At 41.8% G+C, this 144,179-nt stretch overlaps 1 protein-coding gene across 3 annotated transcripts; it reads right to left on the reverse strand.

The window, feature by feature from the left end:
* Positions 1–12,219: 12,219 nt before the first annotated feature.
* ptch1 (patched 1) lies at positions 12,220–111,344 on the reverse strand. Of its 3 annotated transcripts, none has more exons than XM_060838441.1 (24): positions 111,168–111,344; positions 103,600–103,792; positions 69,038–69,227; positions 68,693–68,762; positions 68,445–68,536; positions 63,132–63,330; positions 62,789–62,910; positions 61,208–61,355; positions 59,698–59,829; positions 59,263–59,418; positions 55,117–55,215; positions 53,728–53,853; positions 50,454–50,572; positions 49,035–49,440; positions 46,924–47,236; positions 41,990–42,132; positions 40,345–40,528; positions 31,403–31,683; positions 24,921–25,058; positions 23,667–23,809; positions 16,864–16,963; positions 14,275–14,529; positions 12,972–13,499; positions 12,220–12,623 (listed from the first exon to the last, which is right to left on the reverse strand). In XM_060838441.1, exons 1-23 carry the CDS (start codon positions 111,168–111,170, stop codon positions 12,972–12,974), a joined length of 4,140 nt encoding a protein of 1,379 aa, XP_060694424.1. In that variant the 5' UTR covers positions 111,171–111,344; the 3' UTR covers positions 12,220–12,623. The 3 variants fall into 3 exon arrangements, with proteins under 3 accessions (XP_060694424.1, XP_060694417.1, XP_060694432.1); XM_060838434.1 differs by lacking the exon at positions 111,168–111,344 and adding an exon at positions 104,937–105,446; XM_060838449.1 differs by lacking the exons at positions 12,220–12,623; positions 12,972–13,499; positions 14,275–14,529; ... (9 more) ...; positions 53,728–53,853; positions 111,168–111,344 and adding exons at positions 55,840–55,919; positions 104,937–105,455 and having other exon boundaries at positions 55,139–55,215.
* Positions 111,345–144,179: the final 32,835 nt, after the last annotated feature.

The following is a 144,179-nucleotide window of genomic DNA, read 5'->3' on the forward strand; positions in this document are numbered from 1 at the left end:
GGCTGGCTGGTCGAAAAAACAAAAGCCCATGAAATACAACATAATGTGTCAAATTGAATCCAAGGTTGACTTAGTAACAGAAAACAAAGGGTAATGGTCAATAGTTGCCACTTCAAATGGAAAGCTGTTTCAAGTGATGTTCCACAGGGTTCTGTGTTGGAACCCTGCTGTTTGTTTTCTACATTAATGATTTGGACTTGAATATGTGGGATGCAATTGGGAAATGTGCAGATAACAAAAATTGGCTGTATAGAGGACAGTGTAGAGAATGGCTGAGAACTCCAAAATGATGTAGATTGGTGCATTTGACAGATAAGTGGCAGATGGAGTCAACGCTGGAAGTATGGGATAATGCATTTAGGGAGGTCAAACAGGAAACGGAATACACAATAAATGGCAATAAACTGAGAGGGATAAATGAAGTGAGAGATTTTGGCATGCAAGTGCCAAAGGTACTTAAAAACATCCTACAGCTAGATTATTTTGTAAAGAAGGCATATGGGATGCTCTCCTTCATTGGCAGAGGTATAGAATACAAAGTAGGGATACAATGATGAAACTGTATTACGTACTGGTGAAGCTGAAAATGTGTTGCTGGAAAAGTGCAGCAGGTCAGGGAGCATCCAAGGAACAGGAGAATCGACGTTTCGGGCATAAGCCCTTCTTCAGGAATGAGGAAAGTGTGTCCAGCAGGCTAAGATAAAAGGTAGGGAGGAGGGACTTGGGGGAGGGGCGTTGGAGATGCGATAGGTGGAAGGAAGTCAAGGTGAGGGTGATAGGCCGGAGTGGGGTGGGGGCAGAGAGGTCACTGAGACAAGGTGGGGGGAGGGGAAATGAGGAAACTGGAGAAATCTGAGTTCATCCCTTGTGGTTGGAGGGTTCCTAGGCGGAAGATGAAGCGCTCTTCCTCTAACCGTCGTGTTGCTATGGTCTGGCGATGGAGGAGTCCAAGGACCTGCATGTCCTTGGTGGAGTGGGAGGAGGAGTTGAAGTGTTGAGCTACGGGGTGGTTGGGTTGGTTGGTCCGGGTGTCCCAGAGGTGTTCTCTGAAATGTTCCACAAGTAGACGGTCTGTCTCCCCAATATAGAGGAGGCACATCCGGTCCTCTATGTACTGGTGAAGCCATAACTGGAATATTATGTGCAATTCTGGTCATCACATTACAGGAAGGACAGATTTGCTCTGGAGAGAGTGCAGAGGAAATTTATTACAATGCCAGGGCTGGAGAATTGTAGCTACAAGGAGAGATTGGAGTGATTGGGGTTGTTTTCCTTGGAATAGAGTAGGCTGAGAGGGTGACTTGATTAAGGCTTACGGAATTGTGAGGAGTACAGATAGCGCAGTCAGGAGGACACTGTTTCCCATGGAAAAGAGTTCAAAATCCAGGGGTTATAGATTCAAGCTAAGTGGCAAAACGATGGGGCATGAGGTTGATAAGTCTCCGGGGCCTGATGGTCTACATCCCAGGGTACTGAAGGAGGTGGCTCAGGAAATCGTGGATGCGTTGGTGATTATTTTCCAGAGTTCGATAGATTCGGGGTCGGTTCCTGAGGATTGGAGGGTGGCTAATGTTATACAACATTTTAAGAAAGGTGGGAGAGAGAAAGCAGGAAATTATAGACCAGTTAGTCTGACCTCAGTGGTGGGAAAGATGCTGGAGTCTGTTATAAAGGATGAGATTACGGCACATCTGGATAGTAGTAACAGGATAGGACAGAGTCAGCATGGATTTATGAAGGGGGAATCATGCTTGACTAATCTTCTTGAATTTTTTGAGGATGTAACTCTGAAGATGGATGAGGGAAATCCAGTAGATGTAGTGTACCTGGACTTTCAGAAAGCTTTTGATAAAGTTCCACACAGGAGGTTAGTGAGTAGAATTAGGGCGCATGGTATTGGGGCAAAGTACTAGATTGGATTGAAAATTGGTTGGCTGATAGGAAACAAGGGGTAGTGATAAACGGCTCCATTTCGGAATGGCAGGCAGGGACCAGTGGGGTACCGCAGGGATCCATGCTGGGACAGCAGCTTTTTACAATATATGTTAATGATATAGAAGATGGTATCAGCAATAACATTAACAAATTTGCTGATGATACAAAGCTGGGTGGCAGGGTGAAATGTGATAAGGATGTTAGGAGATTACAGGGTGACGTGGACAAGTTAGGTGAGTGGGCAGATGCATAGCAGATGCAGTTTAATGTGGATAAATGTATGGTTATCCACTTTGGTGGCAAGAACAGGAAGGCAGATTACTACCTCAATGGAATCAATTTAGTTAAAGGGGCAGTACAAAGAGATCTGGATGTTCTTGTACACCAGTCAATGAAGGCAAGCATGCAGGTACAGCAGGTAGTGAAGAAGCTAATAGCATGCTGGCCTTCATAACAAGAGGAATTGAATATAGAAGCAAAGAGGTGCTTCTGCAGCTGTACAGGGCCCTGGTGAGACCACACTTGGAGTACTGTTTGCAGTTCTGGTCTCCAAATTTGAGGAAAGACATTGTGGCTATTGAGGGAGTGCAACGTAGGTTCACGAGGTCAATTCCTGGAATGGTGGGATTACCTTACACTGAAAGACTGAAGTGACTGGTCTTGTATACCCTTGAGTTTAGAAGACTGAGAGGGGATCTGATTGAGACATATAAGATTATGAAAGGATTGGACACTCTGGCATCAGGAAACTTGTTTCCGCTGATGGGTGAGTGCCGAACCAGAGGTCACAGCTTAAAATACAGGGTAGACCATTTAGGGCAGAGATGAGGAGAAACTTCTTCACCCAGAGAGTGGTGGCTGTGTGGAATGCTCTGCCCCAGGGGGCAGTGGAGGCCCAGTCTCTGGATTCATTTAAGAAAGAGTTGGATAGAGCTCTCAAAGATAGTGGAATCAAGGGTTATGGAGATAAGGCAGGAAGAGGATACTAATTAGGAATGATCAGCCATGATCATATTGAATGGCGGTGCGGGCTCGAAGAGCTGAATGGCTTACTCCAGCACCTATTGTCTATTGTCTATTGAAAATCTATTTATGCAGAGGGTGATGGGTATCTGGAATTCGCTGCCTTGCTGCATGAGTTTATGGATTTTAGTCAGGCATTTAACAAGGTCCAACATTGCAGACTGGTCAAAACAGTAAAAGCCCATGGAATACAGGGTAATGTGTCGAATTGGATCCAAAGTTGGCTTAGTAACAGACACTCAAAACTGTTTATAAAAGTGCACCTTAAGTGCTGTAAGCTGCAGGGATGTGGGTTTTGAGCAGGAAATTGGGATTGGGAAGAGTGTCTGGATATCTTTGGGTAGACATGGACAGGATGGGCCAAACAGTCCGCTTCTGTCCTGCATCATTTCCATGCTTCTGTGGTTTTAATATATCACATTATGTCTAAAGTGAAACTTCTGAAGTGCCTGAAAGTAACTGACCCCATCAGATTTCTTGAGGTTAAGGAAGTTGCATTCATTCATTCATTGCTGGTCCCTCACAGTTGAGGATGACTCTCTTCCACTCCCAGGGTGAGTCCATAGGTGACTGTACAGACTGATGCAGCTACTGCTGGCTCTGTTACACTTGGGGCAGGTGGTGATCGTGGGAAGGCCTGGGTGTGGCATTGATGCAACTGCGTGCTCCGATCACTGTTTTTGCCTGACTTCCACTTTTTCCTGATGGCAAATTTTAATGTGCTCAATATCTTCCCAATGCCCCTTCTCTACTTTGGACAGTCTTGGGCCAGTGAGTCCCAGGTGTCCATGGGAATGCAGCACTTTGCAAATGAGATCTTGAGGGTATCACTGAAGCATTTCCTCGGTCTACCTGGGGCTCACCTGCAGTTTGGAAGCTAGAAGTAGAGCACCTGCTTAGGGAGTCTCGTATTAGTCATGTGGAAGATATGTCTAGCCCATCGTGGCCAATGAAGAGTAGACAGTGCCTTGACACTGGGGATGGTGGCCTGGTCGAGGACACTGGTGTGAGTGCATCTTTCATCCCAGCGGATTTGCAGGGTCTTGCACAGGTAACGTTGTGGCTGCTCCAGTGCCTTAAGGTATCTGCTGTCTACACCTCAAAGCCAAATAGGAGTGTGGGAATCACCACAGCTTATGATCTTGGTTTTGGATCTGATATTGTTGTTCTTGAATACCCTTTTCCTCAGGCAACCAAAGGTTGCATTGGCGCAGTGGTGGCAGTGTTGGATCTCTTCATTAATAGCTGCTTTGGCTGACAGGACACTTTTGGAGCTTGATGGTTGGGGGTTTCTCTACAATGCCAGGTCAAGTTGGTGGAGCACCTTCATCTTGCAAGGTGAGACCCATGCTGTAATATGCCTCGGTAAGCAAGCTGTCGATGGCCTGGAGCCTGGGGATTTATCCACCTTTATGCATTTCAAGACATCCAACACTTCCTCCTCTGTAATATGGACATTTTTCAAGATGTCACCATCTATTTCCCTACAGTCTATATCTTCCATGTCCTTCTCCACAGTGAACACTGATGCAAAATACTCATATACTATCTCCCCTATCTCCTGCGGCTCCACACAAGGCTGTCATGTTGATTTTTGAGGGGCCCTATTCTCTCCCTAGTTACCCATTCTTAATTAATGTATTTGTAAAAACCCTTTGGATTCTTCTTAACCCTATTTGCCAAAGCTATCTCATGTCCCATTTTTGCCCTCCTGATTTCCCTCTTAAGTATGCTCCTATTGCCTTTATCCTTTTCTACGGATTCACTTGATCTCTCCTGTCTATACCTGAGATATGTTTCCTTCTTTTTCTTAACCAAACCCTCAATTTTTCTAGTCATCCAGCATTCCCTACACCTACCAGCCTTTCCTTTCATCTTAACAGGAATATACTGTCCCTGGACTTACATGATCTCATTTCGGAAGGCTTCCCATTTTCCAACCAACCTTTTACCTCTGAACATCTGCCCCCAATGAGCTTTTGAAAGTTTTTGCCTAATACCATCACAATTAGCCTTTCTCCAATTAAGAACTTCAACTTTTAGATCTGGTCTATCCTTTTCCATCACTATTTTAAAACTAATAGAATTACGGTCGCTGGCCCCAAAGTGTTCCCCCACTGATACCTCAGTCACCTGCCCTGCCTTATTTCCCAAGAGTAGGTCAGGTTTTGCACCTTCCCTAGTAGGTATACCCCAATCCCCAGGATCTGATCTGGTGTACACTAGAAGTCTGTGGGAAGCTAGGGAAGTGATTGCTGGGCACCTTGCTGAGATATTTATATCATCGATAGTCACAGGTGAGGTGCTAGAAGACTGGAGGTTGGCTAACGTGGGACTATTTATGAAAGGTGTTAAGGAAAAGTCAGGGAACTATAGAGTGGTGAGCCTGACATCAGCGGTGGGCAAGTTGTTGGAGGGAATTCGGAGGGACAGGGTTTACATGGATTTGGAAAGGCAAGGACTGATTAGCGATAATCAACATAACTTTGTGTTTGGGAAATCATGTCTCACAAACTTGATTGAGTTTTTGAAGAAGTAACAAAGAGGATTGATGATTGCAGAGCAATGGACATTATCTACATGGACTTCAGTAAGGTGTTTGACAAGGTTCCCTATGGGAGACTGGTTAGCTAGGTGAGATCGCATGGAATACAGGGAGAACTAGCCATTTGGATACAGAACTGGCTTGAAGATAAAAGACAGAGGGTGGTGGTAGAGGGTTTTTCAGACTGGAGGCCTGTGACTGGTGGAGTGCCACAAGGATCAGTGCTAGGTCCACTACATTTTGTCGTTTATATAAATGATTTGGATGTGGACATAAGATATGCAGATGACACCAAAATTGGAGGTGTAGTGGACAGTGAAGAAGGTTACCTCAGATTACAATGGGATCTTGATCAGATGGGCCAATTGGCTGAGGAGTGGCAGATGGAGTTTAATTTAGATAAATACGAGTTGTTACATTTTGGGAAAGCAAATCTTAGCAGGACTTATACACGTAATGGTAAAGTCCTTTGTTGCTGAACAAAGAGACCTTGGAGTGCAGGTTCATAGCTCCTTGAAAGTGGAGTCGCAGGTAGATTGGATAGTGAAGAATATCTTTGGTGTGCTTTCCTTTATTGGTCAGAGTATTGAGTACAGGAGTTGGGAGATCATGTTGCGGCTGTACAGGACATTGGTTAGGCCACTTTTGGAATATTGCGTGCATTTGTGGACTCCTTCCTATCGGATGGATATTGTGAAACTAGAAAGGATTCAGAAAGGATTTACGAGGATGTTGCCAGGGTTGAAGGATTTGAGCTATAGGGAGAGGCTGAATAGGTTGATGTTGTTTTCCCTGGAGCGTCGGTGGCTGACGGGTGACAGTATAGAGGTTTATAAAATCATAAGGGGCACGGATTGGATAAATAGACAAAGTCTTTTCCCTGGGATGGGGAATCCAGAACTAGAGGGCATAGGTTTTGGGTGAGAGTCCAAAGATATAAAAGAGACCTACGGGGCAAGATTTTCATGCAGAGGGTGGTACGTATGTGGATCGAGCTGCCAGAGGAAGTGGTGGAGGCTGGTACAATTGTAACATTTAAATGGCATCTGGATGTGTATATGAAGAATTTGGAGGGATATGGGCTGTGTGTTGGCAAGTGGGACGAGGTTAAGTTGGCATATTTTGTTGGCATGGATGAGTTAGATCAAAGGGTCTGTTTCTGTACTGTACATCTCTATGACTCTGAGTGTCATTTGCTTACTGTAACTCAATGACACTGCTTGGGGCCATTGATTTTGGCTTGATGTTGGTAGATGTTGAATAATTTCCTGCAGGTTTTGTAAGTTAGCTGCACTGTAGCAGGGAGCTTGCTGACTGTGAGGTGAAGCATTGCAGCAAGATAGATCGAGAACAGAGTTGGGTCGATGACTGCTTCATACCGGTCCAAATGGGGAATGGGTCAGTGGTGGAGCCATTTGTCATTACCATGACTTCCATGTCGTCATGGAGCAAGGTGAAGGATGGTGACAAGCTTTATGGTGTGACCAAAAGGAAAAGGCCACTCCATAATGCTTCCCAGTTGATGGTGTCAAGGGTCTTTGTAAGATCGAAGAAGGCCATGTTATGCAGATAGGTTCTTTGCATTTCTTCTGCAGCTGTGGCATAGTGAAAATCATGTCCGTTGTGCATCTCAGAGGTCCACATTGCAATTCTGGGAGGGGTTCCTCAGTAACAGGGAGCAGATGGTTGAGGAGGACTTTCACGATGAGTTTTCCAACCATCGACAGCAGGGAGATTCCCTTGTAGTTACCACAGTCGGACTTGTTCCCTTTATTTGGAAATGCTCACGACAGTAGCATCTTGGAGCTCTCCTGGGACACTGTCCTACTTCCTGACAAGACAGACAAGAGCTGCCGCAGGAGGTCTTTGCCTCTGCACTTCAGGGCCTCAGCGGGGATACCCTCTGCTCCAGCAGCTTTGCTGTTCTTAAGCTGGCAGACGACCTTCTCTACTTTATGCAGGGCTGAGGTGTTGCTGAGCTTATGGTGTGTAGCATGCCATAGGATGCAGTCAAGGACACTTGGATCGATGACAAAGGCCTAGTTGAGGTCTCCGAAGTTTCGCCCCAGCATTGTTCGATGGCTTCTTTCTCTGTGATAAGAGTCACTCCATCCTTGGCCAGCAGTGGGTGTTTGGTCTGTAAGTGGCTTAGACAGCATAGAAGAAATTCTGCATATCATGGTTGTTGGCCATTCGTTGGGCCTCCAATGCTTTTAGATTGCCTACAGTGTGGAAACAGCCCTTTGGCCCAAGTCCACACTGAACCTCTAAAGAGTAACCCACCCAGACCCATTTCCCTCTGACTAATGCACATAACACTACGGGCAATTTAGCATGGCCAATTCACCTAACCTGCACATTTTTGGACTGTGGGAGGAAACCAGAGCACCCGGTGGAAACCCTCGCAGACACGGGAAGAATGTGCAAACTCCGCAAAAACAGTTGCCAAGACTGGAATCGAACCTGGGTCCCTGGTCCTGTGAGGCTACAGTGCTAACTACTGAGCCACTGTGCCGCCCGTTGTCACCCACTCTGTTGTTTATGTTGTGGGTTTGTTGTTGGACCTCGGCCTTCTGTTGCCTGTTGGAATACCTTTTCTCTTCTGTGCTTTTGTTGTTATACACAGAAATGCCACGTACTTTTAACTTAACAATTCCCAATCAGGTCTCATGAAACCAGTCTTGGTGTTTCCTGGCTGATTGAGTTTGTGCTTGCATTTATGATAGCAATCTTAAGGATGTACCAGACGATGTTGGGTTCCTACAGCTTGGTGTCAAGAAGGCTTGCTAGGTTTGTGGTCAGGGGTTGTTTGTATGAGACTATTTTTTCTGGGTCTTCAAGTGTCTCAATGTTGAACTGTTTGTGGCACTGCTTCTGTTGTCTCCACTGTGGTGAGGCTAGATTTATGTTGATTCTGGCTTGGATCAGGTGATGGTCTGTCCAGCAGTTGTCGGCTTCTGACATGGCGCAGGTGATTTTAACATCTTTCCGATCCCTCAACTCTGATGATAACGTAGTCAAGGAGATGCCAGTGTTCTGAGTGCGGGTGCTGCCATATTGTCTTGTATTTATCCTTTGGCAGAATAGTATGTTGGTGATGAGGAAGTTGTGTTTGCAGCATTTGGTCAGGAGAAAGGTATCATTGGAGCTTTGCTTCCTGACTCCCACTTTCCTGATTACATTGTCCCAAAGGTCTGCACTTTTGCCGACTGTGGTGTTGAAGTTGCATGTTGTGAGTGGGCACCAAGGATAGCATCAGTGCAGATATAGCGTTTGCTAAATGGGGCAAAGCTAAGACAAATGTGGAAGTGGCTAAATGTTTGCATTCAGAGCCAGCTGTTTTGGCTGTAGGTAGCACCAAGCACTGGAAGAGAATCCTTTCCAAGAAGGGTGATTCCTAGTGCTAGACTTCTTTTTTCACTCTGTGTTTCAGAGAATAAAACCAATCTTTTTTCAAATTCACGAAGGGATATGAATGACACTAGCTGGAGCACATCTTGTAAGTGTTACACTCTGCTGCCACCAAGTATTGATGGTGGAGGACACTGATTCATGAGCTGGTGGGGAGGAGTGCTACTTGGTAATCAGCAGATGGTATTCTTGCCCATGTTTGGACTAGATGATATGAGACATCATGGGGTTTGGAGTCATTGTTGAGGACTCCTCGGGCAACTCCCTCCCTCCTATCTGTATATCACTGTGCCACCACCACTACTTGTATGCCCTGCTGTTGGGCAACGCATTCCCAGAAATGGTGATGATCTTGTCTGGGATGCTATATGGTGCCATGAATAGAGTATTGCTTGACTGGTCTGTGAGCTGTTCCAAGTTTGTAACAGTTAGGCCAGACCACGAGAGGACAGCAGTTTCCTTCCTGAAAGGACATTAGACTGGAACATCCTTTTGGTCTCACATAACCAAGGAGGTCTTGGAGATCTGGGACGATGACAGGTGAGACTAGCAGGAATTCTGCCGGTTGCCATTTTGTAGTCTCACCTCTATTTATGTTGTCCATTTGCAAGGCAACATTGCAGCAATTTGTCTGTCTCCAACTCTATAGAAACTCCACAGAAAGGTTCACTGGTGTAACTAGTTTCTGATTTTGATTCATTCTTCTAGACACAAATATACCAGATAGTTTGGGATTTTTGTGAACATAATTTCAAAACAATTTTGTAAAATAATCAGGAAACCATATCACAGTTAAGTTATATTATTTTTATTTGTTAGATTTCTATCAGTGTTTGAACATTAATATTTAGACAGCTTGCCACAATTTCCATGTCCCATGATGCAAATGGTAAAACACAAAAGGCACGTATTCCATGGAAATTGGAAACAAATTTTGTAACATTTAGAATAGTTGCTTTCATTTTAACACTAAAACATCTTCTCCAAGTGTACATTACAATGGAAGTGTGCATTGTAACTGTCTCAGTTATGATCCAACATAATGGTATCATTACATATAAACTCTTTAAAAATATACTTCTGTCAAAAGACTTGATGACTACTATATACACTACAAAAATAAATTTTCATATAAATAAATTATATGGCATACATTTATCTTTGTAACTGAAATGACACAAACCCATCTCTACCAAAATAGGTAGGTGATGAGACCCAGTTTGAATATTTTTACTTTTGCATCCTCATACTAAACTCTACGAATTCTTAATGAAACTGTTATATATCTTTCCTATTTAGTTATTAACATTAGTAAGCACTTTATACAGATTAAAATCCATTACAAAATAAACATAGCTGTAATAGAAGAAAAAAAATCCCTGCATTTTGTTATAAACTGGCATTCAAATACTGTAAGAAAACATTCTTATGATACAAAAATATAAATATCACAAAAAATACATTTTTCCTTAAAAACATAGTTGCCAGCCACTGAGAGGTTCTCCCTTTGCCAATGTGACTACAGGAGAAAATGTCTACATTGTGCAGAAGCAGCAGACAGTCGGGGAGGGGAGAAGGTACACATACCTATATATGCATTTGATAGAATCTGTGCTGGTAAACGAGGGAGAAAATACTAGTGAGAAATGACAGATGCTAAGGCAGTAGCAGTGGGAAGCCACTCTGAACTGTTAACACAATCTAATACACACCAGGGTGGCTGAAGTTAGTTCCAATTAACACCATATAGTTTTTGTTGTGGATCCTGGATGATCTTGGGTCAATCCACCACAAGTGCCACACTGAACTCTTGGTGAATGTCACACACATTTCTATAACAGTAAGTCGACTTTTTTTATGTAAAAGAAAGCTCACAATTAGGGTTAACCCTTAGTGTGCTAACGGCAGTAGCTTATTTTAAAGATTAAAGTAGAAAACACAATTAAATCCACTTGCTACATGACACAGTTTGGCATCATCTGTAACTAAAATAGCAAAACAAATTGACAAAATAACAAAATTATTCACAAGATTCATTTTGGCAATAGTGTGAAATAGATGATCTCAGACCTATCACTTATTGGACTCCTCTCCTGACTTTCTTTTCTAGGAATGGTGCGAACTGGGCAGCAGATCAGATATCACCCTTTTGACATAATTGGTCAAAAGTGAAAAATCTGATCATAATGCTTCAATAGTGAACATGCAAAGAAACATTTAAAAATTACACAAATATCCACAATTTATTGTATTTGCATGGAAATCCTGTGTGTGATCTTAATGCAATTGATAACGCATTTATTTTGGATGAGTTAACAAATTCATTATAATGCACAGATGAATTTCATGTGAATACTGGTTTGTTACAAGTATTACCAATAACAACTTCAGTCCATTAATATTGAACCCATTCACTGTCAATGTAAAAGCAAAAGCTAGCTAAGGCCCCTGAAGAGTCATTAACAGAATAATGTGGTTCAATTACAATTTGGGTTTTTGAACACTGAATGGAAAGTAAGAACTTATGTGTACCTTTCATTTTCTCAGGATGCCCTGAACTGCCTTATAGCTAATGGCGTACTTTAGAAATATAATCTTTCTACATCACATCAGTAACTATACTTTTTTTAAAAATACGTCTTATGTATGTAAAAACCGCACACTTAAGATTCCTCTTGAAGATTCATAACTTGCACGTCCACCTGATTTGATTTCAGTGATGCCAAACATGTGTAGTAGCAGTAGTAGAAGGTGAGTTTAACATTAACATAAAATCAGAGTTAAGGAGACATTTTCTCCCCTAAATATTTACACATAAGGTTGAAATGAATTTATGCCTCCCCATCACAAGCTTTCAATGCTGAATGCATATCTTTACAAATATTAAAAACTATACTAAAGAGAACAGTGTCCAGGCTTAATGGTGGGTCATTTTCAAAAATGAATTCTATTTAAAACTGAAAATAAATAAAGAAAAATATAAAAAAAAAACTGTCTCTGTGTTAGTCTGACAGTTAGAAATTCTGATACAGTTTATCATTCAAAGAATCTGGAGGGGATCAATAAATATACACACACTAAGGGTTAAATTAAAACAATACAGACCTGTAAAATACACTGAGAGTCAACTAAAGCTAACAAGGCCATAAAGATTAACGTGCTTTTCTTCATATCTGATCATTTTAAGAATCACGCATAGCGTGCTTGAAAGTTAACAGTAACATTTTATACTACCACAGGGTTGTGATATGCAAAATTAAAATATTTTAACAAGATGTGTATCTTTACAAAAAAAACTATCACATGAGCAATATTTGCATAGAATAATTATACAAGTAAATTATACATATCTTAAGCAGCAGCAACAAATGCTGACATTTATGACTAGATTAAGCGTAAATGTGGCACAGATACACAGATCAATGTACATAACATATAGATCATACAACATTGTTCCCAATCCATTCACAGGAGTTTTTCAGCTCCCAAAATTATACTACTTTACATTGTACATTTGTATAATACATATGTGTACATCCTTTAAATATTTTAGAGAAGAAATATTTAACAAATATTATAATTGATTAACAGTTGCTGTAAACTGTTTTCCTAGTTCAGTATTGTGTTTATAGCCTTGGAGCTTCAAGGATCAGACAATGCAAATGAAGAGTTTCCAATCTTTGGCCATCTGTGCATCATAAATTCCATACTAGAAAAGGGTCAAATACATACCATTAGAAATGGATATTGAGAAAGATTTAAATAACTCTCTTCATGTTTTAAAAACAGCATTTGTATAAGGATAGGGAGGTTATTTCCATATTACAAAAACACATTAATTATAATTTCCATACTTGTCATCTTTATAAATCCATCTATAATGAATTAAAACAAACGTAACAGAGTTATATCAGGAAGTAATTTTCTGCCATTTAAAATAAACATTGTTAAGTTTTTTTCTCTTCTGCTTAATTGAAGGAATTTGACATGGGTGTGTATGATTCATTGTATTTTATACAGAAAGACATCTCTCACTGAATTTCCTTAGGAAACATACCTAATGTGTTTTGTTCCCATTTCTCTGTGTTTCACATTCAACGTCCTGCAACTCTAAAACTTCCAGCTTTGAGTTCCTTCTTTCATAACGTGCATTAAAAGGCACATGAGGATCAACAAATGCTCCTTCATCAGTTCCACTGTACCCTTCACAATGTGGGTGCCCTCCAAATACATTTTGGTTGGGTATGGGAGGATGCACAGCAACAGTAACTGAGGCTGTGGCGGTTACAGTAGTGATAGGCTGGCAGTATGTAGGTGCCGCAGCACCAGTGGCAGTAAACGTTGGGTTCCTAGTCTTATGAGAACGGGATCTATGAGTTGGATGATCCCGATTACCAAGTCTGGAATGCCCTTCATGAGCAGTTTCAAAAGCATCCGTGCGTGGTTTGTAAGGAGGCGGTCGAAACCCTTCTCTAGCCTCCAAACTGTGGCCCCTACAATTCCTCCAGGATTGTTGATGTTTAACATCTTGATGAGAAGATGGCGGTGATCTTGGTTGATGTAATCTGCAATCTGGCTGAATAACCTGTAAACAAAATTAACTATTAGTACTTGTCATATCAATTTATTCATTATTACACTGTAGTGATAATTTACAACTTAATTAAAAATACTTTAATTGGTAACTGACTCAGGACGGGCAAAAGTCCTGCAGAAAGTGTTCACCCTGAAAAGTACTTATTGGAATAAGTGATCTGGGAAAACCATTAACACAGCTGAAAGTTTAGAGTGAGAAAGCTTGGTTGTGAATAGCAAAAAAGGAAAAGGCCCTTTAATGTTCCCAAAGATTCACTATTGTTATGTTAAAAATTTCTATCATCATGGAAGTTGTCCTTGGCCACTATGGAATTTGATTTCTGGAATCATGCAATTGCCTCAAGCAAAACATATGTCCAGCACCCACATCAATCAGTGGACAGACATCAATTTTAAATGTACTTGCTACATCTTGTCCAACTTCTTTTAGGAGGAGGAGTTTGAAGGGAATGTATGCAATAGTTGATCAATAGAAAGCATTATTAACGTGCAATTATTGCTTAAAATGTTGGAAATTATATATGCTTTGGAATTATTACAATTTTTCCCTGTAATATATCCACATAAATTAACAATACAAGTGTCAAATAAAGGTCATATGTCAAACATTACAAGCATTGCCTTTAAAGAAATAAAAGATATTTTGTTGTTGGTGTGTCATTTTGAATTAAATTAAAGCATCGATAGCTAAACAAAAAGTGTTGAAGCTTTAAATGTTGGAAAGGAGCTTTGCTTTTGAAAAAAAAAGAACTGGCTTCACTTACTGTAGATCTGGGGAAGACAGGATTCTCAGTTGCTTCCACCATGATCTGATGGGCTGGTGCAGTTGAGCTGGGATTGGATTCATAATGATGAAGTTCTTCACTGATTCCAGAAACTGTAGTCTGTGAGCTGTATTCAGAATCTGAGGTGTCAGAGCCATTATTTCCTTGCTCAGGGTGGACAGCAAACCTCACAACTCGAACTGGTGGCTCTAGTGGTGGAGTAGGTAACCGGGTTCTTCCATCTAGAGGTGAAACCTATGAATGTGTAAAGAGTAATTAGTCTCACTTTTGTAGTCAGATCCAGTCATTTGAAACATCTGAGTGGCATAATTCTTTTTCACAGAGTGCAGAGGGAGTCTGATGAGAGCTCATTCATTAGCATAGCTTTCTGTAGCACAACAACTCTGACCAGACATAAAACTAGACACGAATAGCATATGTGCCATGTTCATAGAACTATGGAATATCTTTTAAAGCTATGGGGTGATTGAAATCTGGGCAGGAGGGAGTCATAAAGGGAGTTATATAAGAGATGAGAAACAAAATGAAGTAAAAACCTGCTCAAGCACTTTCACAGACAGGAAATGCAGCTTAGAGATGTAGCAAAAGTTAGGTGAAACAAGGGTGGGAGTGATGACAGCAGATTTAATAGTGAGAGGGATGCCTTTAGAGAAAGGGGAGAAGTCAACGTTGTTGAATGATAATGGTAGGTGATTAAGCAGGAAAACAGCAGGGATGGATCATGGAATCCTTGAGTGAGTGTCGCAGAAGAAATTATTATGGAGAGGGAAAAGTTGGACTCTTGTGGCAGAGTGGTAGTGTCTCTATCTCTACCTCTGAGACAGGAGGAATAGGCTCAATGCCTCCTTATTTCAGAGTATATCATAACATGCCTAACTAAGTTGATTAAAAGTTTTGGCTGCAGTCCACATAACAATGTGGAAGACTCTTAAATGGCCTTCAGGCAACAAATGCTGGCCTTGCCAGTGATGCCCACAGCTTGTGAAAGATAAAACACTCTGGGGAGGGATGGAAGAACATACAAAGTAATGAGGAATCAGAGCGAGCAGCTTGGGGATGGTTAAGACAAAAAAGGGAGAGGGATTAGCAGACCAGCTGCAGTGATGGCTAAACCGTAGAGACAAATAAATCTATAAGCTCTTCTTCCTTAGAATTAAAAGTATGCAGTCACAAGGGGAATGTGAAAGAGATTTCAGGTCTTGCCCTGGTCCCTCGGTCCACCCTGGGTGACCCTGGGAATGATATCAATGAGAGAAACAAACCGCAAGGAATTTTGATATGATGAAACCAATTGTAGTAACTAATCCAAGATGAAATATGCATGTGCTTGCATCCCTCTGAAGTCTTTTACACTAAGAATAGCTAACCTCAAGTGTTCTTGTTAGGTTTTTATTTTCTTACTTCCTCAATAGTCTGAGCTACTGCTGACCCCTGATTACTTTGGGTTCACCTGGTTGTGGACTTGCGCAAGCACCTGTCACACCAAGGTCCATTCTTCAACAACACAGTCACCTGTAATCTTCCCTGTTCCTTTGTACCTTAAATAATACAGTGAGGGATACAGACATTCCAATCTGTCCAGCATTAGCCATATCAATAATGCTGACTTTCTGTTGGCTGTGCAAAGCTATGGGATCAAGAAGGAACTCTGTAATTTATCAATCTGAAGTTCTTACTTTTTTCATGAAAAATATGGCTTGGATTTTAAGGGAAATCTTTTCTGTGATTTTTCAAATCCATCATATATTCATTGACTACACCTATTTTGTTTTCTTGTAATGTGTTTATACTATGAAGTCACCAATCGTGTGCTTCCAGTGTTATGCACTAAAGGTGTGTAGATCAGAGAAAGGACAACACTAGGAATACACCGGTGAATAATTCCCAAAAGCCAGTCCATCATCTATAAAGGCATAAGTTAGGAGTGTAACGGAAAACTGCCCACTTGTCTGGTTGGGTGCAGCTCCAATAACACTTAAGAATCTGGATACCATCCAGGATAAAACAGCCCATTTAATAGTACCATATCCATAGCATCCACTCCCTCCACCACCAACACTCAATACACACTACTGCTACTATCTACAAGACACACTGCAGAAATTTACCATAGATCCTGAGACAACAACTTCCAAACCCACAATCACTTCAATCTAGGAGGACAGGACAGCAGATACTTGGGAACACCACCTACAATTCTCCTCCAAGCCACTCATTATCCTGACTTGGAAATATACTTCACCGTTGCTCAGTCAGAATCCTGAAATTCCCTCCCAAAGGGCATTATGGGTCAACCTATAGCAAGTGGAATGTCAAGATTCAAGAAAGCAGTTCACCAGCACTTTGTCAAGGGCAACTAAAAAAATGGATAATAAATATTGACCAGTCAACAATGCCCACATTCCACGAGTGAATAAAAAAAATATCATGTGCATTCTCAGATTCTGCTCATTTTAAAGCTTGGCTCTGTTAAGAATACAGAATTATTGAACTAACGCTTATTTTCCGGTTAGGACATCTCAAAGTCCAAATATAGTAGAAACATCATGAAAATAAAGAAATAAATACCTCAGGATATGGTCCAAAGCAAGAAAGAAGGACCGGAAGTAGCACCAATCCATTGAGAACACCCAGAACAGTTAAAATAGCCAGGACTGCAAAAAAGTACCTGTAATAGTTGCAAAGAATATTGCAATTAATTTAAAGGAGCTCCAAGCTAATTGCATTTTAAAAGTCAATTACAACTCAAACCTTAGTGTAAATACATAGTCAAAGAGAATCCCTCAGCAATTTTTTGCCTTTTACATCAGTGAGGCTACATCACACAATAGTTGATTAAATAAAGAACAGTATGTTAGTTTGTTAATTTTATTGAAGAACAAATGTTTATGTGGACAGTTATTCACGAATAGTTTGTTGTGCATACAGAAAAATATGGAACGTGATCTGAATGACTGAACAAGCCCATAGAACATGCACAATGAATGGGGCCCCATTACCTTAACCCTAGCAGAAGCAAACAAATGAAGTAAAGGGTGCAGAATTTAAACAATTTAGTCTAGGGGCAGGAGAAGCAACGTCTCAGGCAGTTAATCCACTGTGAAATGCTGCTGCATCTCACAACAGAATCACTAATTAAATCTCAAGTGTATCAAGTAGGCTTTCTCTCTCAACATGAATCAAAACTTTCTGCCTACAGTCTTCAGAGATTTACTTTTACTAAATAGCTCAAACTGCAATCCTTTATAAAACATGAACCAACATTCTGCTGTAAAATGCTGTCAGTTCTATAGCAGATTCTAGCATTGTGTTTGATAAGAGCCCTTCACACAATAGTATCACTGCTCTGCAAACTAAATCTTTTGTGGTACAATTTAGCATTATGAATACTCTTATTTTGCATCAACCATTTCAAACATAAAAGCCAGAATTTGTGAAAAAGTAAAAGCATCCAAGTGGTTGTCCATTCCCACCATTCAAGGCCATGACCGGGTGTTTGCATGAATCCCAAGGTAAGCTTTAAACTGTTTAAAAGAAGGTCTGACTCGTCAGTACACAACACAGCTGGGCCTCAGACTAAACTTATGGACACATTTTTGAGTAATGACTTCAAAGGCCACAACCTTGAGCAAGCTTTTAATTAACTTGCACAAATAAAGGATTATTCTATTATCTCATTGTACAATGGTGTAACACACAGTTACCTTCACTATGCTCAAAAGTACAATGATGCTTTTTTATATATACATTAATTTGAGCAGCAAGCATCATCTTATTTTCATATTCAAAAATACAGACAATGCACTACTATCCAATATGAACTAGCAATATTTATATATTATTTATATCTATATTAAATATTATTTCATATATAAGCACATGTTAAAGAGTCGTTTGTATTCAGTATAAATGTAAAGGTATTTTAACTAGGATTTCATTCTCAAGTCTGATAGCAGGAGTTGGGAAATTGCCAATATGATCTGCTTGCCTCAGGAGAAAGTGAGCGCAAGGATGACATTTCCATTGTGTGGTGTGCTGGCTGCTGTAAGGCCAGCTGACTTGCAAATATGTATGGAGGCAGAAACAAGGCTGCCAAGTAGAAAGGTGAACTATTGAAAAAGTCCAACTTGGTGATGTGTGGCTTTATTCCTCGTTACAGTAAAGCAGAAGTCTTTCAGCCCTCAACACAGCTCAATGTGCTCTCCATTCATGCCACACACCTGACCCCTATAGCCCCACATTGCCCCCATGACAGGCCACGGCAGGTGCATGTTCATTTACCCACTATACATGAGATGAATTATATAAGGAATGGACACGATAGTGACAGTAGGCTACATAAAACAAAACTTAAAAACACGTCCTTCATTGATAACGTCCCGCTATGTTAAATAAGCATTTTTTCACTGTAATGCAACAAAGGTGTCAATTATTCAGGTCCCTGAAATATCAATACCTGAAACTGTAAGCACTTAAAATCTTTTAACCTGATGTAATACATATTGTGAAACTGACAGCAGAGATCAAGACAGTTAGTGTTGTCAATCAATCAGAACCTCAGAAATTCAACAGAGTAATGGACAATTGGGCTTTCAGCCAAGAATACATAATGCGGTTTGGCTTTGCTTCCTTTAACAGTAAAACAAGATAGATTCAGTGTTAATTCAAATTAGGTGACGTATAAATGAGTTTGTACTTACAAATAGAAATGTACTGCATATTACAGTGGCTCACGAACTCCCAGCCCAACTGTTTATTTTGCAGCTCTGTGGTTTCATGGACCATGTACATATCGGTTGTGGACATTTGCACACCCTTTTTAGTTATTGGAACAATCTTTTGTTGCGATTTTGGTTGAACTTCACCCTGTGCTCCTGACCTTTGGGGACCAATGCATGGGGGGAGGGGGTAGTGGTGGGCAGATCAGAGGACTTCCTTTCGGGTCTGTTCCCGGGCCTGGCCAGGCTGGCAATGAAGGGGTCCAGGAGAAAGTGAGGACTACAGATGCTGGAGATCAGAGTCGAAGAATATGGCACTGGAAAAGCACAGTTGGTCAGGCAGCATCTGAGAAGGAGAATTGATGTTTCAGACATAAGCCCTTCATCAGGAATGACTCCGTCTTTTCCAGCGCCAAACTCTTCAACTATGAAGAGATCCAGCCTGTCTGTCCCTTATCTGCATTTATGTTCATGCTTGGATGTCCTTGGAGAGGGAGCTTGCGGTGTCCATCAATGCTCTTGATGCCTTTAGAGAAAGGTGGGCACTGTCAGGGATACAGTGCTTTATTTCTCCATCCAACTCCTTTTTGATTTAGTTCCTTCCCGCTCTCCCTATCTCTCCCTCACTTTGGTGGCTTTCAATGCCTGTAATAGACTACAATGCTTGTAAATTTCTAATTGGCTGCACAGGTGATTACTGGTGATGGTTAATGTTTAAATAAATAACAAATAAAATAGCAAACGTAGGTCTCTTATGGTGCCAGGGTAATGTCCAACCTCCAAGTCAGGAGAGTATAATGTGAGTCAGGAGTTCTGGTTCAAGTCCCACCTGCTCCAGAGGTGTGTAATAACATCTTTCAATAGATTGATTGAAAAATATATCTTTAAATACAGCAAATTTGATATTTGGATAAAATATAACTGATTAATATGTTAAAACATCTTTTTAGTTCATCATTCAGGTGGATTCTCAGTCATCACTTAAAAGGCTGGTTCTTTCAGAAGTTTGATTAAAACAAAATTCACTAGTAAAATGGGGAGTTGCAGACTTCCAGAAACTATCAAAATACTTGATTGTGAATGATAATTTATTCACACATTATCCTCATATAGTACTAACCATTTAATAACATCCCATCAATGTTCATGGTTTTTCCCTAGTCTGCGTAGCTCTGTTCTGCAACTGAGCCAATTGGACCTTCTGGATAGGAAGATGATTCAGAAGGGAAGTGGAGAAACAGGTACTTGCATTGAATTATATTTTAACCATAAAACATTTGAAATTCGTGGACAGTGCTGGGTTTATAAAATGAATCAGTGGCATCACAAACATTTATTGCATATCAAATTAACTGACCCAGGTCAGATAGCAGTTTGTATATTACAACGTCTACAACTTATACGAGTTATAAAATGGAAAAAGCAATTCATTCCTGATCACTGATCAGTGACCTTTGAGAAAAATTTGCATGTGGAGTTCTCAGGTACAGGGCAGGATGAGTAGAGTACATCGCATCAGTTGTATGACACTTTGATCTTTTACTATTAATTCTGTGTCCTATGATCCTGCCCCACTAGCTACCTGACAAAGGAGCAACGCTCCAAAAGCTTGTACTTCCAAATAAACCTGCTTTCGTGTGACTTTTAACTTTATCTATCCCAGTCCAACACCAACACCTCCACATTATACCATGCTCCTGACAGGATTTTGGAAACCAGCAACTAAATTACTGACCACAGAATTCTTTATCTCTGACCTGTTCTTGAAGTCACAATATATAGAACAAGAATGAAGAACAAAGAACAATACAGCACAGGAACAGGTGATTTGATGCTCCAAGCCCTTCCATACTAAAACGGTCTTCACTTACAGGATCCATACGCCTCTATTCCCTTCCTATTTATGTATTCATCCAGGTGTTTCCTGAATGCTGCTATTGTGTCTGCTTGTGGATGCACTGGTTACAAAAGCCCAATGTCTCTTCTTCCTCAGACAGCTGAGGAAATTTGGCATGACGGCAAATACCCTTGCCAACTTTTATAGGTGTGCCACTGAAAGCATTCTGTCTGGATGTATCACTACCTGGATCACAATCCTCCATTCCAAAAAGCATCCTTCCAAAACTACCTTCTGTCTCCTGTGACCAAACCAATCCAACTTGCCAGCTCACCTTCTGATACCATGTGACTTCAACTTTTGTGACAGTCTGCCATGAGGGACCTTGTCAAAGGTTTATTGAAGTCCATGTAAAGAACATCACTTGCTTTTCCATCATGAATCATCTTCATTATTATCATTATCTCAAAAAACTCGATCAAGTTAGTGAAACGTGACCTCCCCTGCACAAAAACATGCTGACTATGTTAATAAGCCATTTGCTTCTAAATGCATATAGATCTTGTCATATATATGCATATATGGCCAGTCCAAGTCCAGTTTAGTTTTTGCCCAATAGTGATCCTCAGGACGCTGATAGTGGGAGGTTCAGCCATGGTAATGCACTTTGAAGATGGTTGGATTCTCTCTTGTTGGAGATGATCATTGCCTGGCTGATGTGTGGTGCAAATGTTACTTCTAAAACATATTAGGTGGTAGATGTAGTCATAGTGTTTCATGGCAGATGGTGAAACTCTGTACAGGTAGTTCTTCTATAATGTGATGGTTGCATTCTTGTGCAACCCTGCATTATAGAAAAACCATGCCTTAGAAATGGTGCTTACAGTGTTAGCATTACAATTGCATTACAGCCAAAGCACATTCTAAAAGTTCGCGCTTTAGAAAAGCTTTCCCCAATTTGTCAATCGTGTTATAGTGAATTTGCATTCACAAAACATGGATTATAGCAGAATAACTTGCAATTACAATGAAGTGTGTGTGGTTACCACAATGGTCAATGCAGCTTAGCTGGCCCTGGCAAACTGTGTCACAAGTTAAAGATCTGTCAAGGATGCTCATTACAGAGCCCATACAGGTTCAGGACTTCTCTCGGAAAGGCTGACAGACTGATTAGTATCTTGAACAGATGCTCCTAACCAATCTTCCAAAGTTTGCTGTTGTAGATGAGTAGAACTGTTGTAGGTCAGTTGCAGGAATAGGACATCCATATTGGGAGATGTTACAATGTTAGAAATCTGAATACTGATCTGAACCTGCATCCAAAATGACTGTTTCTAGTTTTAATGGACACAGGACAGGGAATTAGTAATTAGCTTGCTACAAAGAGCCATATTTGCAATTTAAATATTGAGTACCTTATATTAACATTTACTTTAAAAGTTACCCTAACCAGCTGAGGTTTCACTCTTTGAGAATGTGTCAGCAAAGGAAAGTGAGGACTGCTGGATCAAGGAGGTAAGTGCTTTATCCAGTGTACTTGCTACGCTAGTCTAATTTCCTGCTCCAGAATTTAAGATACTCCTGGGCTCTGGACTCTAAATTTCTTTATCCTAGAACATGATATCCCCAAATGTTCCAATTCCAGTGTCTGATCTTTCTCAACCCCTAACCTAATCTTCTGTGGTTCTGGACTCCAATTTTTCTTGTCCTCATACCATCCTCCTCAAAATTATCTAGCTTTCAAATCTGAACTTCATCTAACTTCTAGCTCAAGATTCTGACTTCGTACCCATGAACCTGCCCAGCTTCCCTCCATTTCCTGGCTGCAGCCCAGCCAAGAGCCAGCCAAAATGTTAATTTTGACTGAAACTGCAGAAACCTGTTTCCCTACAAGTAACCACCTGCCCAGCCTCTTTGTCAGTGTCCCGTTCTTCCATGTGTTTGTGATCACCACTCCCTGCTAATTAATACCTGCCCAACAATAATGCTATTGAAGTTCCATACCCAAATCAGAGACAGACCTCACAGTCCACCAATAAGACCACAAACCACTGGAAAGATGTAGCATTGGTGTGGCTATATTACACGGGCCAATTTAACTTCCTAAGCAAGAAGGGTTAAAATTGTCCATATAGTCTTGTGTGTACAGAGTATCAAATTTACAAGTGGAAAGAGCATCTCAGTTTTTGAAAACAGAAAGTACAATAAACAGAACAATTTTCTGTTTTATTTTAATGGCTCAGTATTAAAAAAATGTAATTTCATAGAAAGAATTAGTGGCAAATTTAGTTTAAAGCTTTAGTTTAAAGTAAGCACAACAGCCAAGTTCAGTAAAATTAATGGTTTGACACTGAAAGAACATAACAATCTAGTTCCTCTACTTCTCTATTCCCCCACCCCTCCCCCACCTAACTCCTTTCAGACGTGAGCTTCAATTTTTATTTTACACCCAGAATATCTGCACCATTCTCTTTTACAATTGAGGATACTTTGAGATAATGATTTTGTAATAATTTATAATAAATCATTCTATTCCCTTTAATAAAATAATAAAGCACATTTGTCTGAATGCAGACTGCAGTTAACAGCAAGTGATGTAAAATGGTCTCAATCAGTAATCATTATGCATACAGTGTGTCAGAAGTGTTTTAGCCAATTAACTACTAGCATTAAAACTTTACCTCAAAAGTAATTTACGACAAAATTCCACTGACAGACAATACAGGATTTAAAAAGGTCGTGCAGCTCAAAATGAAGACAGATAGGACAATGAAGAAAAGAACTTCTGGTAATAGCCAAAAAAGAGAAAGCTTTACCTGACAATGAAGTCAAATTCAGACCCAGCAAGCATGAGAACTCCAAGAAGAGTTGATACAGCTCCATCTACTACAGGTGCAAACATGTGCTCCAAAGCAAGAACTGCCCGTCGATTCTTATCTCCAATTGCTGTTAAAAATGCCTGTGGCCAATATGATTAATTCAATCAGACCCTGTGTACTGAAACCTATAAAGCACTTCAGCAGCTGTTCTGATTATGCGTGACAGACTAAATACTTAAATTTAATTTTAACCAAGTTCAAAAATGCTTACTGTTTGTTTAACAATTTTTAATGCAAACAAAGTGGATATCCAAGGATTTAGAGATAAAGGGGTTGAATTTATACCAAGTTTCTGAGATATCTGCACCTGTTCCATTATAGGTACATTGGATGATGACAATGAGATCACTGTGTAAATTCAAGCACAGTCTATATATATTTGAAAAATCAACCATTTATGCAAAATGTACTTCATATGAAAAAAAGTGTGTTTTATATTACTTATTTATTACATATTCTATATTTATGATTACCTGCATTTTGCTTTTCCAATCCTTTGCTTTATTTTTTTCTTCAATATACAAAGCATTAATTAAAATTGATCATTATTTGTAATTTCACAATAATAATTTCTTTTTAATACTTGTCATAGATGTATTTTACTTTAGAGTTTATTTCAAAATATTGCCACATACTTAACTGGTCAGAATCAAGTACTGAGAACAGCATACTTCAAAAGATCAGATGCCTTTTTCTCATCCTAATATGTTCTGATATAACTGTAGTCTGTGCAGACCAAAAAGATGCCAACAGCCTTATGGATTAGAATTTGATGTTCTCCCCTGTGATAGGTTTGGGTACATTTAATTGAATGGGAGAGTGGTGGATGGGGACTGTCAATTTCTTGCATCTACCTTGATAAAGTCAGTGATGACCTATGGACAGCCTTTCTAACCTGTTGTCAATTGAAGTCTTTAGGCAGGCAATTAATGCCACTTAAGGCCATCATCTGCCATTGTATTTTAACCCAGAGATGGAGATATGAAGCTATGAAGTTTATATGAAGCTTTCATAATGATTCACCTCAGTTATATTCACATTAAAATATCAATCAATTATTTGCACATAAATCGGTGTACTCAAATCTTGAAAATATAGCTTTTTTTCTCAGAGAATTTAGGAAAGTTGTGTGCATTTCTTGCATTCTGTTTTGACAAATGGAAAAGTGAAAGGAAGTTATTGTTTACGTACCAGAGCAACGTGAACAGTGAATTCCACCCCGATTCCAACGGAGGCAATGAGGATCACTACAGGAACTGCACTCAGTTTTATCCCAATGAGGCCCAACATTCCAAAAAGTTCCACAGTCATCAGTGCTAGGACTAATACCTAAATGGGGTAAAAACAACCAGTCTCTGATTATGGCAAAATAAGACTTTCTTTTCCTCCAGAAATTCAACTCATTCATACAATGAAAACAAACATTTATTTCTAGGTTTTTCAAAAAGTGAAATTGAAAGAAGAAATTTTAAACTGTTCCAGGAGGAGGCATTCAGAAGTTATAGTTCTGTTTTGATACTGGTTAAAAGCTATCATTCTGTATTGGACAGTTGCTGCAGGAACTCTCTGCTTAGATTAGCTGGGTACTGTCACACTGTAATATTAATTACAATGTTACACAATAGGTCATAGAGCTGGAGAGCATGGAGACCCTTTGGTCCAATCTGTCTATGCTAACCTGATATCCTAAATTAATCTAGTTCCATTTGCCAGCGCATCCCTCTAAACCCTTCCTATTCATATACGCATCCAGGTGCCTTTTAAAAGTTGTAATTGTACCAGCCTCCACCAGTTCCTCTGGCAGTTCATTCCATAAATGCACAACTTCTGCATGAGTAAGTTCCCCCTGGATCTCTTTTAAATCTTTCCCCTCTCCCTCTAGTTTTGGACTTCCCTATCCTGGGAGAAAGATCTTAGTTATTCACCCTATCCCTGCCCCTGTATGATTTTATAAACTTCTATAACATCACCCCTCAGCCTCTGAAACTCCAGGGAAAATAGTCCCAGTCTATTCAGCCTCTCCCTGTAGCTCAAATCCTCCAATCCTGGCAACATCCTTGTAAATCTTTTCTGAACTCTTTCAAATTTCACAACATCCTTCCTATAGCTGGGAGATCAGAATTGAATGCAGTATTTCAAAAGTGGCCTAACCAACGTCCTGTACAGCCACAACATGACCATCCAACTCCTATACTCAACAAATCGACCAATAAAGAAAAGCATACCAAATGCCTTCTTCACTATCCTATCTACCTGCTACTCCACTTTCAAGGAACTATGAACCTGCATTCCAAGGTCTCTGTTCAGCAACACTCCCCAGGACATTACCATTAAGTGTATAAGTTCTGCCCTGATGGTAAATGCAACTTATCTAAATTAAAGGGTGAACAGTGCCTCAGTGGTTAGTATTGCTGCCTCACAGTGCCAGGAACCCAGGCTCAATTCCAGCCTCGAGCAACTGTCTGTGTGGAGTTTGCACATTCTCCCCATGTCTGCTTAGGCTTCTTCTGGGTGCTCCGGTTTCTTCCCACAATCCAAATGCTGTGCAGGTTAGGTGAATTGGCCATGCTAAATTGCCCATAATGTTCAGGGATGTACAGGTTAGGTGCATTAGTCAAGGTAAGTGTAGAGTAATAGGGTAGGGGAATGGGTCTAGGTGGGTTACTCTTTGGAGGGTCGGCATGGACCTGTTGGGCCAAATGGCCTGTTTTCATACTGTAGGGATTTTATGATAAACTCCAATTGCCACTCCTTGGCCCATCTGATTAAGGCCCTGTCGTAACATAGAACATAGAACATAGAAGGATACAGCGCAGTACAGGCCCTTCGGCCCTCGATGTTGCGCCGACCGAATCCTACCTAACCTATACTAGCCCAATAACTTCCAAATGCCTATCCAATGCCCGCTTAAATGACCATAAAGAAGGAGAGTTCACCACTGATACGGGCAGGGCATTCCATGAACTCACAACCCGCTGTGTGAAGAATCTACCCCTAACATCTGTCCTATACCTACCACCCCTTAATTTAAAGCTATGTCCCCTAGTAACACCTGACTCCATTAGCGGTAAAAGGTTCTTAGTATCTACCCTATCTAAACCCCTAATCATCTTATACACTTCTATCAGATCTCCCCTAAACCTTCTCTTCTCCAATGAGAACAGCCCCAAGTGCCTCAGCCTTTCCTCATAAGATTTTCCTACCATTCCAGGCAACATCCTGGTAAACCTCCTCTGCACTCGTTCTAAAGCTTCCACATCCTTCCTATAGTATGGCGACCAAAACTGCACACAATACTCCAGATGAGGCCTCACCAGAGTCTTATACAACTGCAACATGACCTCAGGACTCCGGAACTCAATTCCTCTGCCAATAAAGCCCAGTACACCATATGCCTTCCTCACAGCACTATTTACCTGGGTGGCAACTTTCAGAGATCTGTGTACATAGACACCAAGATCCCTCTGCTCATCCACACTACCAAGTAGCCTACCATTAGCCCAGTAATCCATCATCTTGTTATTCCTACCAAAGTGAACGACTTCACACTTAGCTACATTGAATTCCATTTGCCACATTTCCGCCCAGCTCTGCAACTTATCTATATCCCGCTGTAACCTACCACTTCCTTCCTCACTATCCACAACTCCACCGACTTTTGTGTCATCCGCAAACTTGCTTACCCAGCTTTCAAGTCCTTCCTCTAGATCATTTATAAAGATAACAAAAAGCAATGGTCCCAAAACAGATCCTTGTGGTACACCGCTAGTAACTGCGCTCCAAGATGAACATAATCCATCAACTACTACCCTCTGTCTCCTTCCAGCCAGCCAATTCCTAATCCAAACCTCTAATGTATCCTCAATGCCATACCTCCGTAGTTTTAGCATTAGCCTACCATGGGGAACCTTATCGAACGCCTTACTAAAATCCATATACACAACATCTACTGCTTTACCCTCGTCCACTTCCTTAGTCACCTTCTCAAAGAACTCAATAAGGTTTGTGAGGCACGACCTGCCCTTCACAAAACCATGCTGGCTATCCCTGATCACGTTATTCCTACCCAGATGTTCATAAATCTTATCCCTTACCATTCTCTCTAAGACTTTGCCCACCACTGAAGTCAGACTCACTGGCCTATAGTTACTAGGGCTATCCCTACTCCCTTTCTTGAACAATGGGACCACATTCGCTATCCTCCAGTCCTCTGGTACTATTCCCGTTGACAATGACGACATAAAAATCCAGGCCAATGGCTCTGCTATCTCCTCCCTAGCTTCCCATAGGATCCTGGGGTAAATGCCATCAGGCCCAGGAGACTTATCTATATTCATCCTTTCCAATATTCCCAAAACCTCTTCCCTGCATATTTCCAGGGCATCCATTCTAATTATTTGTGATTCCATATTCACATCAGCAACAGTGTCCTGTTCCTGAGTGAATACTGATGAAAAGTACTGATTTAATGTCTCTCCAATCTCCTCCGCCTCCACACACAACTTCCCACTACTATCCTTGACTGGACCGATACCTACCCTAGTCATCCTTTTATTCTTGACATACCTATAGAAAGCCTTTGGGTTTTCCCTAATCCTACCAGCTAAAGACTTTTCATGTCCCCTTCTCGCTTCTCTTAGCTCCCTCTTTAGCTCCTTCCTGGCTACCTTATAACTCTCAATCGCCCCTACTGAACCTTCACGCCTCATCTTTACATATGCCGCCTTCTTCCCTTTCACAAGGGACTCCAATTCCTTACTAAACCACGGCTGCCTCACAAGGCCCTTTACACCATGCCTGACTGGTACATACCTATCGAGGACACGCAGTAGCTGCTCCTTGAACAATCCCCACATCTCATTAGTGTTCTTCTCTTGAAGCCTGTTTTTCCAATCCACACATCCTAAGTCATGCCTCACTGCATCATAATTTCCCTGCCCCCAGCTATAACTCTTGCCCTGCGGCGCACGATTATCCCTCTCCATTACTAAAGTAAAAGTCACCGAGTTGTGGTCACTGTCCCCGAAGTGCTCACCTACCTCCAAGTCTAACACCTGGCCTGGTTCATTACCTAGAACCAAATCCAATATAGCCTCCCCTCTTGTTGGCCTGTCGACATATTGTGTCAGGAAACCCTCCTGCACACATTGTACAAACACCGACCCATCTAATGAACTCGAGCTATAGCTCTCCCAGTCAATATCTGGGAAGTTAAAGTCCCCCATAACAACCACCCTGCTACCTTCACTCTTTTCCTGAATCATCCTCGCAATATTATCCTCTACTTCTCTAGGACTATTAGGAGGCCTGTAGAAAACACCTAACAGAGTGACCTCACCTTTCCTATTTCTAACCTCAGCCCAAACTACCTCAGATGGCAAGTCCTCTTCCATCGTCCATTCCACTGCTGTGATACTATCTTTGACAAGTAATGCCACGCCTCCCCCTTTTTTACCCCCATGTCTGATCCTACTAAAACATTTGAACCCTGGAACGTGCAACAGCCATTCTTGTCCCTGTTCTACCCACGTCTCTGTAATGGCCACAACATCGAAGTCCCAGGTACCAACCCACGCTGCAAGTTCACCTACCTTATTCCTTATACTTCTGGCATTGAAGTATACACACTTCAATCCACCCTTCTGGTTACAGGCACCCTCCTTAGAGATCACTGCATTATTCCTAACCTCCCTACACTAACCTGAGGTAACCTTCTTCGCTGTCTACTACACCACCAATTTTGGTGTCATCTGCGAACTTACTAACCATATCTCCTAAGTTCACATCCAAATCATTTATATATATATGAAAAAAAGCAGTGGACACCTGCTTGATAGTAAATATTTCAAAATTAAATTTCACTCCTAGTTAACAACAATAACCTGCATTTGTATAACAAAGTTAACTTATTGTACTTTGTGGAATAGTTACCTAATAAAAACTGACATTTGGGCAAGGATGAGTCGAATCAAAGAGTAAAAAGAGACAGGGTTGCTGAGAGGTTTAGGGAGTGCTTGGTGTCTAGACAACTGAAACCACAGATGATGAAGGTGAAGTAAAGGGAATGAGGTACCAGTAAGGAGGTGGATGCCTTGGAAACAAGGTTCCTGGAAAGCTGGGGCATGAAGGCAACTGTACATCAGAATGATAATTTTAAATATCAGACATTTGTGGACCAGGAGCCATTGTTGATCAATGAGCAATAGCGTTGTGGGTGAATGAAATGATATGGGTTAGGTAACAGGTAGTAGAGTTTTTGATTAGCTATTAATTATAGAGAATAGAAGGCCAGCCAAGCGCAGACATTGTTCATTCTGGATTTGATTAAAGTATGAATGAGGGTCAGCATCATATGGGCTGAGGCAGGAACAGAAATGAAATACCAAAGAAGTGGAAGTTAATTCTCTTCATGATGGAGGTGTTATGGAGTCATGGGTTTAGCTCAGAGTTAACTAGGAAATGAAGACTGTGAGCTTGGTGTCATCAGGGAATATGCAGAAGCTGATGTTGTCAACAAATAATGTCAAAGTTGAGGAACAGGACTGAACTAATGATGAATTCTTGGAGGACTTCAGAAGTAACATTGTGAGGTCTGCAAGAAAATGGTGAAGACATTCCTTAGCTTAAAGTTAGGTAATGAGGTAAGAGACCAAGGGAGAGCAGTTCCATTCATCTGCAGAGGGGAGAAGGGGGTTTGGAAGAGGATATTGCAACCAACCACATCAAATTTGCACAGAGGCTGAGAAGAGTGCACTGTGGTCATGTTCACGCAGGATATTATTTCTGACTTTGCTTAGAGTCATTTCAATACTGTGGCATTGTTTGAAAAGGTTGAGGAAGAGAGCTGAATTATTCTGCACAGTTCTGCAGAAATCCTAAATAAATGACAATGAGTCTGAGGCAGGCCAAAACCATACAAGGCTATTACCATCTGATGAGTGTCAGACTGCAGGGTCTCTCTTTTGCTTCAAAGTGTCTGAACTGAAAAAGTCTTGACCCGCTTATAACTAAACAATTAAATCAGATGCAAAGTCACGATTAATGTTTCATCTAGCTAGAAAAGTTAAAGGGGAGAGGAAACATATAGTAGCACTAACCGATAAGCTTTACAAAGTAACCTAAAACCAACACTCTTTTTTTTCAGGTTCTGACCAAGTAACCTTTATGAAAGTAATCTCTGTCTGGTGTGAAATGAAATTTGAAGTAATATCCTAATTCATTTGAACAATCCATCCAACAAAACATGTTGCAGACTAAACATTTTGCTTCATAAAACATGTTTACTTACACAACGTTTGCAATTCTGTCTGATTTTGATTGGTTCACATCTGGTATTATTTTGAACAACTTTGAATGTTTTCTGCAATTTTACTCCTCCTCCGAAATTAGTCAAAGCAAGAGCAATGTACCTTGCATAGATTTTGTAACAAACATTTCAGCAAGTTATCCAAAGCAATAAAGACTTTCTTTTCATTCAAGTTCTAACTTACTTATAAGATTTTTTCCACTGTTTAAATTTTCACTGTTGTCATCTTTCCATGCCGAATAAACATTTCATGAATGATGTCACAGGCATACCCCACCAGAGGCCCAGACATAAACAAAACATTCCGACTAAAGAAAGAGCTATACCAAAAGGAATTCAGCAGCAACAAAGCTTCTTGTAAACTTACAATGATCCCAGCCGTCCATGGGTTCAGGAGAAAAAGAGCACACACCAGAAAAGTGCAAGCCAAGACCACACTGATGGCCAGCAGCAGCCAATGTCGGAGCCCAACATATTGTTCCCAAAACAGAAATGGGTATCCGTTTGGATAACTGGCAAGTCCTTGATTAGTAAAGTTACTGCAGATATTTCTGACTTTTTCAATAGCTTCCACAAAGTCTGAAGTCTCACGCAGTCCATTGAGGTAGAAAGGAAATTGGGCGTATTCAATGGGTTCAGCTGCTGGAACTAAGCATAAAGTAAACCAATTTAATAACTTCTAGCTTCATTATATACCCAGATTGTGTGATAGGCAATTGATAATGAATAGATTCAAACTTATTATATACCAGAATTAATTAATCAATACATTTTTTCAAACGATGCAACTATTCTCATGATTCTGATAGAAAGATCCAGATTCAGTGACTGGCCTATGCTGAGCTTGCTGCAATCAACAGCAATGCTCCTGGGCCAATCTTAAAAATGAAATATCCAACACAGGCAGAACTCAGCATAACAGTGATCTTTAATACATTAGATCTTTAACGTATATAAATAATGATCACTTTGAAGGAGTCAACAATTCCAAGAGGAAAGGAGAGAAAAAAATACTTATATTGGGGATGAAATCAGGGGATGTTCAAAATAAGTGGTAGTTTATTAAGAAGGGGAAACTTGGTCCCTCAAAGCATGGAATTGAATGTCACAGGGGGTACCTTACCCACCGGCTAGAAAACTAGTTGAAATTACTCCGAGGCTGTTTTCAGGAGGCCCAGTGGAAGTAAGTCACAAATTGTGTACATACCTTCCTGTTGTTGGGCTTCTTGGCTTTCCATCAAGAAATTCTAGCACACGACAGATACTTCACTCAAGAAATGATAGCCAATCAGAACCATGCAGGATCTGCCAAAGGAGTCCCAGGAATGAGGTGACTGGGACAAATTTGCTGGGCCAGCAAGGGAGTTGTAGAGTATTTGGGGGAGTGGGAGTGTCGAGAGAGAGGAAGAAGGATCACTCTGGTTCCCTTTGTTTCTGCTGGGGGATGCCATGGGCAAGAACATCCTGGTTATTTGTGGTTTTAGGAGCATGTATAATCCCTTCAGTGTAAATATCAGTGATTGCAGGATCACGCCCTTAAATGTCCACTTCAGGGTTTCAATTAATATCAGGGCATCCATCTTTCTGCCTGACCACATGCCCATCCCATTCCCCTTCAAACGCACTTTGGAGGTGTTAAAATTCATCCATTTTTTAAGTTAATAGGACTGTGCTAAGCAAATTGCTTTTATAAAGGAAAAACAATTTTATGACTGATTTGTAAAATAGTAAAGTTATAGAGATAAGTTTTTTCATGCAACAAGATATATGTAGTTTCATCACCTGAAACTTGATAAAAGAAGCATTATGCGACAGCACTTTTCACTAAGTGCTACAAAAAACGATCAATTAGTTAAACATACTGTAGGGAAACCAGTTTATTGTTAATAAAATCATTCATTTCATCTGTTCCCAAATTAATTTTGCACACAATTATTTGCACATAATAGCTTAAATTAGGCAGAGGGCAATTCAAAACAATATGAATGTAACAAGCATAATATTCCGTAACTTATCTATAAAAATGTGATTTGAATTGATATTAAAAATTTACATCTGGATGACCTTGGTGGCATAAAATATAAAGAATATTCAGATCCAATTAATTGGTGAAAATAAGTGCGATTATGCATTGTGACCTCAAAGCCTGTGTTTAAAATCAAAGTCTAAAATCACAATATATGTAGATTCAAAAGTATTTCTGAGTAAGTGACTTTCTTTTTAAGCAAGACTTCACCAAAAAAAAAACTTAACAAAACCAGCATTTAGCTCTTGCTGCTGTGTGTTCCAGACCCCGCAGGGTCATTCGACTGACTTGCTAAACATGATTTGCCCTATTATAATCTCAACTATAAATTTTCATTAAGACAAGACTTGGCTGGCTGCCACCAGGCTCCAGGGTTTGGAATACAGTGCAGTTTCATTATCCAATCACATTTTCAGGAGCCCATTCCACAGACCAATAACAGCAACTAGCAGGCAGTCACATAACTGAATCCGGAATGGAAATTAAATCAATCCAAGTTCCCTCCTTGAGACATAAAGGACCCCCTCCTGGTCAATACTCTCCAGAATTATTGTGATGAAGTACAGGTGTGCAGCAACCCTCATAATGGTATCATATCATTGACTAATGGGTATGCAAAATCCATGCAGTTTCTGAAGCAAGTGAATAATTCATTTCACTTATTCTACGGGAAAATCAAGTGAATTCTATAAAAAATTACTCATGCAGTATTTTCTCTCACTTAACCTTTAGCTTTCTTTTTTGTTCTGGGAAGAGAGAATAGATAGAATTTCATTTGACAAAATGCTTAGGTTATAGCATCAGGATTATTCCTGTAATACTTTAACTGTACAGTTTAAATACTCTAAGTATAAGACATTATACTGCATTTAGCAAACAATTGGCCAGAGTATAATGTATGCTTTTAAAAATATTCTGTTTTTGATAAAAGGTTGAAATTTTATGTTGTTTCCGATATCTAATTGCTGAGTTTTAGCAAGGCTTACAAATTATTCTGACTAAATGTATTATTTAAAAAGAAGTAATGGATATGATTGAAGCAATTCTAGAAACCCATTAATAATTCTGTAACATAATGTAAGTCAGTGCAAATGACTTTCTCTTTACTAATTTCCACTGATAAAATCCTACTCCAGGCCGAAAGATCTTTTATAAAAAGTTTTGGTCCATTGCCTACCATTAATACAAGAATTCTCCTTAGCTTCAACGGTTCTTCATTGACCATCACAGCTCTTACACCACAGATTGAATTTTCCCAGCCCGGAACAAATGTGGCAAGATCAGAAAAATGGGATTCTTGACATTGAAAAGTAAGTCTGATGTGCAACAAAGCTTCCTGGATTTTTGTACTGCACGCGCTACATCATTGTCACATGTAGCAGGTGCTAACAGCTTACATAGAAAACACACCACACGTGCTTCAGCCAAATGTCCATGTGTCCCAGTTTAAGGGGTGGGGGTGGGGAGAGTCTTTGGACAAATAAAGCTGTCAATTAGGAGATTCCACAGCAATCCATTTAGAACAGCATCCAATCTTAGTCCTGGGTTTGAACATGGTCAGTCAGTCAGTTAAAGTAGAGTCAAAAAATGTACCACTAGAAAAACACAGCAGATACATTTTCCAGCGCCACACTTTTCGACTGATCTCCACCTGTAGTTCTCACTTTCTCTTAGCCAGTTGGAGCAGTCAGGGTTAGGGGTATCTTAATAGGGCAGCCTGGAAATTGGGCTGTGGTCAGTCCTGGGGACCAGTTCCACGAAAAGTCAGGGCTGTTATCAGGAGCTACAGTTATCATAAGGAAGTTGGGGAGCTTGACTGTGAGGACTGGAGGAAACATTCTGGGATGCAGAAGGGATAATAATTCTGAGGCAAGGGATGAAACTCAACATACAAGGGGGGAAGATGATAACGCATGGAGGACATCAGTTACCAAGGGTGTGGGATGGGTGGTCATTAAGTTAGCATGACTAAGCTATAGAGCCAGGGCTCAGGGAGTAATGTTGGAAGGAGAAGATGTAATAGAAAAATTTGGATGGGGATATCTGGAAGCATTGTATTGACAGGGTTGACAAAGAGTGCTAGGAAGAAAGAGGGCCCCTTCATGGTAAGCTGAAAATGTGTTGCCGGTTAAAGCACAGCAGGCCATGCAGCATCCTAGGAACAGGGAATTCGATGTTTCGGGCCAGAGCCCTTCATCAGATGAAGGGCTCTGGCCCGAAACGTCGAATTCCCTGTTCCTAGGATGCTGCCTGGCCTGCTGTACTTTAACCGGCAACACATTTTCAGCTCTGATCTCCAGCATCTGCAGACCTCACTTTTTACCCTTCATGGTAAGGCTGTGTCTGTGACTCACTCGGCCAAATGTAACCGGTGTTGCCATTTATCTTCACTGAATCATAAATACACAATGAAAATGCGAAATGGAAATGGTCTCTGGCCACATATGGGGTGAGCGAGTAAGCGTTGTTTTTCAGTCTGCACACGTGGACTTTAGCTGTGAGTAATGTAAAGTCCTTTAAGGGGCAACTGCAATTATTAGACACTTACACCATACAGGTCAAGGTTATCAGTAATCGTAATACCCTGCATATGAAATGCATAAAGTGCCCAACTGTGTGGAATACAAATCCTGGTCACAAACAAGCTTGACCACGACATTAGTCTTTACAGACTGATCATAGTCATCTCTGTTAATCAGATAATCTCAAAAGTGTCACAGCAGATCACAATTTACAAAGACAATCTAAGCTCTCAAAGACCATACTAAAACAAGGAGCTGATTTCCTCTCATCTTGAACTATAGGAATTCATCAACATGTTCTTATATGTAATTTATATGCTGCCTGGTCTTGGGAGATACAGGGTACAACTCATTAATTCTACCACATTACACAATCCCCTTTTATATGTGCACAGCATGATTGGTGTCGCATATATATGAGTAAGGTCCCCTACGGTAAATGCCCAGAGAGGTAATCCATGGCCCTCCTTGTTGGAGTCCTCCATGTCCCACGGTGTGGAAGACCATGGTAATCTGTCCTTTGGGTGTGATATGAATGCTGACATTACATTCCCAGGCAGGAGCATTGGAAACGTGACTAAAGGATCCAGCAAGAGCAGGTGTCAATGTCACTGCGGCTGCAAGGCGCAAAGATGCAGAGAAGTTTTAGAGGAATAAATGTGTCAGTAAACCCAGATCACTGGCAACCTTCAGTGCTGAACAAACAGCCTCCACATGAAGAAATCAGAGCTGAAGATGCCCTCAAGGTGTGGAGGAAGGACAGGAGGCCCTGTGATTTATTGTCCACATTTGTATTTTCTCCAAATGAGCAAGGATCATTGTCACTAGAGACAGAGGATGTCCTGGGACAACATCACAGAACTGCATCAACTGCTGGAGTTGCAACCTGAAGGTGGATGGCCATTTTGTCCCACTGGCTATCATAATGACAGCTGTGCTTAGCTTTTATCCAACTTGCTCCTTCTGAGGAAATACTTTGTGGAATCTCTCAATCCTCAATCCAAAAAAAAAATCAAGGCTCTTACTGACATAATTTGTGCCAAATCATACACTTGATCTTGTTTCCCCACACAGCAACCTTTGCCAACACAGCTGCTTCCCTCAACTGTAAAGTGCTATAAACGGTAAGCATATGTGTTCTGGACACTATTTCACAATGTGGCTCACTTCATTGACTGAACATGATTCTACTCCATCAAAATACAAGTCATATATGATCAGCAGTATTACATCTTAGATGTCTGTTCCATGTACTCTGGGAGTGCACACGATGTCTGTATCCTTCAGAGCTCTCATGTTTCTGCTACATTTTAAGGATTACTACTGCGACACCTGAGGTACTTTCTGGACCTTGGTTGTTAACTCTGCTAAACAATCCCTTGACTGAGGCCAAGCATAGATAAAATGCAGCCTTTTCATCCACCAGAGACATGGCTTTCTGAAGATGAGGTCCCAATATTTAGATCAGTCTAAGAGGATCTTGCAGTGCAGTCCTAACAGTGTGCTGCATACTCCTAGCTGCTACATTCTGCACAAGTGGAGTAGGCCACAAGGGAATGTGATGGACACAGAAGACTGGGACAGTTCTCCCAGCTCTTCAGAAGTGGAAGATGAAGACATTGAGCAGAAGTAATGTCATCACGATATAGCATTGCAGCATCAAACGTAGACAGGATTTAACTGACATCCGACCTTGGAGGATTTGAGCTTTAGGGAGAGTTTGAATAGGCTAGGGCTGTTTTCCCTGGAGCATCGGAGGCTGAGGGGTGACTTTATAGAAGTTTATAAAATCATGAGGGGCATGAATAGGATAAATAGACAAAGTCTTTTCCCTCGGGTGGGGGAGTCCAGAACTAGAGGGCATAGGTTTAGGGTGAGAGGGGAAAGATATATAAGAGACCTAAGAGGCAACTTTTTCACTCAGAGGGTGGTACGTGTGTGGAATGAGTTGCCAGAGGAAGTGGTGGAGGCTGGTACAATTGCAACATTTAAAAGGCATCTGAATGGGTATATGAATAGGAAGGGTTTGGAGAGATACGGGCCGGGTGCTGGCAAGTGGGACTAGATTGGGTTGGGATATCTGGTCAGCATGGACGAGTTGGACCGAAGGGTCTGTTTTTGTGCTATACATCTCTATGACTCTCAGTGGGCTGGGTGAAGTGATCATTCATTGACTGTAAATCTGTTTTTGCTGGAAAGTAAACTGCTTGTTCCCAGCAGCAAATACAGCATTTTTGTTTACTTGTTTTCACTTCTGTTCAATAAAAGTTTAACATTTTCCCTCAACATGTGATGCTCCCACATTGGGCAATGAGGAAATGTTGTGCTGCACTGAGTAAAGAGCAGCATTTCTTCAGACAAGCTCGTAACATGGTATGGCACTAAGAATGGATAACCTTTCTAACTCAATTCTTGTAGTTTCAGTTACAAAGGCAGTCAAATCAGACAGATGATTGTTATGGATGTAGTTGGGTGTGTGCTGCCCCTTTAAACGACTGAATCAGGTGACTCAGAGGTGGGAGCTAGGGGAGGCAGTCTAGACCTAACTGTGGAGCTGAGAGGACGCATATTTAAAAGTATTTCCTGTTCGAGTTTACCCTCTGTCTACCTCATAGTATCTTAGTTTACAACAACATAATAGTGATGATGTAAAATACCAAAACGTGTATGAATGTGAGCTTCTGTTTCCAAAGAAGTGAAACCTGTGCCACCTGTGTGCCCAAAGAAGCTTTTCTTTCTTGCCCCTCTCCCCCTAAGTTCACTTTGAAGATCAGCTTCTGGCTATCAGCATATGGCCTGATACACAGCTGGGCTTCAAAAATGTCACTGGCAGGAAAAATCTCAGGCGATCTTAGCATTGGCAAGTAGTTCCACTATCAGCAAAAGCTTGATATCACAAGCTAGGCATCATAGAGGTGAAGTGCATAAATAATAAGGTGAGAAGCAGAGAATTATGTGAAATAACCTGCTAGACATAATCAAGAGAAACCCTCCTTGAAATCCTTCTCAAAACACACCTCCTTGAAACTCCCCAAACATGATAATTAGCTGATTTTTGGTAAAATTTAGACCCACGTATTCTACGCATGTGCATTGAGTTAAATGTGGAATGACACTGACAGCACAATATCATGACTAAAATCCAATGAAATAGACTGTTCATCTTGTCCTGTTAGTTACCCTACCTGGTGATTTAGGTTACAATTCACTCTGTCATCATCAAGAATACTGGAAACGTAGGGTATGTCAAAAATTTACAATTAGGTAATTCAAGGAATTTGTTATCTTGCTGTCAACTGTTGATCCATGGAATTGAGACTGTTTCAACTGCTATTAATTTGTTTTTTTATTACATATGGAATAAAATATTTCTATTGACAGGAACCTACAGTGAAGAATTGTAGGTGACCTGAAATACTGACATGATCAGAGCTACATATTTGCCTTCATGAAATCTCATTTTACATGTTTCAAAGCACAAAAATGTAATTGCTTCAGTTCAATCTTCATGAATAACATGACAAGTTAAGATTAATTAATATGACGAAGTACAACTGTGTGGAATGCAAGATAAGATAAATCTGTTTATCATATATAACAAGGCAAGACTATTGAATACAGTGTATAAGAAGGCACAATTGCATGTGGTAAATGATACAGTAGGCTTGTATAAAATACATCCAGGAGAAAGTGAGGTCTGCAGATGCTGGAGATCAGAGCTGAAAATGTGTTGCTGGAAAAGCGCAGCAGGTCAGGCAGCATCCAACGAGCAGGAGAATCGACGTTTCGGGCATGAGCCCTTCTTCAGGAATGAGGAGAGTGTGCCAAGCAGGCTTAGATAAAAGATAGGGAGGAAGGACTTGGAAATGCGATAGGTGGAAGGAGGTTAAGGTGAGGGTGATAGGCTGGAGTGGGGGGTGGGGGCGGAGAGGTCAGAAAGAAGATTGCAGATTAGGAAGGTGGTGCTGAGTTCGACGGTTAGGACAGACAAGGTGGGGGGGAGGGGAAATGAGGAAACTGAAGAAATCTGAGTTCATCCCTTGTGATTGGAGGGTTTCTAGGCGAAAGATGAAGTGCTCTTCCTCCAGCTGTCGTGTTGCTATGGTCTGGCGATGGAGGTGGGAGGGGGAGTTGAAGTATTGAGCCACGGGGTGGTTGGGTTGGTTGGTCCGGGTGTCCCAGAGGTGTTCTCTGAAACGTTCTGCAAGTAGGCGGCCTGTCTTCCCAAAAGAGAAGTCCACATCGGGTGCAGCGGATGCAGTAAATGATGTGTGTGGAGGTGCAGGTGAATTTGTGGCCCCATTGAGGTTGAGTAAGGGGAGAGAGGTGAGCGCAAGTTTTGCATTTCTTGCGGTTGCAGGGGAAGGTGCCGGGAGTGGAGGATGGGTTGGTGGGGGGTGTGGACCTGACAAGGGAGTCACGGAGGGAGAGGTCTTTTCGGAACGCTGATAGGGGAGGGGAGGGAAATATATCCCTGGTGGTGGGGTCCGTTTAGAGGTGGCGGAAATGACGACGGATGTTATTTGGTATTGATACTAGAAATAAGTATTCAAAACACATTTTTTTTTCTAAATTGTCAATGAAAATTGATTTTAAAAGACTTCTTCTAATCAATCTGGTCAGAGATGTTATTACACACTTTTGGAACAGGTAAGACTTGAACTCAGGCCTAAGGCTATTAACTACAAGCATGCCAGTGAAATTATTTGAAATTAAGAAATTTATTGAAATGGTTGAAGGAAGGGAAAATGGTAGACTTACTTATGAGTGCAGTTTCTGGGTTGTCATCCGTCTTGTCGTGCACCCATTCTGGAGGGTGTGGGCGAATGTTGGCTTGAGATGCAGCATAAGCCACAGGGTCATTACTGACCCAGGCAGTCAGGTAGATGTAAAAAGCATTTGGGTTGATGATTCCATCAGCACTCACTAGGCGTTGTTTAGTCAACTGTAACCAGATGAAAAATTATTTTGAACACATGAATCTTTTATGTTTCTCTTTCATCAACATGTCTCATCGCCACACAGCAAAACAGAAACAACTCAATTGAACATATTGCTTAAGCAACACAAGCTTGCCTTCACACTTCTCACAGGACTGAATCTCAACTATTTTTTACTTCAACATGAAGCTACAATAAACATTACAAATACTTCACTTTGCAGCAAATTCCCTTTAAGAATTTTAAGTATCTATAGAAACAATATAAAAGCTAGAATAACAAAAAAGGGAGAAAGAAAAAACTTGGCAAGAGTCCCTGTGCACAGTTAACCTCTGTTGTTAACACTGAAGGAAATGCCACCCAGCAAATGGAGGAGAGCTATAAAAATAAAACAACATCTGTACAAATTTTGCTAGCACTTGCTTCTCCTGACCTGTGTATATTCGGAAAATGCACCATGCCAAGAAACAGACAGAAGTGAGATCCTGCCTGGGTCACCAGGGGGGCAATCATCTTTTGAGTGTTCATCTTGGACAAGAAGCAGAATACACTATAGTGTCACAAAGAAGAGTCTACTATTGCCAACTTTTGCACTTTTTGGTGGATGTCTGAAAGGTTAAATGTTAAATTACATTCATGGAAAATATGTATTTCGTTGCTTTAAAGCACACTGACCATGCTTCCAATTTCAGGTCTTTTTGAATGAAATGAAACACAACTGTGACAGAAGTACAAAAAAAAATTGATTTTCAGGCTCTGGATTCAATTACTCCACAGGATATTCAGCAACTGTATGTCTTCAGCTGTATCTGGAATCAAACAGTGCAGCTAGCAACCCCTGTGGGCATGGCACACTTTTCTCCCTCCCAGGCACAGGAAATTACATCAGAAGTTACAGGCCAACACTTTGTCCCAAAAGCTACACCTAGTAAAGAATGAACTACTGTATTTACCAGGGTAAATACTCATTCAGAGTAACTCTACATTACACTTTTGTGACTTATTTCTTTCAGTGTTAACGGGTATGCTGTGGTCTGCAGTAAACCAACATGTTTTACACCACATAATAACTTTAAACAATGTACTCTGTAAAACTGTCATCTTGAATATGACGGGCAAGGTAGAGAATAAGCAGAACCACTCTCAGCACATTATTGATGGGATTCTGCCAAAAAAATAGGAAAAAAAGACAAATGGCTTGAACAAGAACCTAATTGCTTTTTCAGTGCTCGGTACCATTCCACAGAGATTTCACATTTGTAATGAAGGCAGACAATAAAAAATTGTAATTCTGTAACCTTATGTGCAGAAGCCATGTGGAGAAATAATGTATTACTACAAAAGGGGCCACTAAAATGTTTGAGGAATTTTGGGTTCACACTCAGCAACTCAGGAGACAAAAGAAATTTAGCGATTTTCTCACTCGTCGACAAAACAGGCGTTGATATCTTAAGAAATGCCCTTACCTGACTTAAGTCAGTTGGCCTATGTCTGTTGCCAGTCTGAATTAACAACTTGTATGCCAGAACACCACCATCAGAACCATTTTTATAACTGTTGCGAGTAATCTTCCCAGCTTGCCATTCCCTATCAAAAGTGTCTTGCAAACCTGACGAGACAAGAGGGTGAAATTTTTGTAAACAGCAAGTTAAACTCCAAAGCATTTTTTTAACTGTCACATACTCCAGTTAAACTCGAGATGTGCTTTTACTGAATAGTAGGCGTTTACAGTTATAGAAATCTACAGCACAGAAAAAGACCCTTTGGCCCACTGGATCTGTGCCAGTCGAAAACAACCAGCTAACCATTCTAATGCCTCCACTGTGAGCATACTAATGGAAAATGTATGAAAATGAGGATCAATTTTCTGTAACATTCTTCTTTTTGCCTTGGCAAATAGCTTAAGAATTTTTGTGAGTTGGAAAATTTATTGAATTTAAAAGATAAAACAAATATATCATTGAACTATATTGGTCACAAAGGTCAGAGATCCGATTCTTGTTGAAAATGCCTGTTTGTATGTGTAAACTTGTCCACACTAAATGTTTCCTTATTTACAAGTTCACCTAAAAAAGTGCACTAACATTTGTAACAAGAGAGGTCCGAGGTGGCATTCCCCACTGCTCCACCCCTGAATTGAATTGCTGGCTGCTTGTCTTTAGGCAACAAATTGACAGGTGGCAATTGAAAATTTCCCCACAGCTCCCAAGGCTGGGTAGGCTGATTAGGGTTCTTCTTCTCAACTGCTGTACTCCAAACAGCATTTATACTAATTCAAAATTTGAACAGCTTGGACTTGATTGTGATGCATCTTGTGAATGAATAATTTGTGAGGTATTTGTCAGGTACATGCATGAAAATTGACCAGGAACTGTAGTCACCACACATCACTTTCTTAAAGAGGTGGAAATGTTGATTACTTTAGCAGCATTACATTCGCACGTACATATCAGTTCCCCGATAAGAACAGTACATTTAGCTAAAGACAGTTGTAGATTTTGTAGGGATGAGGATCCTTAGAGAAGAAATTTCAGTAGAATAACAGAATAATTGGCAGAAAAAGTATGTTAAGAGACATTTGATATTAGATAAGGCAAATTGGTACCACAGCAAGTTAGTTTGGTAGCCTGCTGCACTCACAGCGGAGGGTCTCAAGTTTATGACTGGAGTTCTACATATAGTGAGCTTTGTGTCTCAGTTGGAATGTTTTGAAAAAGTGTAGAATAGCAGCAAGGCGTTCCCTCTTCCCAAAAGAGCACTGAGGAGGCAATGCATGGCACAGAGCATCTGGTGGAGGGGGAAGCCTGCCTCAGCCCAACCTTCAGTTAGGTGGTTGGCGGGGAGTAAAATCACTGCACATTTAAAGAAAAAAATGAGAGAAATAAAACAACATTAAGAAATAAAGATCTACTGAAACTTTTACAAAAGGCACTATACAAGAAACACCACAATTTGAATTTAAAAGTAGAAGGGTCCACAAACAGGAACAAACAAATTGGATGCTGAATAAAAAAAAACAGACTATGGAGAGTAACTAAAAGTTTGCTGAAGATGGATTTTGAAGGGATTTATAAAAAGGAAGAGAGAGAAAAATACATTTGCAGAATTGTGGAGAAATTTAGAAAGATGCCATTCATATTAACAATCTAGAGTCTGGGGTCTTAAATTTGCTTTGCAAATCATAACATACAAATGCTTTATATATTCTCATGAGACTCCTACACTGATATTATAATAGTGGTGTTATTTTGTTGTTTTACAGAACTTGATACCTTCCCTAAAATAGCAAGAACAGAATTACACACTAATAATATTAAAATTCACTCAGGTGCAATTTCAAAGCCATTGATACCAAAATATTCCTATGGCACCAAAAGTTTAAAAGCTGAAAATTTAGAAGCTAAAGTGCCAATTTTAACCCAATCAGGTTAGCAGAATTGCTGGTCAAAATATGTCCACCCCTACCACCGTGTCCTCTCCATCATTTTAATTTGGCTAAAGCAGATACGGGTATCTGCCCCAAAAGAACAAAGTCATTTTCAAACTGGCCTGTTTCATCACAGTTACATTACTGAGCACGCTTTCCAACATAGCTACACTTAAGGAGAAATACACATGGTGTGCCCAGTGAAACCAGCAGGAGATACCAATCTTGGAAAAGGTTCTTTTTAAGACAGTAGGAGCAGAGTTTCTTACCTTCAATTTGTGATTCACTGCCCAATCATCTTTTCCTATTCCCCATTCACATGTTGTCTCCAGGGATCACCTCAATGGGAGTAAGCTGACTGTCTGAACATCCACAGCCATGTGAAACATAACTGTTGCCCACTAACTTTGATGGTATTTCCCATTGCACTTGGACGAAGCCAGTGCCTGGATCACACACTCCACTGAAGTGGGTCATTCACTATTCGCTTTAGCTTCCTGCGCCAAGTAAAATTTATCCTTAAACATCTTTGAGCTCCCTCCTTATTTGCTTGTTTGAAGATGCCTAATACAAGAACTCCCTGATAATTAAGCTGGTAACTGTGTACAATATGAATATTATATTCATAGTAACCTTTTCTGATAGCAACATTATTACACAGCCAAATTCCATGGAATAGACTAAAGGAAAATATGTTCAGCACAGAGAGAAAACAGTTTGAACACACAAGTTAAAAAGTAAAATGAACTCAACCGTTCCTTGAGCACAGCATGAGTTAGCACTGTGTCCTCAATTCATTCCTCAATCTGTTTGACTTGGGCAGCACTTACAAGTTGTGATATCTGTTGCCAGCACGTGTAAAGATCACAGCCAACACCTATTCACTCTCAACTGTGATTTTCCTCTGCACCCTTTTAAAAAGCATGGAAGATCACTTGCTGTTCCAAGCAGGTAATTTGGATCAGATTTGGAACAGGAAGCCACAACCCTGTACAACGAGCCTCTGTGTGAGCAGATGACAAACCACATACCCGGACGTTTAGACCCACCTCACAGCTGCACTGAAGCTGTAATCAAAACCATCATTACAGATCTGATAGGTTAACTACAGCTGTAAGGAGATAAGGCTAAAGAAGCCAGGCACAAATGCCATTGCCTAAGGGCTGAACTTGCTCATTCCAGTTTGAAAAAAATTCCCACATCGGCTACAGACATCAACTTAAAACAAACTGGTTTGAAACAATGGCAGCAGCTTCAAAAACACACACTGCGCACCTGCCAAACTTGATGCACATTCCCTGGCCCAGCTTGGAATGAAGAGGAACCCATTTGTAAATACTACCTATGTGGTTTCAAAGCACTTTACTCAGTGTGGCCTTGGCTTGCACGCATGTTTTCAAAGCTTAGCTTCTCTAAACAATGAATATTCAACTGGATTATCTTCTAACTCATCAACACAAACACTCAATGCCACAACAGTAATGAACTTTATAACTACCTGATAACAAAATACACCAATTTACAGAATTTAAATACTGTGCACAGCTCTTAATTTTTTTATCTGTAGAATAAAGATCACAGGAAACAAAATGTTTCCAAATTTTTACAATAAGATATAGTATAAAACACTCAATGTTTTCTGTTATCCACCTCAATTCATAATTTCACCATGCTAATATCTCTTTGATCCCAATTGCTACTGGAGTCCCTACTACAAGTCATTCCTCACTGTGCTTCTGATATCAGCTCAATGCAACTGTTTTGCTGAGGGATCAGACTCTGCTATGCACTGCTAGTGGCATTTTCTGATGCAGTAAAACTACCATGATAGAGAATTCTTGCCAGCAATGACAGAAATAGTCCAAAGCTGGAGTGAAGCAGCCACAACAGAAGTGGTTGAAAGAGGTGAATCAGAGAATGGAATAGAATGATTCTGGAGAAACGAATGGGAACACAAGTATCATGGTGGTGAAGAAGGCAAGTTTTCCCAGACTTAACAACAAAAATAACACATCTGTAGCCTTTCAATAGTTTTCATCAGATCAGTTGAGCCTGAGCTGAACATCAGTTCGTGAATGAAAATATGCATGTACACTGACAGACAACCTCTGGCTGTTCTTCTTCTCCAGATTTCTCAGATTGGAGATGCTGAGGGTAACTGCAGCAACCCAGCACTGCAAATGATTTTGTGATCTCTGAAGACCTTTTATTACTAAAATTCGTAATTCAACATGCAGTTATCTACAATATGCTAAAACTAATCTCTAATTAATGGAGCAGGGATTTGATTTATTGTCTCTGGGAGAAATGCGGGCATGACACTCCTTGATTGAACTCCTTCTGATCGATCTTGCAGAATGTTTCTAACAGAGGCGCCCTAGACATGCCCTTGGGGCATGGCAAACTATTGCTACAGGGCAAATCAGGAAACCTATATCCACCCACAAACCTGGGCAAAGTAAACTCTGGAACTCTTTGGCGGCAGCATCTCAGCACTTGATCTGCAATGTGCCAATCCCTTGCAAATAGTCTGGCACCAATTACACTCCAAACAATTTCAATTAAAATTCTACATGACAGACCATTGCACACTTCTATTCCTAAAAAGGCTTTTGTGATAATTTTATCAAATATACATGTACATTGCTAAATTGTTATTCTTCTAGATGAACTTCAAAAAATCTATACTTTATTAATCTGCTGCAACTTGAATTGAAATAACTATTTTAACATAAGAAGACACATGAAGGTGTTTCACAACAACATAAATAGACCAAAAAATACAAGGTATGAGTACCGATTTGGTGTTCCTCTTCAGAACTGAAGAAAAGCTAATACATACTCGCTTGTTTGAGGCTGTGCAACTCTATTAGTTTTTTTTAACAAGACAATAAGTCGAATAAGTAAGTATAATATTTTAACTTATATATCTGAATCGAATGTTTTAAAAGAAGATAAGATTGTTATTGTTACCTTTTAGCCAGTTGTGAAAGTAGTGCAGCCACATGTTTGGAAGCTCTCCATTATCTTCCAATAAAATGAATTTCACATTTCTGAAGCTTTTGTGGAGATAGTACAGCAGGTGCTGAGCACTGGGATAGTCTGTTTCTTGTTTAGTTACGATGTACATATTATAGAAAGAGAAGTATTTAAACTGTGCTGCGATGAAGTCATATTCTCGTGTTTCACGAGGTACAATGTCAGTAAGATCCAGACCATCTCTGACTGTTGTGGTTCCATACAGACTGATCCCAAGTAAACCCAAGAAAAGCAATGTGACCACAATCTGCATCATAAAAGATAAGAAAGGAACAATCAGGTTGGGAACTGAACAGAATTCACAGGGCTTAAACATGAAAGGAACTGGACAGGATTAATTAAGTACAACACTTGACGGTAGCCCAAATAAACAATCTGATTATGAAGGATCATCAGTGGTAATTGTTAAGAAATCTCACAAGTGACTTTGGCAGATGGTGTTGAGCAGAGGTAATGTTGTCATGTTGCAGATGCACAAATGCCAGGACAATTACAGTACTCTAAGGGAACTTACAATTAACATTATCATAGGTAATATTATAGAGGCAAATCACAGCACAATCTAAAGGTGTAACTGCAACTGTACATAGACTTTACATTTTTTAAAAACCAAATCTTACTATCTAAATTGTCCAAAGTAGGAGTTTTCTATACATGTGGAAATAGAATGTTGTGATTCACTCTGCAATATATATTTTATATAACTATGTTCTATCTCGTGCAATAATGGGTAAAAAGTGAGGTCTGCGGATGCTGGAGATCAGAGCTGAAAATGTGTTGCTGATTAAAGCACAGCAGGTCAGGCAGCATCCAAGGAACAGGAAATTCGACGTTACGGGCCAGAGCCCTTCATCAGGAATGAAGGGCTCTGGCCCGAAACGTCGAATTTCCTGTTCCTTGGATGCTGCCTGACCTGCTGTGCTTTAACCAGCAACACATTTTCAGCTCGTGCAATAATGGTTTAATCTTAGTGGTCAACTCTGCATTGAAAATCGCCAGATATGGCTCTAGATTCTATTCTGGCATAATAGCCTCTGTCAAATTTGCTGCAAAGGAAGACAGTGGGATTAGAAGGTACACAACTTGCTGGCCTCTATGTAACTTGGAGCCTTCTTCTCGAGCAGTTGAGTTTTCTGTTTCTCCTCACCTCTTTTAATGCCCATATAGGTACCCAAGGAGGTCACTTGGTCTAGCACATCCCTTCGTACTGGTCCATTCCCTTCCCCTTTCTGCTACGCTTTTCCTTAATTTTACAAAGTATCTATCCATTCCCTCTTTATTGGCCATCAAGAATTCTAGTTCAACTGCTGTTTTTAGTAGAGCATTTTATGTCCCAACAATGTTGTGAAAAAGCTCCTAAACATCTCCTCTATTTATTGGTAATAATGTTAAATTTATATATAAAAACTAAAAGCAGATGCTGGAAATCAGAAATAAAAACAGAAATTGCTGGAAAAGCTCAGCAGGTCTGGCAGCATCTGTGCAGAGAAATGCACAGAGAAATCAGAGTAAATGTTTCTGGTCCAGTGACTGAATCATGTTTGTGATAAATTTATATAAATTTTATCAGTGAATCAAGAACCACATGCATGACAAACCTCCTCTTCCAATAAAGAGATGTGTTTCTGAATCTTTGCTTAACTCTTTAAAATGTTCCAATTTCATTCATATCTACTCCTCATTCCTCTTAAAATCTACACCTTACATTTCACTGCATTAAGTTCAATTTGACATCCATTAGTCCAAATTCTTGATTTGTCTATACCTTCCTGAAGCTGCTTACAGTTTTATTCACAGTTAACCTGGCCCTGTTTTTGTACTGCCTGCAAATTTTGTTACTATCCTACCTGCAGAGCCTGCCTAACTTGGATTAGAATGAGAGATTGGATGATTCCCTCTGCCATGTTGATGCCAGGTTGCAAAGTTCTGAAAGACCCCTCATATCTACTCAGAAGGTTGAATGCAAATACTTTTTCATGACACTAGATTAAATAGTATTTCAGCCAACAGAAAACAAAGGTAAGTGTTGCGGCTCTAATACTCACCTTTGTTGTTCGCTTTAGCAACAGTGGTGCATAATGCTTCTCAGCAAAAGAAGAGAGAGTCCATTTCGTGCAGGGTGGATCTACACAGTTACTATTGGGGTCTGTAAACTGGGAGAGAAGATCTCGTGTTGAGCTAGCAGTCTCTGGGCTTTGAGAGCTAAGTGAATCCTGTGTAGTTGTAGTGACTGGTTGAACAGATATTTCAGATCGAGGCTCAGCAGTTGTATAGTAAGCTTGGGTGTGAGGATTGTACTCCGTGCGTAACTGGACAGTAGACTGCATGGTAATTTGAGTCTCATGGGTAAAATTTTGATTGATGTACGGTGGTGGTGGTTGGCAAGGATGGTTGTCATTGGTATCTCTATAAGCTTGTGACTCAATTTGAATCACTCGGTTGGCACAAGGACTAAAAGAAAGAGAACAAACATTTATGTTATGGCAGTGCAAAGGTAGCAACACTTTAATCCTCCAAGCTATTCATTGTTACATCTAATCATTTACAACTATCATTCTGCATGGAATCCAAGAGATCAAATATGCAAATAAGCCAAGCCCAATACTACACCGCAACCTGGACTTTTCCATATGGATCTGTGTTTTATCCTAAACAGCCTGACAAGAAACTCACTGTAGTGGTTACTGTGGGCAGGAATGTGAATGGAAATAATGCAGCTGGAAAAAAGAATGTACAAACAAAGAAAAATTCTCCAAAATCTGGCCTCCTTTTCTGACCTACTGCAAATCTGTAACATTCCTGTTATTGCACATGATGTGAGAAACACGCAGTAACCTGCCATCCTATTGGCATTGTTGCAAAAGGAAGCCTTAGCAGTGCTTACGCTAAAAGAACAATTTTACTCACCAAAGCTAGACCCTAAGCTATTTGTAAACTAGTATCTGAAATTTACCACCAATTACTCTAACTGTCCTTTGTACACAGTGTGCACCATGTGTGCCCGTCCTTTGTCACAAAGACCAACTGCAGGCTAAATTCTTAGCTATTATTCTGAATTTCTGATAGCAATACTGATTTTTTTTCTTCGGTATCAACAAGAAATCCTATTAACTTTTCAAATCAGTATTATTAAATAAGTGTTTTGTTAAATGGGATGACAACTTGCTAGCATTTAAATATGAATGGAAGTAATCAGTTCTACTAAAATTCATGGGAAAATTTGTAATTCTCTCCTACAGACCACAACTTTTCAATTTATCTTTTACTTTTCCAGAGGCAAAGAGCATTTATTGCTCTTCAAACAATTCTGCTTCTAGTAAATTATCCAGTCAAAAAAAGTCATAAAACTCATTCTTGTCCTGCTTCTCAAGAAAAGCAGTGCTGCAAAGCTGTGGGGTCTTTTATTCACATACCACAAAACCTTTAGAAGATATACAAAAGTCAGCTTTTCAGTTGGCCCATACCTTGTAAAACAGCAGAGGATGTCAAGTCTCCTAACTTCCCTGCGGTAGAGATCCATGCTGAGAATAGCAGGGAAGATGAGCAGAACCATGGCAAAGTTAAATACCACAACAACAGCAGCCTGGAAATGAAAATTAAACACAATCCTTTAGAGAAAATAGCGAAACAAGTAAACTGAAAGTATCTGGACACTTATGTAACAAATATTAAGTAATCACAGCATCAAAATGTTTAACATTATAATATTTTATAGAGGAAGAAAGGTTCACATTACTCTTGGTGGGGAGGGGGAGTAAATGAACAAGTAATTAATGGCAAATCACAAGCCCTCTTCAAAAAGCTTTTAACTTTTCCAAAAAAATACTTAATGTAATTTTGTAAATAAGTAAAACATAATTACCAATTTTATTTTTAAAAGTTTGTTTTAAAAAGCCTCCATTCTTCTAACTTATTTTTCAGAAAGATGAAGTTTCAGTTTGTTGTTGCCATGCATTGCTCACACATTTACAGTATAGTGCTTCACCTAAATCAATGGACCTCTGTGTAAGTTTGTAACTTACACAGCATTTATCAAAAAGAACAAAGTCTGGGCTAATATTCCATGTAGTAATGTGCAGTGCACCACAACTAAACAATGAGGACAGCAGTGAAAGGCTCACATCGTTAACTGGAACAACAGTATCCCCAGAAATCTGAAATAGTTACTTATACTTTGCTCATACTTTGTACAAGTTGCAAAAACAAACCTCAGAATTGTATTACAATCCTGTGTCTCCATGGCTGAGGTAAGAATAAAATTATGTTTAAAAAGGCAGAGGTGCATGTTAAATGCTAATCATGGATTATCGGAAGTTATTTTCAGGAGTTTGAAACAATTATATTTTATAATCCTAATTCAATGTAAATTGAATAAATTCTTCAAAAAATGTTTCTGAATGAACATACTAACTCTGAAAGTGAGTATATCAAACTTAATTCCTGTAGGTAGATTGACTTATGCAATTTTTTAAAACTATAAATCAAATTGGTCAAACAATTCAATATGTATAATCAATAGTTCATAGTTAAGTTAGTTACTTCAAGCTAAGGTTAAAAAGAATGAAAGCGCCTCTGCATGAGGTACAGAATGAGAAGCCAGCTCAGTAGGGGCCCAGTTCAAGGTACATGCTGTATACACCATTCCAGACCACCCAGAGAGAATGGATGTAATGCATAGCCAGAGGTGATGAGCAGATGATGAGGCCTGTCATCCACAGTTCCTACCTTATTTGTGCCAGATTGCAACTCCGCTAGATTTTCCCTTTGTTATCCTTTTCAATACCTAGTTCTAAATTGCTGCAACAGCTTTTTTTTCAGAGTACAAGGCAGGGGTCTACAAAGGTTAAAGGATTGGGGAAAGAGAGAAGCTATATTGCCCATTTTCTGCACTTACTCAATCTGACTCAACTGTGCCAAGGAGTTTATTATTCTCCTTTTCCATACAGTGTAATGTTTTCCAACTAAACCTATTCATACTAGATAAATAAATATGCATCGATGTATTTAAAAGTTCTTCAGCAGGTTTCTGCAAGTTTCACAAATTTGCCAATTTAGATCTGATTACCTTAATATACTCTGTCAACTGTGACACCAAAGCTGATCAAATTTAGATTTGTTACTTGACCAACAATTCAGAAGAAGAAAACTATGCCAAACATTCCAGGAAAAATAACAGGGAAAAAAAAGGAAAGAAGAAACCATTGATATGTGAGACTGAAAGCAGACTGTATTTGCAAGAGCTAATCAGGAAACCATTTATTCTCCCTCAGCGGCTGGATTGATTTACAGATAGTGGGGCCTCAAAAGATGTGGATACTTTGATAATTATCTCACACTGTCTTAAGGAAAAGGTCAAAGTCAACTCCCTTTCTGAACACATAAATCAGTTGGAATTCTTTTTATATAAAAGTCAAACCAAGTTTACGAAAAGAGGAAAGCCTCACATTTTGTGTAAACTTGAATACTAAATGCTAATCTAGTGCTTTGCCAGCCAATCAAACTGATCTGAGCAGGTGATTAGGGAACTGAAACTTACACCATCAAGGAAATTTGCTTCTGTACTTTCTACATTGATATTCATTTTAAATAGGTATTTAGAAAACACAGTTTTGCAAATATTTTCTCAACTTCTGTAAGTACAACCTATTACTGTAACCAACTTGTCATTTTTAGCTTCAAAGTGCTGCCCTTATGGCAGTATCTAGCTGCTGAAATTATTATCTAAGGTATCAAGAAAAATTACAGCCCTTCACTTCCGCTGGGGAGGTTATAGGTCAAGCAGCATGAAAAATGAGTAGAGACACAGGTTACAAAAAGCAAAATTACTCTTTTGAAATAGTACAGTTTATCTGCACTGTTGAGGTTACCTGACCTCATAAATTGTCTCCATGTTAAGCTGAAGCAATTATGTCTCCAGTCAGCAATACTGAAAAAAAAGTCTTCATTTTCCTAATATCAGCTAGCCTGCAGTAGTTAATTTTTGATTTGGAAAACATTCTACTCAAAAATGAACTTATTATCATGAGTCAATTCATGCACACATTTACAATAGGATCTGTGTCAATTAATTGAGTTCCTTTACTGGATTTGATCCAGGATAAGTATTAAGCATTTAGATTACTCATTTGCAGATTTTTAAAGGATGAAGTTCACTTCAATGACTAGAAACATACTGCTACTTCATAATTGAAACTGCAGAACTCACTTTAACTTGCCTGTTTAGCAATAAAAGTGACTGCAACCTTATATACGGATAGCCTCAAAAGTACTAAATTATTTCACAAGGAATTTCACTTATAGTGTTTATAGTTCTGGCAAACAAGGCATCATTGTAAATGCCATTAAATACTGACCACCTTTAAATTGGAAAGGATTTACATGTTTCATGACAATTGTAGAAATTCACCAGAAATATTTTCTCCACAACAGGGTTATCACAATGAATTGCAGTGTAATGGCACCTCTAACATTGTCCCTAGTGACAACTTGTTGACAATGGTGTGCATTTCAGCCAGATTTCTTCAATCATCCCTTTGATGGTCTCTACCCTACTATAATAACAGTATTGCTGAAAAGTAAGACTCACACATGTCACCATTTCATTAAAACACAATTTAACTTGTATACATAACTTCTGAGATCACAATTTATTTTTAAAAAATGTAACATGTAGCTCACTCAGTAGCAATGGCATTGACTCTTTTTGAAAAAAGATCTGATTGGTATGGCTTCACGTACTTGTAAGGAGAATGCTCTTAAGGCAGGGATAGGTATTAAAGCAGCCATGAAAAAGGCAGTCACATTGCTGATGGAGGTAAGGGCCACACTTGCTCCAGTTCTCTTTAGACATTCTCCTGTTCGGTCCTGCAGAGGGGAAGAATAGGACAAAGAAAATCAAAACAAGTTTTTTGATGTCTATTTCCATAAGACATCAGGTGGTACAAAAAAATTAAACAAAAACAGTTCTTCTGAATACATGGATCAAGTTTATTAGTACTGTTCATAGAAAGTAACATTAGTGAAGGAGAGTAGTTTAGATTACCATCTTGGCTATAAACATTGCCAACAGTACACAAATACAACACCAATTACAATCAACTTTGCAACTTTGGAACTGCTAATCTTTCTTTTCCCCTGAGTTGAAATACTATTCAACTTAACCTTCTAAATGCTTCGCTGACATCGCTGTACCAAAAATATCTACTCTTTCTGGGAAGTAAAACCTGGCATTTGGACAATTGCTCAGAAAAATAACAACAAATTTCCGTTTTTGAAGGAACACAGTAAGTTCTACATTATGCTAGAAAGTCGAGACATACAGAACAGCAGCGCCCATCTCCTCCACAGTATAAAACAGTTAATTTCTTTAGTATGATCTAGTCATATGTTAAATCTTCTACTCACAAACTGCACCGCAACCCTATTGTGCTGGAGAAGAATAGTGGGCATTTTTTCATCAAAGCTGAATAATCCCTGTTTTTGATACAGCTATTCCTGCATTATCCTCATATTTTGGCTGATAGCATATCTGCAGGGCTACTAACACAGAGTGACACTCCTTTTTCTAAAAAAAAGGGTGCAGCAGTGAAATGCTGGACCACACATTGAGTTAGTTTGTCATTCAAAACCAGAGAGATAATGTTTTCCTACCAAAAGGAATTGTTTACCTTTTGATTTAAAACACATAAAAGGTTCAACAGAATGAGACAGTCAAAATGCTTTAAGCGTGCTAACAAAGACTTTAAAGTCAGTATATTGCATGTAGGGAGTTGTGGGTGGGCAGTTGCAGCTGTGTGAGGGTGAGGGTGAGGGTTTGTGGTTGGTGATGGGAAGAAAGTTAAGCAAATACAGGTTTCTGCCATATTATCAGTGAACGCCAAATTTCTATATCCAGGTTACAGACATACGCATGAGGTTTGTTAAAAGCTAACTGAAGTCCAGGCAAGTACTTTCCATTTGGATTACTCTCCCCCGTCAATCCTTGGTTGCAAATAAATCTAATTACAAAAAAAAGACACCTGCTTTGAAATGTTATTAAATGTATCACCAAAGAAATACCAATGGAAATAAAAAGGAATGCAAAAAGATTATTTGCCAGTTTTCCTGAAATTAATTTCTTACTCTTACCTCAAATGGAATCTTTTTATTATGTCCTGCTTCACTGAATGCATGTGCCAAAAGGAAGATATCATCCACTCCCACGCCAAGAGCAAGAAAAGGCAAAACCTGCAGATGAAGACAATCTGAATTTAACAAATAAGTATCTCAGATATGGAATTTAAAATACTCTTATTAAAGCAGTTGCTGATGAGGTAGCTAATATCATTAGTGCTGTATCCATGACTACATTAAACAACTGTCAAAAATATTTTTCATCTGCATTTAATTTTATGAAGTGCTTGTAATGCTTAATTTTGTGAAAAATCTAACAAAGTCTCAGAGAGCAAAGTTTTGACTGGTCTACTTCACTGGCAGAGATATAGCAGAGGAGGCTGTATTTTTTGCTGATACAAAGAGCCTTTAACCCCATCTCACAATGCAGAGAGATAGTCATCAGTATAGACTGGCAGGCCACTGTCAAATGGCACATTAGTAGAGTCCACCCTGATTTGGCAGCAGATGTTTAAGGATCACACAGGTGATAGAAATTAAAAAGAAACATTTAACACTTTTCACCTATAAGAGAACCTTTTAATTAAAATTAAGTACCTTTGGTTGGTACAGCTTTGGTAGATTTTAGACCTTCAAAAAGCTAACAGTTCTCAATTGTCTAGGAAATTCCTAGACATGACCTAATGAAATGGGGTAGGAGTGGACATGGATTGTAGATTTACCTACAGCCTCCCATACCTGAAATATGGGACGGAATCTCAGATGAACCATGTTCCACCCCATTTTCTGGCCTTCAGTCCGGAGATCCACTGGGGTTCCTTAATATTTAAGTATTAAGAATAAGTACTTAGAGACATTTCTCTATGCCATAGGTGCTTTATAATGAAAGTTGTTGCTGTTGTAAAAGTAGTGACATTAACCTTTATAATATGTATGAAAATTTAAGGCCATCTATTTCAATAGCACTTAGTCCATTTCATTTCTTAATGCAACATCCATACATTGTTAACTTACAAGTCAAGATGAAGAAATTAAATGTTTAGATTTGTAATTTGGAACAGATTACCATAGGGATTGGGTTTTAAGTCAGTGATTCTGGATTAGTGGTGCTGGAAGAGCACAGCAGTTCAGGCAGAATCCAAGGAGCAGTAAAATTGACATTTTGGGCAAAAGCCCTTCATCAGGAATAAGCACCACTAATCCAGAATCTGGTTTCCAGCATTTGCAGTCATTGTTTTTACCTAGTTTAAGTCAGTGGTTGTATTAGTAATGCTATATTGTTCAATGGACAGCACACAATGTCATTATAATGTCCAATGCAATTTGAGATTGTCATGTTTAATTTGCCAATGGAAAAAAGTATTTCCTGTGATAGTTGTAACTGAGGTTTACCAGTACCAGCAAACCTATAACAATGCACCTTGGTCTACTCCATAGGTAATTAAAGTACAGCTAAAGAGTCAATGAAGCTTCAATTCATGGATGATTCATTTAATGGTCTAATCTGCCTCCAGTTGATAATCAACCCCATACAATTTTAGTAGTTAGACTGCTTTGTGTTTGGGTCTAAATTCAGGGAGATTAGTGACTACACTATGACTTCCATAGTTTACAATAGTAATTCTGACTCATTGTTTGGTGGCACAATACTAGGTTCATCAACAATTAGGCTTTCTACAATGCTATCAAATTTAATGGTGCATTGTTTGCTAATATAAATACTGTAACCAATTCATGGATGTTGCTATCCTGGAATCCAAATTTAATATGCATCAGTATAAACATATTTCAAAATGTCTTAGGAGGAAACATGGCAGCAAGAGGAAATGTATTATTTTATACTTCTGACAAAAAAAAATGACTTTGTCAATGCAAATTTAATCATTTATAATTTTGACAGTCGTGGATGAGAGCTCAGATCTGAAAATTAAAAAGACAAAATTAAGTTCAGACTATCTGGCTGGATTGTCATTCAGGAGGCAAGAAATGGGAGTTGGAATATTCTTGGATCAGCCTACTTGAGACAGTGCTTGAAAAACTGGGATCTTCTTTTCAGGGCTGTCTAAATGGTTCTGTGGGATTTTTAAATAAAAGCAATAAAACAAAAAAAAAGCCCTCTAGCCCTCATCTCTCTGCAAAGTCTCTATGACCCCTGCATGGAAATCTATGCCTCACTACTCATCCTCCATGACTCCTATTCCCATCATGCTCATGTAGACCCATCAATGCCCTTTCACCTAGTATACTGCTTCATTGTGCATTAATGGCAAAGAGCCCAGGTATCTATTAATCTGTTGAAGCATCAGTAGTAAGTAGAAAAAAACATTGCTGGATTGACAATATTTTTCTCTTAGATCTATTTCTCAACTGCTGAATATTTATCTCTCAAATTCAAAAGTTTCTGCTTTTAATATTTTAAAGGTCTGGTTGATTGGCACTTTTTTGCAATCACAGTAGTAGGGATGTTTAAAAATTGTTGTGAATGAATGATTTTTTAATGTTTTTTACACACAGCATTAACTACAGGTGAGAAAATTCAGCCCAGAGTGTGGTGGCAACTGTGTTTCATGGCCTCTGGTCCTCAATGACTCCGGTCGGCTTTTCTCACATGATTCTCCACTTTGTACCTCAATAATTATGGAACTGAGCTGGTCAGCACATTTCCCATGTGACCAGAAAAGTGGTAGCCCTTACCACCGGTGAGATCTCCCAGCTTACATGCCTTTGGCGTCATATATATATATAAGCCCAGTTGTTCCACCATGGATGTTGCAAGACAGGAACATCCTCTGAAATGGTTGTGCCTGATTTTGAAAATGTGTCCACTCCACAACAACAATCTGGAGATGCTGGCAGACAGGGTAGTGGACACGAGGACAGTCTTTTTCCTGCTGGCTGCCAAAGAATGTCATGCTAACAGATTCAGCAGTCCTGGACATACAATACAGCACAGGTCATGTTCTGCTTTAAATAAGACACCAGCACTGCACACAAGGAGGTCAGTATTTCTTGTAGTCCACAAGGGAACTGCTATCTTCCTTCTAACCTCATATTTGCAAGGCCTGCACTCACTTGAATTCTGCCATTGCATACACATCATATCTAGGCTAGTGTTCTATAACTCTCAGTACTGTACATGTCATGTTCACTAAACAGCTCTTACACATCTCCCCCTCCCAACCAATAAACTCTGCATGCCTTCTACATTTCCTATTCATTCATTGGAAACACTGGTTTATCCCACTAGACTGATGTCTCAACTGCATTCCAACTGATCTATCTGTAATCCCCAGACATTGATCTATAGCACTGAACATGACCAACCCCCGGAGTGAAATTAAATGAGCCCTTTGACTAATAGTGGGGGTACTTCCAGCCTGACAAGAGTCACTCTTCACCTACTCAGGATTCTTCTCCTCGACTTGTACACATCACCATTTGCTTGGAGTCTGTATGAACTTTGATGAAAACTGGGAGTGCAGGGAATAGGCCCAGGCGTAATGAAAACAGGTCTTGGCCACCTATTTTAAAAGTCTGTTGTGTCTCTCTAACTCTGCAAAAATCTAGCCCAACATTAATCAAATAGAAAGTAATATGCTCATTGTGTATCAGCATCTGAAAGCAGCCCATTTTCTCCATTTTCCAGAAAAAAATATTTGAATTTTAAACTGTTCCAAGGACCTGATCAAATCATTCAACACTGAGCTGACATTTTTTGGTCATATCCACCATCTCTTAGAATTGGTAGCATTTTCAGAGCCGTTTTTAAATAATATTTTACCTTTGTTTTGATCAGGCATTAGAAAATCAAAAGGTTGTAGAATCTCCTGGCAAGTCAGACATCAAAATAAATGCACTGACATCAGTCATAGAAATTTAGAATACACTGTTGAAATTCAAGTGATTAATAGAATTGAAAAACAAAAAGCCATTTATCCCCTCCACTTTACTCTGTAAACTGACTGTTCATAGACCTTGATGACGATGTCATTACAATATTCTTTGATTTAATCTTAAAATTCAATGAAATTTGTGGTTTATACAGAGGATAAATTATTCCTCTTTTGATGGATAATATAACAAATAGCATTATATAAAACAGAATGATGAAAAAGATAACTTCCTTTTCTTTGGTACAAAGGAATTGATTTTATATTGTACCTGAGTTGTTGCAGCATTAAAGGAAATTCCAATCAAAGAACATAGACCCAATCCTGCAGCCACTGACAGTGCAACCAACAAGACGCCTGCCAGTCCGACAGCACCCTGGGACTTGGCGGAGTCCCATCGTAGCATGGTTAAACAGGCATAGGCAAGCTGCAAGCAGAACAAAGGAGAAGACAAGCATTAAAATCCAATTTTTCCTGATGTTTTCCAAACAAAGAATTATTTTAATACAACTTAAAATGAAATAAAACAAGGAATTAATGCATTCGTCCCGCTCAAAGGCATATGTGTGCAGTGAATTGTGACATTTTATGAAGGTACGATCAATTAGTTCTTAGATAACAGTCTGGCTACGTTGTTTTTGATTGTTTAATTTTGCTAACGCTATTGTGTCCATAGCTGCAATCTCAGATGCATGGAATACCTTACCATTAAAAGATAGCCACCAGCCACTCGTATAACACTGACACTGGAAAATGACTTGAGGATGTCCTCAAGGGTAGTAGTAGAGAATGAAAGAACCTTCTGGGTTGAATTCTGTGCAACACTTTGATGGACAACCTAGCAAAAGAAAGTAACTTTTAAAATAAATGTTCATTTGATTGCCTTTAAGAATTTTTAGTGAAAATGTATCTAAATTTAACAGTTTTCTTAGAACTGTTTCAACAAAGGATAGAAAAATGACCAGATGAGTTAATAATTAAAGATTTCATGCATTAATATAATCTAAATCTAATTTTGAATTTTACCTAAGGTACACAGTAAAATTGAAGATTGAAATAAATTATTTCACGCTTCTCATTATAGTTGCACTGAATTTCTGATTTTCAGATTCTTATGAATGTCCTAATCTGCTTATATGTAAAACAATTTCACTTTCTTCACTAGCCAACTTGCAGCACCCCACAACCCGTTCCACTTGACAGTAAAAGTCACCACGTAAGCAATTCATCAGGTTCTTCTTCAGCCAAAAAAACAAAAAAAACCCAGAGCTTCTCATTCATGCTTCATTGACTGGCCAGCACACAGGGTCACAGGCTGCTTCAGAAAGGTCACTGCCCGGGAAACAAATGCCAGATGATGTCACATGACCCTACCAATGGGACTGCAGTGTGAGCAGATTCTGTGCCTAGCTAATGTTTTCCAGACACCTTTTTTAATAAACAGAGTAATAATCACAGTGGGCGACTGTTGCTCAGTTCAGTGTAGCCTTTGTTTGTTTCTATATTATGTTTGTAAATGCAGCTGAAAACAAATGTTATTATAACTTTGGTTGAAGTATTAGCACAATGTTTGTCTGTACTAAAAATGCAATCTCCACAGGTAGTATTACGAAATTAAAGCTGTACCAATGATTCTGCGTCCCAACAGGTTTATCTCAAATCAGGCACTGCATAGCATAATTTTTTTTGTAGCCTGTGCAAGCAAAGAGAGACAGAAGCAGGCTTCACTGCAGGAAACCACATCTGGAGGCTAAATAGACCATTCAACAGACACATCCTTCCTATTACACATTGCCTTATAAGCAAAGTTTTCTAAACATTGAAACACAACTTATTCCAACCAGTTAAAGAGAAAAACAAATACATAAAAATAACAATGCTAAATATGATTTTACTTATTCAGAACAAGTTGGAATTATCAAATGATGGTTTGTAAAGAATATGGGAAATTTACAGTTCTTGAAGAAATATTTCAAAGCACTTCTTACATAGTATATATCCTGAAGTCCAGTTGTTATGTGGGGCTAATACATCAGTCATTCTTCTTAGAGCAAGGTCGCATAAATACATGGATGGCCACAATATAATAGAGTGTATGTATATTGTGGTAGTTAAGCCCTTCCTTAGATCCTAAAATATTACTTATGTACAGTTCAACATGCTGGTCTCACCTTATAACCAAAAGCACTTTTAATTTACTTTTCTGCATATTTTACCTCAACATATTTCCTTTGCCAGGCCTCTAGAATTGCTGCAGCTTTGTCCGGATTCCAGTTGATATCCGAAACGTAGTAATAATCCTTGAAGTGCTCATACATCTGCTTGGGGGTCATTAACTGAAACATAGTCTGAAAAGCCTGGGCACTGAACAGAGGCACAGAGAGATGGGGGATGGGAAAAAATAAACATTATCAGGAAGAGAACTCAGTTTACAAAGCCATAAATGAAATACTCAAGAGCTCTCAGCTATTTTTTCACCCTCTAAAAACATTACTTTTATTAAAGCTGAGACACTATTTAAGCGAATGAACTTCTGAAAAAACATACAATGTGCCAGTCCATTGCTTTGCATTAATAGAATTTTTTTGGTTTTGAAATAGTTCTATTTTTTTGATTAATTAATTGAGTCACGTACAAAATAAAGTTGAACATCACTTGAATTGGAAATTTTTATCAAGATCTGTTTGGTAACAAGCAATATGCTGAAGGCAGGAAGCCAGTACTATGTTCTTCATGACTGTTTACAAGTCATATCACAGTACACAGCTGAAAAAAGATGGGATTCAAGCAGGGTAGGTAGCACCATTCAACTACACTCCAAATCAAAACACTGTCTTTCTGAACTAAAGAAGTCTGTGAATAGGATTATGAATTGAAACAGAAAATGCTGGATAAAGCAACAGGTCTGTCAGTATCTATGGAGATTCTCTCTCCACAGATGCTGCTGGACCCGCTGAGTTTCTCCAGCATTTTCTGTGTTTGTTTCAGATTTGAGAATTATGGAATGCTTCCTTTTTCAGTTTAATGAATGTTCTCCCACAAATGATAGTTCAGTGACTTTAAATAACATGATATATTCTGAACCAGGCTCAAGTACTGGTACACACTAAAATAGAATTATTGGTTTAAATTATACATTCCTTAAAAATAATTTCAAATATATCTATCCATGTATTTCCATATATTAGAGGAAACAAAGCCATTTTAAAACAGCTCATTTAAATTGCAATGTCTTTACAAAACGTTGTTTTTCCAAAGACCCCTTTCTAGCTTAAAAAGGTCTATGATTCAAACTATATTAAGGCTACACTCTTCAACTTTAAAAAAACCTTCCCAGATGATCATTCAGTGAATATCTGCTGTAAGGGTAGGAAGTTCTGAACCCCGTGAACGGGCTCAGAACATCAACCAGGTGGCAGGGCAGCTTATCAGAGGCCTTCAGTTCCTCATTGCCAATGCAGAATCAGTGAGGGAGCCTGGGTGTAGGTGAGTGAGGTAAGGATGGGGGGGTCACAGGAAGAATGATGTCAGAAGGAAAGAGTAGGGTGGATGTCTGGCTCTCAAAGGCTACTCTTCCCCTGCCACCAGCTCAGATGCTGGCAATCTTGTGCTCTACCAAAGAACATCTACTCACCCTCCATAAACAATCTCATAAAGTAGCTTTGGTCCAAGGATCCTTGTTTAAATCTCAATTTTGTACCTTTCTGTCTCTCAATTGCTATACATCGAAATTGAGACGAGCTATAATTTGGGTTTGTGCAAATTGATTTTGGCTCTAGACTGATTTGATTGTTTACCTCTGTAGTATTCCGGTGCTGTTTTTTGTGGTACCTCCTAATATTAGTTCCTCTTGCCAATGCATGTACTTTTTGGACAACCCGTGACAACCACCACTTAATACCCGGGCAATATCTAAAGGCTGCAAATATAAAAAGCATCATTACTGGATAACATCCATATAATTATAAACAGTAACAACAGAGTTCATTAGTTTCCATACTGTTTCAGTTTATAATACTGATACACTTCTAATTAATACTTAAAGGAAATTAAAATTACCAATGTCAGCATTTCAGAATTAATCTTAGTAATAATTTCTGTGGTATGAATCTGAATTTGGGAAAAATGATTATTACTTACTGTTGTTGAGTTTTTATTAGGGGCAGTAAGTGGACAATCTGGATCTGCAGGGTTCAGGCATGGGCGATCCATGTAACCATGTCCAACTCCAGCCTTGTTCAGCATCTCCTCCCAACCACCCACTTCATACTTCACATTCTTCAACTCCTCCAGGAATTCTAAGGGGTCAAGATTCGTCCATTGCAACTGCAGTTTACCTCTGTCAAAAAAAAACCGTTTCAATTAAAAGATGTAACTGCCAAGGGGTTGCAAAGGGTGGACTTTTATTGAAGGTCAAGGTCTCTGCCCCCTCATCACCACAAATGCCATTATCTCCCTCTCACCCGCCACCCTTAGTGAACTCATTGACAAAGTGGTTGGGAAAAAATATTATGGTGCGATTATGGAAGGCCGGGCCTTACACTGGATTTACAAGCCCATCACCACTAAATTCCAGCCCATTATGAACCTAGTTTCACAATTAATTGAAAACAGATGGTGAGGGTCCATCATGAGTCATGAACAACATAATTGGTGCGTGATTGGCCTTAAATATTGGCTAGAATTTCATTCTTGTGGTGGGGACCTGCCAACATATTGTGACCCTTTTTTGGCTGTCTGCAGGATCCAGAAACACACCTTATGGAGCTAGAGGAATAAGTAATTGACTGGTTGACACTGGGGTGGCCATCCATCAGACCGATCCATCAACTGTTGATCAATCAGATGGCAAGCAGCCTCACTGCAAGTGGAAGAAGAGGACACTGCTGAAGGATGAATTCTACCCAACCAGGTAAGTGGAATTGGGAGGCAGAAGCAACAGTCATGCAGACCCTGGTGAGGTCATAGTTGTGAGATAGATGACTTGGTGAAATCAGTTGCTGGCCCTGATGGTGAGGAACTTTTGCCAGGCCCAATGAGTGCCTGAACAGATGTACCCCCAACTCTCCCCACAAATGACTGAACCCACTGCAAGACTATCACTGTTTACTTGGCATTACTTCCCTCATGCCAGAAGGGTAACCTGCCACTACCAAAATCCCAGTGACAGGGGGGTGAAAGGGAGATTGGTCCTTCAATGGCTCAACTGGTCGCTGAATAGAAAAGGTATCTGCCAACATCTCTGCCATTGGCAAGATGGCACTCTAATGGAAAAGTAGTAACGACAGAACTGGTATAGTATTGATAAAAACTCCAGCCTTATTCCCTCACTATTTTCCAAAACTACCACCTCCCAATTAGTAAAATCCAACCATTGGTGTACTCTTTCTGGTCCACACAGTATGTTTATCTATGCTATAAATTCCGTGGAATTAAATGTTAAGTTAGCTTGTTTAGTATGATTCTACATAGCATCAAATATCCATACAATGCACTACATATATTTTACTCTGTGGGCTAGATATTCATATTAAGAAAGGGCAAGAAGTTTGTTGCTAAAGCCAAATATTTGCTTTCTCTTTACAGTGACAGAAGTGAAGTGAAAATGTGCAACTTTTGCAGGCAGCCTACTGAACCATTTCACATCCCCACTGCCATCCAATTATGGTAATATTGCTGCTGTAATAAAGTGAAAAATCATTGATACATTTTCATCTTTAGCAGCCTCAAATGAGGATTGCCATACCAGATAATGGGAAATTAGTGCCTAGATTTTCCATTTATGGAGACTGAATTTAACTTCAATTGCCAGGCAGAAAGCTGGTGACAGAGTATCAACCCAACTCAAGTCTTTCTTTTCGCTGAAATGAACAGGAAAGCTCATTGACATGTATAATGAGTGGCTAGTTCACAATATTGTGTTCATCCCCTAATGGGGAAACTTGAAATCTATCCCAACAACTTCTGCTGTTAGTAAGAAATTTAACTTTGTCTCCTAATAACCTCACTAAAGTTAAACATACAGTGGTCTGCAACTTTCAATCCTAAACTTTATGAAGATTTAGAATGATATTCAAAGAATTTTTGGAGGGAATCCTGAGGGACAGGATTTACATATATTTGAACAACGCAAGGACTGATTAGGGATAGTCAACATGGCTTTGTATGTGGGAAATTTTGTCTTATCAACTTGAGTTTTTTGAGAAGTAAAAAAGAGGATTGATGAGGGCAGAGTCGATGTGATCTATATGGAATTCAGTCAGGCATTCAACAAGTTTCCTCATGGTAGACTGGTTAGCAAGGTTAATTTACATGGAATACAGTGAGAACTAGCTATTTGGATACAGAACTGGCTTGAAGGTAGAAGACAGAGAATAGTGGTGGAAGGTTGCTTTTCAGACTGCAGGCCTGTGACTAGCAGTGTGCCACAAGGATCACTGCTGGATCCACTACATTTCATCATTAATATAAATGATTTGGATGTGAATATAGGAGTTATGGTTGGTAGTCTGCAGATGACACTAAAATTGAAGGTGTAGTGGACAGCAAAGAAGGTTACTTGAGTGCACAATGGGATCTTGATCATATGGGCCAATGGGCTGAGAAATTGCAGATGGAATTTAATTTAGATAAATGTGAGGTGCTGCATTTTGGGAAAGCAAGTCTTAGTAGGACTTGTACACTTTATGGTAAGGTTCTAGGGAGTGTTGCTGAACAAAGAGACGTTGGACTGCAGGTTCATAGTTCCTTGAAAGTGGAATCGCAGGTAGTAAAGATGGCATTTGGTATACTTGCCTTTATTGGTTGGTGCATTGCATATAGGAATTAGGAGGTCATGTTGCAGCTGTACAGGACATTGGTAAGCCACTTTTGGAATATCATAATTCTGGTCTCCCTGCTAAAGGAAGGATGTTGTGAAACTTGAAAAGTTCATAAATGATTTACAAGGATATTGATGAGGTTGGAAGGCTTCAGCTATAGGAAGAAGCTGAATAGGCTTGGGGCTGTTTTCCCTGGAGCATCAAAGCTGAAGAGTGATCTTATAGAAGTTTAAAAAAATCATGATGGGTATGGACAGGGTAAATAGAAAAGGTCTTTTCCCTGGGGTGCAGGAAGTCCAGAACTAGAGGGCATAGGTTTAACGTGAGGGGGCTAAGATTTAAAAGGGACACAAGGGGCAGCTTTTTCATGCAGACAGTGGTGCATGTATGGAATGAGCTGCCAAAGGAAGTGGTGGAGGCTAGTGAAATTGCAACAGTTAAAAGGCATCTGGAAGGGTACAGAGAGATATGGGCCAAATGCTGGAAAATGGGACTAGATCTTGTAAGGTTATCTGGTCGGCATGGATGAGTTGGACAGAAGGGTCTGTTTCCAAGCTGTATGTCTCTATGCTCTATGACTCTAATTAACTGCATGAAAATCTTTAATCCAATATATTCTTGAAAGATTAAATTACACTTTTAATTTTAATAAGGTTCATCAATGCGCAATGAATTACAGTGATTTTTTTGAAGGATTAGAAATGTTGAGGGTTCGTATCTAATATGTAGTACTGTGGTGTTCCATTTATAACATTCATCAAACAGGAGGATGAAAGGATTCCCAGTAGAAGGACTGAAATTCAGAGGGAAGGACATACCTTGTTTATCACTAGCACCTCCTAGCGGTTACCAAAAGCACTGGGGTGCTGTGAGCCAACCCTAACTTGGGGTCAGGCTGAATAGGCAATGAAAATAAAATACCAAAAGCAAAGGATAACTTGCTCAAAGATCCTCAAAAAGTAAGGATTTCCCAAGTAGACTAAAAATAAGTAAGTATTTATATGTGGAGACAATGCAGTGGAATAAAAACACTATCATATTGTCCAATTTTTTTTCAGATCAGAAATATATAAACAGCAAATAAGTTGATTGCCTTTCCAAATAACTGCACGTATTTGTTGCCCTAATTATTTGTTTCTGTTTAATCTAAAGAAATATATTTTACTACATGTCCTCTTCCAAACGTTATGTCTGTTATTTTGATTGATATTGGGAGATAAATTAGCAGTTAATATGCATGTGCTGACAGTCTGTGCCTACTGAGACTTTTCCCCTGTTAAAATATGATGTCGTTTTTTTTTCACATTAACAGGAATAAGAAACTAGCATCTGGCAGCATCAAAAGATTGTGACATAATGTCTGATTACAGTCCTCCTGTATTATAATAACAGTTTTTCTACCTTAATCAATCATAATACCTGACCTTTATTGCCACTAATGATACCTTACTTCTTTATGCGCTTTGACAACCTGGCAAATGACCAACATCCCCCCCCTTTTGAATTTCTTCCTGGTGCTGACAGACTGGAGAGGCTTTTGGCCGGCTTATTTTGTGGTTCAAACCACATTGTATCTGCTTAACCAGGCTTGAGTCATTATTTCAATTCTCCCAACCAGAAAGCACAAAACCCTTATTTACAATTCCGGTTTTATATTATCAATTCCATGTCTCTCCCACCCATCCTTCCAGGAAGCCTCCAAACACTTAGGAAAGTGTTAGGATCATGATCCTATAAATCTACACAATGTTCCATGTCAAAATGCTCAATGTACGTGACTGATCATTAGTCACATGTCAGAAAATATGTTCTTACTATTCCACTGTTAATTCATGTCAGCAGGCAAAAACCTCCATTGATTATTGTGAATGTTGATAGAACAGAGATTGATTGTACCCGGTGTTCAGTGTGAACAGAATAAAAGGATTCAAGGGTAGAAATGTCATGGGCTGACTTTAATGTGCATGTGACCAAATCAAGCAACCAGGAGAATTGAATCTGGCATGACCGTTTTTTTTCATTAATATGAAGTGGACAATCTGCTGGTTTCTGTTGCTATTCGACAGGCAGCTTAATCATTTGAAAACAAAAATCAGGTTGTCTGATTAACTACAAGTGGCTTCAAGATTAAGGCCCAGACTGTGGCCTCAGGGAAGGGGTTCAGAGAAGCAGATGTGGAGCAGCAATTGGACATTACAGAATTGGTGGAGCACTCCTCTTCCTCCTAGTTCAAACAATGACCACTGAAGAATTTAGACAACAGCATGTTCAACTCTGCCATAACAAATTCCTGCACAAACTCCTAAAGTAATTATGAAACGTACAAATGTAAGGTGGTTCAGAAAAAAAAGTACAGAGGGTTATAGCTAAAGAAATACTAAGAGCAGTCTACATCCTAAAAATTTTAAACTAAAACAATCTCAAAGGTTTTCAAGTTCTTGACTATTGCAATGGTGAAGGACCTAATTATTATCCTGTATCAATGTATATGCAATGCATTACCTTGCAATTAGCTTTGCATATTTAAAATCAAAGGGTAAACATAAGAAACATCACAAGAAATATTTTCTAAGTCTTAAACTGTTTCTCTAAAACTGATAAATTAAATAAACGGGGATTAGGATTTACTTACGGCAGGTAGACTGTTCCCTGCTGTAATTTAGCACCTTCCCAGAAACAATCCAAAGGTGTGATTATTACACAAGGATACAATTTTTCAATAAGCTGGTAAAAACATAGAAGCATGGCATCACACATAGCTCAATAAGTATACCAAACATCAAAAATTAAATAAATCAAAAAGTGAAACATACTTTGTTCATTGGAATATACTTTTGATTTTAAAAACTTCCATAAATTTCAAGGGGGATCTGAACTCACCTGATCCATCCAACCAGTTTCTGTTACAAGTGCTCCTGATTTATAACATAAGTTGTCTAAGGTCCACTTTCTAAATAAAAACAGAAACAAGACCATCATGAGAAAACGGCTTGGTTAAAAAAAGTACATTGACACAATAAAATGAAATTGCAAGAAGGCCAAGTGACAATTCAAAAAGAAGACAACCAGATTTAACAGATCTGAAAAAAAGCAGTATGGTACACTGGCCACATTAAAGGCTCAAATGTCTACAGAAAGCAAATATTTCATTTGGTTTTGACAAAAAAGTGTTCTTCAGAAAATTTAGAAAATACTTAGAGGTACAACTAAATCAATGTCACTTACTTGTTGTACAAATAAACTTGCACTCTGCTGGCATTAAATGCAGAGTTAAGATGCTGTTGCAGCGCTTCAACTGTTAGAACACTAGCACCTTCCTCAGGAGATGTTTGAATCATGATCTGAGGATTGAACATGGCTTCCTCCCCTATTTTCTGTCGTGTGTATGATAGCTCTTGACTCACTCTTCCACCAACTGAGGGAGAAAGGGTATTTTTCAGTTATGTTACCAATACATTTCCAATGATATTGATTTGACACAAAACTCCTTTACAAATACACGATTTCTTAATAGATCACCATATTAAAAATTGAGCTGCATGAAGTGCAAATTTTTATTGAAACTTTTTACACTCTGTTGTGTTATTACTCATAATCACTATGTCAGTATATCTTTAAGACACAGGATCAGGAAATCATCAATGACATCATAGCATGTGACCTGAGGGTATACAGATCTCATTCTCCCTCCTACGTCTGACCTTATACTGGAAGCATATTCCTGCGTTGTACCTAATAGCTTAATATTACTTTCTATGCCTGAGGGACTTCCTGTTTGTATGTAATAGTTAGTTGCAATATATGACTGTTGAAATCTTCATAGAATTCTTAAAGTGTAGAAGTACACCATTCAACAACAGCCAACCCATATCCTATGCTATTCCTTCATTTCCCTGTACTTCCCCAGACACTATGTGCAAATTAGCATGGCCAATCCATCTAACCTGCACGTCTTTGGACTGTGGGAGGAAACTGGAATACCCAGATGGGACTCACACCAACACAGGGAGAATATGCAAACTCAATGCAGTCATCTGCTTGTGGGATCGAACCACGTGGCTGTGAGGCATCAGTGCTAACCACTGAACCACCATGCCCCCACAAAGTAATAACATGACTGAGGTAACAAGTCTTCAGTAACATGATAACATGATAACATTTTGGGCGGCACGGTGGCACAGTGGTTAGCACTGCTGCCTCACAGCGCCTGTAGACCCGGGTTCGATTCCCGACTCAGGCGACTGACTGTGTGGAGTTTGCACGTTCTCCCCGTGTCTGCGTGGGTTTCCTCCAGGTGCTCCGGTTTCCTCCCACAGTCACAAAGATGTGCGGGTCAGGTGAATTGGTCAAGCTAAATTGCCCGTAGTGTTAGGTAAGGGGTAAATGTAGGGGTATGGGTGGGTTGCGCTTCGGCGGGTCGGTGTGGGCTTGTTGGGCCGAAGGGCCTGTTTCCACACTGTAAGTCTAATCTAATCTAATCTAGTCTCATTCTGTACGTTAAAGAATATAACATAAGCATTGCTGCATCAGAAAAAACACCTAGCTGGAGGCAAACTCCTACCATGGTAGCAGCAGTGATCATTTATGAAAGACTTCAATATCTTTAATGCAGATATCATATTTTATGATCCCCTTATTCTTAAAAAAGAAAACTAATACAAAGACTTTAGGGGAAGCTAGGGAAATAATTGCTGGGTCCCTTGTTAAGATATTTGTATCATTGATAGGTGAGATGCTGGTGAGACTGGAGGTTGGCTAACTTGAAAGGGTTCAGAAAAGATTTACAAGGATGTTGCCAGGATTAAAAGGTTTGAGCTGTAGGGAGAGGCTTAATAGGCTGGGGCTATTTTCCCTGGAGCGTCGGAGGCTGAGGGGTGACCTCACAGAAGTTTATAAAATAATAAGTGACACGAACAGGGTGAATAGTCAAGGTGTTTTCTGCAAGGTAGGGGGATCCAAAACTAAGGGAATAGGTTTAAGGTGAGAGAGGAAAGATTTAAAAGGGACCTAAGGAGCAACTTTTTCACGCAGAGCGTGGTGCGTGTACACGTGGTGCATGTACAGAACAAACATGGACAAATTGGACTGAATGCTGTACATTTCCATGACTAGTGCACTTTTGAGCTGAAACACAAAGTCAGTGCATGACAATACAGAAACTGCAGGGTCTGTCTCTTAACGGAAGAACACACTTTTATACTGACAAAATCAAGGTTAGATGGCTTAGGGTGGCATCTCAAATTGGACTGGGGCATTCACTACATCTTTACTGAATTACAACTGTTCAAATAGAGCATGCACTTCTAATTTACAGAATAAGTAATAGATGATCCTGAGAAAAGAGCTCTAAGGATTTTGCTTGCCATTGGATTTTGCATGAATGATCAGAAAGATCTGGAAAATATCTGAAAGATTTTTGAAAACCAGCTGAAGATATATACTGTATTAATTTCAGGATTAACTAGCTCATGTCATATAGACTTCAACTTAAGAGCCTATTAAGCAATTTCAGAAGATATCACAGCAAAGGGTATGAGTGTGACCTATTGGAAATGGAACTACTTAGAGGCTCATTGAATTAATCCTCAACTCTGCCACAGTAAAAGCATTTAAGAAGGGACTTTTGGCAAGAGAAAGAGCCATGTCAGTGATGCATTATTGAGGATGGATACAAATATGAAGTCACAGTGTTAGAGGAACAATAATCACATGCTTTAGATGCAGCCTATGCCATTGTTATAGTTAGCAAAGTGTACTAAACTAACAAAATCTGTTTGTTGGACCTAAGCAAAAACTTTTCTAGATATCTGTAAAGCATGTGCCATCAATGGACTTTGGGCATGCATGTGAAGGAAATCTTGTTCCAAAGGTCAAGCCAGGGCAGCAGTGAACAGATGGTATGAAACCACAATATAAGGAAGAAAAGTGTAAAGAAGATACTCAAATGCTAACATACAAGTCAAGTTCAGAGACAGTGAGCAAATTTTGGAAGATGACCAAGCTTTCCATATTGTTAACCATACACTCCATGTCAATAGTACAGAAGGTGATTATAATACTTTAACCATTATGATCATATGCCGTATTGAAGCTTGATAACAAATATTAAAAACAAAACTGACACAGGAGCTAGTGTCAACTAAGCTTCCTGAAAGATATGCTATCGCATCAAATGGCAGTTTATTTGATGCCTGTGTACAGCCTATGAGAGAATGTCCCACAACATATAAAGGATCATCAATTCCAAATACGGGCAGACTGTGGTATAGTTGCAATTCATAAGCTTTAAACTGTGGTGGAACAGACCACAATCAAATCAGTCAACAATCTCAAATGCCTGGACCCAGAAGTATCTGACGCAACCAGCAATTCAGTATTGCATCTTAAGGATGATGCAATCCCACTTATTGATTCTCCAAGAAAGCACAGTGTACACATTCTGAAGAAGTTTTGAGCAGAAATGAAGGTGCTACAGCAAAACGCTGTAGCTCCATCACACATTCTGTACCATAAGAGTACACCAAGAGCCAAGATACTTCAATCTTTCAGTTAAAAGATGTCCACATAATATACTGATGTTGAAAGAATCAAGTTCTACATTTTCCAAAGCAATTTGTTTCAAGCCAGTTGCAAAGCAAGGATTCTGGTCTGCTCATTATGCTGAGAAAGAATCCTAAGAATATAAAGTTTACAAAATCATGAGGGGAATGGATAGGATAAATAGACAAAGTCTTTTTCTCTGGGGTGGGGAGTCCAGAACTAGAGGGCACAGGCTTAGGGTGAGAGGGGAAAGATATAAAAGAGACCTACGGGGCAACTTTTTCACACAGAGGGTGGTAAGTGTATGGAATGAGCTGCAAGAGGAAGTGATGGACGCTAGTACAACTGCAACATTTAAAAGGCATCTGAATGGATACATGAACAGGAAGGGTTTGGAGGGATATGGGCCAGGTGCTGGCAGGTTGGACTAGATTGGGTTGGGATATCTGGTCGGCATGGACGGGTTGGACCAAAGGGTCTGTTTCCATGCTGTACATCTCTATGACTCATGGACTCTAAATTGCAGATGGTGAAAATTTGGGCTATCAGTTAGCCACAACATATTCTAACAATACCTTGATAGGATTACTGGTAATATATTGCTGAAGGTATCCTATTTATGGGTAAGATACAGGCAAAATATGACCATAACTATGTCTACCAATGACAGCCTCATGATGATAAGGATTAGTATTTAACGGCATGAATTGTTAGGCCATTGACATCATGATAATTTACTTTTGATTCATTTAACCCATTCATTGAATCTATCCAGATTCAAGGAAGATCACAGATATTAAATAAATGCCTATGCCACATGATAAAGAGGATCTTCAACATTAAATCTGATTTTTCAAATTTCCCCTCAGTTAATATTCACAACTTAGAAATGTTCTCTGCACTGAAATATTTTCTCAACAGTAATTTCCTATTCAGTGACAAGATTACCATAGAATCTCAGAATCCCTACAGCGTGGGAGCAGGCCATTTGGTCCATCGCGTCCACACTAACCCTTCACAGACAATCCTCCCCAGACCCAGCACCCTACCCTGTCTTTTTAACCCTCCATTCCCATGGATAATTCACCTAACCTCCACATTCCTGGACATTTAGCATGGCCAATTCACCTAACCTGCACATTTTTGGACTGTGGGAGGTAAGTAGAGCACCTGGAGGAAACTGATATGGATACTGGGAGAATAAAAGCAATAATTGACATGCAAACAAGTAGAGAAATATCAAAAAAGTACACTGGGCAGAGAGTGTGAGTTAGAAGTACAAATACTTGGATACTAACACATGCTTCTAGAATATGCATTCAACCAGGTCATATAAAGTTATTATTGATCATGGTGCTCCATTGCAAAGGAACAGAAGATGACTCAGGCTAAGGTATAGCACACTAATCATGCACAAAGAGAATGGAAAACAACACTTTGATACTGATGGTTCTGTGATGATGTCGATTGACAGCTACCAGCAGCAAAGCAATCAATATGTGAAACATGTACAACAGATGCATATCCAGATGGGTATATGTTTAGCAGTTCAGGGCAAGTTGTCAAAACGTTAAAACTTTATGCTGAAGTTTAAAACGTCTGTTCTTAAAACATTCTGTTTATATTATTACCAATTATATTTGCATGTAATCAGTTTTTACCTTTTTGACAGATGAGGTGTTTTAAGTCCTATGTGTCAGTGTACCTTTCAGAGTCATGCTCACAATATCATCACTATTATAGCTACATATGTAATAATTAATGGTTAGACTTAAATTCCTCTGTTTTTATATTCTAAACTTGTTTTTGTCAACATGCAGAAGAGAACAATTTGCTTCAACTCAATACTAAATCCTTGATTAGTGATGGAAATTACTCGTAAAATCAATAAATGTGCATAATTTCTTCCTTGCTTAACTGTATTCTTTTAAAAAAGTGCCATGAGATTAGATTAGACAAAACAATTAATTATTAATAACAGAGTTTAAGCATTGTGATGTATCTATGAAGAAAATGTGTGGTTAAGTTTGCCTGCAGTAGGGTGTTTAGCTTGATGCAGTAATGCTTAAGTTGTCTCCTGTACCATAAAAAAAACTCAGCATGGACATTGTGACAGCATGAAAATCTCGGACACCTCCTCATCTGGGATCACTCGAGTCATGACAGTACACTGGAAAAGCATGCTGCTTTGTTGTACCTTACAGCTTAATATTGGTCCAGGCACTTCTGTGCCTGAGAAAGGTCATGCTTGTACGTAATAGCTGTAGCAAAACTCAGGTGAATTCTTCAATACCACAATGTCCATGCTGAGTTTTTTTATGGTACAGGAGACAACTTAAGCATTACTGCATCAAGCTAAACACCCTACTGCAGGCAAACTTAACCACACATTTTCTTCATAGATACATCACAATGCTTAAATTCTGTTATTAATAATTAATTGTTTTGTCTAATCTAATCTCATGGCACTTTTTTTAAAGAATACAGTTAAGCAAGGAAGAAATTATGCACATTTATAAAGTTATTAATTGTACGAGTAATTTCCATCACTAATCAAGGATTTAGTATTGAGTTGAAGCAAATTGTTCTCTTCTGCATGTTGACAAAAACAAGTTTAGAATATAAAAACAGAGGAATTTAAGTCTAACCATTAATTATTACATATGTAGCAGACCTCTACTATCACTTCTCATTATCTGTGTCTGAAATAACTCACTCCATAAAAATTAAGAGACAGAACATTTAAAATCAGGTAATCATATCTAAAACACAGCTTCAACCTCAGTTTGCACATTTAACTAAATGGCCCATTCACTGTATGGTGACTTCCTTGTATCTATTATTCTTCTTCTTTGTCTATTCACAAACATTTCATGACTGCACTTTCCAAGACACTATAGATAAATATCAGCCCCTATTATTACTACATTCTAGTGTTGCTGTGTCAAAACCCTGGAACTCCCTCCTTAACGGTATTGTGGACCTACCCACAACAAATGGATTGCGTGGTTCACCACCATGTTCTTCAGGACAACAAGGGATACTGGCCCAGGCAGAGAAACCCAGTGGTTAGCACTGCTGCCTCACAGCGCCTGAAGACCCGGGTTCAATTCCCGACTCAGGCGACTGACTGTGTGGAGTTTGCACGTTCTCCCCGTGTCTGCGTGGGTTTCCTCCGGGTGCTCCGGTTTCCTCCCACAGTCCAAAGATGTGCGGGTCAGGTGAATTGGCCATGCTAAATTGCCCGTAGTGTTAGGTAAGGGGTAATGTAGGGGTATGGGTGGGTTTCGCTTCGGCGGGTCGGTGTGGACTTGTTGGGCCGAAGGGCCTGTTTCCACACTGTAAGTCTAATCTAATACCATGAATGAATAAAAAATACATTCTGGATTAGTGGTGCTGGAAGAGCACAGCAGAAGGGTTTCCTGATGAAGGGCTTTTGCCCGAAACGTCGATTTTGCTGCTCCTCGGATGCTGCCTGAACTGCTGTGCTCTTCTAGCACCATTAATCCAGAATCTGGTTTCCAGCATCTGCAGTCATTGTTTTTAACTGAATAAAAAATACAGCAGACTGACTTTATCAAGTAATAAACATTCTGAAAAAATTTTCATTCAAACCACTCTGTTAATTACTCTGATGCACTTCTCTTCCATCATAATCAATTGCAAAAAGATTTCTACATATTGCATTTTAACTATATTTTACTTATTAAATTTAGCTGCAAGTGTGCATATTATTATGTACAAATGCATGTGCAAGGGAAGCAGGCAAGTAGTGAAGATGCATTTCAAATCTTTGTATTGCTGAGATGACAGTTCCTACCTATGGTCTCAAAATACTTCAACTCAACAATATGGATTTATGCTTATAATGCATGGAACTTCGGACCATAACTTTTTTTACCTTAACATAAAATGCTTGTATAAGCATGACTTCTAATTCTTGTCAGAATTTTTAAAAGAACATTTAAATTGAAAATTATGTACAATATTAATTTATAATTTAACTATGTAACTGTCAGATTCTTAATGAAACAATCAAAATATTTATTAAAATGTTTGTCAATTTGTTCTTAGTAACTGAAATTTATTATGTCCAAATAGAGTTTTAAACAAAATATTTCAATAATTAACAGTAATATGATGAGATTTATCATTCATTTTGTATTTTAATGTCTTCTTTCAAGGTCTCACCTACTTTAAAAATCTAAGCTTGGACAGGATTCTTCTACAATCTAGAAGTACTGTACTCAGCTTCCAACCACAACCACACAACCAGAGCATGTGCTGTTTGCAGAATTTCCAATTATGCATTAGAAAGCAGGAAGGCAAACCCTTTCATTATGAAAAGATTTGTGAGATCATCTTTTAAAGTGAAGGTGAATGGTTTACTTTGGGCATGTTTGGTATGAAGTACTAACAACTTTTCTATTATAAAATGCACAATTAGTTCAGAACTGCATTTTCTGTTCTAAAGCAGCAGTGGCCTGTTTGGTGCATTTTTAAACACTCCAAACTGGTTAATATTAAGAATGGATTTATTTTCTCTCCCACTTGTTATTAACTTTGGGACCTTCACTGCAGTGGTCCAAGATCCTAAGACCTATTGTAATGTTCCAAGAACTGCTCCTGCCACAGGATCTCCTCTCTTAGTACTCCCAATTCTGAATCCCTGCCTAAAAATTGTCCAGCGTTATGAAATCCCACCATATTAATAACCAACTGCAGGCTTCTCCCAATTCTGTTCTGATAATACTTCTTGAAATAACATACCTATTCATATAAAACATCTGAATGTGAATAATGCCATAATTGATGAGCTTGCATAATTTTAATGTTCCTCTAGTGTGTCAGCTTAGTCTTTATTCAGTTTGACACTGCTATAGGAAGTTCCTTTAATTCGCTCAGTTCTGAGTCAAAATTTTAAAAGTTTGCACTTATTTATAAATACTTTTATTACTACAGAGAACTTAAAAACACCACCACCAAAATGTGTACTGTACATCCAGATTGAATGGTATCTTCCTTTTGTTAAAAATAGTTATATTAAAGATCGTATTTTGAAATATTCACATATTATACTTGGGAATAAAGGTCTAATAGCATAATACTAGAGAATCTAATATTAAACAATGTACGAAATGCATTCTGTAAGACAGAATAAAAAATATCAGCAGTAAATAACACAAGAGTTTTTAGCACATATGTGACATTAGATAGAGATTTTGGAAAACACTCAAGTTTAAAAAAAGAGAAATAACAGATTAGATTCTTGAAAAATAAGTACACTAATTGTCTACATTTTGAAAAACAGGTGTGAAGGGATTAAAAGATTATCCCTATGGCCATAAATAATTTATTCTCCATGTTAAATGATAGGGTAATTCACACCTAGAGCAGCTACAAAAAGATCTAATTAAATTTCATTTCAAATGAAGGTTAGTTGTGGATTACAAGATATCAATACAATACAGGACATTAAATGAATTTACTGCAACACAAAAATAGCACAAATGTTCTAGAAGGGAATATGAAACAGCTTAGCACTAGTAATTTTAGGATAATAGATTAGTAATGTATAAGTCATGAAAATTACTGGTACTCCTTAATTTGTTGTTCATTTATGGGTACTTTGGTTATAGATCAAATATTCCCACAGCCTGCACATGGTTCATATGTACGTGTAGCCTGAGTAAACAGTGCCAAAGAATGCAATGGGTCAGATTAACTTATTAAAAATGTGATATAAATGGTCTTCTGTATCTCATCAAATTCTCAGAGAATTTGGGCGGCACGGTGGCTGTGGGCGGCACGGTGGCACAGTGGTTAGCACTGCTGCCTCACAGCGCCAGAGACCCGGGTTCAATTCCCGCCTCAGGCGACTGACTGTGTGGAGTTTGCACGTTCTCCCCGTGTCTGCGTGGGTTTCCTCCGGGTGCTCCGGTTTCCTCCCACAGTCCAAAGATGTGCGGGTTAGGTGAATTGGTCATGCTAAATTGCCCGTAGTGTTAGGTAAGGGGTAAATGTAGAGGCATGGGTGGGTTGCGCTTCAGCGGGTCGGTGTGGACTTGTTGGGCCGAAGGGCCTGTTTCCACACTGTAAGTAATCTAATCTAATATTACCATTATTGTCCTTGACCAAAGAACCATGATTTTGGCACTGAAACCAGCCCCCCTCAAACTTTCACAGAATAATGGGCTACTTACAATATGTTTATTGATAATCATTTATATTCTGTGTACTTGTGCAAATGCTGCAACAGTATTGATATGACTCTCTTTCCAAGTCAAAAAAATTGTACAATCTCTAATTTTTATTAATATCTCTCTATTACTATACCAAGGACTTGTACTTATTGTTCATTGTACCAACAACAGGAAATAAAGTCCGACAAGTTATCCCGAGAACAAATGAGTAATATAAGCAACATGAGGTGAAAATGCTCAGCATTCAGTATAATAAATTTGCTTCCTTTTATTTCAAATCTAAATTACTGTAGGAGTCTCAAAAGTAATTTTATGCACTACATGCTATACTTCCCATTGTGACAATTACTTCGTGGTTCTGATAAATTCCAATATTGTGGAACTTACACCGCGTGCTTTCTAACTCCCAACCTGATTTTTCTACATTATAAAAATAAAGCTTTGAACAATGAAGCAGTTTACAAAAGGAGTCCAAAATCATCCACTTACACAGTTCATTAACAATCATCATCAAAAAGCTTCCATTACTCCAACAATGAGACAGCCTGCACCAGTGTTAAGTATCAGTACAGCTGTAACATTTTGCAGCCACTATCAACCTAATCAAAGAGCTGAAAAAAGAGGGACCCTGACATCCATGCAGATAAAGTATTACTTAATAAGATTTGTAAAATCCCCACCAGGGTCAAGACAAAAAAAAACTTCACTAACTGCAGAAGCCTTTCATTCAATAGCAAAGGGACTCTATTAGGAATTCTTGTCTGAGATGATATTTCCTTTTGGGATCAATGGAATTTAACACTAATTTGCATCAAAGCCAAATCCTGACCAAGACATTCTTCATCTTTTCTCAAACTGGCCAACTATTTACTATCAACACTAGTTTTTGTTTCCCAAACAAGCTTCTATCAAATTCCATTAAAGATCTTAAAAGCATAGTTTGCTGATCTACATCTTATGATATTGCCCCAATACTTTACAAGGACAACAGCAAATCCCACCATCAATGCTTCCATTTGAACTTACTGCAAATATAAAGCAACCATTTCACTCTCCAGCCTAGGTCCATCAGCTTTCGAGATGATCAGTATTTACAAGATTCAGGATTGTCCAATAGGTGTCTACAGGTCAGCATTTTTTAACCAATCCTTAATTGTCTTTAAGAAGGTGATAGTGAACTGCTTTTTTGAAGTATTGACACCTACATTTGGCGGTGGTTCACCCGGTTCATCTGTATGAAGGTGAAAATGACTTTACCTACATCATCTCTTAGGAGAATATGACATTGAATCCAGGGCAGATACCTTTAGTCAGATCAGCAGTACAGATTTTATAACATTTATTGTGTAAATATTGCCATTAGATGACAAGAGTTAAACCATAACTAGATTGGGTTAGGTTATCTGGTTGGCATGGACGGGTAGGACCAAAGGGTCTGCTTCCATGCTGTACATTTCTGTGACTCTATGACTCTATAACAACAAAGAAAATCATTGCAGCAGCTTTAAAATCTGTGGAAGTACAAAAGTTGCTAATTATATATAAATATAAAACCCAACAGTGAACAGGATGTTGAAAAGTTATGAGACAATATAAATAATCTGCAATGTTTTGAAGCCCCAGAGTCTTTCATTTAACCCAATTAGTATTTGATATGAAAATATTAAAGATTACATTGGGACAATGAACTGAATTTAAAAAAAGGAGCAAATGCTGGAATCTGAACTGAAAACAAAAAAATGCTGGCGATCACAGCAGGTCAGTCAGCATCCATAGAAAGAAAGCAAGCTAACATTTTGAGTCTAGATGACTCTTCATCAGAGCTCTTTTCAGTGATAAAAACAAAGCTTTGATAAACTGGTGACAGAATAAATAAAGACCTGTCAACTTTGCAAAGTCGTCCTTACTAACATCCGGGGCTAGTGCCAACTTCGGAGAGCTGTTTCACAGATTAGTCAAGCAACAACCTGACATATTCATATTCACAGAATCCTACCTTACAGATAATGTCCCAAACACAACCGTCACCATCCCTGGATACATCCTGTAAGATAGGCATAGTCGCACAGTGGTAGACAATCAGGAGGCAGTTGTCCTTGGCATCCTCAACATTGAAGCCAGACCTCACGAACACTCATGGCTTCACGTTAAACACGGGCAAGGCAACTTAATGCTGATTACTATGTACCATCCTTCCTCATTTATTAATCAATATTCCTCCATGTCGGAGAAAGCATTTAGGGTGGCAAGGGTGCAAAATGCACTCTGGAAGGATGATTTCAATTACCAGCACCAAGAGAGGATTGGCAGCTGCACTACTGATCGAGCTGGTGAAGTCCTAAAGGACATAGCTCCTAGAGTGAATCTGCAGCAGGTGGTGAAGGAACCAATGAAAGGGAGAAACATAACTGACCTCATCCTTACCAATCACCAGCTGTACATGCACCTGTCCATGACAGTATCGGTCACAGCGACCATTGCACAGTCCTTGTGGAGAAGTCCCACCTTCACATTGAGAATACCCTCCGTCGCATTGTGTGACACTATCACTGTGCTAAATGGTTCAGACTTCAAACAGATCTAGCAACTCAAGACTGGGCAACTATGATTGTTTTGGGCCATCAACAGCAACAGAATTATACCCTGGCACAATCTGCAACCTCATGGCCAAACATATCCCCAGCTCAGCCACTATCATCAAACCAGGGTATTAACCCTGTTCAATGAAGAATGCAGGAGGGCATGCCAGGAGCAGCACCAGGAATACCTAAAAATGAGGTGTTAACCTGTGAAGCTACCAAACGGGACCACTTGTGTGGCAAACAGCATAAGCAGCAAGTGATAGACACAGCTAAGTGATCCTACAACCAGTGGATCAGATCTGAGCTCTGCAGTCCTGCTGCTTCCAGTCGTGAATGGTGGTGTACATTGGAGGAGGCAGCTTCACAAATATCCTCACCTTCAATGATAGAAGAGCCTAACACATCAGTGCAAAAGATTAGGCTAAAGCATTCACAGCAAACCTCAGCCAGAAGTACCAAGTGCATGATACATCTTGGTCTCCTCCAGTGGTCCCCAGCATCACAGATACTATCCAAATTGATTTACTCCACATGACATGAACAAACGGTTGGAGCCACTGGATTCTGCAAAGGCTATGGGCCCTGATGACATTCTGACAGTAGTATTCAAGATTTATGCTCCAGAAATCACTATTCCACTTGCCAAGCTTTTCCAATACAGTTACAACATTGGTACCTAGCTAGCAATGTGGAAAATTGCCCAGGTATGTCCTGAACGTAAAAAGCAGGACAATTCCAACCCGGCCAATTACTGTTCCATCAACCAATTCTCAATCATCAGTAAAGTAATGGAGGTGTCATCTACAGTGCTATCAAGCATCCCCGATCATCAATAATCTGCTAAGTGATGCCCAATTTGGGTTCCATCATAACCACTCACCTCCTGACCTCATTACAGCTTTGGCTCAAACATAGACAAAAGAGGTGAATTCTAAAGGTGAGGTAGACTGACAGCCTTTGACATCATGGCTGAACTCAACAGAATGTAGCATCAAGAAGCCCACGCACAACTAGAATCAATGGGTATTGAGGCAAATTCTCCACTGGTTTTGAGTCATACCTGGCATCTAGGAAATGGGTTACGGTTGTTGGAGGCCACTCGTCTCAGCTCCAAGACATGTCAGCAGGAGTTTCTCAGAGTAGTATCTAAGATCCAACCATCTTCAGCTGCTTCACCCCTGGACCTTCCTTCCATCACAAAGTCAGAAATGGAGATGTTCACTAATGATTGCACAATGCTCGGTAGATTCATAGCTCCTCAGATTCTGAAAAGTTATATGTTCAAACGCAAGAAGATTTGGACAATATCCGGCTTGATCTGACAAGGGGCAAGTAACATTTATGTCATACAAATGCCTGTCAATGACCATCTCCAGTAAGAGATATCACCACCCCATGCCATTCATGGTGTTACCATCACTGAAATTCCCCCACTATCAACATCCTTGAAGTTACCATTGACCAGAAACTCAACTGGATTCATCAAAATCACAGTGGCTATAAGAGCAGGTCAGAGGCTAGGAATTAAGTGGCAAGTAAATCATCTCCCAATGCCCCAAAGCATGTCCCCAATTTAGAAGGCACAGGTCAGGAGTGTAATGCAATACTTCCCAGTTGCCTGGATGGGTATAGCTCCAACAGCACTCAAGAAGCTTTTTTAAATTCATTCACAGGATGAGGGCAGCATGGGCTAGGCCAGTATTTATTGTCCATTCCTAAATGCACAGAGGGCAATTCTGAGTTGATTACATTGCTGTGGGTCTGCAGTTACATATTGGTCAGACCTGGTAAGGATGGTAGTTTCCTTCACTAAATAACACTAGAGAACCAAATGGGTTTTTCCAACAATTGACAATGGATTTTTGGTCAAGATTAGGCTCTTAATTCCAGATATTCATTGAATTCAAAATCCACCATCTACTTGGTGAGATTCAAACTTTGGTCCCCAGAACATTTCCTGGGTCTCTGGATTAACAGTCTAGTGATAATACCACTAGGCCATTGCTTCCCCTTGAAATCAGCCAGACAAAGCAGCTTGATTGATTGGCACATCCACAAGTATCCACTGCCTTGACCAGTGATGGTCAGTAACAGCAAGTGCGTACTATCTACAAGATGTACTGTAGAAATTCACCAAAGATCCTTAGATAGAATCTTCTAAACCCACAGCCACACTCACCTGGAAGGACAAGGGCAGCAGATAAATGGCAACACCACCACCTGCAGATTCTCTTCCAAGTCACTCATCATCCTGACTTGGAAATATATCTGTCACTGAGTGAAAATCTTGGAATTACCTCTGAAAGGGCATTGTGGGTCAACCTACAGCACATGGACCGCAACAGTTCAAAAAAGCAGCTCACCACCATTTTCTCAAATGCAACTAAGGATAGGCAATAAATACTGGCCAGTCAGCAACACTTATGTCCCTTGAGTGAATAAAGCATTTTAATCTTTATTAGTCTTGCCAAATTGACTAAAGGCTGGAAGACTGAACAATTTGAGCACCTTGGTCTAACATCAATTGAGCATAGAACATATAAAGTCTCAGAGAGGCGTCAAAACGTCGATTTTACTGCTCCTTGGATGTTGCCTGAACTGCTGCGCTTTTCCAGAACCACTAACCCAGTCTCAGAGAGATAACAGACAAATAGCCCATTACTGTATTCAATAATAATTTATACACAATGAGAGTTCAGTTCCAAATATTCAACAATAGAGCAAACATCTGAAGACACCAAGGGATCCTCAACACCCAAAGATCTTTGAGTAAATCAATGTTTAGCATTTAGTGAGATGGAACTAAAAGCCATAGTGTAAGAGAGTACACAGCTTTCAGTGAATACATTGAGACATTAAATCATTGTATATATTTGGCAATGACTTCTGTTCAAGATTAACATAATTCAAGTATAACTGCAGCATTAATTTTCAGTTATTCACTAAGGAAGTCTGATAGACTGTATTCAAAATTTACTACATAGATACTGCAATAATACGTAATTTCAACACAAATGGTAAGAATAAAAAATGTATCTTAAGTCAGGTTTCAATAGAGCATTGTGTAAAACTAGTAAACTGCAAATTTATGCAACATTAAATTTAAAGGTTACTTATTTTGATAGTTTTGTTTTCTATTTATTGTACTTTGAATTCTTCTAATTTTGAAATGGGATGCAGCAATAATGAATGTGAGAACAGTGAAATTTACATTTCCCACAATACAGGAACATTTCAAATCAATCCTTCCTTTCTTAAGTAATTAAAACAAATGCTTTAAATTAATGTAAATGTTACATTAAATAATTGGTTAATGACTCCATCACACACAGTTTGGTTTACATATACTTATTTAACTATGCCACAATTGCAACATTTGTAATTGCACTACTGAAACAACATTCACATTTGAAGCATCCTAATAGAAACTGTACAATAACCAATAGCAATTTAAAAGAACTAGATTCATTTATAATGTTCCCAGATTATACGTACTTTACTCAGCCACACAATTTTATTGCCACATGCTATTCAATAAAGGTAAAGTCACCATAATCCCAAAGAACCAGACAGTTGTTCTATCTTAGAGTGAGGCGACTGCTGGTAAGTGACTATAGTGTAGGAGTAGAAGTAAGCCATTCAACCCATTGAGTTAACAAAAAAAACTTAAATTTTCTTAAACAACATCTTCCAAACCCCATGACCTCTACCACCTCAAAAGACAAAGGTACTAGATGCATGAGGAACCACCAGCTGACAGTTCCTCTCCATGCCACCATCCTGATTTGGTACTATATTGTTGTTCCTTTTTTGTCTCTGGGTCAAAATCCTGGTACTCCCTCAATACAGCATAATTAGCGCATCTATATCACATGGACAGCAGCAGTTCAAAATGTCTGCTTAACACTACTTTTCTCCCCCTTTCCTGTAGATCATGGTTAACTTTCCTGTAATATCTTTTGGTCCAGGGTTAGGGACACTACCGCTGTGTCACAAGAAGGCCTAAGTAAGCAAGACTTCATCCCTGGGTGCCCTCGAACCACCATTCTTCTGATTAACAGTCAAATGCATTGAATCACTCTGCCACAGGGACTGGTAAGTGCCTTATATTTTTCCTTTCCTCACAGACAAGGGTAAGGACACTACCATTGGGCTACAAGAGGGCCCAGGAAGGTTCTTTCATTTATTTTTCCAAATCGTCCACTTATATTTTTTATATATATATACACACACACACACACACACACACACACACACACACACACACACACACACAAATGAAGACACCAGTGTGAATTAAGTTTACTATTTTACATATTTTTTTTCTCCACCACCAGGAAAATCACCTATGTGGCCAACTGAATTTTTACAAAAAAGCCTGTTCAGCACAAAGAGAGGGGGTAGGGTTGGGCAGGGAGAAGGTGTGGAGGAGGAAGGGGACTAAACCAAAAGGGAATTGGAGAGGGAAACAAAGCGCTATATTCGAGAGCATTGATGGACACTGTGTATCAAGAATCCAATGTAACATCTGAAATCAAACATTGTTTCCATACATAAGACCAGTTGTTAATAATGTTCTAATATCAAGCAAGCTTTCCAACTCCATTGCTGCTCCACCCTCATATTTCTTCTGCTTTCTCTCATTTCATTCTAGCCATAAACCCCATCTCCCTGTAAATCCTATTCCAGCACATCTTATTCACCTCAAGCTAATCTTTCTTCTGGTTTGTTGGCAACATTCCCATTACACAAGTTACCATTAAACATTCCTTTCTAACTAACAAAGTAAATATTTCCCTGATCCAGGACACTCTCCCCTCTTTTGAAAACCATTTTCATTGCTTCCTTCTTGAAAAATTACTCAACACTTTTCTTTCTCAACAGCTACCATTCCACCTTTTCTTATGGTTACATGATCAGTACTCTCACAAGTCCCTGTTGAAGCCCTCCAATGTGCCATCCTTCCTCCATATGACTGAATGCAATTTTCTATGACTGAGCCATAAAGCATTATTCCTCCTTGGCTTCTTGACTGACCCCCGTTATCCTGTTCTTGCTGTCCAGCTCCATGGAAGTAATTGCTTAGTTGTACTCTTAACAATTTAACTGTAGGCAAAACATCTTTTTCAGTACCATCCATTCCCACATCTGCACTGTCACTTTGGGAGACCTTCAAGATCAATCCGTGGCTCCTTTCTCTTGGAAATTTACCTTCAACCTTTCAAGGATACAATTTACATGTATTGCTCAATCTTCTACAAATATGTTCATGGCACCTGATACCAAGTAAATTGATAGCCTGATTTAAAGTGGCCATAATTTTGGTGATATACCATAATGTCTGCCCAAAACTAATGTTAAGATTCTAGAAACATGTTCAAATTAAGTAGTGCTAATAATGTCATAAAGGGGAATTTCAACAGAATTTTCATCATCCTTCATGTCAATATATCCTCAGTCAATATTTGTATAATAATGTTTTTTGATATAGGTACTTATCGGTGTTCAAAGAAACTATGTAAATAAATATTGCAGTCACATTTTCCTTCAAAAGGTTGTAAGAATAGGTGTTGAATCAGCCATTTGTAAATGTTACTTGTATTTGGAAATGTAGACTTTCATGGGTTGCAGCAAGGCCTCACTGCTTCTCTTGCTAACTGAAAAAATGTATTATAGATTGGCTATCATTTGATGGAATTATTTATCACCATCTGCAGCCATGCAGTCTCATACAAAACTACTTTGCATTACTGAGGAACTTCAGAACTACTTTGTATAAACTATCTGCTGAACCTAATCAGGTCACATAAGCATTTCCCAGTGTGTGAAACTCAAAAAATATCACTGTTTTCAGTTACAATGACTTATCCAAAAGTGTGTCTTTTCTACTTGGTGCAGCCAAGAAAGCCTCCTGTTTATTAAGGTACAACACTCTTTTGCTCTGTTTTGGGCATTTGGGGGGGAGAGGGGACTGTGTGGCCTGCTATTTGATATTTAAATACTTCAACTCAGTCAGCTATTTATACTCAATTTTATTTGTACAAAGTTATTAAGACCAGGAGAAGACTTCTGCTACCCACACATCACACAAGCCATTTTAAGAAGAAATTAGCAATAGAAAGAATTCTCAACTTCGGTTTTATCAAATGGAAGAAATTGTTTATAGACATGCTTGGAACAAGAAGAAATAGAAAATTAATTTACACTTAGTCATTTCTGCTGTCTAACCAGCAATGGGTTGTCAGCGTGACACCTTCAGATGATAAAATCTCCCATCCAAAATGATCATGGGAAATATGTATATTCCATAGTCAGTATCACCAGCTAACCCATTCTGCTCCATTTTTAATAACAGAGGCTTCAGATTCAACTTATACCAGAAACCAGTTTTTGTGGTTATTAGGACATCAGCATCATTGGCTGTGCCAGCATTTGCTACCTATGCTTAATTGCCCACAGTGCAGTTAAGAGAAAGCCAATTTTCTGTGTATCTGGAGTCACTAATGGGTCTGACCTAGTAAGCACAACAAATTTCCTTCCCTGAAAGACACTGGTGAAACAAATGTGTTTATTCAACTGACAATAGTTTTATGGTCACCATTGGGCCAGTTTTTTTAAAAATACAGTTCAAATTTCATCATCTAACATCCTAGGATTGAACTCATGTCACCAGAAATTGAACTGGGGTTCTAGATTATTAATCTAGTGACATTACCACCTTACCACTACCTCCCGTCTTTCTAAAAATACTACCATAACCAATCGAAATGAAATTAAGAATCCTTAGGCTTGCTCTGTCAACATAAGCGTGACAGCATGGGAATGACAATGCTCCCACTCCTAACCCGATTGAAATTTCCAGGCTAAGGACTGGATGATTGATTTGTATTCATATTGGGAATACCTTGGCCATGATGGTGCATGGAAGCTTGCTAAAGGATGGAGAGTTATGATACAGGATTGCCAATAGGGAACAAGACTAGAACTAAGCGTGGACTCTGGTTGGTCACAACTGTGCAAATGATCAGATCTGTACACTTATGTTCATCTCAGTTTTCAGCATGCTCAGTGGTTGGAGCTATATCCCCTTTACTTTCTCTGTTACCAATGTGAACAACCTCTGGTACCACACGAGTGTCATCAGGCTCTTCAACATGGACATGTAGCTAATTGGTCTACATTCCAGCAAGATTTTAAAATTCATTCATGGGATATGGATATCATTCGCTGCGCCAGCCTTTACTGTCCATTCCTAGTTGCCTTTGAGAAGATGCCTTTTTGAACCGCTGCAATCTACGTGGTGTAGGTAGACCCACAATTACATTAGGGAGAGAATTCCAGGATTTTGACCCAATAACACTGAAGGAATGGTGATATATTTCAAAGTCAGGATGGTGAGTGGTTTGGAGGGGGAATGTGCAAGTGAGTAGTGTTTCCTAATCACAAGAGGAAATTTGGGCTGATTTTTTTTGCCATCATGACTGTTGGTTTGAAGGATTTCAGTGCTTGATTAACTGGATCAGTTATCTCAACACAGATCAAACGTAACAGCTTGGTCTGTATGGTTTTGCATCCCATTATTCAGTGCACATATCTACTGCAAGAATCTACAACTGAAAATGACAGTTTTGTAGAATTCAATTTTCACATTTTTGTTGAATGTAAACTTGAACTGCAAATGTATCCACGAGCGGGTTGGAGGCTAAGAATTTTGCAGAGACCATCTCATCTCCTGACTCCCTGGTGTCTGTTCATATTATAAAAGGCATTTTTAGTGTGATGGACTACTTTCCACTTGCTTAAGATTGTAACATTTGGAGTAGAATTAGGCCATCTTGCCCATCAAGTCTGCTCCATGACTTGATCATAGTTGATATGATTGTCAAATCCATTTTCCTGGCTTCTCCCCATAACCTTTGATGCCCTTACTAATCAAAAGCCTAACTAGTTCTGTCTTAAAGACATTCAATGAGTTGGCCTCCACAGCCTTTTGCTGCAATGAGTTCCACAGATTCACTACCATCTGGCTGAAGAAATTTCTCCTCATCTCAATTTTAAAAGATCCCTTCACTCTGAGACTACGCCCTCGAGTCCAAGTTTTTCCTTCTAGTGGCAGCATTTTCTCCACTTCCACTCTCTCCAGACCTCTCCTTATTCTGTACATTTCAATGAAAGCTCCCCCTCATCTTTCTCAACTCCAATGAGGACAGACCCAGGGCCCTTAACCACTCCTCACTTGACAAGTTCTTCATTCCTGGGATCATTCCTTTAAACCTTCTCTGGATCCCCTCCAAAGCCAGCACATCCTTCCTTAGATACACGTTGCAAAAGTGCTTGTGATTCCAAATGCAGTCTGACCAGAACCTTACACAGGCTCAGCTATACATCTCTGCTCTTGTATTTTTGAAATGCACGTTAACATTGCATTTGTCTTACTAACTGCCAACTGAACATGCATGGTAAGCTTAACAGAAAGCTGAACTAGGACTCCCAAAACCCTCTGTGCTTCAGGATTTCTGAAACCATTCCAGATTTAGAAAATAGTCCATCCCTCTATTCTTCCTCCCAGTATTTTAAGTTTCAGTCAGATTCTATCACATCCATGTAAACGCCATCAATTACAAAGTCCTCAATCATTCCTCATATGATGAGCCCTTCATGCCCAGGAGAATTCTTGTAAACCTCCTCTGGACCCCCTCCAATGCCAGCACATCCTTCCTTAGATACAGGGCCCAAAACTGCTCACTATATTCAAAATGCAGTCTGACCAGAGGTTTATGCAGCCCCAGAAGCACATCTCTGTACTTGTATTCCAGCCCTCTTGAAATGAATGCTAACATTGCATTTGCTTTCCAAACTGCGAACTGAACCTACATGCAACCTTTTCACAGAGAGGGTGGTGTGTATGTGGAACGAACTGCAACAAAAAGTGTTAGATGCAGGCACAGTTACAGCATTTAAAAGACACTTGGACAGGGTCATGAATAGGAAAGGTTCAGCAGGATAGAGGTCAAATGCAGGCAAATGAAGCTAATTTAGTTTGGGATAGTTGGTCGGCATAGATGAGTTGGAACGAAGGTTTACTTCTGTGCTGTATGACTCTATGTTAACCTTAACAGAATCTCAAACTAGGACTCCCAAGTCTCTTTGAACTTCAGACTTCCGAAGCTGTTCCAATTTACAAAATATTTTATGCCTCTATCTTCCTACCAAAGTGCATAACCTCATATTTTCCCAAATTATATTCCACCTGCCACTTATTTGCCTGTCCTGGCCTGTCTAAGTCTTTCTGCAGTCTCCCTGCTCCCTCAACACTACCTATCTCTTTACCCATCTTTGCATCATCTGCAAACTTAACAACAATGCCCTCACAATTCCTTCATCCAGATCATCAACCTATAACATGGTCCCAACACTGACCCCTGTAGATCTCCACTCGACACTGGCTACCATCCTGAAAAATACCCTTTATTACCACTCTCTACGTTCTGCCAAATAATTTCATGACAGACTTAGATAAAAATGTGCTGACTCAACCCATTTTTATCATGCACATCTAAGTATTCTACAGCCTCATACTTTATAATGGACTCTAAAATCTTACCAATTACCAATTACAAGGTAACTAGTTTCCTGTTTTCTACCTCCTTCCCTTCTTAAACAGTGGTATTACATTAGCCATTTTCCAGTCCTCCTGGACCCTCCTTGACTCCAGGAATTTCTGAAATACCACCACTAATGCCTCCACAACCTCCTCAGCTATCTCATAGATCATTGAGATGTACAGCATGGATCTCCTTCAGACCTCTGGGGTATAGTCCATCTTCAGACCTTTCAACTCCACCAGCACCTTCTCCTTAGTGATGGCCACTACACTCACCTCTGCCTTTTGACTCTTTTGAAGTTCTGGTGTCTTCCACCATGAAGATTGATGCAAAGTTCCTCTGCCATTTGTTTGCTCCCCATTACTGCTTCTTCAGCCATATTTTTCAGCAGTCCAATGTCCATTCTTGCCTCTTGATTACCTTTTAATATCTAAAATATTTAGATATCTAAAAAAAACTCTTGTAATCATCTTTTATATTACTCTTTCCCTCATATATCATCTTTCCACCCCTTTTTAAGAGTCCTTTGCAGGGTTTTAAAGGCTTCCCAATCCTCTAGCTTCCCATATCGTATGCTTTTTCTTTTGCTTTTATGCTGTCCCTAATTTCCCTTGTCAGCCTTAGTTGCCTCATTCAGTATCTTTCTTATTCCTTGGGATGAATTTCTGCTGTGCTTCCTGAATTATCTGTAGAATCTCCTGCCATTGTCGTTGCATTGATTTCCCTGCAAGCATTTCTTTCCGATCAACTTTGGCCAGTTGCTCCCTCATGTCTTTGTAGTTACCTTTAGTCAACTGTAGTAACTGTTACATCTGATTCATGTTTTTCCTGCTCAAACTGCAGGGTGAATTCCACTTTACTCAGGTCACTGTCTCTGAGGGGTTCCTTCACCTTAAGCTCCCCAATTAAGTCTGCCTCATTATACACTACTAAATCCAGAATTGCCTGTTCCCTAGTGGACTCTACCACAAGCTCCTCCAAACAAAAACATCTCCAGGAATTCTTTTTCTTGGGATTCGCTATCAACCTGATTTTTCCAGTCTACCTGCATAATGAAGTCCCGCATGATTATGAATGCACCTCCAACAGCAGCCAAGGAGATTTACACTATGCAGGAGATAGTGACAGAGTGGAACTGTCATTGGACTAGCAATCAGAACCCCAGGCTAATGTTTTGGGGACTTTGGAGATATCACCCACTGCAGCAAATGGTGAAATTTGAATTAAATAATAACTTGGAATGAACAGCTGACCTGATGGCGATTAGGTAACAATTGTCAATGCTGTAGAAAACCACTTGATTTAGTAATGCTCGTTAGGGAAGGAAATCTGGTTTGCTTACCAGGTCTGACTGGTTGTGACTCCAGACTTACAGCAATGTGGTTAACGCTTAGCCTCACCCTCTGAATGATTAGAGATTGGCTATAATTTACAGCCTAGCAGCAATGCTTACACCCCATGAGCAAATTTTTAAAAAAAAGCAATTTACTTGATTAACATTCCATCCTTCAACATCCGCTATATTGCAGTAACAGTCAAGTTTCCTTTAACAGTATCTTTCAAACCATCTAGAAGGACAAGGGAGGCAGATGCATGGGAATGTCACCACCTGCACATTCTCCTCCAACTCGCACACCATGTTCACTATATCCCCATTCCTTCAGTGTTGCATGGCCAAAGTCCTGGAATTCCCTTCCCAACAACACTGTGGGTGTCCCAACACTCCAAGAACTTCAGTGATTTAGTTAGACAGCTTGTTACTACCTTCTCAAGGGCATTTAAAGATAGACAATAAATACATCCCTAGCTAGCAGCACATGCCATGAATAAATAGGAAAAATCAAGTTTGTAAAACAATGCAAAATTTTAACTATCCTCTTTCAAAGATGCATGTGAATTTATGTGGGCAAAATTTAATGATAACCTTACCATAAAAGGAACCAAAACTGAATTTTAAAGTATAAAAAGAATTCCTTAAAGATCTACAGGACCATTCTTATTACATGGCACGTATGGTATGCTGAGAAAAGAAACTGCAATCACTTTACATTGTCATTACATCCACTTTTGTTGCATCACACCAACTCCACTTCTCTAATCTATATTCTCTAAAGCTGACATCACTGATCAGTTTTGAGTAGAGCTCACCTCAAGGCAACAAGTTTCTTTTACTGGTTTTCCACTGTAAACCACCTGGGGCAAACACAATGGGTGCCCCCAGCTTCACACAGGCTCCCCAGTCTGTATGGAACATCATTTTGGAGTGATTTATAACCAACACTTCTCCTTTTGCATCTGTGCAGGGAAACACACATCACTGGGGGCCACTTTCATGATTTTGTTGCGACTAGGATTAGCTGGATTAGGGGCCGAATCATAAGGACCCCCTGCAGCCACAAGGAAGTTTCATCACAGGGTCGGTGTGATGTGAACTACACTCGACTAACAACACAAGTCTACCAAGAAGTAGGTACAAAACTAAAAACTGAATGAAACAATTTATAGGAAATAAAACTTAGAGTTCTTTCAAATATTCAAGTGTCTCCTTTTTCATGTTACTTTTTCTCTTTCAGGAGATAACAGGAACTTTGGAAATAGTAACCCAATTTTAAAATACCTAAACAAATCTAGACCTTTTATATTCAAAAAGATCACATCTCATGATACATTAGGTGTGCCACTCATTCGGTTTTGCCACCAAATTGATACCTATGCACATGGAAGGAAAGTTTTAAAGAATAAATATTTAAATGTTTATCAGCAGTCGCACATTTCCCTGCAACTTAAATGGATACTCTCTCTCAAATGTATTTTGCAAATTTAAGAAATCTTTTTAGTAAACTAAAATGGCTGCATTCTGCATAGAAATAGCTAACGTCAACAAATACACATTTGCACTGAAGGTAGGAAAAAGTAAAATCAAACCCACTACAGAAAATAGAAACTTTTACAGCAATGTTGATGTTTTATTAAAGCCTTATCTGTTATATTCCTTCTCTTCTCTTTCTCGTTCTTTCTCTCCTCTCTTCTATTTAGCGCATTCACTATCAAAAGAAAGGGGGTAAGCAATGGAGGCTTTGACCTGCAGCTGTAACACAATACTTTCACACAGCCCTGTCGACCCCCTGACATAAATTTTACACCGCAGCTGGCATTTACACACTTAGCATTTCCATATGTATAGCTTGGTCTGTGCTAATTATGCTAATCACCTGTCTAACTCTCTGCTGCGAAAAATGGTTGTATTTAGCAGTCCGCTGCCTACAAATACAGCTTACTGTGTGGTTGAAATGTACATTCAGACAACCCTGAATGGCAAGATTTTTCCACGTTGCTGGCTTCATTCAGACTGCAGAAAAATTTATTCAAGTCAACTGGTTTCGGCCTGCAACAAAAAAGTTACGAGAAAAAAGTGAGTGTGTTCCTGCCCTAACATTCTAAGTCTGCTTGCAAGCAAAATGATAAATCAATTGGTGTGGGAAACAAAAAAAGAAGAGATATATTTTGCAAGCCATGTGAAACAGTAGCTTTAAAAAAGAAAAAAAAACACTAGATCCACCCATTTCTTCCCAAGATCTCTAGATGACCAGCATTTGTTCTTCTTATACCAGGTATTACAACAATAAAACTAGTCAGAAAAGGTGATAGAAAAAAAACCTCATTACTTCAGACAGAACAAAATGAACCATTGTTGAACAATAAAATCATTTTGGACTGGTCAATGATACTGTGTAACAATTACCTTTAGAATGCCTGGGGGTAAAAGCAACCTACCACATATTGAAGAAAACCTTTCACACTAATTATCAAAACGTTTTCAGAATTTGTTAAAGAATATATCATACAAAGACATATAAAAATGCAATTTGAAGATGTTTACATTTCAAATTGAATTTTGCTTTACTAAGGGACATCCAAGATTAAAGGCAATGAAGTCTTAGCTTAGAACTAAGCTATATCCATGTCTGAAAATTATGTACATATTTAGAAAGAAAAGCATTTTGTTTTTATATATATATATGCCTATACATTTCACAATCCCGATTTTTAAAAATGTATTACAAGTTATTTAAAACAATGAGATAATTGCATCTGACCCAGATTTTACTGGATTTTGAATTCAGTTGCAGTTCTTTGGCAGTGCAGGCCAATAATAATTCAAATGTTCACTCAGTTCTGTTCCAAATCCTGGCTCAGCAGCCAAAACAGAAATAACACTACAACTACTGTGGTCATTTCACAGCAGAGAGGATTTTTAAGTGTGGGAGGGGGTGTGGGGGAAGAGGGATGGAGGTTTAGACCACCCTGCTTCCATGGCACAGTATTCTGTTTACATTGCAGTGCCTGATTGTGTAATACATATGGCATTTTTAGGCAGGATCCCTTAGCCTTGGGCCAAAAGCTTTTTAACAATACCATTTTAAAAGCTGCACATTAGCCATTTATTTCTTTTCTCTTTTCGCAATATTTTTATTTGGAAATTCATCACCAAATACATTGATAGCATCAACCATTTTGCTCTCCTTTCCATAAACAATGGCATTAAACTACTTTTTAATCTAATTAAATCATAAACAGAGACTGTTCAGTTTAATCTACACACACAGTAAGCCAATCTGTTGACATGATTCATATTCAAAGTTTAACAAGACATAATTAACCAATTCATTTCATATTTCACTAGCAACCTCAGCGCAAGGTCAAAATTATTTGGATAAAATTAATCTCAAAGCAGGACAATAAAAACAGAACAGAAAAACAACATCATTTGAATGTTTCGATTTAAGATCAGTTCCAGCCAAAACGAAGCTAGTATTCTAGTGGACATAGTCTATCAGCAGGTCACAGGGAGGTCAGCTTTGAAGGAGGAATCCAAATGAAATATAAACATGGCATCGTGGAAACCAGACAAATCTCCCATAGCTTCGTCCAGCCAGCACTAATCTAGGCATCAGCTGTGGAGCATAATCTAAACAAATGGATCACTCAGTTCATACATCTGGAAGCTGTCTTATTTTAGTCTTCAAGCATTGATATGTACAGTTTAAATACTGGCCCAACATGCAAACTATTTTTTTACATGATTGAAGGTCAGAACCCTCAATCTTGAAGTCTGAATACACTATATCTATATGTTGCCCTATAATGCAATAAGAAATACTTTGCGTGTGTCAGAGATGTTGCTTTTTATTAAAACAGATATTATGTAACATGTACTACTTGACAATAACACAATATCGAGGAGGAAATTTAAAAACGTAATTGATATTTCTTTGAGGCTTAAACCCAGCTGCAAGTAGCTGAATTTTAGAATAATGCAAAATTCATAACACCCGTGTAATAGTCATTTATTTTATATGTGAATGTTTAAGATGTCTACTTTATAGATTGACATTTGGAAGTGATCTTTCAATGAATGGGTATTTCAATTCGACTCTGTCTTGTGAAGTACAGAAATTGAACCTCACACTGCAGTTTTATGGTGGTGGTGGTGGTGGGTGTGGGGGGGGGGGCGGCGAAATAGTGTTAATTCAATTGACTTTATGGATTTTTAACTTCAAAGTTATACTTTATTCATGAAAAAACTTTCTATACATCCAGTTGTTAGAGCAGCTTGATTTTATACACAAATTTTACATATTAGAACAAACAAACTTATAGAAGACTACATTAATATACATTTGAGGCACTGAGAGAGTCTGACAACTGAACAGAGCCCCAGTGTACTTTGGCCAAAAGACCCTTCTCCACTACACCTTGGCAGCAGCTACCCCAAGCTTTCGAGCATCCGTCAGCACGTAGTCCTAGACTTTGTGATCTGCCAGTCTGTAACACTCAGTCAAGGTCAACTCCTTGCACTGGCAGACATAACAAGTTTTAGGCAGGCCAAAGAGCATCTTTCAGAGTTAATGGTCCTCCAACCACAAGTGATGCTTGTCTCGGTGGGAGTCCTAGACAACATACCATATAGCACAGAGTCCTGTGTCACGGAGCTGTTCAGGTTAAAACTTGACAAAACCCACTCTCTCTTGTTAGATCTCTCTCCAAACTTCCTTTGCAAAGGCACATTCCAGCAGAAGATGTGTGACAGTTTCTACCCGCCCACAGCTGCTTCATAGGCAGCATGCGGTGGCACAGAGAGTCTGGGTGTATATGAAGGATTTCTCACAACCAGCCAAGCGATGTCTTGGTATTTGTTTCAGTTGACACTATAGCTTGTATGTGGCTCAGAATAGCTCATTGGTACAAGTTCAATTTCCTTCATAGCTGAGGTAGATTTCGCATCTAACACCTCACAGTACCAGTGAGTGTGGAAGACTGAAGAAAATGGCCAAGGGTATGGTCCATGATGTAAGATAGAGTTACAGAGTTATACAGAACGGAAACAGACCTTTTGGTCGAACCAGTCCATGCCGACCATAATCCCAAACTAAACTAGTCCAACCTACCTGTTCCTGGCCCATATCCCTCCAAACCTTATTCTATCCATGTACTTATTCAAATGTTTTTTAAACGTTGTAGTTGTACTCACATCCATTATTTCCTTAGGAAGTTCATTACACACACACAAACCACTCTCTCTGTTAAAAAAAAACAGCAGGTAAAGAGTCAATAATCTGCCTTTGGGCAGAGCACTGGTGACCTGGCTGTAAGTTAATGAATGATGATGCATCCACACTTCAAGAAGATACTAAAGTTGCTGTTTTAATCTTGAACCCAAAATAAAAATTACTAATACTAATTACTGAAAATGTTACAGTTTTACTGGAAAAAGACACATTGTGTTGAAGTTTTTCACCTTGAGCTCATCAGGACAATTCACAACTACCAAAGTAGAGGAAAAGGAAAGGAAAATGTTGATTGGTTGACAAGCAGACTCTGATTGGTCATGATAAATGCACCAATTAACACTGCATTTTAGAACATTTTAATCACAAACAGGTAATACAGTAGGAGAAGTGTCATTGCTATGTTGAAAACAAAGAAAAGAAGATTCCCAATCAAATCTTAGGAGAAACAGAAATGGTTCAGTGGAAAAATTTGATTAAATTGGGAATAAATGGGAAATTCAGAAGAAACATCTTTACTCAAAGAGTGGTCAGAGTTTGAACTTACTGCTGTAGAGGGGTTGAAACTGCAACAAAGGTGCATTTAAGATAAAGATTGACAATCATATCAGGGAGAAAAGAAATAGAGATTTCTGATGACTTATACAGATGCGGAAAAAAGGGAGGAAGCACAAGAATGCATGAATGCTGATATGATTGGACTAAGCAGCCTTTTTCGTGCCATACTTTGAATATAATCAATTCTTCTACATGAGCATCTAATGGTGTGGATGGTGAGTAATTTTTTTTCAGAATGTGCATTGTTTATTCTAGTAGTTACTGAAATGGTTAATAACCATTTTAAATGAGAATAAACAACTTTTTTAAAGACCAACATTTTTTATGGCTAGGATATAATTTTTAGAACTCTGTCATTGAAGGTTTACTGAAGTGTGGGCCATTACTTCAACCAAAGAGTCTCTGGGCTAAAGGGGTTTTGCACTGAGGTCACTCCTACAGAACTGGAAATGTAGTAAAATAAGCCTTTGAAATCACAACAGAAATCATTAATGCAAAACTCATTTGTATGAACTGTGAATTATTGGGGGAAAATGGAAAGAAGTGTTGAGCAGTAGCTACACAACTGCACATTGTTCAATACCATATTGTAATAACAGCTTTTGTAGTATCTTTCACACTACAAAACTTTCCAAGACGATTTATTTTGCATTAGGAGTCTGATGTATCAAATAAGAGAAATGTGTATTTGAGAAAACTGAAACCTAAAATACATTTACCATATTACTATGATAATGTCACATTACATTATTTAGGTTGAATATAGAATAATAGACAATTCTCTTGCCGATTTATATCTTATGGAATATGATGAATATTCAAAACAATTCATTCTACCATTTACAGATCATTACAAGTCTGTAATTTGAAATTTGGGAACCATACCTACAGAAAGAAAATTTACAGCTTTAGATTATGAAATTTGTTGGAACTTCGTTTTGTTTGACAAGTTTGAGCTGGATGTGATATAGTTCATTAAAATAATGAAACACAATGTTCATCATGCAATCACACTATTTCACTACCATCATCCAGGACATATTAGATATGTGAAAATAAAAACAAGAAAAAAGATGAATACCTGAATGAGGGAGCACAATAACTGAAGGCTGCAAGAATATATAGACACTGAAGTGATCAAAAGATATAGTTACCCAATATGAACTGACATGAATTGCTCCCAAGTTCATTATGATCCACAGAGCTTACTTTTATCTACTGGGACAGCTCAATTCAACTTCTAAACTAAACACAGCAGGTCTGGCAGCATCTGTAAGGAGAGAGAAGAGCTGACGTTTTGAGTCTAACTGACCCTTTGTCAAAGCTTTGACAAAGGGTCAGTTAGATTCGAAACATCAGCTCTTTTCTCTCCTTACAGTTGCTGCCAGACCTGCTGAGATTTTCCAGCATTTTCTCTTTTGATTTCAGATTCCAGCATCTGCAGTAATTTGCTTTTATCTAAACTAAACTTGAGTGGATTAAGAGGTGTAGATGTTCATGAGATCACACCCCAGTATTTTGGATAGTGAGTGTATTTGCTAGCATAAAGCACCTAATGAGAGAAGGAACTTACTAAGTTTATGTAATATTGTAACAGTTCTGCTTAAGATAGAATATAGGAAACATTCATGTTTGCTGCACACCAGCTGCATCACCATACTTTGCAATCCAATTCAAAACTTATTTTGCTTGTATGGTAGTTCCATAAGCTGGAAATGAAATCATTACCTTTCATTTAGTTTTGATTTACCCCACTTCAATGTTTGGTAGCAATAAGTTAATTTGTTTTTGTTCTGATAATGTATTTTGTCTCATGCAATTGGAAGTTCTATAAAGTACTTTATATCACAGTGCCATGAAGTTCATAGACTTCCTACAGTGTAGAAAGAGATTGTTAGGCCCACTGAGTTTGCAACAATATTCTGAAGAGCATTCCACTCAGACCCATCCCCACTCCCCATAACCTCACATTTACCATGGTTAATTCACCTGGCCTGAACATCCCTGTCACCACTGCACAATTTTAGCTTGGCCAATCCACCTAATCTTTGGACTGAGGGAGGAAATCAGAGCACCTGGAGGAAACCCATGCAGACATGGGAAGAACATGCAAATGCAAGTCCACACAGATGGTCACCTGATTGTGTAATCAAACCCGGGTCCCTAGCATTGTGAGGCAGCAGTGCTAACCACCACATCATTATGCTGCCCCATAGTGTGCATAGAAAAATTTTAGAATGCATATATCTAAATTGTCAAAGCCCTTTTTTGTACAGAATTAAGAATATGCAACCAAAACAGAAATTGCTGGAAAAGCTAAGCAAATCTGGCAGCATCTGTGTGGAGGTTTTCCATCAATTTCCATATTTGTTTCTGGTTTACAGCATCCACAGTTCTTTTGGTTTTTTTTATTAGGAATGTGCAACTCTGGGTGTGAATGTTTTTAAGTATTAAAGTATATTCACACAGACAATTAAACCAGCTAGGAGAGGAAAATACTTAAAATATGGTACATTAAGGTCTATGGATGGAATAACCTTGATGGTCAAGGGTCTCATTTTGTCCTTGTGTGTTTTTTTTTAGCCTGTTCCCAAAGTGCTGTATTTTATACTTGCAATTGTACACAACTTACTACAAATTTAAACCTTTCATACATGTTGAGTATTGAACTTCTTAGATCATTTTATTATTTAGTTCATAACAGTGGTTGTCAAACATTGCTGAAATACTTAAGTATACAGCAGGAGTAATGAATAGTAAGTCATTAAATGTTGAGTAACTTCAAAAACTTCTGATCTTGTTAAGCTTATTGATCAAAGTTGGAATTTTGTTTTAATATTAGTTATATTCGGAATCCATTATGTTTTTTCAGAACGAAATATATTTGATTGCCTCTTTTCAATGCAAAATGGTATGGTGTGGCTTACTACCCAGTGGCAGAATATAAGAAACTCATTTTATCTTAACAATGAGATTCTTATTTTCCAAGAAGACTTTGAAAGTTGGTGTATTATCCAAACACTGACCAATAGTTTTGGTCCTTTTGTTGAATAACAAGGCAATTGGCACTGACTACTTCAATTGGATACATGATCTGAATGAGTTGTAACTTGTGCTAGGAAGACATTAATGGTGCCAAATACCATATGTAAACTTAGTGATGGTCTAGTCTGCCTAATTATTGTTTTTATAAATTGACTAATAGGAAGACCAACTCAAAAGAAAATGTCTTTATGATTGTGAATAAATATCTCTTGAAGCCTAATAATTGCAACCATTTGAATAGCAAATGATATCTACCTCAGATGTTTTCCTCAAGAGCACCTGCCAATCATACTAGAAGTAGGAGTCAAATTTTGGCTGGTAATCATGCTCTATTGCTCAAGTGTGCCTGCTGGTGTATAAATTGAGAAGCAAAGAAATAATTACATTACTGAAGTGCTAAATAATAGTGGAGGTGCAGAATGCTAAATGAATAAAATAGGACAGTAAGACAGTATGGTATGTGTCTTTTAACATAATTACAAGCAATGTATTTTGGGTTCATGTCAATAGTTTGGTTATAAATCCACTTAACATCTAAATCTATAATTTCCTGTATAGAAAGACTTGGTTCTATGTAATAAAGTACAATTTATTCACTTCTGTAATAACCATTTTGCAACTTTTAAGAGCTATTAGGAGAAAACCAGAAATTTACAGAATGCATTTGTAGTTAGTGAATCTCTTTAGGTTCTTTAGAAACTGGAATCTCTGAAGACTTGATCTAGCAAATGTTGTCTTCCATCATTCTTACTTAATGGGAGAGATGGTACACATTTCTCAATGTATTCAAAATTCACACATATCCTATAGCCATTATTAGTCAGAAAACAGTATGTAATTAAAAATACATACAGGTATTCCTCCGGTGGTCAATGAAATTGGTTAAATTTTTGTGTCAGCCTGTCATTCCTGTCAGCCTGGCATATTTACTTTATTTCACTAGTAGGAAGCGAGGACTGCAGATGCTGGAGATCAGAGTTTAGAGTGTGGTGCTGGAAAAGCACAACAGATCAGGCAGCACCCGAGGAGCAGCAGAATCAACATTTCGATCCTGATGAAGGGCTTGTGCCTGAAACGCCAATTCTCCTGCTCCTCAGATGCTGCCTATCTGCTGTGCTTTTCCAGCACCACACTCTTGCCTCTGTATTTCACTAGTGTCTGGTATCAAATCAATAGTTTTTCTGCAAAAGATAAAACTAAATGCTTCAAAATTCTTTTGGATAGACAATTTATAGGATAAACAAAAGCACGATTGCCAAACTCATTTGTTATGATTACCTCAATCATGTAGACTGTCAAACCTTTACAAACAAAGTAAACAGTCATGATAAAGATGCCCCTCCTGCCCCCACTAAGACTAATGCACTACTACTTTCTGTTCAGCTCCTCACTGTGCAATCCCTTCTGTTTATACACTTAACCACGGAAATGTGCAACTGCTGCTCATTTAGTTTATTTCTGCAAAGCCCATGTTCAAGACCAAAGTGTTACACACTCCATTGAGAACACACACAGCTACACACGATTCCTGCTGCTGTCAACCATTAGGGAGGGGGAGAATAGACAGAAGGACACAAAGCAGTATACGAAGCAAATGAAAACACAAAAACATTTTTAAAAAAGCAGCAATACAAAAACTCAAATACAAATAAGGACAACATATCAGGATAGTCACAAAAAATGTTGAAATTTTCATATGAAGAAGCAAAGTTAATCATTATTAACTTTCATAGATTAATTAGATTTTATCAATACAAGTAAGAAACATGAAAACACTTCCACAAATTGATAAGCTTAATTTGATACAAATGGTTAAGTAATTTTAAAGCACAAATAATTTTCCCAACACAAAATAAGCATAAGCTTCACAATCTACTTCAGAAATTACCCAGAGAAATATTTCAAGGCATTGAGACAAAAAAGTTTTCACTTCTCCCTTTCAAACAATAAAAACTGTTCATTTGCAGTACTAAAAGCTCACTAAATGCATCTCAGATCGTGAACTGCTCATGCATCAATTAACAATTCACCATTTTTGCCCCATTGTTTTTGACTACTAGAATGCACATCAAACCTCACAAAATCTTTCTTAATTGAACTTAGTTTCCTCCCACAGAATAAAAACACGATTTACAGAAAACTTTTTTAATGCAATACTAACTGCAATTATATTAAACATACGTCACCACCCGCTAGGTTACATTAATCTACTTTGCAAACATGCGTTCCAGTCTGTACGACTTCACATTTTGCCTGAGACAAATGTTTTTTTGAAAGTTGAAAGCTGTCCAAAACAGGACCACACACACACCCTCAGTCACAGAGAACTGCACTGATCACATTCTGCTGCTGGGGGCACTCACAAAATGGCGGCTTTGACAAGCTCAACTCCACAAAAAAAACCTTTCAATACCCCCTCCTCCCCGAAACAATATGCCACAAATCACTATCACCACCCCGAACACCACAAGGTTTACGCGAATGTAGAAATTTATCATTATGGATTACAACGAGTTCTTTGTAATTTTTCCTTGGCCCTTGGCCAGACAACTATACAATAAACAATCCCATTTTGGTATGATGTTTCTTCAGACCTCCCTCCTTTTTTTTGTAAAAGAAGCACATTTATTGTTTGTTTTGAAGCTTGATTCTGTGACTAAAAATCGCGGGAAAGTTTGCCCTTACCTTCCACCCACAGCTCCTCGACATCGGTTTCCAGGTTAGCAGCCCTTAATCCCACTGCGAAAGCCCCGAATATCAGGAGGCCGACAACGAAGAACTTTCCGCAGTTCTTTTGAATGTAACAGCCCAGTTTAAATAACAGTTTTTGAAACTTAGCTCGAAGCCACAGCGGTGCTTTCCGTCCAGTAGCCTTTCCCTGAAATAAAGACCAGAAGAGATACTTGAGGGGAGAACACAGCGAAAAATCCCATCCTTAAAGAGACAGCACTTCTTCTCATTGGGCATTTCCAGTTACCGATTCCAGTTTCTGTTATAAAGTAAACTTTTATATGACCAGTTTACCCACAATTCGGTATATCTTTCACATTCAAAACACACACTGACTCAAAGTATGATGTTACAAAAGGGGACGGCAAATGTCTGCAGCGACTGTCATCCATCTGCTGAGGAAAATATCATTGCAATCCACCTACAGGGGTGACAGGAGACAGACATGAGTGAAATACGGACGTTGCACAAGGATTAATTGCTGCTCATGGGTTACTTTTTTGAAAATGAAATAAGGTGGATAAAACATACCCACACTTTTTTTTTGTTGGGGGGGGGTGTTTTAAACCCCAAACCGATCAATGTGTTAAGTTTTCCCAATTAGCATAATAAATATAACACCCACATTTGTAGGGTCAACATTTAATGGAATATGGTAGCAAATAGTACATCCACGTGGTTGCTCTGCTGAAACATCATAAGCTAGAGTAATTCATTTCCATAGCAGTATCAGGACGCTGTGATCTGAATTAGGAAGTGAAGCAGCCATCTGAGACTTTCGACAATATTTGCGAACGGAAGAGGGCAGCCACATGGATTTCAGTTTAGAACCCTACTCCAGCAGATACCATCACTTAAAGAATGTTTCGCTTTTAGTGTGCTTTAAAACTTAAACACAGTCTGTGTCATGTGTTATTTTAAAAGAAAGATTATCCGGGATCCTCTTGTGTTTCAAGTATTTATATACAAAAAATGGCGTGTTAAGAGACAAATTCCACCCACCTACCCCCCCCCCCCCCAACCAAAACACACACGCACACACACACACATCCAAGTGTATCGATGTTCCGTGCTACTAGTGCTACAGCAGCTCTGGAAACACCGTTCTGAGAACACAGCTTTGTTTACTCTCGCTTAATGCTTTCACTTTTTTGGAGATTCGGTGATAACACGGGTGAAAAGAATGCTCCGGCTGCGTTCAAGTCCCACTCTACCGCTTAAGCACAATAATGGGGAGCACAAAAGGCCCCCGATGCACAGAATAGGCAAGGTTTTATAAACTGGAAATGCACCTTTGAGATCTGATCCAACGCAAAGGCAGCATCGCAATAGCTCGGCCGTTCCAGATAATCTAAAACCGCTGTCGGATGCCGCAGGTTTCTCGTTCTTTTCCTCCTGTTTTCCTGAACATGGTCCTGCTCTGTCCTTCGGCGCTCCGCAGTGTTAACAGCCGAGGCCATGTTGCGGATGGGACTGGGATAGTATCTTAACACACCGTCTGAGCTCCCACCAAAGGGCCACTTTAATCCTCAGCAAAGTAGACTCCGTCTGGCAAACTTCATACTCCTCGTAGCGATGGCGAGTCAAAGTTTGCGCCTTCCATTCCCACATTTCGCGATCTGGGGGATCCTGACGACCTTCTACATTCACGGGGAACTGCGCGTTTTAAAAGAGACGGAGAGGGGAACTTGAAAGCGTTCACCTTCTTCCAGAGACTCGGAAGTTTACCCGTACCGATCACTCGCTTGAACCATTCTGTACACCAGGCCCTGGAACTCTGAGAGCCTTGATTCAATAGAAAAAAAGCCTCTCTCTCCATTTAGGGGGGAAGGAAAGCAAAAACCCGCCTCCAGGACCGTCAGATGGCTGGGAGAAGGCTTGTATTGCTTGGCTCTGATTGGCTGGGGAAGGCAGAAATTACTCAGCAAACACGACTATTATTAGCTGCTTAGCAACAGCTCACCAAAGTAGAGAGACCACCCAGGCTGTGAATGCATCCATCCCACTTCAGGGAAGCCGTAGTTCGCCTGAAAGAAATCATAGCTGCTCTCCCGTCTCCCTCTCTTCGCACGCATTCGATTAAAAACAAGAGTTTATGTCTAAAGTTACGATCCTAGGATTGTTTTTTTTCATATATAGCGATACACTGGAATTTCTGAAGATCACACAGGGGCCGATTCTCGCGAGGAGACTGAACTTTTGAAGGCACTTGCTTCTTGTTTAAATGAAAATCCTTTAGCGGCATCTTGGCCTCAAGTTGTAACAAATACTGGGAGGTCTCACTTGAATTACCAGCTTGCACAAATAATGACAGTGCCTGGGACGTGTCTTGACATCGTGCAGTGGGACGTGTCAAGATTTTTCTGTGCGTGTATTCACTAGAAATCTTAATAGCGGTTCTTTCTCAACTCACAGAAATGAAAAACAAAATAGACTTTTTACTGAAAAATCACCCGGAGTATATGGGAAAGTTATCTGACAGGGTAAAAGTGAAGTTTGCAAAATTCAGTAAAACGTTTTTGTTTGTAACCACGAGGATTTCAGATGCAAATAAGGTTATCGCTGATGTTTAATCATAAAAATCGACCACATCCCTTCCAGGCGCCCCCGCACAAACCACACACACATTTCCAGTTTATTCATTGAGAGATAGTGGAGTTTCACTGGGTGTCATGTGACCGACGTACCCAGGGCGACGCGATGTAACAATGTGGGAATGGTTGTATTGCAGTAGTAGCACAGGAAGAAAACAAAACCCTTAGTGGTCCTGTCAAACTCCATCAGGATCAATGTGATTTGCATGGCTAATTAACAGACTTCTGTTAATTTCTGGAAAGGAAGGAGGCGACTGGAGAAGGAAACCTGCTAAGACGAATTTCATCTTCATGTGCGCTAGTGTGTAAAGAATTTGTGGCAAGCCGGCATTCCAAACGAGATCTGCCCATTCGTCGCTACCCAATACTGTACCAATTACCGGTTCTCCGGATGGAAGTTTGAGAAGACGTAGTCCACTTAAGGAGGAATTTCAAGGGTCACAATTAGACAGTATTTTAAGGCCTTGAGCTGGGCTCGTTGAGACGTATAATGTTATCGCGCGCAGAATGTTACGTGAGACCACAGCATGTTAAACAAATTGAAGTTTAGTTTTGAATAACATTGCATAATCACGGTAACCAGGAATCACTTGGGAGTGTAGGACCTGAACCTGTAGGTAGTGCAAACGGTGAACCAGGTGGGCGCGTGGAATTCTTTATTCCGCGCTTTCAACATTTTCAGATGAGATCAAAGGAAAGTGGAACTTTACATAAACACCAAAGGAGAAATTTAATAACCGCAAAATTTGCAGTTTCTCTATTCATATTTTACAAACACTGATTATCATTAATTGACCATACTTTCTATGGTAAAATATAATTTAATTCGATATTGACGATAAATCGGTTCCATTATAAGACGAATGTTCCACGTTTCGCATTTTACTATATATAAAACAACTTAGTTCCGATCATTGTTGGATTTCCGAATTCATAAACATGTTTTGAGAAATGTAAAAACCCGTTGAGGACTATTTTTAATAAAAACTAACAGTACGTATCAATGTTACTTATTCAATGTAGTCATTTTATACGAGATCAACTACCTATAAATTATTAAATAATTGTCCATCTCAATATACTTCGGCTGAACTCAAATCAGTTCTACAGATATGTGGTAAAGATAGTATCTTCGTGGATTAAAATTACAGTTGGTATTAAGGCAGGATAAACAAATATGGTTCCAATTATGCAAAAAAATAATATGCAAACACATGCATATACTTTTCCTATGGCGACTACGCTATCTACAATACAATGTGATGTCGTTCACCGAACTTTGTAATGGATGCATTTATATGGTTGTCTCCGCGATCACATTTTATGCTACGCCCCTTAGGGACCACAATCGGTACTGCAAGGAACCATCAGGGTCCTGACAATTGATTAGTTGATCGAAGTACAATCTAAGTTTGGAATTGGCATTTACTTTCATAAATCTGTTTCTGTTCAAAATGAGTTCTATATTTTCTAGATATGTACACATAATAATCTATTATGTTGTGTGCATTACAGTCTTATTATCATGTTAGAGTAACATTTTTAAATATCGTCCCAAAATGAAGAATGAAAAGTAATATTCAGTTTCAACTTAATATTGTAAATAGCAACACATCTTAATTGATATTTTTTCACATTAAATAGCACCACGAAAATTTAAAGGAACACGATCCTTTCAACCGGATGTCATTTTTTTTCTGCGAATTTTAATCCACGTGCAAAATATATCTTCTTATATCGGAACTGTGAAGGAAAGAATATCATTTTTGGTGATCTGTATCATTAAGCTTCAGTCTATTTAAAGCTTAATAACATTAGCTAGAAAATTCATATTGATTGAAGCTGAGATAACATCATTGACGTAAACGAGATATGCATTTGTCATCTTAACATTAGAAAATTATCTGCACGGGAAGTCTGACCTGTGAGGTAGTTAATGGTTGCTGAGAAGAATCTTATTTTCACCACCTATTTACAAACTTACCAGTCTGTGCTATGCAAAACAGTTGGTTTATGATAAAAGGTAATGGATCTATGTGATCAGGGCCCATTTTGACAAATGGTTTCAGGCGCAATTACAGTTCTTTCTTAAATTTATTAGAAATTGTTGTTCTAGTTAAAATATGTTTTTGAAAAGAACTATACATTGTAGTCCGGTGTTTCATGGTGAATTGCTTTAAACTCAAAGATGGAGTATCTTTGGCATATAATTATCTTGCTTCTGTATGGCTGGAGAAAAAAAGTGTGACCACAAACTCAACTTGGGTGGTCAGCTATGGATGCCCTCAATTTGCCTCATTGCTAATGCATGCGAGTGTTCCATTCCGACGCGATAATGTTGTTCGTAATCAATCTAGCCTTATTTACATTTGGAAGCATTGTTGTCTTTAATATGCATGCCTTGCTCATGTAAACGACGCTCGACGCCCGGTTGGGTTAACTTCAACAAATCACTAAAGGTCTCCTCATAGTGGTCAGAATCGCTTTTTTTTCCCAAATGGATTTAATCAATTTTATTGTCAGTTGGGTTCTGCAGAACACAGCTAACAAGTTAGAGTGACTTTCCTGTGTTTGACCCTTCCCTTTCTGTAATGGCCTTTATTAACAGGATTTCTGTACCAACCACCCATTCAAGCATTAATAGGATACTTATATTTTAGGTTATCTGAACTGTTAACTTCAGTTATTTTTAATTTACCATTATGGTTAGACGGGATAGATATATAAAGCCTAAATACTGAATTGTTTGACAATCTTTCACACATTTTGCTAATTAAACTTTCAATAAGGATACATCTTTTTAAACAGTTTAATCTATCTGAACTACAAGTTTTAATAACCTAATTAACAATGTATATTTAGATAAATCGGTGAATTTTGTGAAATATCATTTATTTCAGTCGTTTTCTTTTCAGACTATTCAGCCATTCTTACATAAGGCATGGCTTTCCGTTCCTGTATCCGTGCCGTCATCATTGTATTGATTTTGAAGGATTCCCATTTCTAACTCTCACTATACAGGCAATGTCACCAGGGGGTATGCATTGTGCGCAGCGCATCTCCCAATAGGCTCTTCCAAATCCAACATTTTAAATCTAGGACTTAAAGACACCACCCATTTCTAAGCAACTCTGGCGCCAACGACATAAAAAAAGTGTAAGCCTGGTATAAATCACTCAATGATTGACATGGATCATTCATTCTATTTTCAATTCCAAAAAAGATGTGAATTGGAATTTTCCACATCGTTTCCAAACTCGCGCCAAAAGATTATTTGGGTCTCCTGATTTAACGAGTACTATCTTAAACGGATACAATTTGTTTAGTTCTATATAATTTTCTCATACATTGGCTTTATTCCTGAAACACAGTGATGAGCATTACAGATCACTTTGACTCATCCGAGAGTGGGATTTTCAATTCAGTTTTTGTTCGTTCTAATTAATAAAGATTGATCAGATTGTTAAAAAAATTGCTCATTTTTTTTCTTTGAACCGTTTTCAGTTGACAGAGGTTTTCATCTAAAGTAGATAATGTCCTCCAATGAGCTGTAATCTTCAAACACTGCACAGTAGCTTTTCTTGTAACTCATTTCAATCAGTCAAGCTCCCACCACCAACACCCACTCCCGCAATTCACCTACCTCCCCCCACCCCCCACACACACGCTTTTCCCACACACGATGGGGGTAAATGCACTACTCACAAAATCTGTCAAAATAATGCAACTAATTACCCCTGATCGAGCTGAAAGAGAAGTGGATCGCATGCTGCCCAGAGCATGGACACCGAATTAGTGGTACATCACATGGGCATACATACACTGGCAAACATAGGCACAAATTCTGCTTTTGAGTAAGTTTAATCATTTCAAAGGCCATTCATTTGACAACCTAGCATCACGTCTTGTCGGACACGATTGGCGACACGATCCTTTGACCTGCCGCTGTAGCAACAAATTTATTAGATATATAGGCGTGAGAAATGAAAGGAAGTAAAACAATTCCGCTTCATTGTGCTCACCCTTTGACTCTGCTAATCCGGTTTACACCTCACGCCTACATCACTCAATAGGACCATTACGAGCAAAAATGGGGGTGGGGGGTGGAAATGATGCTGATGTCTATGGGGGGAACTCTTTAAGTGAAAATGAGAAAGATTAAGACATTTCTTTACACACTGCGATTGTGGTTGAAGATTTTTTTTGTAAAGGGTCACGCTTTAAATATAATGATCTGGTTTCACTTTGCATTGTCGCCTTTGATCAGAAATAAATTCTTTTATGAATGCTTTACATCTGTGAAGATTCACTTCAGTGTATCCCTCCATGTCTACATCGTTTTTATAGACGGACTAACCTGGTTTGATTTTAAATACCATATAAATGTGAAATAAGTTTGACGTAAAGCAAGAAAACTGGTACAATATTCCCGGGCATTGTATAAATCGGAAAAAGGTTAATGAAACAGCAGTCTTACGGCACACCACATCACTTAAAGAGGTACAATTGAAGAAAATCTAGATGTCTTTTTTCAAACTAGGAGACAGCTGTAATCAAAGATTTATTTTTTGTCCCAGAGGTGGGTCTCTACTGGAATTGCACTGAACGGAAGCTGGGGGCGACCCCTCGGAGCGTGAAAATGGGTTACAGGGATCCTAAGGACCCTCAGCTCTGTCAGCGTTTCCATCAGCTACCCCGCCTGTTCAGAAACCAACCAAGCCTAACTGAGTATTCGGAATACAGTGAGAAAACAAAATCACCTCAGATTAATATCAATGCTGTTATGCCACCCAACAATAATAATCCCACTATTAGCTCCAACAGCAGTGCTGAATTAACCATATCAGTAACACAAGTCCGTGCTATCTGCCAAGAGTTCACCCTAAGCGCTCTGCAGCCTCTTTTTTCATCAAAGGTAATTTCACTCACCATCTTCCTCGAGGCTCCCCTGTGTGACCGGACTAGTCTGGCTTTGCGTTTTAATTTCGGGAGCTACACGATGTTATTTTTCCTAAGTTTTAAGAAGTGATTTTAAAGGAACAGGGAGTGTAATAATCCTGCTAGGTTGCAGTCATTCTGCTGTGTGCTGGAAGGTCTCACAATTACATGCCTGTTTCTATTAAGCAGCGCGATCCTCGAGGTGGGTGGTCTGCTCTCAATAGGCAGGACCTGTCACCGTCACGTGATCACCCTGCTCTCACCCCCCCCCCCCCGCCCCGCACAATAAACTAAACTTAAATCTAAACGAAACTAGCATGCTATCAGAGCTGTGTAAACAGCCCATCAAAGCACAAATCATGAGCTACTACGTATCCAATTGCTGTGAAATCCATACGCAGTTCTCCAAAATCCTGACAACTAAAACAGGGCAGATTTATCCATTACACGAATTATGTGAAACAATTGTTAGTGTGAGGAGAAAATAAATGGTACCAAATTGAATGGCAAAACAACTGTCACTTCGACATGAAAAGATGAAATTAAGCAACTACATCAGCACATTTACACGAGACAGCTATTTAATTAATTCCTCCTCATACCCCAAAAACGTTAGCCAAAAGAAACTGATTGTGATCCACCTCAATCAAATGCAAAGTGATCTTCCCAATTCCCGAAGTTGTATTAGGTATGAATTGTCACCGTGCTGTGGTAGATTTTAATAAAGGTATTTCAGTCCTTTTGAAGTTAAAGGTTATCATTTTATTTTGTAATAATTTATAATATTAAGAGCAGCAACGCGAGGCGAGAAGAGATGACTAAGAGTGAATGGGATGAGGATGCAAGATTCAAGACAATGGTAGCAAGAAGGAGAAAAAGATGTGCCACAATGCGATAAAAGGAGGCAAAAAGATGTGAATGTGTGAGAAAAAGAGATACAGGAAGAGAACGAGACACCGAACAACAATATGCGAAGGGCAGAAAACAGTGTCAGAGATAATTAGACGCCAAGACAGAAGGTTGAGTGAAAGACAGAACCATGTAAAAAAAAGGCTGCAAAAAACGCGTCAAATAGAATGTGTGTGTATTTGTGCGATAGGGATGATAAGGGAATTAGACACAGCCAGGAAAGGTTTCAGCTTGAAAATGCATGTTCGGTTGCTCATTTTGTATCAAACAAGGCAAAGATTGGTTTATACCCACGTGCAAAAAAGCAAGTTGGGCTAATTGCAGAACACCCTTTGGTGATGTTTTTGCCCGATCAGTTGATGATGTGTTTGAAATATTACATCATCACAGGCTTCAGTCACTTTGCAAACTAAGTCTCTGCTGAATACTGATCAATAATGGCAACTTTGTCCATCACAATACAGTGAATTAGAATTAGGATAAAGCGGTCGTAAATCTATTTTACTTGTGGAGAAGATTATATCTTGTTGAAAAGTAAATAGTTATTGCTACCTAATATTTTTTGCATTATTAATTTAGTCATCCTCGAAGCTGAGAATGTTCCAAACATGTCAGTAAATGTTTTGGGTTATTTAAATTGCATCCTTCCAAGAAAACGAGGAGACAGAGATGGAAGACAATGGGGAAAAAAAATTCTAACCCTAATGAACTGCGTCTGTTCCAGTGGCACTAACTCAGTTTGCTGGAAAAAAATAGATTTTCTTGTTTTAATTTGGCAGTATAATTTTGCACAGTCGGTTCCAAGTCAGGTTAATAGATTTTGTGACATTTCATTAAAGTAACTTTAAACATCTTACTGCTAGTAAAAACGAACAGCAGTTTTAATGTCACAGAATGTTTCCCAGTTGCAGAAGCGTGGACTCAATGGCCAAATGGGAAGGTTTTTGTAGCGACAGCTCAGCGGGAGATTGACAGAGAAGATACCGAGTTACTGCCACTTGGGGGACAGAAGTGAAATCATTCTCCCTTTCGATATCAATAACACTAACTGAAGCAATATGTCTTCTGTTGTAATTCTGTTGTAATTGTCTCCATGCTTGAGTAGATGGCGACCACTTGAACGAAGTCGGCGGAAGATATCTCTGCCACCAAGACATCCCCGCGTCTGGAAGCAAACACTTGTTGTGGGCTTCCCCCCCGCCGAGCATGGAGCACGTGGCAGCAGGCTCACTGACTGCTACTTTGCAAACTGATGGAAAGATAATTTCTTCATTAGCTTAAATGAGCTAAAAAGTATCATATACCTGTCCTCCCCCAGAAATGGACATTGTTATATTATTCGTCAAAAGCTCCAAACTGTTATATTACAACACAGCCTGGAGTATTATATTTGCAATTCATTCGCATGCCCAATTACAATGTACGTCTGTCAGTCCATCAATGAAAGACCACCGATCATCCGGAGAATTTAATAAACACATTAAGAGCATCGTGTAAGAAGTTAAGATCCAGCACCTTGCTTCTGAAAGTGTCATTTTGAATTCTGAGAGCCATGGAGCAGTGGCAGGTCTGTGATTAAAAAGTCAAAAATTGTAAAAGAATGTAATGCCAAATCAGATGGAAAACCATCAACCTGAATTAGTGTCAGAGAGGGGAACTGAGTGAAATGTATGAAACTACATTACTACATACATAGTTCTATCTCATGATGATTTGGGAAGCAGGTGTCATAGACACCTTTGAGAAGTTTAAACAGAAGTATGACTGACATTCAGTAGCTTTCTAAAAGACAATGGCTTAGAAATATAGGTTAGCAAAATCTCTTTGTGGGTTAGAGAGAAGGTTTCATTTGTTTATTAACTGAGAGCTGAAAGAAGATGAAAGCAGGAACTTGAACACAATTTTTGAAAAAATCAGCACACTTCTCCAACCAAAGTCAAATCATGGGATCTACTGATTTGAAGCAGAATCAAATGGACCTATTGAAAAGTTCCTAACAAGACTGAAAAGTTAATTCAAAGACACTGGTGTAACGCTGCAAGTCAGCTAATTTAGGGTTCTACCCACCCTGAAGTATAAAACGATTTATTTAGAAAGACCAGGGCCAAATTAATGCTAGCTGCAGACATTATCAGAGTACTAGAAGCCATGAATAGACAGAAACCAATACATCCATACTTTGGAAGATGACTTTTGAAGATAGCTTTGAGGATGTAATAGAAATAAGAGCCATACAATTGTGTGAAGTGTGTGGATGCAACAGTTTCCAGAGAAAAGAAATTAAGCAACTGCTCAAAACAGGAAGATGGTGAAAAATAAGTGCACAACCATAAGTATGAAGCTGAAACTTGAGAGAACACTGAGTAACATCACATTGAATAAATTTTACCAGATTTTACCTGAAAATTTGAAGGAAAATGGTTATCCAAGAAAAAGTGCTCCAAAATTGAACATTAAATGCTCAATCTAGGAAGAATCCCCAAATCAGAAAGATACACACAAAGGTAAAGGTGTTAACTTAATGTTTTATATCACTGGAACAGAAGAACCTGCTATCCTGGGGTTGAGTAGTTGCAAAGAGCCACAGCTTTTCTGAGTAAATGATGAGATAAATATTCTAAGTGTAAAGACCCATCACTTAATGAAAATTACATGATCAAAACTGACTAAAATTAGAGATGAGGCCACCAAAAATATTCTCTGCAAGTGGTCCAGGGTAAGCTTGATAAACTACATCAGACACAGACAACAATGTACATTATTGGTCTATCAATGATGGCATTTCATGAAAAATATTGTTCTTTCGAGAAGATAGATAAAGGCTTTGTGGGAATGAGAAGTGGAAGCTGAGAGCCAAATTAGTTGCAAAGTGGATTGAAAAAAAGATAACAAAAGAATAATGTTGATATACAATGTATGCCAGAAGTACAGAAGTAGACAGCAGACAATAGCAACACCCACACATGAAATGTTGCAGGAACTGATTTATTCATACAATCAAGAATGACATTATATAGTTGCACAGTACTAATTGAAGTTTCCTTTTCTGATAGATGAAAGAATTGAGAACTACAGCAATCACCTTAGCAGTATGAATGTTGTTCATCAAGGAAGAGAATCTGCAAAGAATAATATGTGACAATGGTACCCAATTCATCTCTAGAGAAATTAAGGAATTCACTGAACTATACAGATTCAACATTATGATCGCAACCAAAGTGGCATGTATTTATAGAAAGACATGTTAAGTGAACACTCACAAAATGCCAGGTGACCATAGCAGGCCCAAACCTTGTCTTATTATCACTCTGATCTACACCTCTCATGTTTGACATTAAGCTGTTTGCAGACAGGTTGAGTGGAAGAATGTCTGAAACAATTCTGCAAAGCAAGATCATTGAACTGACTGACCAGTGGCAGAGAAGAACTCACCTGATGCACAGGTAAAAGGAGATCTTCACTCCCAACAAGTATGATCACATTTCTCTATCAATCTGAGCTGTTGAAAAGACAAACCATACATCTACAGGATCCAGTAATGAACATCTGGAGCCCAGCATGTGTCGCTGGTGAAGCTGAGACCCAAATGTCATCAATAGATCATTGGAATTGAAATCAGTAAGCAAAAGAGAAGAACCATAGGCCACATTAAACTTACACCCAAGTTGAAAAGCAAAAAAAAAACCTTGAACAGTAGTATCATGAACAAAGCAGTACAATATCACAAACATCACCAGAAAATGACATGACATGAGCAACATCAAGCACCACGCCCTGAACATGAAGAACACACATCTCCACACTTGCCTATGCCAAGTCACCTTTGAGACTACATCTTGCCAATTCTACAAGATAGCGATATAACATCCTACCATCTAAGTGATAATGTAAATACAATTTTAAGAAGAGAAAATAGCTACAAAGACTCTTAAGGTGTTTGGTTTACTTATGAGTCGATTAGTAATCTTATTTTGCTTACAGGAAATGTTAATGATTGGATCCGTTATATTGAGGGGCATTTCTTTTTAAGAAAGTGGACATTGTATTGTCAATTCATTCATAAAGTGCTAGGAAATAATTATATTTTAAGTAATATATCTTGAGGTGCAATTGCATTATAGTTTTGTGCTGAATAATAATGTATCAGTCTATTGTTCCACAAACAACAAGGAAAACTTTCAGAAATAATCTTGATGATGCTGTGGCATTGAGTCTAAATATGTGATTATTTTGAATTCTAAGAAACAGAATTAAAAACAGACTGTCACAAGGTAGTAAAGAAGTATGGAGACAAAGTGAGTAATCAATCTGACTGTTGCCTTCAAACACATTCCAGAGCAGCTTCTTTTTCTGTGTAATGCATATAAATGTTGGCCTGACGGCTTGCCTCTCTCCTGCAGTTACTACCTTGTGCAGGTGTCCTTGGAGAGGAAGCATGTAATGTCTGTTGGTATGATTGTTGCTATCTATTACTGATGGGCACTAGGGGCACTGGAGTATACTATTATTCCTGGGAATGTTTCTTTAATTTTGATTTGTTACATTTCCTGAATAGTTTCTTTTATTTTAAAAGTCTAACAATGGTGCCTCTTTTACAAGATTACTTAGCTTCTGGTTGCTTCAAAAGGGACATAAATGTTAGCCTTTGGTTAGTCTGTCAGATACATATGTACTGTGTTAAGTCTTGCAGTCATTAGGTCAGTATACCTTTAAAAGACATGATAGAAGAAATTTCTAAGAGTGCCTTACTTAAAAACAAAAAGATTGAGTTATATTGGAAACTGAAACTAAAGTACTACCTGTACTGAAGCACAATACATACTCTATCTCTTGTTCTTATAAGAAAGCAAACACAAGAGGCAGCTATTGATCTGACTTAATCTAAGAAGGACAGTGAGATGGTTCTGAAAGCAGAGGGCCAAAACACTGAGCAGAAAATATGTCTCAAAAGCCACTAAAAAAAAAACACTTTTCACACCAAGAAGGCTTACCTGTGTCTAGATATTGGTTCTGACACTTTATATTACCAAATTGGCACAAAATTGTGATATCATCATTTCATTTTTTTGGTGTGAAGTCCACCTACAGGCACCAATCTGCCACTACAAGCCTCCAAATCTTAAAAGAGCAATTTTAAACAAACCAAGGCCAGTGGAACAGCAGTCTCAAAGGAACCAAGGCCAGCAGTTTTAATTTACACAGTGGCACAGTGCAACATTTTAAAGGCAGAATAATTGATAACATAAACCAAAATATGGATTGGGCATCAAACTACACTTTACATGGAAACAACAGAAGATGCTGAGACAAGAACTCTATAAATATTCCTTTCCATTAAGATCTAGAAAAGATCTGGAGTCTGGAAAAGTCTTCAAAACTGGCTCAGGGTAAGAATATCTTCAGAATTAACAGAATCCAACCTCATAGTCTCACAACCCCGCACAGCCCATTTCTACCTCCTGCCCAAAATCCACAAACCTGACTGCCCCGGCAGACCCATTGTCTCAGCACGGTCCTGCCCCATCAAACTCATCTCTGCATACCTCAACACGGTCCTGTCCCCCTTAGTCCAAGAACTCCCCACCTACGTTCGGGACACCACCCATGCCCTCCACCTCCTCCATGATTTTCACTTCCCCTGCCCCCAACGTCTTATCTTCACCATGGACATCCAGTGCCTATACACCTCCATCCCCCATCACGTAGGCCTCAAAGCCCTCCGCTTCTTCCTTTCCCGCCGAACCAACCAGTACCCTTCCACTGACACCCTCCTTCGACTGACTGAACTGGTCCTCACTCTGAACAACTTTCCAATCCTCCCACTTCCTCCAAACCAAAGGAGTAGCCATGGGCATCCTCATGGGCCCCAGCTATGCCTGCCTCTTCGTAGGATATGTGGAGCAGACCATCTTCCGCAGCTACATTGGCACCACTCTCCACCTTTTCCTCCGCTACATCGGTGACTGTATCGGCGCTACCTCATGCTCCCACGATGAGGTTGAACAGTTCATCCACTTTACTAACACCTTCTACCCCGACCTCAAATTTATCTGGATTGTCTCAGACTCCTCCCTCCCCTTCCTAGACCTTTCCATTTCTATCTCGGGCGACCGATTCAACACGGACATTTACTATAAACCGACCGACTCCCACAGCTACCTAGCTTACACCTCCTCCCACCCTATCCCTTGTAAAAACGCCATCCCATATTCCCAATTCCTTCGCCTCTGCCGCATCTGCTCCCAGGAGAAGCGATTCCAATACCGAACAACCCAGATGGCCTCCTTCTTCAAAGGCCGCAATTGCCCCTCAGCCATGGTTGACGATGCTCTCCACTGCATCTCCTCCACTTCCCACTCCTCCGCCCTTGAACCCTGCATCTCCAATCGCCACCAGCACAGAACTCCACTGGTCCTCACCTACCACCCCACCAACCTCCAGATACATCTTATCATCCTTCGTCATTTCTGCCACCTCCAAACAGACCCTGCCACCAAGGATATATTTCCCTTCCTTCCCCTATCAGCATTCTGGAAAGACCACTCCCTCTGCGACTCCCTCGTCAGGTCCACACCCCCCCCACCAACCCAACCTCCACTCCTGGCACCTTCCCCTGCAACCGCAAGAAATGCAAAACTTGCGTCCACACCTCCCCCTCTCGTCACTCCAAGACCCCAAGGGATCCTTCCATATCCATCACAAAATCACCGGCACCTCCACACACATCATTTACTGCATCTGCTGCGGCCTCCTCTACATTGGGGAGACAGGCCGCCTATTTGTGGAACGTTTCAGAGAACACCTCTGGGACACACGCACCAACCACCCCAACAGCCCCGTGGTTGAACACTTTAACTCCCCCTCCCACTCTGCCAAGGACATGCAGGTCCTTGGCCTCCTCCATTGCCAGACCATGACACAACGACGCCTGGAGGAAAAGCGCCTCATCTTCCGCCTAGGAACCCTCCAACCACAAGGGATGAACTAAGATTTCTCCAGCTTCCTCATTCCCCTCCCCCCACCTTATCTCAGTCCCAACCCTTGGATTCAGCACCGCCCTCTTGACTTGCAATCTTCTTCTCGACCTCTCTACCCTCACCCCCTGTCCGGCCTATCATCCTCACCTTAACCTCCTTCCACCTATCGCATTCCCAACGCCCCTCCCCCAAGTCCCTCCTCCCTACCTTTTATCTTAGCCTGCTTGGCACACCTTCCTCATTCCTGAAGAAGGGCTTTTGCTTGAAACGTCGATTCTCCTGCTCCTTGGATGCTGTCAGACCTGCTGCGCTTTTCCAGCAACACATTTTTCAGTTCAGAATGAACAGACACCAACTCATGTCATGCAGACTGCAACTCAAATATTGTATTAACCAGTTTGTCAGAAGATGCCACAGCAAAGAGCATGAGTGCCACTTTTCAATAGAGGAGTTGTCAAAAAGGCTTATTGAATTAGTTATCTCTTCCTAAACCAGCCAAAGCCTTTAAGGAAAGGCATATGGATGGATACATAAATAGGAAAGAGATTGATTTAGGATATCTGGTCAGCAAGGACAAGTTGGACTGAAGGGTTTGTTTCTGTGCTGTACATCTCTGTGACTTGAAGTAGTTTCTTTTGAGCTTTAGGAAAAGGGCATACCATTGACATATGACTTGAGGATGAATGCAATTATAAAGCTAAAGCAATTGGCCAACAACACTTACTTGATTTAGGTCAGTGATCCTTTTTGAATTTAAGAGCAATTCAGAATCTACTCTGAAGAAAATATAGAATAAAGAGTTTATGTTGAGGGTTATATAAATCTAAAACCAGCAATACGTATTTATTAATTTTGTACTCTACTTACCAATATGATATCTGTGACCATACATTGTCTGCCATTGCCATAAAGTCTGTGTTGCAGTTTGAGATTGCTAGCTGTATACAGTCAATAAAGTGGCTATTTGTGAGTAGGATGTAATACTTGGAATTGATTATTTTCACTTGGGAGAATGTTATCTCAGAGGTATGTGCAGTCAAAGTAAGTTTTCACTTTAAAAGCACAGGATGATAGAATTCAGCTCAATAATATGTAACACATTAATTATTTCCATATCAGCTCCATTGCTTTGTGAATCAAATACTGGATGGATATCCAATTCATTTAAAGTAGTAGATTTGTGACAAACGTAATAATTTGTTACAGCACATCAAATTCATGCAATCACCTGTGGAAATCCCCGGCTAACTTTCTCAGGTATGCACAGAAGGTTTCTGGATAGAACCATTTTATTTGTCTTTAATTTTTTTCTACTATTTTTCCAGACTCAGGAGGTTTTGCAGCATTTTAATTTTTAATTGGGAGAAAAGTTGCCCCTTAGGTCCCTTTTAAGTCTTTCCCCTCTCACCTGAAACCTATGCCTCTAGTTTTGAACTCCCCACCCTGGGAAAAAGACTGTGGTACATGTATGGAATGAGCTGCCAGAGGAAATGGTGGAGGCTGGTACAATTACAGCATTTAAAGGGCATCTAGATAGCTGTATGAATAGGAAAGATTCAGAGGGATATGGGTCAAATGCTGGCAAATGGGACGATATTAATTTAGGATATCTGGTTGGCATGGATGAGTTGGAATGAAGGGTCTTTTTCCATGCTGTATAGCTTTATGATTCTATGACTGCAGAACAAGTTTCAGTTTGAATGCATTCACAACACTTGATGACATGTGCAAAGTTTCTGTCCTTTCCCTGCTGTTCACGGTTCAACTTGTTCAGTTTTGGCACCATGTTTGTAAGGAACCCAAAGTCACTGTCGGCAGCTTCAAATTTGTTGAGTAAGGATTGAAACAAACAGTGCTGAAGAGCTCTTGCTTGAATTGATTTTACAATCTTAACAACTTTCATTACATGAGAAAAGTTAACCTTACTCACTAATGTTTGTCAGTGAATTAGACTAAGATAACTGACAAAAGTGGGAAAATCAGGGTGAGTTTTGCAAATAGCAGTAAAGCCTGCATTTGGACCAAACATGACTAGTGCACTGTCAGTTCTGATGGAAATTAGTTACCGGATTGGAATGTGCTTCTCAAACCCATACCTTTTGAATTCATTGTTGATATCCTCACCGCATGTTTCCTCTTTAAGGGGCAAAATTATGAGAAGATGCTCCTCGGTTGTTGTTTCCTTAAAAACCAATGCATACAAAAACGATCAGTTGGCCATGTTGGCCATATAGCTGGATTAATTGAACTGTAGTTACAAGCATCACAGGCTCCCAGGTCTTGTTGTAGTTGCTGAATGACATCTTTGGACAAATATTCCATTCATCTAATTAATGTGCTGCATATTGTTTCTTGCTGTTATTATTCTTATTTTTTGTTAAAGTCTTTGAATTAACTAGTGACAGCAGTTATTGTTGCTTTAATTACTTCATCATCTGTAATTGTTTTCTTGTATTTTGCCAGAAAATGGAAAATGTGAAATGAACTTTCCATTTATCTTATCTTTATATAAATTAATCACTGTTGAACTTTCAAAGGACCTTCAGCTTATCACCTTTCTTTGTCTGAAGCATATTCTTCAAGGGGAAGCTATCCTTGAATTTACTGTGCATCATTGTGTAGTATCGTTCAAAATTCCCCGTTTTACTTATTAAGGTAATGGTGACATCTCAGGCAAACACTCTAATCCTTTTCAGTTGTGAACAGAAATTCATTTTCCATTCCAAGTGGAAGTTGTACATTTTTGGTTTCTTTGTGGATGGCCCAGGTTCATTACACATCATTATTCTTCACCTGTACCTCATCCTGCCTCTTGTCATGCTGCAGGTGGGCCTCTGGATCATCCTGAATACTGCTGGCTGCTTTCAACTGAAACTTGTTTCTGGGGTCCCTAGTTGGCTGGTGTTGGAATGCAGCAGCATTCCCCAGAAAGTTTCTTCATCACGCATGGACCTATTAGATGAGCAGCTGAAGAAAAGAAACACTGAAGTTCTATAAAGAACAGGTTGGGGAGTAAGAATTTTTGAACTGTGCTTGCAGAGAGTATGTATGGACATAATGGTCTGAATAGCCTCCTATGTTTAGGTACTGCAAAATATTGGCTTCACGCATCACTGCCTAGCATATTTCTTATTCAATTGTTTGCATTGCCATCATTAAACATGCCTTACCCTGCAATAATAGCCCACCACTCCCTTTGCTCCAACCCCAACATTACCATCAAATCAGCAGAAAAGGTTGGGGGTGGGGGGGGTGCAGGCGCAGTGGTAATTTGGCACACTGACCTCACCAGGCACCAACTCACGGACACCTCCTCCTACTGCCCTTTTGACTGTGACCTCACTTCCCATCACCAAACCATCATCTCCCAGATCTCCACAACCTCATCACCTCAGGGGATATCCCATTCACAGCCTCCAACCTCATAGTCCCGGAACTCCGCACCGCCCGATTTTACTTATCACCCAAAATCCACAAACCTCACTGCCCAGGCTGACCTATTATTTGCGTCTGCACCTGCCCCAAGGATTTATCTCCTCATATCTTGACACCGTCCTGTCCTCCTTGCTCCAGGAACCCCCACATACATTTGCGACACCACCCAAGCCCTCCACCACCTCCATGTCTTTCATTTTCCTGGTTCCCAACACCTCATCTTCAACATGGACATCCAGTCCCTATACACATCCATCTGCCATGGCAAAGGCCTCCAAGCCCTCCGTTTCATTCTCTCCCATTGCCCCAACCAGTACCCCTCCACTGACACACTCATCCAATTGGTGGAACTGGTCATCACCCTCAACAACTTCTCTTTTGAGTCCTCCCACTTCCTTCAGACCAAGGGGATAGTCATGGACACATGCATGGGCCCCACCTATGCCTGCATCTTCGTAAGATACATGGAATAGTCCATCTTCCGTAGTTACACTGCACCATCCTTCACTTTTCCTCCGCTACATTGATGACTGTATTGGCACCACCCCCTGCTCCCACAAGGAGGTTGAACAGTTCATCAACTTCACTAACCTTCACCCTGACCATCATGGACTCCTCCCTTCCCTTCCTGGGCCTCTCCGTCTCCATCTTTGGCGACCAATTCAACATGGACATCTATTTCAAACTCACCGACTCCCACAGCTATCTCTACTACGTCTCCACCCACCACCACCTTCTGTAATAGCACAATGCCTCACTCTCAATTCTTCTACCTCCAGGAGGAGCAATTCCAGTCCAAGACATCCCAGATGACCTCCTATTTCAAGGACTGCAATTTCCCCTCCCATACGATGCTCTCCAGTGCATTTCCTCCACTTCCCACACCCCTGCCCTTGAACTCCACCCCTCCAACCGCAACAAGGATAGAATCCCCCTGGACCTCACCTTACACCCCATAATCTCTGGAAACAGCACAGTATTCCCTGCCATTTCCACAACCTACAATCAGACCCCATCACTAGTGATATATTTCCCTCCCCACCCTATCGGCATTCTGCAAAGACCAATCCCTCCATCACTCCCTCATTAGGTCCCCAACTCCCCCCCCCCCCCCCCCCCCCCCACCACCACCACCAATGCACCCTCCACCCCTGGCATGTTCCCTTGCTGCCACCTGTGCCCATGCATTCCCCTCACCTCCATCCAAGGCCCCACAGGACCTTTTCACATTTGGCCGAGGTTTTCCTGCACAAACACCCATCTTATCCTCTATGTCCGTTGCTCTCGATGTGGTCTCATTTATATTTGGAGACAGGATGCCAATTGACAGAGCGCCTCAGGGAATATCTCCAGGATAAACACACCAAACAACCCCACTGCCCTGTGGCCGACCACTTCAATTCCCCCTCCCACTCCCTCAAAGACATGCAAGTCTTGGGTGTCCTCCACTGCCAAATCCAAGGCCTGCATCAACTGGAGAAAGAATGCCTCAATTTCCGCTTTGGTACCTTTCAACCACATGGCATCAACATTGACTTCACTAGTTTCCAAATCTCCCCCTTTCCCACCTCATCCCAGATCCATCCTGCAATTCGGCACCACCTTCTTGACCTGTCCCATCTGTCCATCTTCCTTTCACCTATCCACTCCATCCTGCCTATTGACCTATCACAATTAGCCCCCACCTGAATCCACCTATCATCTTCCCAAGTACCTTGCCCCAGCTCCACCACAACCCCCCACCCCAGTCTCCTATTTATCTCTCAGGCGTCTTCCCCCTGCATATTCCTGATGAAGACCTTTTGCCTGAAATGTCGATTCTCCTGCTCTTTGGATGTTGCCTGACCTGCTGTGCTTTTCCATTGCCATTTCAATTCATATTCAGGTGGTCAAGCAGAACATATGGTATGTAATGAAGTGGGAGATGGCACGGGGCAGGGTGACACTAGGCACATGGACACACAGATGGCCGCTGAGCAATATGTTGGCCACTTGACACACAAGATGGCCTCTGGACCACAATATGGACAGAGACAGCAGAGCAAACACTGATACTGCCTGGGGCCACCAGAATGCCAGCACAATGCACTCACAACCCAACAAAGGGTTAGTTAGACTCGAAATGTCAGCTTTTTTCTCTCCTTACAGATGCTGCCAGACCTGCTGAGATTTTCCAGCATTTTCTCTTTTGGTTTCAGATTCCAGCATCGCAGTCTTTTATACTGTGCTGTTGGTGTCTTCCTCTTCCCGGAGCTCTGGTATTTTCTTGTACAATAAACTCTGTTGATGACCTCTGACTCTGACTCCGAGGCTGTTGATTTTCCCCACAAGAGTACTATTAAATCAATGGCCATTAAGTATTGCCCAAAAAAAGCAAGATTTCCATATTGCATTGCCACATTTTCTTGCAAGACCTATGGAGAAGGGGTTACCATCTCGGAAGGCAAGCACAAATGGTCTTGTTCAGCAATGAATTGTCTAAACACTCCAAGAGACAGAACATTTGTCTTTAAAGACAGAAGAACATGAAAGAGATACATGATGAATGAGGAGTTAGAGAACTACTAAAACTGCCTGTTTTGGCAGAGAGTGTGAGTTAGATACATAATTACACATATCTGGATTCAAAGTTTGTGCGAAGATTTGTAGCTCGGGTGCTTGTTGTAGTGGTTCTGTTCGCCGAGCTGGAAATTTTTGTTGCAAACGTTTTGTCCCCTGGCTAGGCGACATCATCAGTGCTTTGGAAACTCCTGCGAGCGCTTCTTTGATGTTTCTTCCGGCATTTATAGTGGTCTGTCCTTGCCGCTTCCGGGTGTCAGTTTCAGCTGTCCGCTGTAGTGGTTGGTATATTGGGTCCAGGTCAATGTGTCTGTTGATGCAATTTGTGGATGAATGCCATGCCTCCAGGAATTCCCTGGCTGTTCTCTGTCTGGCTTGCCCTATGATAGTAGTGTTTTCCCAGTCAAATTCATGTTGCTTGTTGTCTGAGTGTGTGGCTACTAGGGATAGCTGGTCGTGTCGTTTCGTGGCTAGTTGGTGTTCATGTATGCGGATTGTTAGCTGTCTTCCTGTTTGTCCTATATAGTGTTTTGTGCAGTCCTTGCATGGTATTTTATAAACTACATTAGTTTTGCTCATGTTGGGTATTGGCTCCTTTGTTCTAGTAAGTTGTTGTCTGAGCGTGGCTGTTGGTTTGTGTGCCGTTATGAGTCCTAGGGGTCGCAGTAGTCTGGCTGTCAGTATCTGGATACTAGAAAGGTTTTGAGAATACATAGAAATCCCAAATCATACATAGTCATTAATGATTATGGTGCTATTTTGCGAAGGAACAGAAGCTGGCTGAGACCAATGTGCAGCACACCAATCATGTACAACAAGAATGAGGAAAAACACTGACAATGCTGATTGTGTGGTCATTTTGTGTGATAACAACCATTAACAAGACTATCAAATTGCCAAATAAGTTCAGCAGAGAATAATGTGTCCCCCTCTGGATGGGTATACAATCACAAAATTCGGGCAAATTGTGAAATCTTCAAAGTGTAACATTTGTATTTGAAATGTTCATCCTGTAAACTTCTTTTTATTCCTGTAATTACTGAATTGACAACATGTGCCAATTTAAACCATGTCTGAGATAAGTTTCCATCTTTGAAACAAGTACAGCTTATGATATCTCATGGTCCATGCATCAGCACATACCTTTAGCAGATACACTCATGTTATCATCACTGTTCCATACCATGTAACTGGAGAAAGTAAGGATCTCACATTTCATCTTAGCCCTGAGATCATCTGAAGCATGTCATGCTATTGAAAGCATACATCTGTGCTGTAACTTAATGGCTTAAGATAATGCAGCCACTTATGTATCTATGAATGTGATATTTGTATATAATCATTACCCATAATAAACATCCATTGGAAGCTTCTAAACCACAATATTATTGCCCAGTTTTCTGCATTACAGGAGATAACCCTGCTGGAGGAAAACACACATCAAAAACCTTAACCAGCTTTGCTTGAAGTCTGCCCCCCTTCTATTTTAATGAGGTTGATAAGCCATTCAATTGATTTCCAAAAGTAAAATTTCAGCATTCTGTCACGATCACCATTTCTGATCTTGTTCAGCAGAGCAAAATGTTTACCGGCTGGTGCGGGGTTCCAGGACTATGAGGTTTTACCCGGCGGCATGGTGTTCATGGACTACGAGGTTTTGCCGAGCGGTGTGGTGTTCTTGGACTATGAAGTTCTTCTGGGTGGTGCATGGTTCCCAGACTATGAGATTTTACCAGGCAGTGTGGTGTTCCCAGACTGCGAGGTTTTACCGAGCGGTGTGGGGTTCCCGGACTATGAGGTTTTACTGGGCAGTACGCGGTTACCGGACTATGAGGTTTTACCGAGCGGTGTGAGGTACGCGGACAACGAGGTTTTACCGGGCAGTGCAGGGTTCTTGGACTATGAGGTTTTATCGGGCGGTGTGGGGTACGCGGACAACGAGGTTTTACCGGGCAGTGCAGGGTTCTTGGACTATGAGGTTTTATCGGGCGGTGTGGGGTACGCGGACAACGAGGTTTTACCGGGCAGTGCAGGGTTCTTGGACTATGAGGTTTTATCGGGCGGTGTGGGGTACGCGGACAACGAGGTTTTACCGGGCAGTGCAGGGTTCTTGGACTATGAGGTTTTATCGGGCGGTGTGGGGTACGCGGACAACGAGGTTTTACCGGGCAGTGCAGGGTTCTTGGACTATGAGGTTTTATCGGGCGGTGTGGGGTACCCGGACTACGAGGTTTTACTGGGCGGCATGGGGTACCTGGACTACGAGGTTTTACCGGGCGGTGTGGGGTTCCCTGACTACGAGCTTTTACCAGGCGGTGTGGGGTTTCCGGACAACGAGACTTTACTGGGCGGTGTGGGGTTCCTGGACTGTGAGGTTTTACCCGGCGGTGTGGTGTTCTTGGACTACGAAGTTTTACCGAGCTGTGTGGGGTTTCCAGACAATGAGGCTTTACTGGGCCGTGTGGGGTTCCCGGACTGTGAGCTTTTACCGGGAGGTGCGGGGATCCTGGACTACGAGGTTTTATCGGGCGGTGTGGGGTATCTGGACTATGAGGTGTTACCGGGCGGTACGGGGTTCCCGGACTACGAGGTTTTACCCAGCGGTGCGGGGTTTCCGGACTACAAGGTTTTACTGGGGGGGGTGTGGTGTTCTTGGACTTCAAAGTATTACTGGGCGGTGCGGGGTTCCCGGACAATGAGGTTTTACCGGGCGGTGTGGGGTTCCTGGACTATGAGATTTTATCAGGTGGTGCGGGGTTCCTGGACTACGAGGTTTTACCGAGCAGTGCGGTGTTCCTGGACTGTGAGGATTTACCAGGCGGGGCGAGATTCCCGGACTATGAGGTTTTACCGAGCGATGTGGGGATCCCAGACTACGAGGTTTAACCAGGCGGTGTGGGGTTCCTAAACTACAAGGTTTTACTGGGCGGTGCGAGGTTCCCGGACTACGAGGTTTTACCCGGCGGTGTGGTGTTTTTGGACTACGAAGTTTTACCGAGCTGTGTGGGGTTTCCAGACAATGAGGCTTTACTGGGCCGTGTGGGGTTCCCGGACTGTGAGCTTTTACCGGGAGGTGCGGGGATCCTGGACTACGAGGTTTTATCGGGCGGTGTGGGGTATCTGGACTATGAGGTGTTACCGGGCGGTACGGGGTTCCCGGACTACGAGGTTTTACCCAGCGGTGCGGGGTTTCCGGACTACAAGGTTTTACTGGGGGGGGTGTGGTGTTCTTGGACTTCAAAGTATTACTGGGCGGTGCGGGGTTCCCGGACAATGAGGTTTTACCGGGCGGTGTGGGGTTCCTGGACTATGAGATTTTATCAGGTGGTGCGGGGTTCCTGGACTACGAGGTTTTACCGAGCAGTGCGGCGTTCCTGGACTGTGAGGATTTACCAGGCGGGGCGAGATTCCCGGACTATGAGGTTTTACCGAGCGGTGTGGGGATCCCAGACTACGAGGTTTAACCAGGCGGTGTGGGGTTCCTAAACTACAAGGTTTTACTGGGCGGTGCGAGGTTCCCGGACTACGAGGTTTTACCGGGTGGTGCGGGGTTCCCGGACTACGAGGTTTTACTGGGCAGTGCGGGTTTCCTGGACTACGAGGTTTTACCGGGCGGTGCGGGATTCCCAGACTATGAGGTTTTACCGGGCGGTGCGGGATTCCCAGACTATGAGGTTTTACCGAGCGGTGTGGGGCTCCCAGACTACGAGGTTTTCCCGGGCAGTCCGGTGTTCCCGGACTACAAGGTTTTATCGAGTGATGTGGGGTTCCCGGACTATGAGGTTTTACCGGGCGGTGGGGTGTTTCTGGACTGCGAGGTTTTACCGAGCGGTGTGGTGTTCCCAGACCACAAGGTTTTATCAGGCGGTGTGTTGTTCCCAGACCACAGGTTTTATCGGCCGGTGTGGGGTACCCGTGCAACGAGGTGTTACCAGGCGGTGCGTGGTTCCCGGATTACAAGGTTTTACCGGGCGGTGTGGGGTTCCCAGACTACGAGGTTTTACCGGGTGGTGCGTGGTTCCCGGACTACGAGGATTTACCGGGCGGTGTGGTGTTCTTGGACTACGAAGTATTATTGGGTGGTGTGGTGTTCCCGGACTACTTTGTTTTACCGAGCGGTGTGGGGTTCCCAAACTACAAGGTTTTACCGGGCCGTGTGGTGTTCCCGGACTACAAGGTTTTACAGGGCATTGCGGGGTTCCTGGACTACGAGGTTTTACCGGGCGGTGCGGGGTTCCTGGACTGCAAGGTTTACTGGGCGGTGTGGTGTTCTTGGACTATGAAGTATTACCGGGCGGTGTGGTGTTCCCGGACTACAAGGTTTTACCGGGCGGCGTGGGGTTCCTGAACTACGAGGTTTTACCGGGCAGTGCGGGGCTCCAGGACTACGAGGTATTATCAGGCGGTGTGGGGTACCCAGACTATGAGGTTTTACTGGGCGGTGTGGAGTACCCGGACTACGGGGTGTAACCGGGCGGTGTGGGGTTCCCAGACAACGACATTTTACTGGGCGGTGTGGGGTTCCTGTACTACGAGGTTTTACCGGGCAGTGCGGGGTTCCTGGACTATGAGGTTTTATCACGCGGTGTGGGGTTCCCGGACTATGAGGTTTTACCAGGCGGTGAAGGCTTCCCGGACTACGAGGTTTTACCGGGTGGCATGGTGTTCATGGACTACGAGGTTTTGCCGAGCTGTGTGGTGTTCTTGGACTACGAAGTTTTTCTGGGCGGTGCATGGTTCCCAGACTACAAGGTTTTATCAGGCAGTGCGGGGTTCCTGGACTACGAGGTTTTACCGGGCGGTGTGGGGTACCCAGACTACGAGGTGTTACTGGGCGATGCGGGGTTCCCGGACTACGAGGTTTTACCGGAAAGTGTGGGCTTCCCGGACAACGAGCTTTTACCGGGCGGTGCGGGGTTCCCGGACTACGAGGTTTTACTGGGCGGTGTGGGGTTACCGGACTATGAGGTTTTACCGAGCTGTGCGGGGTTCCCGGACTACGAGATTTTACCGGGCAATGCGGGGTCCCAGACTACGATGTTTTGTCGGGTGGTGCGGGTTTCCCGGACTACGAAGTTTTACCGGGCGGTGTGGTGTTCCCAGACTATGAGGTCTTACTGGGCGGTGTGTGGTTCCCGGAAAATGAGGTGTTACCGGGCGGTGCTGGATTCCCAGACTACGAGGTTTTACTGGGCGGTGTGGGGTTCCTGGACTATGAGGGTTTAGCGGGCGGTGGGGGGTTCCCAGACTACAAGGTCTTACTGGGCGGTGCGTGGTTCCCGGAAAATGAGGTGTTACCGGGCGGTGCTGGGTTCCCAGACTACGAGGTTTTACTGGGCGGTGTGGGGTTCCTTGACTATGAGGTTTTACCGAGCAGTGCGGGGTTCCCGGACTACGAGATTTTACCGGGCGATGCGGGGTCCCAGACTACGATGTTTTGTCGGGTGGTGCGGGTTTCCCAGACTACGAAGTTTTACCGGGCGGTGTGGTGTTCCCAGACTATGAGGTCTTACTGGGCGGTGCGTGGTTCCCGGAAAATGAGGTGTTACCGGGCGGTGCTGGGTTCCCAGACTACGAGGTTTTACTGGGCGGTGTGGGGTTCCTGGACTATGAGGTTTTACCGGGCGGTGGGGGGTTCCCAGACTACAAGGTCTTACTGGGCGGTGCGTGGTTCCCGGAAAATGAGGTGTTACCGGGCGGTGCAGGTTTCCCGGACAATGCGGTTTTACCGGGCGTTGTGGGGTACTGGACTACGAGGTATTACCGGGCGGTGTGGGGTTCCCGGACTACGAGGTTTTACCGGGCGGTGTGGTGTTCCTAGACTATGAGGTCTTACTGGGCGGTGCGTGGTTCCCGGAAAATGAGGTGTTACTGGGCGGTGCTGGGTTCCCAGACTACGAGGTTTTACCGGGCGGTGTGGGGCTCCCGGACTATGAGGTTTTACCGGGCAGTGCAGGGTTCCCGGACTACGAGATTTTACCGGGCGATGCGGGGTCGCAGACTACGATGTTTTGTCGGGTGGTGCGGGTTTCCCAGACTACGAAGTTTCACCGGGCGGTGTGGTGTTCCCAGACTATGAGGTCTTACTGGGCGGTGCGTGGTTCCCGGAAAATGAGGTGTTACCGGGCGGTGCTGGGTTCCCAGACTACGAGGTTTTACTGGGCGGTGTGGGGTTCCTGGGCTATGAGGTTTTACCGGGCGGTGTGGGGTTCCTTGACTATGAGGTTTTACCGAGCAGTGCGGGGTTCCCGGACTACGAGATTTTACCGGGCGATGCGGGGTCCCAGACTACGATGTTTTGTCGGGTGGTGCGGGTTTCCCAGACTACGAAGTTTTACCGGGCGGTGTGGTGTTCCCAGACTATGAGGTCTTACTGGGCGGTGCGTGGTTCCCGGAAAATGAGGTGTTACCGGGCGGTGCTGGGTTCCCAGACTACGAGGTTTTACTGGGCGGTGTGGGGTTCCTGGACTATGAGGTTTTACCGGGCGGTGGGGGGTTCCCAGACTACAAGGTCTTACTGGGCGGTGCGTGGTTCCCGGAAAATGAGGTGTTACCGGGCGGTGCAGGTTTCCCGGACAATGCGGTTTTACCGGGCGTTGTGGGGTACTGGACTACGAGGTATTACCGGGCGGTGTGGGGTTCCCGGACTACGAGGTTTTACCGGGCGGTGTGGTGTTCCTAGACTATGAGGTCTTACTGGGCGGTGCGTGGTTCCCGGAAAATGAGGTGTTACTGGGCGGTGCTGGGTTCCCAGACTACGAGGTTTTACCGGGCGGTGTGGGGCTCCCGGACTATGAGGTTTTACCGGGCAGTGCGGGGTTCCAGGACTACGAGGTATTATCAGGCGGTGTGGGGTACCCAGACTATGAGGTTTTACTGGACGGTGTGGGGTACCCGGACTACAGGGTGTAACCGGGCGGTGTGGGGTTCCCAGACAATGACATTTTACTGGGCGGTGTGGGGTTCCTGTACTACGAGGTTTTACCGGGCAGTGCGGGGTTCCTGGACTCTGAGGTTTTATCAGGCGGTGTGGGGTTCCCGGACTATGAGGTTTTACCAGGCGGTGAAGGCTTCCCGGACTATGAGGTTTTACCGGGTGGCATGGTGTTCATGGACTACGAGGTTTTGCCGAGCTGTGTGGTGTTCTTGGACTACGAAGTTTTTCTGGGCGGTGCATGGTTCCCAGACTACAAGGTTTTATCAGGCAGTGCGGGGTTCCTGGACTACGAGGTTTTACAGGGCGGTGTGGGGTACCCAGACTATGAGGTGTTACTGGGCGATGCGGGGTTCCCGGACTACGAGGTTTTACCGGAAAGTGTGGGTTTCCCGGACAACGAGCTTTTACCGGGCGGTGCGGGGTTCCCGGACTACGAGGTTTTACTGGGCGGTGTGGGGTTACCGGACTATGAGGTTTTACCGAGCAGTGCGGGGTTCCCGGACTATGAGATTTTACCGGGCGATGCGGGGTCCCAGACTACGATGTTTTGTCGGGTGGTGCGGGTTTCCCGGACTACGAAGTTTTACCGGGCGGTGTGGTGTTCCCAGACTATGAGGTCTTACTGGGCGGTGCGTGGTTCCCGGAAAATGAGGTGTTACCGGGCGGTGCTGGGTTCCCAGACTACGAGGTTTTACTGGGCGGTGTGGGGTTCCTGGACTATGAGGTTTTAGCGGGCGGTGGGGGGGTTCCCAGACTACAAGGTCTTACTGGGCGGTGCGTGGTTCCCGGAAAATGAGGTGTTACCGGGCGGTGCTGGGTTCCCAGACTACGAGGTTTTACTGGGCGGTGTGGGGTTCCTTGACTATGAGGTTTTACCGAGCAGTGCGGAGTTCCCGGACTACGAGATTTTACCGGGCGATGCGGGGTCCCAGACTACGATGTTTTGTCGGGTGGTGCGGGTTTCCCAGACTACGAAGTTTTACCGGGCGGTGTGGTGTTCCCAGACTATGAGGTCTTACTGGGCGGTGCGTGGTTCCCGGAAAATGAGGTGTTACCGGGCGGTGCTGGGTTCCCAGACTACGAGGTTTTACTGGGCGGTGTGGGGTTCCTGGACTATGAGGTTTTACCGGGCGGTGGGGGGTTCCCAGACTACAAGGTCTTACTGGGCGGTGCGTGGTTCCCGGAAAATGAGGTGTTACCGGGCGGTGCAGGTTTCCCGGACAATGCGGTTTTACCGGGCGTTGTGGGGTACTGGACTACGAGGTATTACCGGGCGGTGTGGGGTTCCCGGACTACGAGGTTTTACCGGGCGGTGTGGTGTTCCTAGACTATGAGGTCTTACTGGGCGGTGCGTGGTTCCCGGAAAATGAGGTGTTACTGGGCGGTGCTGGGTTCCCAGACTACGAGGTTTTACCGGGCGGTGTGGGGCTCCCGGACTATGAGGTTTTACCGGGCAGTTCAGTGTTCCCAGACCACGTGGTTTTACCGGGCAGTACGGGTCTCCCAGACTACGAGGTTTTACCGGGCGATGCAGGAACCCAGACTACGAGCTTTACCGGGTGGTGCGGGGTTCTTGGACTACGAGTGTTTGCCGCGTAGTGGGGGGTTCCTGGACTATGAGGCTTTACTGGGCGGTGCGGGGATCCCACACTAAGAGATTTTACCGAGCGGTGGGGAGTTTCCGGAGTATGAGGTTTTACTGGGCTGTGCGGTGTTCCCGGACTACAAGATTTTATCGAGCGGTGCGGCTTCCCGGACTGCGAGGTTTTACTGGACGGTGGGGCGTTCCCGGACCACGAGGTTTTACCGTGCGGTGTGGGGTTCCCAGGCTGCGAGGTTTTTACCGGGCGGCGGGGCGATCCCGGACCACGAGGTTTTACAGGGCAGGGAGGGGTTCCCAGACTATGAGGTTTTACCGGGCGGTGCGGGACTCCTGGACTATGAGGTTTTACCAGGCGGTGTGGTGTTCTTGGACTACAAAGTTTTACTGAGAGATGCGGGGTTCTCGGACTATGAGGTTTTACCGGGTGGTGCTGGGTTCCCATTCTACGAGGTTTTACCGGGCCATGCGGGGTTCCCGGACTGTGAGGTTTTACCGGGCGGTGCGGGGCTCCCAGACTACGAGGTTTCACCATGTGGTGCAGGGATCCGGTCTACGAGGTGTTACCGGGTGGTGCCGTGTTCCCGGATGAGGAGGTTTACTGGGCAGTGTGGGGTTCCCAGACTACGAGGTTTTACCGGGCGGTGCGGGGTTCCCAGACTACGAGGTTTTACCGGACGGTGCGGGGTTCTCGGACTACGAGTGTTTGCCGTGCGGTGTGGGGTTCCTGGACTATGAGGCTTTACTGGGCAGTGTGGGGTTCCCGGACTATGAGGTGTTACCGGGCGGTGCGCGGTTTCCGGACTACGAGCTTTTATCAGGCAGGGAAGTGTTCCCGGACTATGGGGTTTTACCAGGCAGTGGGGTGTTCCTGGACCATGAGGTTTTACAGGGCGGGGAGGGGTTCCAAAACTACGAGGTTTTACCGGGCGGTGCGGGACCCCTGGACAACGAGGTTTTACTAGGTGGTGTGGTGTTCTTGAGAGGTGAAAGTTCTTGAAAGTTTTACTGAGAGGTGCAGGGTTCCTGGACTATGAGGTGTTACCGGGCGGTCCAGTGTTCCCGGACTACAAGGTTTTGCCGAGTGGTGTGGGGTTCCTTGACTACGAGGTGTTATCGGGTGGTGCGGGGTTCCTGGATTACGAGGTGTTATCGGGTGGTGCGGGGTTCCTGGATTACGAGGTTTAACTGGGCTGTGGGGTTTCCAGACTAAGGTTTTACCAGGCGGTGCAGCGTTCCACGACTCCGAGTTTTTACCAGACAGTGGGGAATTACAAGGCTGCGAGGTTTTACTGGGCGGTGGGGTGTTCCCGGACTACGAGGTTTTACCGGGCAGTGTGGGTTTCCACGACTACGAGCTTTTACCAGGCGGTGGGGAGTTACAAGGCTACGAGGCTTTACCGGGCGGTGTGGTGTTCCCAGACTACGAGTGTTTGTCGCGTGGTGGGTGGTTCCTGGACTATAAGGCTTTACTGGGTGGTGCGGGGATCCCAGACTAAGAGATTTTACCGAGCTGTGCGGGGTTCCCAGACTATGAGGCTTTACCGGGCGGTGCGGGGATCCCGGACTACGAAGTGTTACCGGGCGGTTCGGTGTTCCCGGACTACAAGATTTTATTGAGCGGTGCAGGTTCCCGGACTGCGCGGCGTTATTGGGCGGTGTGGGGTTCCCAGACTACGAGGTTTTACCGGGCAGTGGGGAGTTACAAGGTTACGAGGTTTTACCGGGCAGTGTGGGGCTCCCAGACTACGAGGAGTTACCGGGCGGTGCGGGGATCCCGGTCTACGAGCTTTTACCGAGCGGTGCGGGGTTCCCAGAAAACGAAGTTTTGCCAGGCGGAGCAGTGTTCCCAGATTACAAGGTTTACCGGGCGGTGCGGGGATCCCAGACTACGAGGTTTTACTTGGCGGTGTGGGGATCCCAGACTACGAGGTTTTACCGGGCGGTGCGGGGATCCCAGACTACGAGGTTTTATCGGGTGGTGCGGGGATCCCAGACTCTGAGGTTTTATCGGCCGTGCGGGATTCCCGGATTACAAGGTTTTACCGGGCGGTGCGGGGTTCTCGGACTACGAGGTTTTACCGGGTGTTGCGAGGTTCCCAGACAACGAAGTTTTGCCGGGCGGTGCGGTATTCTCAGGCTACAAGGTTTACCGGGCGGTGCGGGGTTCCTGGATTACGAGGTTTTAACGGGTGGTGTGGAGTTGCCAGACTATGAGGTTTTACCAGTTGGTGCGAGGTTCCCGGACTAGGAGCTATTATCGGACGGTGAGGTGTTTCCGGACTGTGAGGTTTTACCGGGCCGTGCGGGGTTCCCGAACTACGAGGTCTAACTGGGCAGGGTGGGGTTCTAGGTCTACGAGGATTTACTGGGCGGTGCGGGGTTTCAGGTCTACGAGGTATTACCGGGCGGTGTGGGGTTCCCAGACAATGACGTTTTACCAGGCGGTGCGGGTTTCCCCGGCGACGAGGCCTTACTGGGCGGTGCGGGGTTCCCCAACTACGAGTTTTTACCGGGGGGGTTCTCTGATTACGAGTGTTTGCCGCGCGGTGGGGGTTCCTGGACTACGAGGCTTTACTGAGAGGTGCGGGGTTCTCGGACTATGAGGTTTTACCGGACGGTCTGGTGTTCCCGGACTACAAGGTTTTCTCGAGCGGTGTGGGGTTCCTGGACTACGAGGTTTTACCGGGTGGTGGAGGGTTCCTGGATTATGAGGTTTTACTGGGCAGTGTGGGGTTCCCAGACTATGAGGAGTTACCGGGCGGTGCGGGGATCCCAGTCTACGAGCTTTTACCGAGCGGTGCGGGGCTCCCAGAAAACAAAGTTTTGCCTGGCAGAGCGGTGTTCCCAGACTACAAGGTTTACCGGGTGGTGCGGAGTTCCTGGACTGCGTGGCTTTACCGGGCGGTGGGGGGTTGCCCGACTACATGGTTTTAACGGGCGGTGTGGAGTTGCCCGACTACGTGGTTTTACCGGGCGGTGCGGGGATCCCGGACTCTGAGGTTTTATCGGCCGTGCAGGATTCCCGGATTACAAGGTTTTATCGGATGGTGGGTGGGTCTCGGACTTCGAGGTTTTACCGGGCGGTGCGGGGTTCCCAGACTAGGAAGTTTTACCGGGCAGTGCGGGTTTCCCAGACTACAAGGCCTTACTGGGCGGTGCGGGGTTCCCCAACTACGAGTTTTTACCGGGCGGTGCAGTGATCCCGGTCTACGAGGTTTTACCGAGCGGTGCGGAGTTCCCAAACAACGAAGCTTTACCGGGCGGTGCGGTGTTCCCGGACCACACGGTTTTACCGGCTGGTGCGGGGTTCCTGGACTACGAGGTTTTACCAGGCCGTGTAGTGATCCTGAACTACGGGGTTTTACTGGACGGTGTGGGGTTCCCAGACTACGAGGTTTTACTGGGCGGTGTGGTGTTCCCGGACTGCAAGGTTTTAACAGGCGCTGCGGGTTTCCTAGACTGCGAGGCTTTACCAGGTGGTGTGAGGCTCCCGGACAACGAGGTTGTACCAGTTGGTGTGGTGTTCTTGGACCATGGGTTTTATTGGGCGGTGTGTGGGCTCCCAGACTACGAGGTTTTATCAGGCGCTGGGTGGGGGTTCCTGGACTATGAGACTTTACCGGGCGGTGCGGGGATCCCAGAATACGAAGTTTTCCTGGGTGGTGCGGGGTTCCCCAACGACGAGGTTTTACCGGGCGGTGCACAGTTCCCCAACTACGAGGTGTTACCAGGCGGTGCAGGGTTCCTGGACTCTGAGGTGTTACCGGGCGGTGCAGTGTTCTCGGACTACGAGGTCTTACCGGGTGGTGCGGTGTTCCCGGACTATGAGGTATTACCGGGCGGTGTGGGGTTCCCAGGCAACAAAGTTTTGCTGGGCGGTGCGGTGTTCCCAGACTATGAAGTTTTACCAGGCGGTGCGGGTTTTCCCAAATACAAGGGCTTACCGGGCGGTGCGGGGTTCCCGGTCTACAAGGTTTTATCGGGCGGTGCGGTGAGCCCGGTCTACGAGGTTTTACCGAGTGGTGCAGAGTTCCCAGACAATGAGGCTTTACCGGGCAGTGCGGTGTTACCGGATTACAAGGTTTTACCGGCTGGTGCGGGGTTCCCGGACTACAAGGTTTTACCAGGCCATGAAGTGTTCCCGGACTACGAGGTTTTACGGGGCGGTGTGGGGTTCCCAGACTACGAGGTTTTACTGGCCGGTGCGGGGATCCTGGACGACGAAGTTTTACCAGGTGGTGCGGGGTTCCCAGACTACGAGATTTTACCGGTGTGGTGTTCTTGGACTTCGAGGTTTTACCGGGCGGTGTGGCGTTCCCGGACTACGAGGTTTTACCGGGCGGTGCGGGGTTCTCCAACTACGAGGAGTTATCGGGCGGTGCGGGGATCCCGGTCTACGAGCTTTTACCGAGCGGTGCAGGGTTCCCAGACAATGAAGTTTTGCCGGGCAGTGCGGTGTTCCCAGACTACAAGGTTTACTGGGCGGTGTGGGGTTCCTGGACTGCGTGGTTTTACCGGGCGGTGGGGGGTTGCCCGCCTACAAGATTTTAACAGGCGGTGTGGGGCTCCCGGGCTATGAGGTTTTACCAGACGGTGCAAGGTTCCCGGACTATGAGGTGTTACTGGTTGGTGCAGGGTTCCCGGACTATGAGGTTTTGCTGCGTGGTGCGGGGTTTCACAACTACGAGTTTTTACTGGGCGGTGTGGGGATCCCGGTCTACAAAGTTTTACCGGGCGGTGCGGTAATCCCGGTCTACGAGGTACTACCGAGCGGTGCGGAGTTCCCAGACAACGAACCTTTACTGGGCGGTGCGGTGTTCCCGGACCACGAGGTTTTACTGGCTGGTGCAGGGTTCCCAGACTACGAGGTGTTACCGGGTGGTGTGGGGTTCCCGGGACTACGAAGTTTTACCGGGCGGTGCGGGTTTCCCCGATTACGAGGTTTTACCGGGCGGTGGTGGGATGCTGGACTACGAGCTTTTATCGGGCAATGAGGTGTTTCTGGACTATGAGGTCTTACCGGGCGGTGTGGGGTTCCCGTCTACGAGGTTTTACCGGGCGGTGCGGGGATCCCGGTCTACGAGGTTTTACCGGGCGGTGTGGGGTTCCCGGACTACGAGGTCTTACCGAGCGGTGCGGGGATCCCGGTCTACGAGGTTTTACCGGGCGGTGTGGTGTTCTTGGACTTTGAAGTTTTCCCGGGTGGTGCGGGGTTCCCGGACTACGAGGTTTTACCGGGCGGTCCGGTGTTCCCAGAATACAAGGTTTTATCGAGCAGTGTGGGGTTCCTGGACTACGAGATTTTACCAGGCGGTGGTGGAATGCTGGACTACAAGCTTTTATCGGGCTGTTAGCGCGGATGAAATGATCTCAGTCCGAGCCCAGAGTGCGGTTCGACAATCGGTAACTTTATTGAAGTATGTAACGCCGGCGGAGACCAACCGAGGTTTGAATCTCGATCGCTCTAACGTTTCCCGTGCGATGTTACAAGTTATATACTTCATGAGTCAGGATGTAGGAGATTGGGTATGAATGAGTGTGAATGGTGGTACTCATGGCTGGAGTATGTGTGAATGTCAAGCTTCCTGCCGTCCTCGGAGAGTCGGCAGCACACACAAAAGGTGTGCTGTTTATCTTTATGTGAATGGGTCCGGGTGCTATCTGCTTGTCTCTCCGTGAGGGCTGGAGGCTAGCACCCTCCTCTGTTACTTCCAAAGTGTTAGGTTCATCCTTTTGTGTAGGACTGTTTTGCATGATCAGGTTACGGGTGTGTGTCAGTTGGAGCCTTGACGAGATTATAAGGTGGGTTTCGATCTGTGAGTCATGACCATTGTCTGGAGTCCTGACTAGTGTCTGGTCTGGTGTGTATTTGGATCTGTCTTTGGGTCCGCTTCTCCCGATCACGTGGTCGGGCTGGCAGCTGCTGTCTTAAAATGGATATGGCTGGCTTTCCCGATGTGGGCCTTGCTCCATGGTAAACACGAGGCAGTTTATGCCCGCCTTCAGTCCCCCCTTTCGGCAAGGGGTTGGCCATGTCCACACCCCCGAAGCCGACATCTTAGAAGCTGCTACCCCGCCCGGTACATTCCGCCGCCGTCATGCTGCAGTCATGGGGCCTTTGGATAGTCCCGGGAGATGGTTACATTAGTTCGAGCCCTGTGAGCTCGTGGTGTCTGATTACTCGCCAGGAGTCTATGGCGTGGAGCATGGCCTTCCTGGCCTTTCGTTTTTTATGTTTGCGGCATGAGTGACATGCCACCAGGAGCCAGGCCAGAGCTAGCAGTAGCTGTACCCCCACGATGGCATGGGAGATGATTCTGACCCAGGGGTGTATGTTGACGTTTAGGCCCCAGTTCCAAACCCTCTGAGCCCAGCCCTGGGTCTGCAGAGCTGTCTCTGCACCCTCCTCTAGGTCTTTGATATGGGCTTGTAATTGATGGTATAGTTTTACTGAGTGTCCCACCCGGGTCCTAAGTTCTCGCCAGACCTCGGCCAAATGCGGGATGGGGGCTTGTTCGGGCTCCTGGTACTCCCTAAGGGTGTTCCTGAATCTGTTGGCGGCCTGTATAGACTCGGGGTCCCAACGTCGGACCTCCGAGATATGGGCTTGTCCAATTGTCACTGGGCGCCTAGGGGTAAAGCAGAACTCGTGCTGGGGAATTGGGCATTGCAGTCCGTTGAACCAGAAAGACGTTTCAAGGGTAGAGACACAATATTGTCCCCTCCCACCATACCCCGCCCTAGTGAAGTGGGGGCCGGTAGGTTCGATCTCGAGGGTGCAGCCCTGTGTACGGTTGAACCCGCACTCCGCTGTTTCACTCCGCCGTAAGGAGTGGGGGCAGATTGTGATTGCCCCTCGCCATTTGCAGCCTGCAAGCGGCACCCAGTACACAGCGCCGTCTCGGGAGATGGCTGTGTCATGTGCCAAAATATATTTGAGGGAGGTGTTTTCCCGTATTACTCCAATGTTTTCGATGTGGAACAGAGGAAATGGCCCAGACCCCGGGGTGACCACTGGGATCAGGAGGACCATCCCGACTCCCGTTGCCTCACTGACCTCACAGTCGGGAATCACCGGGTATACCTGGGTCATTCCCTTCAGGGTCCGGCTATCAAGCGGCCCGGAGCGTCCGGCGAGTGAGGCCAGTTTGGTGCTATCGATCCAGTCGGGCACCTCCCCCCTTTGTATCTGATCCAGGTTGTGTCGGATCTGGGCTACCATTCACAGGCCATACGCATGGCACAGCTGCCCCTCCTGAATGTGAGCCGTGTTCTCCCTTTCCCGATCAATAAGGCAGTTGAGGGTGTGGGCATGTGTCTCCAGGACTGCAATGCCGTCGAGCTGAATGTGTGCTCCCTCTTCCCCCAGAAATGCCTGTTCTGCCTGGTGTGTGAGGGATCTTGCTAACAGGTCTCTCATCACCCCTTTTAGCTGTTCGACTTTCTCGTTAAGGCCCTGGATATCTAGGGAGTTTACCACGGATGCTCCTGTGTTGAGTCCTGTGAGGGCATCACTGATAATGTCCCGTCTGCGTCGTTGTGTGTTGTGTATGTCGGTTTGATAGTGGGTTGCCCCCATGGCATCTATCGCCCTCTCTATCACCTCTTTCCCCATCATGGTATATGGGGTGCGTACCTGTGCTGTGCAATAGTCCGCTACCCGGATGCCCGATATATTGATCAGCACGGGCACGACCTCGTGTCGGACGTTAGCATAAAGGACTTCCCCCTCCTGCCATAATACCAGTCCCCCCGCGGACCCCGGCCTCAGAGAGGGGCACGGTAGTATCTCGGGAGTCGTGGTTGTTGGTGGCGTGGTTGAGGGGGGGAGGGGGTGCGAGAAACACAAATATAGAGAAATCACGGGGACATTGGTCGGCTCATAGTAACCACAAACAGACGGGTCCCGTATCGTGAACGCGTTGAAAGCCGGGGCCGAGGCGAGGTCGTCTGGCACAGCGCACATCGTTCCGAACATGCACCCCCCCAGGTCCATAGCCCCTGCACGTCGTAGGCAGGTTGGTCGTGGGTGGCGCTCCGATGTGCAGAGTAGGCAGATTGTCTGTATGTCCGGGAGTACCTCCAGCCAGGCGTTGAAAAATGTGTTGACCTCGTCAGGCTTATCCCTCGCAGGGATGCAGATGGCACTGGATGAGTTGAAGGCAACGCCACGGCGGTAGAAGTTGTCTGGAGCTCCGGAGGAAGAGGGTATAAGTCCTACGGTGAAGAGGAGGATGTGGAGAACGGTGCACTGGTGGGACATGATCTGTGAAAGAAGAGAGAAAGGGAGAGAGAGAGACACCCTCGTCAGGGTGTGTGATTAGTAAACGTACATGCGTTCTGCTGCCCCCTCTTCCCCCACTCCCGGACCGGTCCACCACTGTTGCTGTTGGGGGAGAAAGTGTTAAAATCCCGTCAGACGTGTCGGGGAGTGCGGGTGAGTGGGGGAATAAGTCGTGTGGCTGCCAGTCAGGTGGCTGGGCCGATGTTCCGGCCACTCCACACATTGGCCCTGTGTGGTTAGGGACGGGGACCACAGTTTAAGTCTTTGTCATCCGTCCAGTCGGGCCCTGGGGGAAAGGTTTAAGTTGGGTCCAATGTTTCCACCTGCCCTTCCCCTTCATATCGATGCAGGCGCAGGTGTCGCTGGTGAGGATGATCTCGAGGGGCGAGGCCGGGCCGGTTGGGGGCGGCCCGGACCAGGACTTTGTCCCCAACGCCCGGGAGGGGTTGGGGAGGCGGTTGTTGCTGCTGTTTCGTTTGGTCCCTGATGTCCTGTTGATCGCGGGCGGTCTGTCTGAGGGCCCGCAGCTGCGTGTCTTGTTGTCTGATGTAATAGGCCATCCAATCCCTAAGTGGGGCCATGTCCTCACCCCCTTCGATGACGGTCTCAGGTAGTCGCATGGCCCTGCCCGTCATGAGTTCGAAGGGAGTGAGGCCAGTGGAACGGCCCGGGGTGGCTCTGAGCCGCATTAGAATGCAGGGCAGGACGTCCACCCAGCCCTGACCAGTCTCGGTGATCGCCTTCGCGATCGCCAGTTTGAGGGTCCGGTTCATGCGTTCGACCATGCCCGAACTCTGGGGGTGGAAGGGGACATGGAAGCGCTGCCTGATACCCAGGAGGCGGCAGGCCAGTTTCATTGTGCGTCCCGTGAAATGTGTTCCCTGGTCGGAGTCAATCTGGAGGGGGACCCCCCATCGCGGAAAGATGTCGAATGCCAGGATTCTGGCCACAGTGGCTGATGTGCAGTCCCGTGTCGGGAAAGCCTCTACCCAGCGCGTGAAGTGGTCGACTATGACCAGGCAGTACTTCTTGCCGCGGTTGGCGGGCAAGGGTCCTGTGAAGTCGACCTGGAGGTTCTCCCAGGGCCCCTTGGGCCGTGGTTGGTGGGCGATAGGAATGCGGAAGGGCCTCCCTGGGTTATGTCGAGCACAGACAATGCACCGGCGACAATGCTTGGTCACATCGCGGCCAAGTCCGGGCCACCACCAGTCGGTCTGCAGCCTCGCGAGGGCCCCCTCCCGGCCTGCGTGGTCGGGCTCGTGATGAAGTTGTATCAGGGTTGTTCTGATGGCTGCGGGGGCCACTACCTTGCCGCCGCGGCACCATCCCCATTGGGGCGAGGGATTGCGCCTCTCGCCCTCCAGTCCTCCCTTTCCTCGGGCTGAGCGCCATTCTGGACGTCCAGGACGTTAACGCCCGGACTTCATTCACAGGCGCAGGGCGTACGGGGGGTAGAGGGGCACCTGCGGTGGCTTTGGCAGCCTGGTCGGCACAATGGTTCCCTAATTGTTCGGCGGTGGTGGCCCGCTGGTGTGCCTTGATTTTTACAACGGCCGCGAGCAGGGGAAGGCGCGCTGCCGCCACCAAGTCACGGACTGTGTTCTCGTGTTTTATCTGGCTGCCGCCGGCTGTGATGAAACCCCGGCGGCTCCACGCTGTCATGTAGTCATGGACTACCCCAAAAGCGTACTGGCTGTCGGTGAAAATATTCACCCGCTTGCCCGCCCCCATGCGGAGCGCTGCCGTGAGGGCGACCAGCTCCGCAACTTGGGCTGAGGTATCGCCGTCTAATGTCCCCTGTTCTCGGGTGGCTCCGGTGTCGTCAACCACTGCCCAACCCGTCCGGTAGGACCCCTCAACCAACTGGCGTGAGCCGTCAACACATAGGACCAGGTCGGGGTCCAAGATAGGACTATCATAGTCTTCTTCAGCCGAATCCATGACGGCCTGGCAGTGGTGGGGTTCCCCTACAGTTATAATCCCGTCCGCGGGGTTCGTTCCCGTGTCCCTGACTATTCTAATGGATTGGTCCCGGGGGAGGAGGACTGCCTCCCAGGTTGCCCTACGGGCGTTGGAGATGGTTCGGAGGCGTCCTGTATTCAGGAGCTCCACTACAGTGTGTCTGGTGTGCAGGATGATCTGACTGGACATGGTGACCGGCTCGCACATATGGACCGCCCACGCGGCGCAGTCAAGTGCGGCCACGCAGCGGTGCATCCCCCTCACGACCGGGGACTCCTTAGTAGAGTAGTACCCTACGGGCTTCATGCGGTCCCCGGAGAGTTGGGTGACCACGGCG

This window comes from Hemiscyllium ocellatum, chromosome 2 (assembly GCF_020745735.1).
Source record: "Hemiscyllium ocellatum isolate sHemOce1 chromosome 2, sHemOce1.pat.X.cur, whole genome shotgun sequence".
NCBI classification, from domain to species: domain Eukaryota; kingdom Metazoa; phylum Chordata; class Chondrichthyes; order Orectolobiformes; family Hemiscylliidae; genus Hemiscyllium; species Hemiscyllium ocellatum.

Excerpts from the sequence above, each read along its gene's own strand:
- ptch1 (XM_060838434.1), bottom strand. The coding sequence starts at position 105,104 with ATGGCCTCGGCTGTTAACACTGCGGAGCGCCGAAGGACAGAGCAGGAC. Across the intron at positions 68,763-69,037 it reads CAAGTTTATTTGTACAACAA|AAAGTGGACCTTAGACAACT; the intron begins GTAAGTGACATT and ends GTTTTTATTTAG. Across the intron at positions 59,419-59,697 it reads CTGGTGGCTATCTTTTAATG|CTTGCCTATGCCTGTTTAAC; the intron begins GTAAGGTATTCC and ends TTCTGCTTGCAG.